Raw genomic sequence first — 142,593 nt, 5'->3', positions numbered from 1 at the left:
AATACACAAACCAACAATTCCAAAAGAGCTCCGCATTTAAAGAACAGATCATTAAAGCAAATTCAAGACCCCCAAGGCTGCACAGGTTTGAATTCCAGGTGTGGCCCAGGCGGGAGGCGTCACTCTGAGCCACACACACACACACACAGAAGTGCAGGGGTTTGACTTCAAGAGTTCACCTGCTGTTTAGCATTTAAAGGTGGGAAAATTTGATAAAAAAATGCAGATTTGAGAGAAGGCAGGGAGCCTTTGGTCATCACTGAGGTCTGGAGGCCTGAAAATGTTTTTAGAAACTGAAGCTTGCTGCGTTTCTTGAGGATTTAAAGAGTGTGAGGCCGTTTGAAGGACGCCGAAAATTAGCAGAATGACACCTGCAAGCACAATCCAGTCGCTTTTCTGTGAACAAATGCTTTTTAAAAATGTTCAATGTAAAACTGAACCCGTAAACTACACACAACACACACGGCCATCATCATATCAGACATATGGGCCTTTGGTTAGTGTGAGAGGCAGCCGGACAAAGGTGGAGGGAATCTTCTCTGTCATGGAGCCGCTTCCTAACCACAGGGACGGACACTTCTTCTTCTTCTTCTTCTTCTTCTTCTTGCCCCCTGCCCATTACCCCTTCAGCTCCGCCTCAGGTTGTACATAAAGTAACATTTATATGAGATAATTAGGTTACAACAAAGAAGTTTCTGGCAGGTTGGGAGGCGATTGAAGGAATTGTCCTAGTTGTATTGACGTACGTACATGTGCATACACACACACACACACACACACAGCCGCTCTCTGATTGAAGCAGCAGTATATCATAAAGGTAGGCTAAGATGAGATAATTGAGGTATTCATTATCTGTGGTGCTTCACCGGGGGCTGATTAACTTGGGAGCGTGCCAGGAGCTTGAAGTTCCCATGCAGGTTGTTACTGGTTGTCATTGCTTCCTCTTGTTAGTTTAATTACTATTTCAATAATAACTCCTGCTCTAATGAAGCCTGTTTGCTCTACAGTGAGCTGCTGCTCTGCTTGTGTTTACGTTGCTCTGCCTGTGCTGCTCATCACGAGGTTGCTGCTTCAGGTGGTGGAGGTGATATAGTATGGGCACACACACACACACACACACACAAACACACACTGGATGGAGACGTTTTGCACCCCCTTGAACTCTTTCTGCAGTTATATGGTCGATGTTAATTTTCCCGCCGTGACATAATTACGTCATCGCTGGCGTTGGACGGATCAATATGTGGCGCGCATATGGGCCCGCGCGTGCGTCCGCGTGAGAGCGGAGCTGCCAATTAATTTTAATTAATGGAAAGAAAGAAAGAAAGGAGGAAACTCGACGCGGAGCTCTGCCTCGGCCTGGAAAATCATCTGCGCTGAATATGCAGCAGGAGCAAATCACACAAAACTATGGACGAGACCATGTGTTCGAAGCCCAGCAGCGACCACAAATCTGCGTGTGTGTGTCTAACGTACAGATACGGGGCCGAGAACACACGGAGCTCCGCGTCTGCAGGCCTGAAATAAGAACAGCGAGGAGGAATCCGACATGTTTCCACCGGGAGCTCGTCAAACGCCAGATTGTTCTGTTTAAGGAAAGGAATGGGAGCGATGATCTATCTGCTCCGTGAGCCTCCGCACGGCCCGAGCGGCCTCATATAGGCGGAGGAAAACATGTTAATATGATATTATCACATATCACTGCACAGACGTTAGAGCAGGGAAGGAGACGGGATCTGACCTCTTTGACATACATGATCTATTTAACCTTTAACACGCACAGCTGCGGCTTCACGCCCAGAAACGTTTCAACACATTTACACAGTTAGAATATAAAATATGAATAAATAAAAATAAATCGTTTAAATGCCCCTCAGTGAATATTACAGTCAAATTAGAGGCTCTTCACTTTAAAAGCTTTATATCACAATAATCTCATAAAGGAAATGGGAATTTGAAGAGTTAAATCTGAGAGAAAATACCTCGGTAAAGTCTGATGGGATTTTTTTTATTTTTAAAGAGTCGTAAAGAGAGAAACGGAGCTGCGGCGGCCTGAAGCTTCTGTTAACTCCGCGCAAACCGGAGCGGAGCAGCAGAAGAAGCAGCAGCTCCGCACCGGGACGCTCAAAAACACGCTACAAACACGCTACACACACCTGCATCACAGCAAATATGATCATACACTCAAGCGTCAAAAACACATAAATTCAAGCAACCTGCAGCTTGACCTTTGCTGTTCACTTTCTGCTCAGTTTCAGTTAAAGAACCAAACTGCTCCCGGGATGAGAACACGATCAGTTCAATATTAATCAACCAAACGTGATGATGAAATGAAATAGAATCAAGCTGCAGAACAACTCCAGCTGGGATTTTTTTTTTTTATTATAATTATTATTATTGTGAAAATTTCTATAACTATTATTTCTACTGCCACCATAATTTACAGACACAAACAAACATATTGTGATGCCTAAGAATCGATCCGCGGACAAATTAATCAACCTGATCAGGCTCGTTTATAGCTGAGGCCCCTTCAGGCTGCAGCTCAGATACGCAGGGCTTTTGCTTTTTTTAAAACGCAGAATATTCAAGAGGATATTTTAGGATATCTCGTTAAAGTTGAAGGAAATAAAAGTCCTGCAGTGACTCGTGTTCACCTCAGATGAGCCGTTACCCCAGACGCCCTCAGCGTTTAGGCGGCGGGCTGAAGACAGAAGAGACGCAGAGAGAGAGGAGCCGCTCAGCAGGCAACGGAGACGCGTTCAATGTCCCCACCACGGCGGGTTAGAAGTCAAATAACGCATCAGTCACATCCTGTCTTCAAAGGTCACCTGTAATTTGTGATGAATCAAACTGTGACCGAGCAGCACCGGCTCTCTCTCTCACACACACACACATACAATCACTCACTCACACACTCCCCTCCATAGCCTTCATAACGTAAAAAAAAAACTTTCTATCCCAAAAAAAGAGATCAAAGTGGGCTAAACTGCGGGGTCTGGACGCCTGCACAGTGGCGCCAAAGGCCTCCGACGGCTCATCACAAACAGACTAAAACTTTATGTTTACATTTTAAAATAAATTACTCTACAGTAATGATCACACATCGACCCCTGATTTTTCTGCGTGATTACAGAGCCGTTTCAACCAACGCCGTGTTTGTCATTAGTCGCCCAGCGTGCGGCCAACGGAGCCCTTCTTCCCCTTTCCTCCAACCTCCGTTTTTATATAAAATAGATTTGGGAGAAGCGCCATTTTCTCTCCAAAGCACGCGCAGAGAGACGCGCAGGAGAAGCCCGCTGGAGCGGTGCCACCCGGGGGGAGAGCGAGGGGGGAGAGCGGGGAGAGAGGGAGCGAGAGCGGGGGAGCGGGGCTGGGGAGAGTCCTTAAAAACGCGACCGACGACAAACGGCAGCGCGGCACAGCACACAGCACCGTGAGCACAACACACACACATACACACACACGAGCACACACACCGGAGACGCGCTACCGGAAAACTAAAAAACATACACACGGGAGTAAAATGGTGGTAAAGCGGCGGTTCGGTTACCTGTGTGAGGCAGTACGGGGAGTACATGGCGCTGCTCTAGAGGTGGAACGTGGAGTTGTTGATAGTAAAGTTGGATGAAGGATCGCTGCGGTGCCGCATTGCAAAGCCGCTGTGGCTCAGTCGGTCCAGCCTGTAACCCCGCCTCGCCTCGCCTCGCCTCGCCTCGCTCACAGTGGAGGCTCCGCTCGAACTTTACGGCAAACTTTGCTGCTCTCTCTCTCTCTCCCTCTCTCTCTTGCTCTCTCTCTCTCTCTCGCTCTCTCTCTCTCTCTCTCTCGCTCTCCCCCCTCCCTCCTTTTCCCTCTCTCTCTCTCTCTCTCTCTCTCTCTCGCTCTCTCTCTCTCTCTCTAGCTCGCGCGCGCCGTTATGCGAACTTACGATCGCCTTAAGCTGGGTGGAAAAGTCAGAAGAAGAAGAAGAAGACAAAACCCTCCCCACGTAAAGTTTTGCGTTAAACTCCGTCGAGGATTCCGCCACCGCGGTGTCCGCGCCCGTGGTTCTCAGCGGTGAGTGCGGTCACCTCGCGGTACGACTGGCTTACGCTTATTTAACGGCGAAAGTCTACGATATTAATTCATAATATTTCCACAAGGACAGAGGGGCAATCAATCTATCTATCTATCTATCTATCTATCTATCTATCTATCTATCTATCTATCTATCTATCTCTGTAATTCTCTCCCTTTATTCCTAAATACTGTCTCGATCTGAAACCTTATGATGGTGCTAAATGCACTGCAGTGTGGTTTCGTTGTTATATTTAGAGGTTCTCTCTATTTTCTTATTTTATGATGGGAAGTTACGCAATAATAGAAAAAAAAAGAGAGAGAGAGAGAGAGAGAGAGAGAGAGATGACCAAAGAGCCCAGAGAGAAACGTCTCATCAGCTTTTATATTCTTAACTGCAGCTAAAATGGCAGAAGTAGATCTCTGTTGCTAAAATACAAACCGGAGTCAAACAAAGCGAGGAGTTATGGAGGGAATAGAACCTACACGCTGCTGCTCTGTGGACGAGGAGTCGCAGCCAGAGCAACAAAGGGTGGAGACGTTAACAAGGCTTTACCAAATGATGGCTATTGTTTAAAAAAAATAAGAAGAAGAAGTCAAAGTCCACAAAAACACATGTTGGTTCCCTTTTACTCTTTACTGCAATTTAAGTGCAAAAAGTCTGAAAGTCTCAGATCCACACAGACTAAGTGAGACTAGTCGTGTCTTAAACATCCCTATATGTCCTCATTCAGGTCCTCATTCAGTGATGTGCAGTGTGCAGGTTGTTGCACCTAAAGGCCTGACACACACACACCTCTGAAGCCTTCTGACCCAAGGCCGCTGCAGCCCGGAGGCCTCACCCACTCCATGTTTGCATCATCTCAACACGTCCATCATCGACTGCCTCATGCAGAAGTTCATCTTTTAAAATAACAGGAACGTTCCCACTTTCTTAGTATTTCTGGGGAACTCAGCTTGTGTGCTAAAATAAAAACCACTGCCGACGTTTCCTAGCCCGACTCTGTGTCTCCAGGTCTCTGCGAGGACTGGATGTACCCTGATACCGCCACGGGAGACAAAAGGGCACCTGAAGTTGACTGAAGTGGTCCAAACCAGTTCCATTGTGATTCCTATTGTATGGAAGCGATACAGTCTGGTTCTAATCAGGCTTGGCTTTATCCTCGCCCGCTCCCTGCTCCTCAGCCCTAATCAAACTCATATATGCAGGCAGAGTGCCGGCAATTATACGTAAGCCCCAGTGTGCGTGCATGAGTGTGTGTGTGTGTGTGTGTGTGTGTGTGTGTGTGTGAATGAGCGGGTACGCATGAGGAGTGTGTGCACGCGTGAACACAGCTTCGAATGTGTATAGGTTTGCATTTTGTGCGTCTGTGCGGTTTAACGTCGTGAAAAGTTCTGTGTGTATGTAAGCGTGTGTGTGTGTGTGTGTGTGTGTGTGTAAATGTGTGGTTACAGAGCTGAAGTCACCCCAGCGCTCCAGTGCCAAGTTTTTCGGGGGGGAATATGAAGCCGTGCAGCTTTACGAGACCTCAGCGTATGTAGGATACTTACACTCTCACACTCTCAACAGATACACGTGCATGTACTGTACATACTCAGGCATACTGCACACACACAAACATGCTTAAAAATGCGTCGGTGCAAACAACGAAGAAGAGAGCAAACTTCCCAATAAGGAAAAGCCCGGCTATGAGTAAAAGCTATAGGTGTCGTCTGTTCCTTCTCTGTATTCTTCCCTCTTTCCAAACCACACCCCAGCACGGCACAGGCCCAAAGCCCACAGCCTCTTTGTGTGATCTCCCTCTCTCTCTTCTCTCTCTCTCTCTCTCTCTCTCTCTCTCTCTCTCTCTCTCTCTCTCCCTCTCGCTGTTTCTCTCTCTCTTGCACTTATTCTGTATAGTGTTCTTTTTTCTATCTATGTTATAGTCTCTCCCTCCCGTCTCTCTCTCTCTCTCTCTCTCGCTCTCTCTCTCTCTCTCTCTCTCTCTCTCCCCCTTGTCTGTCTGTCTGACTTACTGGCCGTCTTTGTCTCTCCGGCTGCAGTCTGAGCAACGGCGTTCCGTCTCAGTATTCCACTCGGGCACTTGGCTGTAACAAACAAACTATAGGAGCTGCAGGGGTCACAAGGCGCCGTAAGCTCCTCTCGCTTGACCAAACCTTCGTTGCGCCTCACGTAAAGCTCCAATCTGACCAACGCCAACAAAACTACCCCCCACCCCCCTCAGCGCACTCGGGGTAGTAGAGGTTGGCGTGAGTGTATTAACCATTAAAAACCAACGTATGGGGAAAACCATATGGCGTGTGTGAAGTTAGTGCGTGGCGGTTTCCCGTTGACACGCTGCAGCGCCCGCACTCGCTGTTTACCGTCGCCTGTGGCTGGGCCATTAAATATTGAAAGTGATGTAGCATACTGATACTGCCATTAGCATGCTAAATGTGCGAGACAGGTGGTCGAGGGCCGCCTTTCAAAAGGCAAGAAATCTGCCAGCGGAAAATGTGTGCAACTGCAGCGTTTACTACGGCGCGCAGTGTAAATATTGTTTGAGTAAGCTGTTGATGTGTGCTCTGGGAGGGAGCGTGCCATCAAATGCATACAGGCATATGCAGGCAAGAAATGGCTGACTGGCCGTTATGGCTAACAAGCATGTCATACACACTGCGAATCCCACAGCCTCTATGGATCTGTTTGTGTGTGTGTGTGTGTGTGTATGTGTGTGTGTGTGTGTGTGTGTGTGTGCAGCAATGTGCTCCGCCGGCTGCTTTTGACGTGTTTACTCTGCAGTATAGCCGCTCACACACTCCTCTCCCAGTGATACGGATTACTGAGATCCTCCTGTTTGCTTTATGCAGCAGGAAAATGTATAGAATGTGTCTGTGTGTGTGTGTGTGTGTGTGTGTGTATCCTCTCTAGGCTGATGTCATCATTTCCTACTTGAAGAAATGAACATGCAAGGTGACAGGTCAAAGGTCAGGTGCTTCCACATCACACGTTGCACTTCACACACTCATATTCATTCCCTGCATGTGATTGATGCTCAATGACAGCACGGTCCAGGTCTTTGGCTTTGGAGTGCGTTTGCTCAAGGGCTCAAGGGTAACGGCAGGTAATGGCACCCTAACACGCATGTATTTGATGGATGTGAAAACCTCTGAACATACAGGGAGAGCATGCAAACAGAAAAGGATTATGGCCAGCACCGGGCTTGGAACCCACAACCTCAGTCTGAACCACTGTGCCACTGTGTGTACTTCACATCAGTGACACGGTATTTTGGCAGTATTTTGTTGTTTTATGTCATTCAAATCTCTGGACCGAGCCAAAGCGCCGCTAATTATAAAGAACCCATCTGAGGAAGGCGCTTGTGTCGAGTCCCTTAGGTTGGCAGACTGATGCCACACTGCGACCACAGCGCCACCAAGGACGAGTTCCCGGAGAGGTACCACGACGCGTTTGGGGATTTACAGGAAGTAGGTGGGCGCCGAACGTCAAACTGTTATTTCCTGCACACATTTACCACAGAACCTCCAATCCATACAGTGAGGAAGACAGAGATAAAAACCACTGAAGAAGAAGAAAAAAGTATTGCATTCCTCATTTGTGCTGTAAAATGTACTTATTAGAGATTGAGCCTGTTGGTGTGTTTAGGAAATTGTTCTTTACAAAGGCAGATGCAGTGTGTGTGTGTGTGTGTGTGTCAGTGTGTGTGTGTTATGTATATACCCTGTAGGTGTCAGACACGAGGAAACATTCCGGCATCCCTGGTCCTCTGGCAGGATCGTCGTTCACCAGGTAAGTGTCGGTAGCCTGGAAGACAAGGAGGCCGTCAGTGATGGAGCACAGGAACAATAACCACAAACATCTGTTCAATGAGAAAGTCCTTTTGAATGATGCTCCAATGTGGAAAAGGTCGTTCTAAAAAGCATTTGTTCATCCTTACACAAATACGCAAATCCCCTCTTGTATTTTCCCCAAATTTGCGGAATTCAGACAAATCCAGAGGGACTTTTGTGATCATAAATCAGGAGTAAACGTTCTCTTTGCCTCTTTGTTGAACGTCAACACGACCCAACCTGCACACAAAAAACGGCTTGTGGTTGACACTATAGATCCCCAGTCAAACTCTCTGAAAGTAACACAGTCTATGTGTGCGCGTGTGAGTGTGTGTGTGTGTGTACTCGGGAGCTTCATTTGTATTCCAAATGGAGCAGGCAGGCAGGCAGGCAGGGTTCTGGCAGGGCCCGGAGCTGTGAAAATGGGTTCTCCTGGCAGTTTGGCCATTGACTGAGAGTCTGCTTAACTGAAGGGAACCCAAAGCCTCCATGCTGAAATCACTTCAGAACACCAAAGAAGAAAAGAGACGCTACAAAGACCCCCGGACAACATGCGCCTATATCACCTGCACCTATATGCATTTCCCCCAAACACCCTCTTGTTCTTCTGGGCTTGCGCGCAAACACGCCAGCGACGTACACCCGGGCATGTACGCGCCAACACACACACACGTGCATGCCACTCGCACAGACACACAGACACAAACCCCATAATAAGAGCCAGACGTTGGCAGACCACACAGCCCTGAGTTGTGGTGAAAACAAAGGCTATTCATATCCTTCGCAATGAGAGGTCTGTACGGCGAACTCGCTCCCCCCGACTCCCCCCGCAGCTTTTTATTACAGATAATCTGCACCCACAAACCCTCGTTTCTCGGCGATTGTGCGATTTTAATCATCTTTATTAGTCCATAAATGTGTTTTGTTTTAGTTTTATACTTTTTCACTACTGAGGCCTTCAGCCGCTTGAGGGGGGCGACACCGTGCTCATTGTTGGGTGGGAAGGGGAGGATGAAGCCAGGGGGCAGGAGAGAGAGGGAGAGAGAGAGAGAGAGAGAGAGTGCTGCAGCGGCCTTCAGATAACACAGCACAGACAAACATGCAACAAAATTATAAGGCATGAAAGTCTGCCTGATAACACGCCGATTCATCCGATTGGCTGACAGTGGCGATAATGGCGCCGATCCACGGCACCTGTGTCGGGCCTCGGCGCCGGAGTGAGCCAGCAGACTGACGCCGTGGCGGACGACAATGCATCAGGTGTGCCGGCGTGGGCCGCGATTGGCTGTCCTTGGCCAGAGACAGAGTCAGGTGCGAGAGGACGTCCCCGATGATTGGTTGAGCGCGACCCAAAAAGCTGCGGGTGGCGAGAGGGCTGTTTTCATTGGCTGCTGCTGCCGCCTCATTCTGCCGGTGAATGGCTGTCTGGGCGGATGGCACTGGGACAACTGGTTCAACTGGGAGTGAGTGAGTGTGTGTGTGTGTGTTTTCTAAAGAGACATACAGACCTATTAACCGGCGTCCTCATACATACACACTCAGCCGCCTGTATACATCTCACCCTTATAGATACAGAGAGTCGCCGTTGTTGCGTCGCTGTTATTGTGCAGACGCCGCCGCTGCACTCTGACAATGGATCATTAGAGCTTATTGTATAATAAACCACCGACAAAGAGGAACTTAACCGAGCACCTTCTGCGTTCAGCTAAAGAAACAGGTGTTGATGATCCACAATCCCGTCGTGCAACAGTGAATAACATGAAGCTAATGAACAGGCTAAGCTGCGTACCTGCCACTGGGGAGGTGAGAACATACTGACTCTCTTTGTAGTAAAACCCCCCCCACCCACACACACACACACACACACAAAAAAGAAGTCCCGGCCCCCCCAAAACGCTCCTCTCCTGCAGCAGTGTATGAATTATATATTGAACCTTATATATAGAACATATGCCCGGCCCATATGGCCAGCCCAGAGCGAAGAAATCTCAAAGCCGTCCTTAATTAACATTTTAGAGGGAAGATTCCGAGGCGGGGGATCGAGCCGCTGACCTATTTGGAGTCCATCATCGCCCAATGCAAATGTGTTAATTGAGACAGATTTTTTTTTCTCCTCCGCTCTGCAGAGAATGTAAGGGAGGGGATTTGTTTTTTGATTATTTATTTTTTTTGCCTCAGCCATCTGATCTAAGGTAAAGCTTTAGGATTTGGTTTTAAAATAAATTCTCTCCCCCGGCTGCCACGACTGACAAAGAGAGACGCCTCTCTTTCATTTTCTCACTCCTTGGCTCACTCTCACTCTCTCTCTCTCTCTCTCTCTCTCTCTCTCTCTCTCTCTCTCTCTCTCTCTCTCTCTCTCTCTCTCTCTCTCTCTCTTTGGGTATATGTGTTGTCGACCATATGGCCAAATTCTTTAGAGGTGAGATCTCCGCAAAAACTTGCTGGCGCTCACGCATATGCACCTGCGCGCGGAGCCTTTGTGCGCGTGTGAGGCCTTGATGGTGGAATTCGCTCTCAGATGGCTCCATTTTAAAGCACATTAATGGCAGCGAATCAACGCTCCTTCTGTCTGTCACTCTCCTGTCTCGCACTCGAGCACGCCATTCATCAGAGCAACTTACGCCACTCCCACACACACAAACTAACACACACACACACACACACACACAAACACACACACACACACACACACACACCTGGCCCTCTCCTGTCCTTTTTCCAAAAAAAAAAAAAAAAAAAATTGTATTCCAACTGCAGCATAATCATCAACCAAGTCAGCCTGCAATTATTATCAGCACCATTGTGTGGTTTCAAATACATTTCTGATAGTGGTTGTTGTGGTTTGGTAGTGACGCTGCCAAGTTGCAGGCGCTGGGTGAAAACGGAGGGACGGGGTGGATGGAGATGGAGATGGAGGGAATACAGCGTCCAGCCAACCTGCGTGAGATGGCAGACACTTCAAAGACGCCGGGCCGCACCGGCGATCTGTTCCACGGCGTGTGAGGGGTGTATGAAAGGCAGGAATGGCCGACGTGTGTGTCCCTGCCAAAGCTACCTCGGGGAGAAACGATGGAAAAACTGTCATGCCCCCCCCCCCCCCTCTTTTGCAGGAACCTGGAAGGAGAGAATAAGAGCGGAAAGATGGATAGATGGAGAACGGCTAATTATTTCACTGCACTTGTTGGTGTTGAAGGTTTTCTTTGGGGTCAGAAGAGCGGCCAAGACGCACCGCCGGAAGATTGTGTTTGGCCTCGTCGCCTGGCAACGTTTCACACAATTGTAAACTGTGGGATTCTGGGTAAGGAGCGCTTGCACATTAGAACCGCGGGAGGTGAGAATGTAAAATCATTTCAGATGACTTCAGCAAAAACTATCTGACTGTTCTCATATGTGTGTGTGTGTGTGTGTGTGTGTGTGTGTGTGTGTGTGTGTGTGTGTTTGTGTGTGTGTGTGTGTGTGTGGTCCGGGCACCAATCAAACAGGCGAGGTGAAACTTCTGAAAGCCTGAGTCATGGCATGTAGGCGTGAACGTGAACGCACGCCGCATATCCTTTGAACCCAAAAGCGTTACAGCCGATCAAGTTTGCACAGATCCAACACAGTGACACACCCAAGATTCACTGGGGCCTGGCACCTCGCCTATAAACAACCGATCTGGCTCGACAGGATAGGCCACGCTCCACAACCTTTAGATAAATACTATGCCAACTGTAACACTGAACTTCACTGAACTATAACATATTGCTGTATCCGTACGCCAGGTAACCTGACGCCACCGCGCCCCCTTTTCTCCCGGTGTGGATCCTTATTCAGCCCCGATTAATGTCCAAACCGCACTCAGCGAAGGCCTCGCCACACTGGCTAAGTGTATCTAACAATGAGGTTTGGGCTGGTACAATCCAGCCTTTGTGTCACACGAGGACCGATCCATGGGGAGGGTTTCTTGCGGTTATGGTCCTAATACAGCGGAGTTTACCACAAAGACCAGGAAGCGTGGAGTTACATTACAAAACACATACACTCACACACACACACACAGGCACGCACAGGCTCAGCATGACTCCACTAATGCCGCGTGTTGCGTCAAACAGCTCGCCCACTTCCACCTGAGGCAGAAAGTTGAAGTAAATGTAAGAATATGGGTAAAAATAATAAAAATAATAATATTTGAGGAGGTTCACGCCCAACTGGCAGCTGAAGGGGGGCCAATGGCAGCCCGGGCCCCGATTTGAGTGACAGCGTCTGTGGTTGGCAGGTCTGCTCAGTGGAGACCACAACGCAACCAACTGTGAAATTATAGGCTCACAATCAAAACAAGAGCGAGAGGATTCTAATTTCACAGCCACTTCTGAGCTATTGTCTAATGGCATTTATACCTTATCATTATACTTTTGAAACGCAGCCAGGGAACTGCAACGCTGACATCATCATTTGTCAAGAGTGCAATTTGCCTTTTGAAAGTTCACACACTTCTCCGTGGGTTGTATGTGCAGGTACATGTCAGGGTTAAGGTTACCAAGGGTAACACACATTTTTTGGTAGAGTGATGGGAGTTTATTATTGTAATATCATTTTAATACGGTGGTTCCTTGTTTCAGGGGGCATAAATGGAGCTGCTGCAGTGAGGCGTCGCTGGGTGACAGCCGTGCACAGGCAAGTCTGCACGCTTTTCACTCTGGATTCCATGCTGCTCGCTCATTTGTTTCAAAATTGCAACCAGATATCGTTAGGTTCATAATAAATCGTGTGTTATTTCCCCCCCCCCCAGAGTCTCACATTTCATAGAGTCCTGCCCTCAAACCCTCTTAAGCTTATTGAAATGTTTCAATTTACAATGCAAATGTTTAAGGCAACTCTTATTTAAACTGTCAATGATCTGCTTATGCTGCTTAATGTTTTAAATAATCTGATCCTGTGTCACACTACAGTGCTCAAATGTTGCGTTTCTGTGTTGCCCACTGGATCCTCCACAACGTTTCAGGTGGAACCACAAGCTAAACAAAGCCAACCTGTGAGCTATAAAATGCACTGCAGCTGTAATGTGGCTTGTAATTTCAGCAGGCCACTATTATGAGCTGCTTTGATCTAATGTGTGACTTGGATGAGGGTTTGATGCATGAATGCTGATGATTCACCAGAGCAGCTAGAGTCATTACAGAGTGTCAAAGTGTCACGTTATTGATGCAAATCTGTTTTGAATTCCAAGCAATATAGAGATTTGATGCTATTGTGATTATTAATCAGAAGATTCACACACATGATTAAGTTTAGAGAGGTGCCTTCATTTTGACATGCATGGTGAATATGTGCTGCTCTGTGCTGAGGGCACAAAGACTCTGTCTGTGTGTATGTGTGTGTGTGTGTGTGTGCGTGTGTGCGTGTGTGTGTGTGTGCGTTTGTCAGCTCACCTCCCCACTACTTATTGTTGCTCTAAAGTGTCATCAGCTACGCAAATGAGGAGGCCATTGATTAAAAGCCTCAGTGAGAGGGAGGAGGGAGGAGGGAGGAGAGGAGTGGGGGAGAGAATGAGGGGGGAGAGGAGGAGAGGAGGTGTGAACTTTAAGGATGCCTGGAATAATAATAATAGGAATAGTAATAGTAATAATGATAATTATAACAATAATAATGATCATAGTGATCATAATGATCATAATAATAATACTGTCATATTTATAATAATTATAAATAATAATATTATGTTATTTATTTTATTTCTATTTTATTATTTTTATTTATTGCAATTACTATAAAATAAATTACCATTGTATTTTTTAATTCAACAACTGTAAATAAATTCAAATTACAAAAACATGCTCCATGACCCTAATAATTTAACTTATTATTATTAGTAAAGGTTCTCATGCTGATGAATTGGCCTCCGGATTTTTCAGCTTTGACACATAAGTGATTTCCTCATTAAATAAAAACTAGAATTTAACCCAACAAACAAAACGGATGTTTGCTCTGTGCTCGATCCTCATGCTTCATCTCCTCATACACTCACCACATCACCGCAGCCTGCAGGCTTGTATTTGTTTTAGAAATTACACCTGATCTCAGCAGAACTACAAGATATAAAACGGCAACACATCTCAGTACTTTGTCTCAAATATAAAAGTATATTAAAATACACTGTTAGTGTGAACGTGATGATGATCGATGATCACATTTTTCAATCCGGCCTCTCTCTCTCTCTATTACACACACACATAAAAACACACACATACACACACGCACAAGCACACGCACGAATTAACGCACAGGTGTGTTTTGCTCCGGAATCCCTGCTTCCCTCGCGCGCGTGTGTGTGAGAGAGAGAGAGAGCAACAAACTGCGAAACGTCCAACAAAAAGATAAGCAGAAACAGCCACAAATGAATGTAGAAACCCAATGAGAAAGGCCGAAACATGCAGCCTGTATACATTCACCCTATAGAGCCACACAGAGGGGAACTATTGAGTTACACAGCACGTACCATTATAGAGCGGGGAGATGTGCCAACACTCTCAATGCCCCATTTTCCTTTAAAAGTTCAGCTTCCAAAAAAGTGAGGGAGCGAGGGAGTGAGGGAGTGAGGGAGGACGCCTCCGTCTCCGCGCTGTTGCCGGAAGCGAAAAGGGACCTTTAAACGAGTCGGCTTCAGGCCCGGACGGCCAGACGGACGGGACCGGGGAGGAAGAAGCACCCACACCGGGCTGATGGGCTCAAGAGCGGGTCCGGTCTGCGAGAGAGCGGCGGCGGCGGCGGCGGCGGCTCCGGGTTCCTCCGCTTCACCGCTGCTGTCTGACCTCAGATGCCGCGTCCATGTCCGGAGACGTCTGCGTCCAAAGCGGCGAGAAAGTGCGAGATTCGGCCGCCAAACTTGTCCGTTCGACCGGCAGATAGGCTGACTGCAGAGGCGCACACGAGGAAACACAATAAAGTGCGCGGCCTCCCAAAAAATACACCGATAACGCGACGCAAGAGGCGGCGGAAGTAAGTTTGCTTTATGTTATTTTCCCCCTCGAGTGTGGATTTAATAATCAGACCGCTTCTGTCTCCAAAACACGTCCAGATAGCGCCTCTCTCTCTCTCTCTCTCTCTCTCTCTCTCTCTCGCTCTCTCTCGCTCTCTCTCTCTCTCTCTCTCGCTCTCTCTCGCTCTCTCCCTCTCTCTCTTGTCCTGAGAGCACGCAAACACCGACGCACATACGCACACGCGGAGTTAACGCACAATCAGGGGGGCGTGGGTGGGGGCACCCCTGTTTCCCTCGCCTCCTCCTCCTCCTCTTCCTCAGCGGTGACGAGATGAAAGAGCAGCAGCTTGCGCCGTCTTTGGGAAATCGCTATAGCCGCCGCGCCGGTCGCAGAATGCCTGCACACACATACACACACCGACACACACACACACACGCGCTCACACTCTCTCTCACACACACACTGATCCGCACTTGAAGCGGGGGGCTCCGGAAGCTTCGGTGCGTAAAATGGAAGCTCTCCGTGCGCTACACCTCCAAAGAAAGGGCTCACCTCGCCACCGTGAGCCCTGGTCACACACACACTCTCTCTCACACACATACACACACAAACATACACATAATAGACGGGGAATTAGGGCGCTTGTTTACGATGAAGGTGGGGGCCGGTGTTTGGTGAATTATTAATAACGCCGAGCGGTGCGCAGTCTGTCGCGGGGAGCAGGGAGCAGCTGGGGCTTCAGGCGCATTATGGGAGGACCAGGGGCTAAATCACGGACGGCGGGGATTAAACCCAACTCCTACCTGCCCACGACACACACATACACACACACGCAATCCACCGGTGTCAAGTAAGCAGTTACAGTTTGGAGATCGCGCGTAAACAAAGTGAACATTGGGGAGACTATAAGCGATCACTCTGTTTCCATGGAGACGCGCTGACCAAAAAGAGACGCCTGCACGTGCACGTTGGGAGGTGTAACGGCTTTATAGGCGTCAGATTGAGTGTAATCTGCTCGTCATCTCACCCAGAGTGACTCTATAAGTGTAATAAGAGACTGACTGTTTGGCGAGAATCAACTTCAGGGCTTAACGATGATGTCACTGATTTACTGTCACACGGCGAGGCTCAGACAGGCCATAAACGTGTGTGTGTGTGAGAGAGAGAGTGTGTGTGTGTGTGATGTAGAGAGAAATGACTCCTATAAACGAGGACTGGCCGAGTGTGTGTGTGTGTGTGTGTGTGTGTGTATGTGTGTGTGTGTGTGTGTGTGTGTGTGTGTGTGTGTGTGTGTGTGTGTGTGTGTGTGGGACCTTTAAGATCCAGGTGGATTTGGAAGCTTTAATACAAATCAATCCCACTTATTTATCATAATTCATCAACCACCACCGCCTCCCTGACTCTCCTGGAGGCACTTTGAGAGAAGTTTCCTCTCCTCTGTCCTTCTCTGCCTTATTCAGACCCTAATCACATTCCTCCAACGTGGCCTCATCCATTATTCACCTCTGACCTCCAACACATTTGGCCTCATCCATTATTCACTCATCATAGGAATTTTATTTAAGTTGTCTGGGTTATTGGGGTTAAGGCGACACGCGCACACACACTCACGCACACACAGATACAAAGTTGTTTATTGGTCCAAACGTCACATTCAGACTCACCACGCAAAGACAAACACGCGAAATTAACGAGTTGTCAGTTGTTTTTGTGTGTTTTTAATGTGTTTGACACGGAGGCCAACGAGGCCCCAGAATCCCTCCTCTCATTTATTATCAATCTATTTATTACAGATTATTGGGACAAATGTCTCCATCTTGACCTGTGAGTGACTCCTGATTTCTTCAATGATGAAATAGATTCTACATAATGTCGTTTTTTTCATTTTTATTATTCAAATTACAAATTAACCTTTAAAATATTCGATTTCTTCAGCAGCATTTATTTAAAAAGCTCTGTTGCCTTAAATGTATTTGTGAATTAAAAGACAAATATGATCAAAATTATTTCCATTTTGAAGCAAAATGAAAACGAAAATAAAGTAGAATAAAATTTAATTCGTTCTCTTCGCGGTTTAATTGAGCCTCATATGAACCTGACGTGTGTGTGTAAGTGTGTGTAGGTGTGTGTCACATCCCCACATTTATGTTCATGTGTTTTAATATGAACGTCTCTGTCTCCTTACAGGTGCTGGAGACAAGGAAGCTCCAACACCCAAACGCCCCGCGGCCTGTTTGGAGGCTCACCAGCTGACTGGAGAAACACCACCGACCCTCACACACTCTCACACACTCTCACACACTCTCACACACCCTCAGACACCACCACTATGACCTCATGCTCACGTTCGTACCGCTACGTTCCTCTGACAGATGGAAAAGTTTGGCCAGATTGTTTCAACAGTTTCGGGGGAAAAACACAAATAAAATACAAAAATAAAAACTTTCCATAAATCAAATGAAAATCGAGCATAAACTGGAAAACAAATCTGCAGGTCGAACATCATTATAATCGAAATAACGTGTGAAAAGTTTGACAATACGAGCTGCAAACGAGGAAGGAAAGGATGAGTTTATAAGGCCTGGCAGCTTATATGAAGACAGTTTATTATTCAGAAAGTAAATAGAATATAAAATAAAATATTGCTCTTTACTGTCACAATATGAAACGAAATAATAAGATGAGATTAATGATCATAGCAGGTTCAGATCATTCATGAAGCAAACATCCAGAGCTCCACAGAGGAAAATAAAAACCTTTATTATTACATCACCACTAAACCTTCAAATAAATTGTACAAGTACAATCACATATTAAATCCATCATGACACAAAGCTGCAGCCTGAATTATAAAATAAAACCTGCACGTTTGTCTCAAAACCTGTTTGATGCTGAGCTGCAAATACCAAACTCATTCCTGCAATCTGATCTTTAAAAATCGGTTGTCATCTAAATTAAAGGAATTCAGACACATTTGATTATTAAAGGATCAATATGATGCTGCTGTGCTTGTAGCAGTCAACCTTATTTTTAAATTAAATGAGATGACACCTTCTTATAATAAAGATCCTGCTGTGGTTTCTAGGCTAAAAATCTAACTGATCCCCACACAATTATAAATAGAATAAGATCTTTTTAAACATTTAAATTAGATAATGGAACATTTTTTATTTAAAAAAAGTAAAGTTGAATATAAAATGTAATATTTATATTTATTTTTTACTATTTACTTTTTTGGAGGGTATGTTAGATTTATTGTAGAATTTTAAATGTGAAAATTTAACATATTTAAAAAGATGAATTAATAAATGGAAAAGCAGGTAGAAGGAGAGAACAACTACAAACAAAACCTATTTCCTTTCCCCTATAACATTTCCTGAAAATGAAACAAAACTAAATTAAAATTTCCCAGAAGCTGAAAAACAAACAGCAGGAAAAACTGTCCCTATATAGTGTAAGTGAACCTACAGTGCAGCATGAGTGTGAACGAGGCTGAGCTTAGAGTGAATGAAGCCTGAGGCCGCACAGAACAAGAAGCCGCTGTGGGACCGGCCAGGCCAAGCTCACACAACATGGACAAGGACTGAGCATGAAAGCTTGTGTATGTGTGTTTGTGTGTGTGCGTGTGTGTGTATGTGTGTGTGTGTGTGTGAGGCCCCCCCTTGAAAAGTACAACCATTGGTTCTCGACACAAGGAAGCGAAACAACGAAACTGTCAGAGATCATTATTTCAACATATCCATTTACTCTCACATGTTCACATCTGATCAGTGAGATGAAAACTAAACATAATCAAATGAGGATATTAATATTTGGAAACAGCTGATTTAGTTATACCAGTTCAATCAATATTCAATCATTTTCAATGAACCAACAAAAAAAGAAAGAAGAAATATCTGTGCAGTACGGAAATTCAAGGTCCAAGGTCAAATATGTTGACCCCTGCCAAAGCTGTATGTGTGTGTTTGTGTGTGTGGTGGGGGGCAATGTATAGAATAGAACAGAATAGAATAGAGATATGTCAAAAAAATAAACTGTAGGTGAAAGCAGGTGTGGTAAAAGCGGCAATTATTTTGTGGTACTGTCAGGGATGACATCATTGGAAAGAAAGGGTCATCAAGGTCAAACTGGTTGTTCAGTGTGGTTCATCGTATTGTGCCATACAGACTTGGTGAGTATAAAGTGTGTATAAGTGTTATAAAACGAGTGCAAACTGATTAAAGTGCTGACAGAGAACAAAGTTGACATGATTTAGCTGTTTTGATTCTCTGTAGAAGTGTGGCGTGACACCAGGGGGCGCTTAAAGGAACCGGCGGTGTTACACACGTATCGCAGCTTGGGAACCGCTGACTTGGATCGATCGAAGAGCAACAAAGAAAAGATGAAGAAGAGGAGGTGGATGTGCCTCCACTAACAAGTGAACCCAGGAATAGCACAAACAGAAGGCGGAGGCCTCACATGGTTCACCCTGATCAAGAGCTTCCTATTGATCCCTGACCTCTGACCTCTGTCACAACCAGGGCAGTTTGGCCTGACCAGGACCGTTTTTCCCCACTACAGTCGTGGCTCCTTGGCTCGGGGAATCCTCCGTCTCCACGTGGGAAGAGAGGAAAACACAAGGCTCTTTTTGTCTGCGGCGGCCGAGGTTTTACCCCAGCGTTGTATTACAAATCTCAGCCTGGACGGACGGAGGGACACAGGAGGGACACAGGAGGGACACAGGAGGGACACAGGAGGGCTCTGCTGTCCTCTGCATCCTATATGCCCTGCCGTGCAAACAGAGAGAGAGGGAACAAGGGAGGGAGAGGGGGAAGCAAAGGAGGAGATGGAGGGAAGGAGAGGAGGAAACAAAGAAGGTGGAGGAAGAGGGAAAGAGGATGTGACTGTGGTGTGTGTGCGTGTGTGTGTGTGTGTGTGTGTGTGTGTGGGCAAGGAAGGAAACAGTCTGAAACAGTAGGAGAGGAACAAAAAAAAAAGTGGGTACGAACCGACCGCCAGAGGGGAGAGGAATGCCCGGGCCTGGCACCGCCGAGTGGGACCAGGGTGGAGTGTGTTCACAGTACTGCGCCACACACACACACACACATTCCCAGAGTCCCGCCAAATTTAAGCTATAGATTCAGAGACAGCAGCAGGTTCCTAAAGAAATGAATAAAGGAGGAGTGAAGTCCAGACTGTCTGTCTGCCTGTGGACAACAAGTAGCTGTGTGCGTGTGTGTGTGTGTGTGTGTGTGTGTGTGTGAGTGTGTGTGTGTGTGCGTCCCAGCACGGATACACACACACACACACACACACACAGTAGTAAGTAATAAAGGAATATATACATATTTGAAACGCAGCGATGTCAATAACAATTTATGGGTTAATCTTGTTTTAATTTAAATACATGAAATTTTTACCAGAACCTCACATATTTGAATCAATTGTTGCAACGATGAATAATTGAAGAAGAATATTTCTCTATTTATTTTAAGAATTTATTTAACAAGTTGATTGTAGAAACCCCCATGTTGTCTTTGTGTCCAGGTTGTTTCTGTCTGTACTTACTTGGGTGTGTGATTATTTTTTAAATGTTTTTATTTTATGCCAGTTGGAGTGATATTACCTGGAAAGCAGATTTTTTAAAGCAAGACTTTGATCTTTTTATAAAACTCTGTTATAAAAAAGATAAATGACTTCTTCAGTAGTAAATACAGTTAAAATTAAAATGATTACATGTAATTTAATTAAATGTATGAAATAACAGCTGTACATTAAAACAAAGAGACCAAATGTAAGCAGCATTATAAAACAGACAATTTAGAATCAAAGCAGAAAAAAAAAAGAAAAGTGTCTTTTAATAAAATCATTCCAATGGTTGTATTATTATTATTAGTAATAGTATTATTATTGGGGTTGTTTCATGAATGCAGTTATATTTCAGTTAATACACACAGGAAACAGGAAATGTGATGGGCTGGTATCAAACCTGTGGTTTTTGGCCTAGAAGGAGCCGTTTGTCTTCCAGAAAAAACTCCTTACCTTTCTGAGAAATGTGTGTGTGGTGTGTGTGTAAGGTCAAGTTAGTGAAGTCAGTGTGTTTATCAGGTCCTGACACTATGCTCAGCTTTGATAAAGCAAACACACACACACACACACACACATACACACCGGCGTACAGCATGTGCACAGTTTGTCTATGTGCATAATGTAACAGCAGAAACTGGATCAAATTCATAACAATAATAATATCAATTTTAACAATACAATATCAACAAACAACCTACAGTCTCAAGGACGAGTCAGTGGAGCTGGTGTGTGTGTGTGTGTGTGTGTGTGTCTGTGTGTGTGTGTGTGTGTGTGTGTGAGTGCGCGCGCCCCTGATGGAGACCAACTTCACTCCCCTTTGTGTCACGCGCAGTTAGCAAACGTGACCTGACGTGCGGTCACCTAAAGCGGCACGAGCGGCTCCGCCCCCCCGCCTCCCGCCGCTTGCAGGAGCACGCAGCCCCGCGCGGGTTTGTCCCATGCCGGCCAGGGTCACAGTGGGCGGGGCGTCAAAGTTAGGAAGAGTTTACTGTTTGTGCGGGGAGGTAGAGAGAGAGAGTGTGTGTGTGCGTGTGTGTGCGCGTGTGTGTGTGCCTGCTCCCCTAGGAGAAAAGAGGACTCCTAATCTGTTTTCCTGGCTCTTCTTTAAAGGGAGAGCAAGACACACTAGAGGCTCCCTCTGATCTGCTGCCCCATCCATCCCTCTCTCTCTCTCTCTCTCTCTCTCTCTCTCTCTCTCTCTCTCTCTTCCTCTCCTCCATCCATCCATCCTCTCGTCGCCTCCATCATCTGTCTCTCGCTCCCTCCGCTTTTAGCCCTCGTCTCCTCGGCCCCCCGTCCCTATGCTCCCTCATCTGTTGTGTTGGCCCGCTCCGGTCTTTGTATGGCGACAGCTCCCATCTCCAGATACCGCCTAAGAGCTCTGATTCCACTTAATCACTCCGTTTTTTATTAGTTTTCCCTCGCAGGGTATTTTGTGTTCTGAATTGCGTTTATCTATTATGCTGTTTCAGATTTATTGCTTTAGGAGGCAGACTGTGTGGCACGATACCCACCAATACGGAACACGACGCTGTGATCTCTCTACGTCTGCCCCTCTTTATGCCTGTCTGCTTTCATCCCTTCAAAATTAAATGAACAAATACACACGGAGGCTTGTGTGCCACATTTACAAACTCCTCTCATACTTTTTTCAGGCACTTTTTTTCATTAGTTTTCACTCACTGGTGTGTCTCGCTCGAAATTGCGTTTATTTAGCGCCGCAGTTAAACCCACGGGAGGCAGGGAGAGTGTGTGTGTGTGTGTGTGTGAGTGTGTGTGTGGCATCAGTTTCTTTATTGGCACTCCGCTCCGTGATCCATCAGTGTTGGCGTCTTCATGCCTCATTGCTTTGTTTGTGCAGTTTCAAAGTAAAAGCGGAGGTATACGGCGCTCTGGCTGGGAGCGCAGGTGCCTCGTCGCCTTTCAATTCATTTACATTCAATTTGCGGGTTATCTGGTGTGAATCTGCAGCGTGGGGAAACTTTTAAAGCAAGAATACGATGCTCACTTGATGTTGTTACCAAATTAAGGACGTGCTAAAAAGAACTGTTGTCATCTTTGAGGATGTTATGGTGCTGGAATCCGAGCTGTAAATATTTTGGCCCAAAATGGCGGCGTACCATTTCCCCCATCCCTCCATTTTGTTCCCGCTACTGGATCCAGTCTGGATTCTGCACCTGACTCTTTGGACCGGGGTGTGCATTTGAAAGTACCCTCCCCCCCTCTCTTTCTGTCCCCCCCACACAGACTCGTCCCGCTGTTACCATGCTTCCGCCGATGCCGTTAAACCGTCTGCTCCAATAGGAAAGCCGCTTTGTGCCTGACGTTCCCTCCTTCTCCTCGCTGTTTCCACGGGCTTCCTGTGACCGAGAGAGGGTGGGGGGGGGGGGGCAACAAGACAGACAGACAGACATGGGCGCTGGCCATCACTTCACAACCCAGAACCAAGAGACACACAGACAGAGAGAGAAGAAACCTAGTGAGGAAGGGCGACGATGAGGACGACTCTTACAATCAAGATAAAGCAAATAATTGACACGCATCACAGCGGCTCATATGCAAATCATGAAAAAAGAAACATGGATAAATATTCATGATTCCACTCATCCACCCTACACTCCTCCATGTCCCACCAAATGCCTCCCTGCTCTCCTCTCCTCCCTCCTCTCCTCCCTCCTCTCCTCTCTCACTCCCCCCTCCATTGGGTGGCAACACTTGGTGGGGCACATGGTGAGACAGCTGTTGCAGGCCAACGTGGGCATCTGTGGTGCTACATAGAGGAGTGCAGATAGTATGTGGGGAGATCAGTGTGTGTGTGTGTGTGTGTGTGTGTGTGTGTGTGTACAAAGAGCATGAAGAAAGCAGCGCTGCATTTCACTCTAATTTACTTGTTCCTTTCCGTTTTTTGTTGCGGCTTGCGTTGTGTTTCTGCTCCGTTACATTTCAGAGGAATGTCGGTGGTGAAGTGCAGCGAGAATCTGAGGTGTTTTCACTCCAAGCTTCACAATATCGTGTGAAAAACCTCTCCAACACCTTGAATTTTGGGCCCTTTTCATAACAGTGAAACACAGTAAACACGTCAATAATTAAACACTCAGGTTTACTGAGGGTTGTTTTTTACGGCAAATATTTGAATTTTGTGTGCTGAACTTTCTGTGTAGTGGAGTATTTTTCCAAGCTTTCCGCCTACGAGGACTTCCTCCTCTGCCGCTGCCTGTGTGTGTGTGTGTGTGTGAGGTGGTTTGGAAGGGTTCACAGAGGGATAAAGTGAGCATAAAGTGAGCATTATGGGAAGGTAGAGGGATATTTAGGAGAGCGAGAGTGACAGCAGAGAGAGAAAGAGGCATTTCATTTTTCCGTGCCAGTCTTGGGATGAAAAGTACCACCTGTCCCACGAGCCCAGACAGGAGAGACATTAGCATGACAACGCCGCCACGTCCCACTCCAAGAGTTTGTACACCGTCCACACTCAAACTCATCACACACACGTTTCATTCTCTGTCTGTCCTTCCTCTTCACAGGGAATGGGCGTGTTCCAGGGTTATTATCTCATGCCAGGTAGCCCCCCCCACACACACCTCACTCCCCCCCAGATCCTCTCCCAGCGCCCCCCTCCTCCACACACACACACACACACCCCCTTGCCATTTTCTCTCTTCCCCAAAGCACCAGCGTAGCCCCACCTCGTGGTGCCAAAGTGGGCAGCCTCTGCCTTGGCGTTGCCTGGGCCTTCTGGTGCCCCAGATAGCTGTGTGTGTGCGTGTGCGTATGTGTGTGTGAGTGAGCACTGGCCCGGCTCTATGCGGACATAGCCAGCCCTTTAAACCGTGTCAAGGCTCCAGATGCTGGGAGAGACTGGGATTAACACAGGCGTTTGTATGCACACACACATACACACGCATACACAGACACACACACACACACACACCATACTCTTTGTGTTATATGTCTTGTTCATTGCATCTCGTACTACATGACAAACAAGGAATGGACAGACAGAAATAGACTAAAAAGAAAAGAGAGTCAGAATTATTTTTCTTCCACGCAAAACTCTGGATTTATGCAAACAAATTCAGTTGAAAGGCCAAATCCTCGCCTACAAACCCTCTCTTTGCTCACCTGGTGGATCACACACACTCATACAGTAATGTAAGAGGAGGAACACAAAGCTATCAGAGATCCTGTGGCCCTGCGTCAGCGTCAGGCCCTGGCAGAGTTGTGAGATGATGTTCTGATGCCGGCGCTGCCAAGCCAGCACCTCTGAGAGAGGATTTGGATTAGACAGACAGAGAAAAGGACCGGAGAGACCTGACATACACACACACCCCAGTGTCCGTACACCAGCCCTTTAGCAGCATGCCACTACCCCGAGGGCACACACACGCACACACACACACACACTCACACACACATATACAAATCTGCAAAGACGCACAGGAATACCAACCAAGTGTCCACCTACTGTTTCTTTAATGGCGTGCCACTGCCCTCAGGGTATGTAGATCAGCACATACACACACAAACACACAAACACACAAACACACAAACACACAACGGTGTGCACATTCCACTGGTGATTCTGATGTCATTGCAACTGCATGCAGTGAATAGTGAATTACTGAGAACGTCCCCCTCAAACCAGCAAAGGCTACAGACTACTAATTACATGCAAGCATGTATGTCCAAGTGTGTGTGTGTGTGAAAAAGAGAGCGAGAGAATGCTTCCCTCAGTCCTCAGCGTCTCTCTCTCTCCCTCTGTCTTGCTGAGCAGTAGTTATGGTGCCAGTTATGGAGTGTTTGCCATAGCAGGGAGCTGCCTTGGCACCGTGCCCTAATTTAGGGGAATTAAAAAGCACTAGACAGGCCCCTTTGTGGCGCTGTGCGCCCGCTTTAATCTCCCCACGCCTCAGCGGGCACCCACAGCACCAGGAGTGGGCATCGTGCCCACATGACCCCAGGCAATATGGAAATCGCCACCAAAAACCCCTAACTAAGCAGCGAGCCCTGCCTCTGGTGCTCAGTGTACACAGCACACACAGACATGCGCAGAGCCATGCTGTCACACACACACACACACACACACACACACACACACACACACACACACACAGTGGTACTTTACACACTGTACTCACACATGTACTGTACTTACACATCTGCTTAAAAACACTGATAGGTAATTGCAGGCTGTTCACATGTGAACATAATTATACACACCAAAATACACGTACACACACACACACACATACGGCCAAGTTGTTTCAGAATCAGTCAAGGCCACAGGGGCATGAAATGAAATACTCCCGTCGTTGTTCCTATTGGCACACACAGATACGCACACACACACACACACACACACACACACAGACACACACAGAAACACACACATAGAGACACACACTTTTCCACTCATCCAGAGTTGGTGTGTGTTCTCTTTGAAGTGTAGGTGAGTGTAATGCTTGTCATGAGGTCATCCATCAGGGCTAATGAAACTGGCAGACCCTGACACTGTCTCACTGGGCAGCACCGCTGGCGCCGCAAGCTAACTCAAGGAGAAATGGACTGATTTAATTACACAGTGAGGGCACATACACACACACACACACACACACACACATACACACTGTATGCACAAACCTGCTCACATAGGGCACACATACATGTACGCGTGAAACCATGCACACAGGTTTATGCTCAAGCCCAAAGTTTGAAGCGCGAACACGCACACACACAGCTAATGTTGTCCTTTAGCTGTAATGACAGCAGCTGCAAAAACAACTTTTGTCTCAATCATCTCTGTGTTAAAATCGAATGATCGACGATGCACTATTGGGCAAGTTAAGGTGGATGAGTTAAGGTGGACGGACAAGTTAAGGTGGACGGTCGGTGGCCATCAGTGCGCTCGCCGCCCCTCCTCGCTGCAGGTTCACAATGTTCTCTTCCCTAAAACAAAGACCCACTCTGGCCCTGGAACAGGATCTCTCTCTCCCTCGCCCTCGCTCCCTCTCTCTCTCTGTCCCTCTCTACCTTCCCTCCTCTCTCTCTGCCTCTCTCTTGCTGCCTCTCTCTCTCTCCATTCCCTTCCCTCCTCTCTCTCTCTCTTCTCTCCCTTCCCTCTCTCTCTCTCTATTTGTCTCCCTACTGGTTTCACTTAATAAGCTTCAAAGGTTTCTGGGCAACGTGGCTTTCAAAAAAAAAAAAAAAGTTACCATGGCATTTATTTGGCACAGCATCCTCCCTCTTGCTGAGGATATGGGGTTGCCATGACATCAGCGGGCATCTTATAAAGCATACTATTGTGTGTGTGTGTGTGTGTGTGTGTGTGTGTGTGTGATGGACATCTTGTGCCAACCTCGGCTAAATGCTTAGACACTGGTAGGAAACCCAGGACAGCAGCTTTGCCAGCGCCGGAGCACAATCACACCCGCCAACTCATGCTTACAAACCTCCATACACACACACACACACATCCACACACACATACACAGACACTCCAGTAGGACTGACACTCACATTGTTACCAAAGACGTGACCTATATAGATGAAGAGTTTATTAGAATACAGATTAAAATGACAGTGACTGTTTACATTGTTTCAGCGCAGCAATTTCTCATTTTTTTCACTTCCCTTCTGCACAAAATGTATTAAACCAAGACATAAACTCAGCAACCAAGTCAGCCAGTGTAAATTTATGATATTCATACTTTATTTATTGTATTTCCAAGTTAATTTAATTGACTGATTTGCTGCAGATTTCTATTTTAGTCTTGTTGTTTTCATAAACCTTCACACAAAAGAAGACATTTTCAGTGATTTCTTTACATGGACTAACATGGCAGAGAAAGAGGTCTGGTTGTCACGGATTGACCCCAAACTTGACCTCCTGGAGAACACGCGTGATGTAGAGATAATGTGCCTACTGAGACTGTAAACATGTCTGTGCTTTTTGAAATTACATTTTGAAAATAACGTACAACACTGTGGCACAAAGCTCATGTGAGGGATTTGCAGCATTCCTGGTTTATTTCTGGTAACAGACCACAGCACATTCTACACATTCTATAGGGAAAATTGGTGATGTTGGCAAAGGAATGTTATTTTTCATGTCATTCCATGTGCTGGTAGAGAACGTTTGTTAGTGTTTGGGTCGCTGAGTTGTCACGTGTATGAAGTGTTTTGCTCGTTTTAGTGCATTTTTGGATGTGAGAGTTACTGCTGTGTGGAGCTGTGTGTCGTGCGGAGGACGGTGAAGCATTTGGAAAAAGTGAACACAGTATTGGGATTACAAAAAAAAGAATATGTCTACTGAAAATTGCTTTAAATCTTTTTTTTTCAAACGCGAGGGTTAAAAAACACAGCAAAGTGCCGTTTGAGGAGTAAACAGCAAAAACCCAGCAGATCCACTCTCTGCAGGTAAGCCTGCGTGTGTGTGTGTCTGTGTGCGTGTGTGTGGCCAATTATGCTCCCATCCAGAATAATTAACTCTGAATGCAGTCATAGAACGATAACCTTTGATTCATCATCATCAGCAGCAATGTAAGGAAACTGTAGCTCAGAGCCACAGCAGCAGCACCACCCACCTCGTGCATGTGCATGTGTGTGTGTGTGTGTGTGTGTGAGCCATATTAAAGAAGGTGTATTTGTTTTTTCTTCTTCTTTCTGGCTGTCATATGTTTCCTTGACCTGAAAGTTCTGTTTGCTCAGGATGAAACTATAATTTACGGTCTGGCCTTGGTTGCCAAACACAGTTTAGCCTCCATAATTCTCACCAAATGTGTTTTAAATTTAGGCTGAGGATGGTCGTCTGGTAGATTTTGTAAAATAAAAAGAGGTTTATTTAACGCTGATGCATCAACGTTTTGCTCTGCGTCTTAAAAAAACGCAACTACAACAACAAAAAGGCATTCATCTGTACTTTATCTCAACATTACTCTGAAACTGAAAGTGTGCTGCACATGCATACATCCCTTCAACCTATGGATAGGGCCTCTAGTGGCCTCTAGTGGTTTGTATAAGATGTTACATTTTATTCAGAATCTGTAAGGGACAAACATGAAATATCTCTTCTGTCCTTTAAAAATGTAGTTAAATACAAACTTGTTGATGAAAATCCTTTCAGATATTGTTGTTGTTATTATTGTGCGACCTATATGCATCATATAACTGAGGCATTCCCAAGTCCTCTTCTTAAAATGATGCGGATAAAAAGAAAAACCTTCTGTTCCTGACTTCGCCGCCCCTTTGGCCTACGCTGTCTGACTTTTCCAATACTTTTCCAAGATATCAGGAATGTGGTTCGTCTCAGTTTATGCTTCGATGCCAATTTCCCCCCCCCATGTCTACACAAAATAGACCGAATCAATCAATCGGCATGTTGCAAGAATTACAAAACCACATGTCAAGAATAGAGAGGGGGACGATTCCATTATTCCTAAAAATGAGCCACATTCCATTTTTGGGGTGAGAGGTCAGGCTGACGAGCATTATGAAAGCTTTGTGATTTAAGCCTCCAACAAGTTGTGCTGCTGCAGTGGATATGTCATGGCAGCACTAATCTGCTCAGCTTTGCTTCATCCCAGCAGTATAAAACACCCTACGGAGCTCAAGTCGTATAATTTCCCCTTTTCCCAAAATCCCTCAGTGCGACTGTGAACCTGAGTTTAATGGTTATTCTCATTAGCCCGTTCAACTGCTGGGAGCCTGAAAAAATAAAATAGCTGTTTTTCTGTTGATCTGTTTACGCTCGCCTCAGGAACTTTACCGCCTCAGGAGCCAAGACTCCAGAGCAGAGAAAAAAAAACCTTCTCTCTCTCTTTCTCAAAGCCAAAGTGGACTTATTATGTTACTGATGGCAGAATTCCCAGTGTGGAATTAGGACTTTGAGCTCCGATAACGTTCCTGAATCCCAGCACGGTGCTGCTTTTACTGGTGCTGGTCACACACTGCTTTCGCTCTCGCCTTGAGCCAAACCAGCCAAGGAATTAGTCATTAATAGGGGGACAACTTCAGTCTGCTACTGTTTCCCATACTGATGGAAAAGAATGTACTGGTTATACCGGACCGGGCTGAGCTCAACCCCATACCATGTCTTTGTTATCCTGCAGGGTCCACAAATGTAGAGATGTGTGTGTCCTTGTACAGCTAACTACAAGTAGCAAATAACTTCAATAGCTTGAAAGTAGCTCCGCTATTTTCAAAACAATGTATATTTTGCTGGTCACTTACTTTTTGTTTTTACACTAGTAGCCGTGTAGCTTAGCAAAAGCTACTCAGCTACTTTTCATGCATGGTGAGGATGACAAGAATGACGAGCTGCTAAGTGCTGATGAAGTCCATTCAATACACACACACACACACACACACACACACACACACACACACACACACACATTCACACTAAATATTGAATAGAACAGAGCTCGAATGCGTTGCTCCCGGCAACGCTACGCCCTTGAACATATCCCAACATGCATTACTCTTCTTGGTCAATTTACTAAGCATATTAGGAATTGTTGTCTTTTCAAACTACAAAGCTACAATTCCCTTGATATTCAACATATGTAGCCTGTTTGCCATAAATCCCAGCATTTGTAACAAACTTGGTCAACCGGTCTTTTTTTGTGACCTTACTCATTTGCAGATACAGAAATCAGTTGTCAATAAATTGTAATCTGCTTATTTACTTAAAACAGAACAACAGAACAAATATTCAATACTGCCCCTTGAAGTAGCTTCAGTGTAGTTAGCCACTGTTTCTTGGGATCTTGTATTGTAGCTAACTACTTTTATAAATTCAATAGCTTGGCCTTTATCTTAACTACTTTGAATCATGAGTAGCTTGTAGCTTGAAAAGGGGGAGGGGTTTAAGTTTTAAAAATTTCCAAACAAAAGTGAACAAGTATTATAATTCAGATCCAGATCCCCAGCTCTGTGTATTCTCCAGCTCGGCCTGTTCCTCCCACACCTGATTAGTAAAAGCAGGTGTGTTTAGCCGATGAGGAGCTACGAGGCGCCGGCCGGCTCCTGATCAGCTGGGAACTCCTGCTGCAGAGCACACAGAGCCGGGGAACATGGGAAATAAGCAAAAAGGGCCAAAACACACTAAGTAAGAGTTCTGCAAGTGTGAAGAAGCTCTGCTGTAATGATCCCTGGCAATGATCAATCACATCGGTTTGAAGGGTTATAACATAAATATCTATCTATACTTTAACATCCCCTTTTAGAATCTGGAATTTTGTTCTATTTAGAATTAGTTTTGTTATATTACTCAAATAAAGAACCACATTTATCCCATAATAAACAATAGGCCTCCCTAGTCTTTCTCTTCTGCTCAGCATATCATTACAGTGAGATCGTTCGGGCTTGTTCGCCCTTGGCAGAGGTATGAGTAAAAGCACACGTGGTTTTAAAGCTGTTTCCCAACATCGGGGAAGCCGTTAGCTCCTCACACACGCTCTCAGAGGCTCTGGTTCCCGGTCATTAGCGACGGAGCCCGCGTGTCGTTGTGTCGCCACAGTAAAACAAAAGAGTGCAAATCTTCCAATCTCCTTAATGTTCACTAATCTAATGAATGTGGCAGGGATATTAAGCAGATTGCTGAGCATTACATTTTTACCATTAGAGAGGCAGCCACCAGCTATTTCAGCACTTCTGGGCTCTTTATCTTGCGTCTTCCCCCCTCCTCCTCCCCCCAAAAATTGATTTTAGCATTATTCCTCCAGTTTGATCCTATCGGCCTGCTGCGTCTTGGGCAGATTATGATTTGGCGTGATGAAGAGAAGTAATCAAATCATGCTGCTGGTGCTAAGTGTGGTTACTGCTGAGTGTGGGAGAAAGCATGTGGGAGTATGTGTGACTGTATGTGTGTGCGTCTGTGTGTGTGTGTGTTTGGGAGACACGGAGAGAAAATGGCACGATAACAAGCCAAGTTAATAAAGAAAAACAATTAGGACATAAAAGATTGATACGGCCCTCAGATTTTAATGCTCTTGTCTATCTTAATGAAATCCCTTAGACTATATCTGCCTCACACACACACACACGCACACACTCGCACACACATATTGACACACATTCATTATAGTGGTCTCATTGCTTCCCTCAGGCTGTCCTGACAGGTGTGGCTCCCACACACAGACACACATAGATAAAAATGCACATTCACACTCACACACACACACACTCACACACGCATTAAAGCCTACAGGGCATTTTCCCTATCCTGGGATTGCACAATGGGCACTTTGTACACCATCCCACCTCCCCACCCCGGCCCTTACCATCAACCCCCCACCGGCTTCCAGCACATCTCTCTTTAAATGGGAGATTATGCAAATGAGCTCACACCACTACAGCACCCCTCATATAAGTGATGTGCATTCAGCGCAGTCTATAGTCTGTCAATGGGAGCATGTATGGGAGTCAGGGCGGGAATGTTTCTGCCCACAGACGGATGTGGCCTGCAGATCCCAGGTGTAGCCACACTGGAATATTCTCCCCGCCGTGGATTCGTGGCTCCTTCAATCAGCCTTTGTAAATGTTCATAATTGAAACGTGTATTGAAAATTAATTCTTACACCAGTATAATGTTGCCGTGGCCCGCAGGCAAATTTATAAACTCGCTGCTGTGAAAATAAAAGACATTCATCTGATGTGCAGCAGCTGCAGATGGACTGATGGAAGACCAGTTAGAATGATGCTTGGAACAATTTAATTAAAGCAAGTGCGGCCAAAACATGTGCCACATGGAATCAAAAGTGCTATTCATTCACGTCTCTGTCTGTAACCTCTCGGAGTGATCCTGCCTGCTGGCAAAAGTGGGAGAATAAAAATAATTATGAATATTCTGTGCCGGGGAAATTTGAGAGACAGAATCGTGGCAGAGCTGCAGGTTTTGTAGCGAGACAAAGCAAAGTTAGGAGTGTGTTAGGAGAGCAGAAGTTCAGTCTCAGTGTGCACAGTAGAGACGAAGAGATGCCACGTCACGTAAACAGATGCACGCAAACGATGGAGAGAGCGAGTGGATAATAAATGACATGAATGCGTCCTAAGTAAATACAAGAGGGACACTGATTAGGAGGCAAACCTCTGCCAAGGCCAAATTAGCCTCGACAAAGTGGGTCTCGCTCTAATAACATACTGGCCTAAAGAGACGGGAACAACCACTGAACACTCATCATATCTCTGCCACACACTTTGCTGTTTGTTGCAGTTATAGCGCAGCAATTCCATTAATGCAAATACGCACACACACACACACACACACACACATACACACACACACACACACACACATACACACACACACACACACACACACACACACACACGTATTAGTCACAGTCAAACTCGATTAATGGTTCTGATTTATATAATAATTTTTTTATCTCTAACAAATTGAGCAAAAATATTGAAATGGAATCAAAGCGTTATTATCTCACAACGTTACGCAATCACCGTCAAATTCTTGGATCCCACCCTGGATCTGGATCCAAACCTAAACGGTTCCTCCCTTCCCTTCATCTGTACCAGGTCACGTTTTTGAGTCATACTGCTGAAAACAAAAAAGAGAACAAAGCAGTAAAAAAGTATTCAAGCATCAAAGGCAAAGGTGAGAAGTGGGGGAAACTTTTTCCAATTTCAACCCCATGTCTTACTTATTTCTCTAATTTTGACATTTAATTCCTAATCCCCTGTTACAGTACCAGAAGAAATGAGCACAACAATACAACTAAAAATAACACAACTCAATACTTTCCAATTTTTATTTTGCTAAACAAACCCTCTGAGCTTCTCTGTGCCACCTAACGTTTTGTCTTCTACAACAATGATGACACTTCCTCGCATAGTGTGCAGATTAAACGAAACAAAGACCACGCTAGAGACGCTCAAACACACACACACACACACACACACACACACACGCACACACACACACGTGGCCCAGGCTTGTTACATGCAGCAGTTGGGTTCAGGGTCAGGCCGGGACACAGGTTACCACAGGGTTAAAGCCTCGTGCACATGAGAAAAACAGCAGAAACAGATTTAAGAGAGAGGTGGGTGCCAAGAGTGCCATCTGTTTTAGTTGCTTCCTCTCTCCTCTCTCCCATCCCTCCCCCTGTTTTCTCCATCTCTCTCTCTCTCCCTCTCTCTCTCTCTCTCTACATGTTCCCCCCTTTTTCCCATCTCCCACCGACGCCGCATACATATTTTGTCGGCGACTAAATATTACCGTCCGTTTGTTTTCCTCACACCGCCCGAGCGCTGATAATAAACCAAGATGGTATAGATACATGGGATGGATGTGTGTGTGTGTGTCTGTGTGTGTGTGTGTCTGTGTGTGTGTGTGAGTGTTGGGGGAGGGAGGGAAGGGGGGGTAAGTCCAAATCTGGCATCCGTCTCAAGTGTAATGACACCTCCATCTCTGTGGAAAACCATCCCCTTTTGTCTTCACTTGCATGGGAGTTTTTTTTCTCCTTCTTCTTCTTCTTTACTGTTTTGTTCCCAGTAAAGCCATGGAACATTTGCCAACATTTTTAAGAGCTGCGAAAAGCGGGATATTTTTTTTTCCTTCCTCTGTTTTTTTTTTTTTAAGTCTTCCACCTCGCAGGTGTTTCTTTTTAAGGCGTGCTCGACAATGCCAAGCTCGTCTTGGCTCGTCTTGAATGCCGCGGGCCTCGAGGGGGGAAAGAGAGAGAGAGAGGGAGAGAGAGAGGGAGAGAGAGAGAGGGGGGTTGGTGAAGTCTTATTGATTAGCGTTCGTCTCTTTGCCCTTCCTTATCCGTTGTCAGCTCTCGCTCGCTCGCCCACATCGTCGCTGTTAAAGCGTGGAGAGACTGACGCGGCTCTGAGGTCAGTCAGGTCACGAGTGAGAGGGAGTGACGACCTGAACCATAACTGTAAACGCTCGACTCTCGCCAGACAGAAGCCGGTGTAAAGGGACGGAGGACAAAGACAGAGACTGCTTAACGTCTTCTAACATGTTTGCGTGTCTCTTTGTGCGTGTTTTTCACGTGTGGCAGATTCTCCCTAACACCGCGTCGCTTCAGGCCGGCGTCTCATTCACTGACAGACCTTTAGGCCAAACACCGGCTTCATACATGCTGTCAAACCTGATTTATGATCTTATGTGTTGATTGAGCAGAATATGAAAAGGAATAATCAATCTTATCTCACTCTGCTGTGCTGCTGGTTGTTTGATTAGTATTCGGTGGGTAATTGACACAATTGCAGCCAAAGCTCGGCTCATTAATGTCACGACAGATAGTTGCTCTTTAGAGCCATCATGTGGTGAACAAACGCAACTGCAGCCATTTGTGACGCAGACTGAGAGACACATTTACTTCTTATATAAAGTGTCTAACATAAAAAATACTTTGAGATTAAAACGTTTTGTCCTCTGGTGAAACACTGATTTAGGCAGATGAGTGTTTACATGACAGACAGAGGAAGAGAGATAAACAGGTGGAGCGATGATGAGTGTGTGCTGGATGGAAGGAACCATGGGACAGGAGGGGGTGAGGGGCGGGGGGGAAGAAAAGAAGGAGCGCAGAAAGAAGAACCATCTGTTTTTTTAGGGACGAGGAAGATAAAAATGCGAAAAGCGCTGGGAGTGTTGGGGTGGACTCAGAGGGCGAGAGGCCTCCAAGAACAGAGGTACGGAGAGGTAAGAGAGGGGAGGGGGGGGCATGAGAGGGGGCGGACAGATGGAAGACAGGGAGATAAGACGAGGGGGGGGGGGGGGTTGAGTCTGGCAGTGGTGTGAGCGCACTGGGCACGCTCACATCAGGAGGGGACATGACTCGACATGCCGGCTCAGCCCAGCTGGGTCAATGCTCTGCACTGCCATGTTGTTTTGGCTTGGCAGCGGCTTCTCTCGCCCATACACACACACACACACACACACAAACGCAGAAACACACACCGACAGACAAATCTCGTTTCCCCCCCCCGAAACCCTTTCCCTCATTCTCTCTCCTTCTGCCTCATATCTAGACACACACTCACTCACAGGCAAACACACACACACGCTCTCACACCCAAAATGCCAGGGTTTTGGCGAGCGGCGGGCGGGCAGGCGAGGGCCCTGGACTAATGGAAACGCCAAACTCGTTACTCTAACGCTGGGTGACAAGGGCACCTTGGGCTGCAGATGTTCCTGCCGATGACAGATGGAGCGTGGCACTGCCAGGGGACAGCAGGCCGGGCAGGCGCCAGCTCTGTGCCACCTGCACCCCTCCTCTGTACCCCTACACACACACACACGCATACACACACACACACACTCTCACTTGGCCTATCTCGCTTGAACACTGGCTTGCTACCCCCCTTTCTACCCACTTCCTATGATTATGTCTGTCTCTCTCTCTCTCCCTCTCTCTCTCTCAATCAGCCTTCCTCCCGCTCTCTCTATCTCTCTCTCTCTCTCACACACACACACACTGGCATACTACTCTTTCCCCCTGCCCACTGCCGTGATGGTTGTTTGTCCACAGACGTCCATGTCGCTGGCAGGACGCGTCACCTCCTCCTCGAGTCTGCATTGGTATGGATCCTAATAAGAGAGAGAGGACGGAGACGTGAGCTCCATGAGCGTAAATCAAGTCGAGGACATCAACAAAACAAACAAATGCGGAATTGTCCTCTGCGGCGCTTTGACCGAACCAACGAGCCAACGTTTGCCCCACATGCTGCCTGTGATATCTGTGACAGGGAACGCAATCCGTTGCAATGTCCCACTTTTGAGCAGGAAGTGGATTCCAGCTCAGTAATGCATGATGGAGGCGGTGTAATGACGCCATTTATCTTCATGGAAGTGGTGACAGGCTCCTGGAGGTGCTTCCCCAACGTCCACCAGGAGGATTCGCTCGAAGCCGTTCGACGGCCAGATTAGCGAAGTCTGCTCGGCTGTAGATTTGCTTTTGAGTCGCCCCCCCCCCCCCCCCCCCCCCCCCGTAAATAAATCGAACACGAGCGATGATCCTTTTTTTGGGTTTTGTTGCCATGTGAGGTAGCAGCGGTTCGCCTAGAAACAGTTTACGTTTTGCCTTCCAAAGCTTTACAACATAGAGCTTGGAGACGTGTTGCAGATAAAGCAGAGAGACAGAAGTGGTTGGACGCACGATGAAAACGGAGAGACGATTTGGATCAAAGTCTTTTTTTCCCTCTCTCTCTCCCTCTCTCTCTCTCTTTATTTCTCTCTCTCTCTCATAGAAAACCAGATGAGGTTCTGGAAAAGTGCGTGTGCTGCAACGCCAGCTACAAATCCGAGCACATCGTCTGTCAGTCTGGGATTCCAAATGTTGAAAGAACACCAAGACACCAGAGCTTCATATGCTCGTCGTTTCATACATTTTGATGGATCTGGCGGCGTCGGGCAGCCAGCGCTCCCCCCTCCAGGTTGGCCCGTCTTGCTCTTTCCCCACTGTTGGAATGTGCGGATGGTGATATTAAAATACGCTGTGATTAATGTGCGCTTCTGACATTGAAATCTTCCCGTGAAAGTGAAGGCACCGCTTGCATTCTGATAATCAATGTTTCATGGGAGCCGAGTGAAACCGACCAAACTAGTTCCACTGTTGCATTGTGGTTGCAGCTTTTGCAGACAATTTTTTTGCCTCACTACCTTTTCACGTCTCTTGCATCAGACCCCTCCGTCCCCTCCGCCCCTCCCTCTCCCCACTTCATCCAAATACCATGTGTGTGTCCTGTCATTTCAACTCCCTGCACGCTGGAGAAGGGCCCCTAACAAAACAAAACAATTATCTCTCCCCTTGTTAGGAACTGGCTGCCTTTCTTATCATCCCCCCTGCCCCCCCCTAACTCTGTATCCTCCCTCCCTCCCTCCCTCCCTCCCTCCATCCCTCTGTCCCTTCCTTATCTGTCTCTGTGACAGTAAGTCAAGCGGACGGTCCCGTAAGTGTTTCAGGAGTGGAGCGTTTAGCCGTTTCAGGCCTGAAGCATAGGGAACTAGGAGAGGAGAGGAGGAGGCAGGAGGCAGGATGGTGTGGACGTGGCCTGATGGTTGGTGGCGGCGGGGGGGGTCATTAGTTAAGTGAGCACGTGAGGCATCACCTGCATCACAGGCAGGAGCGCACCTGCCACTGGGACGACAAGGCCTTCATCGTCGTCTTCATCATCATCATCATCATCATCATTGTCGTCCTCATCCTCATCATTGCCCTCATCATCATCGTCATCATTGCCCTTATCATTGCCATCTTCATCATGATCATCGTCAACATCATCATCGCCATCCTCATCATTGCCATCATCATCATCACTATCATCATTTCCATCTTCATTATCATCTTCATCATCATCATCATCATAATCATCATTATTGCCATCTTCATCATCATCATCATCATCATCGCCATAATCATCATCACCATCTTCGTCATCATCATCATCACCATCATCACCTTCCAAATACTTTGTTTATCTGATTGTTGTGTTTGTGTTTGTGTTGTAAACCAGGGAGGGATTTCATCTAAAAACACCTGAAGAGCAAGAAGAGAACTCCTAAGTGCCTGTAATTGATAATCCGATGACAAAGCAGACTGAGCCGTGGTCCAGTCTGGCGAGTGTGTGTGTGTGAGTGAGCATGTGTGTGTGTGTGTGTGTGTGTATGTGTGTGTGTGTGTGTGTGTGTGTGTGTCCTCGTCAGCACCCAGAGGAGGCACTGTGGCAGTGTGGCAGGAGGCTGGCAGGCTTTGGCCCAGCAGAGCCGACCCAGACCAGCTGCTCCACACCAACGCCACAGAGCGAGCAGAGCTACCACCAGAACCAGCAGGGGGAGGCAGCGAGTCAGCCGCCGCCCACACACACCTACGGCGGGAAAAGCATGGCGGTTTGGGCGGTAAAGCCTGGGGGCGGCGGCCTGTGGCTTTAACACGTCATTATGCTGGAATATTCCTCCCCCTGTGTGCATCAGAGATCGGCGTTCCCTTTTCCGATGCCAGAGCGACCAGCCGGATCCTCGGCCCAGATTAGTGGCGTCCACCGCCGCGGTGGAGCTCCAGCAGAGCCTGGGGAGCCCGCAGAAAAATCTGGTGGTGCTTCCTGTTCCAGCACCAATCAGGCTGTTTGCTTCATCACGAGACAGAAAGAGAGACGGACACAGGAAGTTCCAGGTGGAGGCGTGGACGAGGAGTGGATGGAGAAGTACACACACACACACACACACACACACACACACACACACACACACAGAATCGTTACTTTACTTTCAACTAAATGTTTTGCGAATGAAACATCCAACAAGTTCAGAGTTCAGTTTCCCGTTGACACACCTTGATTGAGCTGACATTGTTTGAGCCCCGCAACACACACAGACACACGCTCAGGCACACACACACACACACTCACACACACACACACACACACTCTCACACACACACATGCACCTCCCCGACCACTTCCACGTCTGACAGTTAAAAGGCCTCCACACGGAGAGAAAGAGCAGGCAGCTCATTGTGCGTCTTAAAGCGCTAACTAGGCCACTTAGCACCCCGTGACGCTGATCTGATCCCTGAGGCGCCGGACTTGGCAGTGGGCCCTTCCCTCCCCTGCCCCCCCCGCCCCCCCTCCCTTCCTCTCCCCCCCTCGCCATGGGAACCAGGCCATCCTTAATGACGCAGGAGTGCTCCGCCGGATCCCACAATGCAAAGGGGGCTGACATCTGTCTTGCTAAAGTGGCGCGCTCTCTTGTGCACCTTGTTTGTTCAATCAACAAGCGACCCCCCCCCCCCCCCCCCCTCTCCCCCCATCGCCGCCCCCCGCCGCCCCCCACCCCCCCTCCTTTTATCTTTCTTTCTTTTAAGGGAAGTAAGACAAAAGAATAGAAGAGGGGTTGCACAGAATGTATAGAGAATGAACTGTGAGATAGTGAGATCATGACCCCCCCCCCCCTCCCCACACACACACACACACACACACACACACACCTAACTGCACCGTAAGTGTGATCATTAGAGCTCCCCCGATGATGATGACATCGTTTGATAACCACGGCGCTCTCTCTGCTTTGTAAGCGCTCCCGTCCCGGTCCGTCCTGTTAGCTCGGCGCTCCCGGGGGCTTCAGGGCCTCACGACAACAACAAGTGCCTGATTCAGAGTGGCTCCGCCTCCTCACAGCTAAGACCTGGGCAAATATTTGTCCCATCAATCTGGGGGAAATATAGCCATCAAGCCGAGCTGTTAATCACATGCTAATGGAATCGGAGCCAGTCAATGCAGCCCCATGGCGCAATGGACGCTTTCAATTTTCAGAAAGCCCACGTGAATGCAAATGGCCGTCTAAGCAGCCGTGCTGTCAGCGTGCCAAGGCCACGTAAAGAGCCCCTTCTTTATGCTCCGCTGGGAACGTATGGAGGGATGTGTGGGGATGAGTTCACTTTACCAGGCCCAGGTGCTCGGATAGAAATGGAGAATAGGTTTTTGACTGAACACACACACACACACACACACACACACACACATATAGGCACTCAGTGTAGGAGTGCATCTGTGGTGAAAATTCCCACAACTCGTGTGAAAGCGAGCGAGCATGAGAGTAATTCAGGGTTTCACGCTGAAACAAAGATGTTTGCTCACCGCCGAGCTCAGCGGCTCGTTCAGTCTCTCGCTCGCTCGCTGCTCTTAGATGTGAGAGCGACACCGCAAGAGTCAGTTAGACGCAGCGGTTAAATCAAATATAGGCGCCGACACTCAAACGCTAAGGGAGCGACGACAACAACGACAACAACAACAACAACAACAACAACAGAACGCTCTTCACCTTCTCACTTGAGCTTTGCCTGCTAAATCATTTGCACTTGTGAATCTGTTAGTGTGGCGTGAACAACAAAATCAAGGGAGTGTGGACAAAGAGACGACTTTAATGAAAACACTTCACACGTCACATGTCATCACTCATATAGGAGTTTAGATCAATCTAAACAGGAAACACGGTCCAGTGTGGACATCTGCTGCACCACCCAAACTATGGGTCGGATTGTCAAGTTTCACTCTGAATAACACATTCAGACTCACTCACACACACACACACACACACACACACACACACACACACACACACACAAACAAAGAAATATTGATCACAGTTACATGTGACAAGTTATGAGTTCATGTCCGTATGTAGGTCACGTTAAAGGTTCATAGTTCATAGTTCCTCATGTGTGTGTGGCCTCTGCATTCCTCTCCTCGCGGCCCGTCTCACACTTACACTCCTCGACCACCATCACCCTCTTCTCCCGCACCTCGCCGCCGCCGCAGCGCAGGGGCACGACCACAGTGCGTGACCTGGAGGGGGCGCAGCGGGAGCAGGGGCCGAGACGGCGGTGAGCTGCGACCCCGGCAAACTCGGCCTGGGACGGGACGAAGAGGGAGCTGCACTGACCGAAACACAGCTTGTTGTGCACGGTGACGGTGTCGCATCCCTCTGATGTCACCCGCTGGAGAAGGAGGCAGAGGTGAGTTTGGACTTGGCGGTGATCAGATGCAGAGGCTGAGATGATGATGATGATGAGGATGAGGAGTGTGAGGACTCACCTGAGTGAAGGCTACAGCCGTGCACGTCTGCTTGGCGTCCTTCAGGCTGAGCGGCAGCGACATCATGGTCTTCCCGTGATCTCCTTTACTCATGGCCCTCTGCCACATCTGCTGGCCTTGCTTCTTCTTCAGGTCCATCTCTGCGCCGTCGTCATCGGGGTTCAGCTGGCGTAGAGGACTCACGGGGACTTTGAGAGCCTTGGGGGCCGAGCCTGGAATCCCCCCTTGGGACAGGAAGGCAGGGAAGGATAATCTGGAGGCCATAGCGGGGACTCGTCTGGGGGCCAGGCCTCGTCTGAAGAGCCCCGACTGGGCCAGAGCGCGAGGGTCCAGCTGCACAACCCTAACGATCCCTCGCACAGGGTGGTCAGGTCCACTGCCAGAGGATTCAAACTCAGCCTTGGATCCTCTCAGGATGTGATTGATGGTGTTATGAGGGAAAGAAAAAGCTGCAGCTGCCAGGCTGAGCAAAAAGGCAAAGCTGCAGAGGAACGCCATCGTTTAACTATGGAACAGACAAAACTAAGAGAAATGACAAGAATAATTAGAAACAACGGAGATGCTGGAGTGAGGGATGTTCTGGTCCAAGGTTCCAAAGGGGGACCTTGCTGTCAGTGCTGTGTGTGTGTGAGAGATGGTGGCGCTCATATATAGGCAGCAGCCAGTTCTCACCTGTGTTTCAAAGTAGAGAAGGTGTCACAATTCCCACAGCAGACCAGACGTCACACCAGGCTCACAACTTTCAAGGTGAGGGTCAAAAACATGACAGAATAACAAACAGGGAGTTTGAAGTGGCAGCAGGTGGACAGGGGAGGGGATCTGGTCCCTCAGGTCCACACAGGAGGGGATCTGGTCCCTCAGGGCCACACAGGTGGGGATCTGGTCCCTCGGGTCCACACAGGAGGGGATCTGGTCCCTCAGGTCCACACAGGAGGGGATCTGGTCCCTCAGGGCCACACAGGAGGGGATCTGGTCCTTCAGGTCCACACAGGAGCGGATCTGGTCCCTCAGGGCCACACAGGAGGGGATCTGGTCCCTCAGGGCCACACAGGAGGGGATCTGGTCCCTCAGGGCCACACAGGAGGGGACGGATCACAGGACAATCAGACGGACAAAAAGTTGGAATGTGGAATAAAGATTTATTTTCTTAACTTGTTGGGTCGATTGCCTCGACTGTTTTTGTATTAAGTTTTAAAATATATTTTTGAGAATTTTCAGAAATTTGTTAAGAAATTCGAAAAGAATAAAAAAAATGTTTTGCAATTGAAGATTTTTTGCAAATTCTTTTTATAGAAAAAAAAAACTGAGTAAAGTTCTGTTTACATTTTTTTTGTGACAGGGTGACAGATGTGTGAGCGGTTCACTGAGTTTTAATCGATAGTCATCAGCAATCAATATATGTTTTTAAAGTCTTTAGTGCCTCCACATCTTGTAAATCAGATGATTCATTTTCCACGTGGCTTCAGAGAGACTGATAAGGTTGACACACACACACACACACACACACACACACACACACACACACACACACACACACACACACACACACACACACACACGGTGACACCTGTCCTCCTCAGCAGGTTGTTCCCGTTAGCTCAGGCTGTAAAGTCATAATGACTTTATGTCCTCCTGTCCGTGTTCTTCCCAGCAGCCTCCTCCTCCTCCTCCTCCTCCTCCTCCTCTGCTCCCATCACGGCCCCATTAGACGGCAGTATTGCTCCGTCACCCGTGACCTGATCACACGCCGACAGGCCGTTCACTGCCTGACGGGCCTTTGGGCGTCACAACAGGGCCAGAGGAGTGTTTGCCTTTCTCATGGCGGTGCAGGTGTCAGGAGACGCTCCTCCTCCTCCTCCTCCCCCTCCTCCTCCTCCTCCTTTTCTCCCTGTCTGCTTCCCACGGCCCAGAAAAGCTGAAGATCCAAGTGTAAAAGCTTGTGTTTGATGTGAGGAGGCCTGGATGTTGGTGCATGTGTGTGGCACTTCAGGATTTAGGAGTTGATCTTTACTATCACACTGTAAATGCAGAGAGAGCTTTGGCCACAAGAGGGCGCAGTTTACAAAGTGTTTGCTCCTTGGCCTACTGCACTGCTGCCCTATTATAATGTTTATTATTAAGGCTCTGTTTTAACTGCTGCTGATCAAGACAAACTCATACTTATAAACACATCTCTCTCTCTCTCAAGAAATCAAATCATGTGATATAAATTCAGATCATTGACGTTAAATCCCATCTCTTGTATCACGACAGTCACATCTTCCTGAACTCGTCTCCAGGCTCCAAGCTCTTTCCTCTCTCTGATTTATACTCAGTGTAACATTTGACAACTCTCTGGGTTTCACAACAGTGGATTGATTGATGAAGCCGATGAGACGAGAGAAAGAAGAAATTCTGCTATTTTGCTGCGTCAGGCTGCAGATTTCTCCTTTTTTATGCAGTGCAGCAGTTTAGGAGGTAGATGAGCTCTACTGATCATTCTACAGGCCTAATGGCTTATTATCATTAATTCTATGTTCTAAATGACTCCTCACTTAGGAAGCTCCAGGGTTGATGCAGGAGAAAAGGGCCTTTAGTTTCTGCTCATAAACTCTCCTTTTGTTTTGCCTTTTCATTTATATTTTATAAAGGTTTGTGTCTTAGTTTGTGTTGAGGCGATGCCAGCATCCACACATCCACGCGTTTCGCAAGAGAATGTTTATTTAATAAGCTCAAATTTATATCTACTGGAAACTGGAAAAGCCCGGAGGTTCAGACCTGCAGCTCTAACTTCATCTCTTCTCCTCTCAGGGAGGGAAAAGTACATTTTCACTTAGTTTCTTTCAAAAATGCAATAAAAGTTCATTAACAATGTTGCAATTAAACTTGGAGAAAATGTTGTTTTAATACATATCGATGCATATGCAGCCTCAAATCTCTTTTTAATTTGCTTTGTTGCTTCATTACTTTGTTAAAGAGGCCGCACACATTCCCAAACCTTCACCAAATTGCCAATGAAGAACTTTTTAATTTCATTTTATAATTATAATCCTATATTCTGACTCGGACGTCACACTGCAGCACCGAGCTTCTCATGAATAAAACACATCCTTCCTGTTCCAATGTGATGATCAGATCACAGCCTTCATCAAAACATCACGAGAGGGACAAATAAACCACAAACACAAGCAGATTTAAATTCTTCTTTGTCTCATCATTCTGCTTCTGCCACAGGATTTTACGATCAAAACAAAGGGAATTTGAAATACAGCTGTGACTTTGGACTGAGAGACTGGATTCCTCAACAACAATGATTTAGAGAAACTGTAAAAGTATTTATGGTATTACAGAATGTTTGTATGCCCAGAGAGGCTATAATGTAGGATTATAACCATTTGAAGAATTTGCAGGATGTTGAGTAGGTCATGAGGGATGATTGATATGTTGTGAGCCGATAGCACAGAAAGGCGTCGGTCATTTCTCCATATCCTCTAAATCAACAAGTCTGGCCAAGATGGAGGAGGAATTTAATCCAAGGTTGATCTTTGGTGGGACCTTTGGCCAAATCAAACGGGTCAGGGCCACAAACACGATTAGCTGAAGTGATGATCCTGCAGGGACAGATGAATCAATACCTGCTGTTGATTTCCACAAAGTTTGGCTTTACAACCGCGGCCATAAAGGAGACAGATGAGGCACAAAGCAGCATTTGATCAGAACCTTTTCCACATTGCATCACAGGCACATGTTCCACTTTAACCGCAGCTCCAAACACTTTTACAATGGCAGTAAATGTACAGACGACGCCACTGTGATGCCACTAAGCAGACTCATCATGAAACACACAGCATGTGACAGCCAAACCTGCTGCCAGTAAGATGAACTCATTAAACATCACTAACCCCCCCCCCCCACACACACACACATGCACAGAGCCAGCAGTCCTGTAAACCTGTCTTGTATTCTTATCAGCACCTGTTAACCTATTTCCATTGCATTGGCTCACAGTCAAAGCTGCAAATGAAGGCACTTGTGACCATAAGGTTAAACCATATGGAACGCTTCCACCCTCACACTCCCCAGCTGTGTTTACGTTATCTATTAGGTTGATTTCCTCGTCTAGGTCCAACATTAACATGCTGCTCATAGCCACACCTGAAGCGATCCACTGAACACGTGGGCCACGATCATTCACACACACACACACACACACACACACACACCGGCTGAAAATGAGCCGCGACACTGTGATGATGATTAGAGGAGTTGATTGATGAACTCCCCGAGGCTTTAAGAGCGACACTCTAATGTTTATATCCACGCTTTACCCCCCAGATAAAAGTCTGCACTCACATCACATTAAATTAAAAACAAGATAATGCTCTCAGAATGTTAGACTGCACCTGGGAGAGACGGGCTGACAAACACAACATTAAGACCGGGGTTTCATCCACAAATCTAAGCAGTTAAGTTCAGAATGTGAGAAACAAACAAATCAATTTAAATAATACAAATAATTCTTGCTTATATTTGTTATTAATTTATCTTTAATTCATCTTAAAGTTTTACTCCAAACTCTGAATCACTCTTTTAAAATCGATGGTTTCATCTCATCTACAGTCGGTGCTCTGAGCGATAGGCAAGTACGACTTTAGATGCACCACAAAACACTACAACTTACAGCTCCATGTGTAATGTTTGCATCAGTGCATCAATAGGAAACAGACGATAAATAAACTACCGTATTATTTATTTTGTCAGTTTCATATGACATCATATCTTTACCACAGACTGAGAACCTTCACACACATCTAGACATAAACCCAAAACAAATACAAGCTTTAGATCTTTATTATTTCAATATGATCACGCATACAAAAATACATTCTTATCACATCTTATAAATCCAGTGGGAGACAAATCTCCACTTTACATCACATTAACGGCTTCATAGTGCACGAGGTCATCGTGCTTTCAGCAGCTGATGATGGCAAAACATAAATAAATCAGTAGAAATATGTGCTTATAGAATATTACCCGAGAATACAAAGCTTCAATCCACCAGCGCCTCTCCTTTGATCAGTAATATTCTAAATGAGGACACCAGACCTGGCGGGCCTGAGGTCGCTTTCTCTGCTGCCGGCCAAATGAAAAGACAACTAAACATAAAACATACGAACGAGCTTACAAACTCAAAGTTCCCCTGATGACTGCAGCGCCTCTACGTGTTCCCTAACAGGAGACATCACTTGTTGCCGATGTCTTTGTAGAGAACCATCGACACCACCATGGCAGCAATCTGGAAGGGAACAACGCCGTTAGAATAATCACAGTAAAAGCCCAATCATGTGTTAAATGAAGCTTTTTTCTTCAGTTGCCTTAAGCTACACACACGTTATCGTTCCCTCTTCCACATCCATGTCATCTCCATTTGTCTCTTCCAAGAACCTAAACTGTAGGTCAAAGTGAAACTCCGTACCTCGAGCGCAGCGACACCCAGAGCCACGCTGGCGACAATTGTGGCGTTTTCTTCAATCAGCTGCAGAAGCGTGACGAAGCAGCCTTCCACGTCCTGCAAGAGGAACCGTCCAGAATACGATCAGAACTCACACAATACAAACATACAATACAAATTTACTGCAGGTCTCATACCAAAGCCATGGCTTCAGATTCAGTGCATGTTTCCATGGTGCTGTTGCAACACGTGGATGGATAATGTCCTCCACTTGAAGTGAGGAAGGGGGAGTCATCAAAGTCAGTGTAGTTCATGAAGCCACAGCACTTGAACTAGGAAAGGAAAACACACATTTGTTAGCTGGAGAAGATCTGATACACATCTGGAGCTTTAAACATGACATGTCTGAACATCCTCTAGGCTCAAACAAAGAGCTGTGGACCTTCAGCGCCTCTGTTCTGGTCCAATGATGTCACCGTAGATGTGTGTGACTCTTAAAGAGAAGCAGTACCTCTTCCATGGTGCCGTTCCAGAGTTCGGTCAGCTTCTCATCTAATCCGTAGTGGGTCTGAATGTTCTTCCTAACCTCCTCATGCAGGTCGGTAAGAAGCTCTTCAGCCTGTGAAGTAGAGAGAGACACCGGTGCCTCATCATCATCAGACTCAGCCTCATCACCACCATCAGGACATTTCATTAATGGACACCGAGTTTGCCAGTCGGGCCACAAACAGCTGTTCTGCGTTGATACTTACAAATCCCTCAAATACGAAGAGCACCACAGCTCCTGCAATCTGGATGATGAAGATGATCAACACGATGCTGAAGAACTGAAGGAGGGGAAACAAACATTTAGCCTCTCAGCGTTTACAGAGATCAGTGTTTACATTTTCTCGCAGCTCTCTAAGCCTCGAAAGGCACAAGGTCAAGTAAAGGTTTCAGTATTGTTCTTCTTCTTCTCCTTAGGCGTTGCTCACCGTCAGCAGCATACACCTGCTCTCCCTGATGGCGCCGCAGCAGCCCAGGAAACCGATGATCAGCAGCACGGCGCCCACTCCGATCAGCAGGTAGGCCAGGTTGGCCAGCTGGGACAGACCGGACGGAGCTCCTTCTACGTCGTTTATAAAGCCCAGCAGGGAGCCGCTGTCCACCTTCACCCACACACCCACGCCCAGGATGGACACGCCTGCCAGCTGCATGATGGGACAGAACACAGCAAAGAAGGCAGACGGAAGAGTTCTTTGTCAAGTCTTTGCTCTTTAAACATCTTAAAGAGAGGCCAGAGGTCATCAGCTGTTATCTAAAGGTGTTGAAACAGCAGCTTAGACTCAGTGTGACATCGTGACCTCGCAGTTCTGTTTTTCTCCAGAGGTTTTTTTTTTGTAAACTTACAAAGATGGCGCCGTTGAAGACGAACATCATGATTTTGAGGAAGCCGGAGCAACACATGATGGCTGAGGATGATTTGTAGATTCACACTGTCAACAAAAGAGGAGCCAAGAGTTGAAAAGTAATTTGGTGTGAAATGAAGCCAAACTTCCTGGTCCTTCTGGGAACGAGGCGTTTATGAGCGCTCAGTTGCATTGGAAATTCTCAAAGCGGCTGCCATTTTACAACACACACACACACACACACACATCAGCGAGGGTCAAACAGCATTTGCTCTGGTCACACATTAACCATGGCAGGCAAACATGAGTCAGTTTTGCGTTTCAGAGCTGAAATGCAGTTTCGGGGTGAAGCCTGAAACCTGGGATCAGATTCAATACGATTTAAGGGTTAACTGTAATATTTAACAGGTAAATGATTGAAAGGACTTCGATCTCGCGTCTTAATCGCTCTTCTATGGTTGAACCTTTGATCTTATGTTCCGTTATTAGGCTGAATGAATAATAAACTCATATCTGCTCTGATAAAACAGCCGGTTTGCGTCGGTAGTATCGATCACCGTCAGAAACCGGTGCGGCTCAATGGCATCAGATAAGAGGAGCTGACCTGACAGAGGAGCATAAAGGAAATGAGATATTAATCCATAAAGTGCTGTGTTAGTGGAGGGTTTGGGTCACGGCTGACGTAAACGTTACAAGATTAAGATAGCTTTGTGATTACGACTCATCCAGTAACAAACTACTTAGTGGAAGTCAAGCTGCAAGAAAGCACAGGAGGATTATAAAACACACACACACACACGCACTGTGAGACACTGATGAATCACTTTTATGGTTCTATTGATTGATTTCCATCTTTATTGCTGTGTGAACCTACTAAGCAACTGTTCCCAATCCCTAGTTACCAATCAGGATCACATGATGTTTACAGAATACACACTTACACACCCAAACCTCAATGCTTATCCATATATCTGAATTAAATTCCAAGTAAACTGCATCAGATTTGTCACTAAAGGCCCATGAGGTCTCAGCTGAATCTCCTGAGTCCTCCTCCTCTTCCTCTCATACTTAATATGTAACTAATAAGCTGCACTAATAGGTTAATTATTCAAAATCGTGGCAACCAGTGAGACACAGAGCTGAAGTTAGGTGAGGTTGTCATGGTCGCTGTCATTACTGAATGGAGATCAGGTTAAAAATGTTTACCCACGCAAAATACAGCAAAAATAAGAATCTGTCAGAGATAAAGTGCATCTTACTCATGGTTCCTATCTTAACATGAGGACAATAACACAAATACAGTCTGGTTTTTATCTGAATATAAAGTCAAAGGCGTTTTTGTTGTTATAGATAAAAGGTCAGATGAGTTCCAGGTTGTTGTATGAAGAAGAGAACAGAGGCCTTTACCTTCTTTGCTGTGGTCGGTCGCTGAGGTCTGATCAGTCAGGAGTGTGTGCCCAAACAGGCTGCACCGGGCTCTTTATGCTCTCACAGGTCACACACACACTGACGTACAGATAGGGAAGTGAGGGGAGTTCACGGCCTGACAACACTGACACTGAGCAGCCTTCCTCCCCTTGTGAGACACACTTCCTGGTGAGCAAAGTCCCTCTGAGCGAGTCACACACACACTGCCGCACATTAACGGTGATATCATACAGGTAACACAGAGGGCCGAGTGGAAAATTAACCTGAGGAGGAAACACAAGTCCATGAAGCGCAGTAACTTCTAGAACCGATCACAGGAACCATAAAGTTAAACTCACCTGGAACAACAACAACCTGGGATCAAAGGTTTGATCTGAACGACTTCTGTTTAGACTGAAGAATAAATATTGGCCAAATGAACACCGACAAAGATGAAGCTCCATATTTTTTATTCTCATCTTTTAGAGGAACTCCAGAAAGATTAAACCGCCGTCCAAGCAAATAAACAACAAAACAAAACATAAATTAAAAGCAAAATCATTTCAACCCAAACCACTGATTACTCTGTGAGGACTGTGCACGTGTGTGTCAGGAATCGGTGCCCTCTTCCTCTTCCTCACACCCCGGGCAGGGAAACGTGGAGCGAAAGCGTCGGGGGCAGCAAGTCACAGCGATGCATTATTACATCACGTCCACAAGGGGGCAGCATGACACAGATCAATCACACTGAGCTCCACAGCGTGTTGCTTCTCCTCATGCGTCTCATTCACATCCTTCCTCTCTACACACACACACACACTCACACACACTGCTGCTGCTCGCCCTCTGACGTGTGCAAAAATTATTCATAAAGCGGAGGAGTCGGGCAGAAGGCACAGCTGCTCTTTGGCGTCAGTGTAACAGTCGCATGGGAACCGTCAAGCGGCGCTGATGTCACCACCAGGTGGAAGAAGAAGAAGAAGAAGAAGAAGAAGCAGCAGCGGGTAAAGAGGCGAGCACCCTGCCGTCCAGACCGACATACAGTAGAGTGCATTCACATCCACGACGTTTGGCAATTCACTCGATCCGTGTGTGTGTGCGTGTGCGTGTGTGTGCGTGTGAAGTAGGAAATCCGCATTCTGTCGAGGTGGAGTCAGTCAGCAGGCGCAGCCGCCCTGGCTGACAGGGGGCGTGTCCTTCAGGTTAGCCCCCTTGTCGTTGTCGGCGGTGATTGCCTCGCCGTTCACGCTCTCGCTCATCTTCTCACAGATGACGTCCACCAGCTTGTCGAAGACCTGCTTCACGTTCACGTTGTCCTTGGCACTGGCCTCGAAGAACTGGAAGCCTGAGGGGGAGAGAGAGAGAGAGAGAGAGAGAGAGGGGGAGAGAGAGAGAGAGAGAGAGAGAGAGGGGGAGAGATTCAGATTTGATTGATCTCTTTCTTAATTGTTTCGATAAAGGCACAGAAACCTGAGGGGCAATAATCAATAATCACTCTTTAGTGCAGCGATTAAATCTAATCAGGCTCAGTTCGTCTACAGGTTGTCAACTAAACTCCACATCACAGAGCAGAGGGCCAACAAGAGGAAGAGTTTAACCCCTTAAACATCTAGAAGTAACAACAATCAGGTGACACACAGCTGAATGATGCAACAAAGCAACGACACACAAGCAACAAGCAGCTAGACAAAACCACAACCACAACATGAGAAGTTGCTACACAAGGATGCAGCTAAAGAAACCACAACAAGACAAAGTAAACAAGTGAAACAAGACAAACAGAACCAGAGCAGGTCGGGTTCAGGCTGGGCCCAGGACCAGGACCAGGACCAGGACCAGGACCAGGACCACATCGAAGCAAACAGCAAACTAATGTCTCTGCTAGAAGAGACCCTAACAGTGTGTGTGTGTGTGTGTGTGTGTGTGCACTGACCTAGTTCTGAGGACAGTTTTTGGGCGTCCTCAGCAGGGACCTGTCTGTCCTCTTCCAGGTCCAGCTTGTTGCCCACCAGCACCACCTGAGCGTTGTCCCACGAGTACGTCTTGATTTGTGTCGCCCTGGGAAACGCACAACAACACAAACAATGTCCTGCGGCATTCTTCCAGAAAAAAGACGGACTAAAACAACACGCAGACACACACACACACACACACACACACACACACACACACACACACACACACACACACACACACACACACACACACACACACACACACACACACACACACACACACACACACACACACACACACACACACACACACACACACACACACACACACACACACACACACACAGTCTACCCACCAGTCCTGCACGGCGCAGAAGGACTCCTGGCTGGTGATGTCATACATGAGGAGGAACCCCATGGCCCCTCTGTAGTACGCCGTGGTGATGGTGCGGTAGCGTTCCTGCCCTGCTGTGTCCTGCACACACACACACACACACACACACACACACACACACACACACACACACACATTAAAGGCCCTGAAGAAGACGTCTGAGTGAGCGGGGCGGTTCCCTGGGCCGACCTGAGCGGAGGTAAATCATTGACTCACAGGAGTAAAGCCTGCCTGTGGTGCGGTGGCGGCGGAGGAGGCGGTGGCGGCGACACCACACCCTGTAAGTACACCAGGATACACCGACTTACTAACACACAGCCTGCAGATATGTTCCTAACATCCTCAGCTCTGTTCTTCCTCTCCCTGATGCTCCTGAGAACAAACTACAACCTGTATAAACATGTGAGACAGAGAGCTGAGTGAGAATATCAGACCATCAACTGTGAGACTTTGCTCTGATTTGGTAAAAGCGTGCGGGGGTCTCAACCATCGAGCAGAGCAGAGCGGGCGCGTTAGGCGGGATACCATAAAGAGCAGAGGAGGGGTGGGGGGGGAGAGAGAGAGAGGAGAGAGAGAGAGGAGAGAGAGAGAGATGTATCACTCTCATCTAAGCCGAGTGCTGTGGGCGAGCCCCGGCCGTCCACCAGCATCCAGTAATAGATCTGTCCTGGCCGTCAGTGTGTGTGTGTGTGCCCAGTAAGCACATTCAGCCCCGCCAGCTCCACGCCATGAATCTTTCATGAGCGCCGCCGTCTGGGGACCGTGTTAAACATCAACTGTCATTAACTCCGGAGCGTGAGAAATTAGTTTATACTGCAGCCACGACAGGCGGCGGCGGGGCGAGAGAGGGTGAACCGAGAGCTGGGGGGGGGACGGAGCGGGGATGAACAGACGCCAGCGTGGAACAGAAAGCTTTACGACGAGCCGCTCGCTTCGTCTTGGAGGAAGAGCTTCTAAGTGCGCGGAAATGAAGTTAGCCTGGACACGGGAGACGCTGCATCATGTGACGGGTGTGAGAACCTGAAGGTAGAAGGCTCCGTCGTGTTTACATCTCACTGCTCTGGTGATTTGTCTGTATTGAGGCTGAACTGGACACTAGGGGAAACAGAAGTGATGGTGAACTCTGATAAAGACAATAAGTACATCGGTGCTGGTTTCAATATGTTTGTAAATAATAGATGCGTCGCCTCAGTCACAGCTGAATCTCACTGTTAGTTAGACTGATGCACGGTTGGTTCAAACCGGGACGAGAGGCGAAGAAAGAGAGACTGATTCTGTCTTATATTCCTGTTCCAATTTTGTGAAGTCCCACTGCCGAAATAGAAGAGAGGCCTTGAACACACCTAAGAGAATTCCATTGGTGTGATTCTGGGTGAGTTCTCAGTGAGTCACCGGCGTTCAACCTCGCCTGAACCCTCTGCAACGTAGCTGCTGGCGGTCATGTGGCGTCCGTCCAACAGCAGGGGCCCCGAGCCGCACGCTGCACCGCAGGAGGGGGAACCAGAGCTATGAGACAGACCGCCATGCTGCCGTGACAACCGCTGATAACACGTAGAAAAAGTAGTCTGCTTGGGAGGAAGGGAGAGAAGTTGAAGTTGAACGTGGGAGAAGACGTCTGCCAGGCTGTGAGCTCCTGGTTCAGTGCTGAGTAAACATCCTTTACAGAGTTGGCAGCAGGGCGAGTGTGTGTGTGTGTGTGTTGGCGTTAACCCTGCTCCAGCTCTTTCCTTCCAGTGGCAGAGGAGGAACAGATAAACATGCGTGTGACCGTGAAGAGTTAGAAGCCTCTGAGGTCCGGAGGGTTCTACGGTCGGTTGCCTAACTCACCCAGATCTGCAGCTTGACCCTTTTGTCGTTCCTGTAGATGGTCTTCACTTTGAAGTCGATGCCCACCGTGCTGACGAAGGCCGAGGTGAAGGAGTCGTCGGCGTAGCGGAACAGGAAGGATGTCTTCCCCACGCTGCTGTTGCCGATGATCAGCAGCTTGAACATGTAGTCAAAGTTCTGGTCGGCGGCGTCCTTGGGCTCCTGGCTCTGCTGGGCCGGCCCGGGATCCTTGGCTAAGGCCATCTGTCACATTGAGTCAGACGACATCATCGATCAGACTCACAGCTACACAACAGCCACACACACAAGAACTTACAAACCTTTAGCTTTTAAATTCTCAACAAATAAAAGTCTTAGGGTCAATATTATCCCTCAGTAAAATCCCTTAAAAATCAAACTGCAGAGACTTTAGAAGGCTTGTTTGTCTCATCCAGTTTGGTAAAGGTTGTTTTTGTTTTTTGCAGTGGAGGTTTTAAATATTAAAAAGCAAATTTGCAAAAACTGAATTGTTACCGGGGAGACAGAACCCAGGGGATGTAAAAGCATTAATTCAGGAGAGATTAATCTCAGTTATGGTAAATGAGAAACAGGGAGATTTGTGAGCTGGGTTTAACTTTCATAGGTTTGATTAATATTCAACCACACCAAAAGCTGCTGCTGCTGCTGGTAAACAGAAGTATTTGTTTAAGAATGATCCATCTTCCTCCCACACCCACACTCAACTCCCATCACAGCGTTGTGAAACACGGGGAGGACGTCGCTCCTTCCTCTTCCTCCCTCTATCAGTCGCCCAGAGCACTCAGGCCATTTTTCACGGGAACTCACATTATAAAACTTATGGTGTCTCTCCAGTGGATGCTGCACGCCGGGGGGAGAGGCAATACATCCTCCCTCCCCCCTCCCCCCTCTCATCCATCAGCCATCTCACCATTCATCCACCCACTGACACTTAAACACACACACACACTCTCACGCACACACACACACATTTGCACACAGTCATTTATCTTCCTTATTCTCTCGCTCTCTCTCATTTTCCTCCATCTATGCATCCTTCCTTTCATCATCCATCCATATCTCACACTCTCGCTTTCCACACTGTCTCGCCTCTCCAACCCCCCTGCATGGTAAGCAGGCTGAACTATCCATTCCAACCCCCAACCTCACACACAAACACACACACACACCCTCCAGACCAGATCTTGGAGGCTGAGTCCTGCTCTTTCCTGATTGTGAGCTCTCCCAGGAGACCAGCTCAGCATTACCACTTTCAGGCCCATAAAGAAAGGCCTGGCATGCTACTCAGCGTGTACACACAGGCATAAACACACACACACACACACACACACACACTCACTCACTCACTCACTCAGTGCTGTGTGTGAAAGTGTGTAAAGCAGGACTGGACAACACTGTTAGGAGAACAGACAGCGACAGCAACACTTTATAACACACATTTGAACATAATCTGGTGAATATTGATGGACGTTGACCCTTAAGGACACACACACACACACACACTAAGGTGTTTGTGGAAACACCTTAGGTCTGGACACTTGTTGAAGAGATGTTGAATAAAGAAATGTGTCTCCTTAGCAATAATAAACTGTGTTTAAGCGTCCAACAGCTCCAAGCCTCAATAAAATCAAATATTTAAGTTATTTTTTTCAACTTAATAATTACAAAACAATGATTTCACTTCTCAGGTGAAACCATAGGTCAAACTTAACCAGGAGCGAGCCGGTAAGAGTGTGAGCAGCGGTGTGTGAACGCTACTCACTGTTCGCGGTGTTTGTGGTTCTGCTCGCTCGGTTCTCGTCTCGGGCTCCTGCTCTGCTGCACCGCCGCTCCGTGTGCGCTGATACCGGCCGCTCCTCCTGTGGCGCTCCGCTCTGCTCCCGGATCTCCAGCCTGTGCCGCCGCCTGCCTGCGCGTCATCAGCGTCCAACCAGCGTCAAGACGAACGGAAATAAAACCAACACCTCCTGTGAAGGACTTCAAAATAAAGCGTGTGCCTGTTGTTTTGTAGGCACTTATACTTACATTATCTTTGATGTTGCGACTTCAACAGTGTATACACTGATCCATGGCTGGGCTTAATGCAACATGTCCTACTCCTCACCACAGCCCTGACCTGGCCCTTCAGCCAGTCAAATATTTGATTCTGAAACAAAGTAATTAGCAAGTTCAATTGCTGACCTGATCTTACGCACTGTAGTCAAAATCTAAAAACACAAGACTGGTGAATTTAATACTATTAAATTATTGTTAAAGTACTGTTTTATCTATTGTGAGCCATGCCTACAGACCCAGAGTGCAGAAATCCTTCTATGCTCGGTTCTGTCAGAAGCTGTAAGCATCTATAATATTGTCATTGCTATCTCTAATATATCACCAAGTCTTTTCTTCATCACACTGGAAGATGCTCAATATGAACCCAGCGTTCATCTGCCACTCCCACAGCCTCTGAGCTCTTCTACGGTTGACAGGGGAAAGAAACGTGCAGGCTACACCTCTTTTAATCTGAAGGCGTAAATCAGTATGAATTCCGGTATAATCTTTCCATCAAAGCTAGCTTCACAGTTTTAACACTAATCGAGCTGCGTGCACTATGGCGCAACTGTTGTGCGTCAGTTGCGCATCTTAGCGAGTGACCCACCATTTTGACCTAAGAGGGAACACTGCAGCAGCTGTGTAAAGCCAAACATTTACATCTAAGGCTGCAAGTAAGCCGCTCAGATAACTAAAGTCTTCCTCAGACTAACCAGCGCTCATCTGACCGTCTTGACTGAGCAATGAGCAGTAAATGAACCCTGACGTATGAAACATGTCAGACAGAAGGTTCCATTTGGATCTGTGAACTTTGAGAAGATGACACTGTTAAACAAAGTGCAGCAGCAGATCTATTCTCTGCTGTGAGGCTTTGTTGGGAATTTGGAGTAAATCATGTTGGTGCAAGAGAAACTCCAGCTGCAGGGCAGTGATGCAACAGGCCTGCCAACGCTGCTGCAGTGCTGACTGTTTATTGATGCTGAGGCAGCAGCACTACCCTCACACAATACACTGGGTTTGTTCAGCAAAGGACATTTCTAGTTATGGAGTACAGGTTTAACAGTAAAGCAACATGAATCGTAGTCATTTTACACAATAAAAAGGCAGAATGGTTACAACTTAAAAACGTTCTAATCTAAATGTGCAAAAAAAAAGAACCTGTGCATTTCACAAGGTCTCTCTTTAGGACTGGACTCAGTCTTACTATATCCTTCCTTCTTTACCTCGCACCAAGCAGCATCACTTCAGTTAGGCAGAGAGCATTTGCAAAACTAAATGAACAAAATGAAACACAAAACTAAGAACTAAAGCCATGTCCTGTTCAATCAGACCAGTTTTCTAACACATGTTGATAAAATAATCTGCAACAACTTCAAAACATGTTCACGTTTTTTTCACTTTGATACAAAGAGTGTCTCCACGAACTTAGAAGACCGGTAACCTATCAGGAAGAACATCCTGGAAACATCCTTTGGCTATGGGTGCATTTCACATGCTTGTGTGTGTGTGCTTAGTCTTCACTTCGAGGGAGGACGTTTTGTGTGTCCGAGTTGAGCCGGATCGTTTAACTCCCACAACCTGTGAAACTCCTGGATGAAAGGCCGGACCGCACCGGGCTCCTTGGTGACGAGGACGTTCTCCAGGTTAGACTGCACTGCTGTCAGCGTCCAGTTGAGGGAGCCGGTGACGAGCAGCCGGCCGTCCAACACTGCAAACTTGTGATGCATGTACCCGGAATCCTCATGGCACCGCACGCAAATCCCTGGGGAGCAGGGAGCAGGCGGGGGGAGGGGAGGGAAACCTCTTCAGTCCCTTATAGATGTGTGGATGTTACCCAGTACCTCATGTCAAATGTGTAAAAGTGTCTCAAGGAGAACACGTACACTTTTAGTTCCACTCTATATTAAGACAAACAATGAACGCTGGTGTTGTTCTGTCCAAGGTGCCCTTTTAAGGTTAGTGATAACGCGATAAGAGTTTCTAGATTAGTGATTCCCAAACACCAGTGACGAGCTGTAAAATACCAGTTTGTAAGGCAAAAGTGCTGCCATAAATCTGACCTTTACAAAGCTAATAACCATCACTTTCGGTTGTCAAGCATGTGAGACGTTGATTTAACTCCCTGGTCCTTTTTGAGGCTGCAGGTTGGTGCCAGTGTCTTTGTATTGGATCGCAATTCTACAACTTTTCTGCTTTGATGAAGAGGTCACAGGGAGGACAGGCAGAACCCAGGGAGACGGGAACGCAACAGGCAGTAAAAGGCAAAAGTGAAGGATTGATACATTTCCAGGCAGTCCAGAAAATGCTTTTTGACGAGAATACGGCCTCTGGTGTACAAGAGTGAGATTCCATTATGTGGGAAATATTTCATCTGCGAACAAAGCCGGAATACAGAGACATAAAAAGACGGATATCAGCGCAGAATGTCCCCTTGTTCAGCTCTTTGAAGAGTTAAAGGGCTGCGTCAATTTCACCAAATTGAAAGATTTTCCAGTCTGAGCTTTTCCTGGCAATATTCCCCAATACCAGGCCTGTACCTTTGAATGGACCCTGTTGGAACCCGGTGCCATGTCTTCAGAAGTTATGCGCGTAGCAATCCATGATCAAAGCAGCATTCAGAGGCTTTTCCACCTGTTCATGGATTGTGTGTTCTCTATGGCTCTATGTCATTCTATAGATTACTGCACACCTGGTAAGGGAACGCTTAATAAGGCCCAAAACACAGTAACCTACAAGACAAACATCAGCGACCTCGTTTGGATTTAATTCCCCGAAAAACTCCAGAGGTTTTGTAATATGGCAGAGGATCACTTTAAGGTTGAAGTGGGTTTGTGGCACAATGGTACACAGGCTGTATGATATGAAAAGAGGAGGATCAGCATATCTCTTGTGCCAAAGTGGTTGTCACAGTCAGGATGCACACACACACACACACACACACACACACACACACACACACACACACACACACACACACACACACACACACACACACACACACACACACACACACACACACACACACACACACACACACACACACACACACACACACACGCTCACAAACACTTTGCCTAATGAAATTTGCTGTTTGGTTGCCAATTTCTTGCTTACTTAGTTCTTACTTAACAATGTAGCTGCAATTTAATTAAATGCAGAGGGGCTGGGAGAGAAGGGTGTGTGTGTGTGTTTGTATGTATGTGTGAGAGAGAGAGAGAGAGAGAGAAAGAGAGAGACATGTGACAACATCTTTCATAGCTCTCAGAGCATGATTACAGCTACACTGGCTCACTGCAGGGCTGGTAGCAGCAGCCCCCATCCCCTGACGCTTCCTATCATCTCTCTTTTCATCACTAAGCGATCCCGGGAGACTTCCTGGCAGTGACACTGGTAGTCTGCGAATACAGAGCGAGCACCTTTTCTTGAGCAACACCCAAGGCATCCTTCCCGTATTTCAAGTGGAATTGCTCCATCAGCATTACAACAGAGAGGTCGGTGTGACATTTCTAACACCGAGCGATTCTCTGGGTCCGCCTAGGTTGAAATCCTCGGCTCAAAGCTGCCTCGCAGCCATGATTGGTAATGTCACAGATATACTTCACAGTGACTTGAAAAACAAACCTGTCTGCTTCTCTTACCGGCCTTGCGGAGGACCCCTATCTGGGAGCCGGAGATGGCGGCGTAGTCTTTGTCGGCGAGGACACGGATGATCACGCCCTTGCGACACAGCGCCAGCACTGCCCTGCTCAGGTGCATGTTGGAAAAGGCAAACATGCACACGTCCAGAGAGGAGGATGCAGACATGATGTGGCGGAGGAGACGAGAGAAAGAGGTGTTCACGCCGTGAGGCAAGTCGCAGGGACAGTGACTGGACAAAGAGACAGACAAACCCAGTTATGGTACCTGTGCTGTGGAGTCAGTTTAGACATGAAGCTGGCAGAAATGTGAGATTGATGCTGCACTTACTGTAAGAAGGGAGTGAAGATGTGCTCCACACAGGCCACCTGTGAGGGGAAGAAGAGCGCCTCAGTGAGGGCTTCTTCAGGCCTAAGGCGTCGCCGGAGCCAAGTGAGGACCTCCACACTGAGGGAGAGCGCCACCACCCCAAGGCCTAGAACCTTCACCGTCCAGATCACTGACATCACCTACATGAACTATGACAATGATAAAACGCAACATTGCTACATTTTGCACATTCACATAAAATGTGGTTGTGTTCTGTCATACACAATAAATTACATTTTTAAGTGTCATGGATATGATTTCAGAAATTAATTCATTAAAAAACACATGACTCTCCATGTTTTTACATTACATTACATTACATTTCGAGCATTTGGCCGTTTGTTTTCATGTACTGCAGACAGACAAAGTTAAACATGTCAATGTGATTACTTGCCTTCACCGACGCTGACCTCTGGGGTAAATTCATTCATTTAATTATCTAACTAAAGTAACCTGTCAAGTCCAAATCTTCAGTTAAACTACCAAAAACAGGTGCGCATCGTAATTGATTGGAAAGGAAGAAGACACTAGACGCAGCGGCTCAGTCTCTACCAGACCAAAGCTGTCGCTCTGTATTAAAATAACGTAGCTATAGAATTGTTGTTGCGTAGTTTAAAACAAACATGGCGCCCATGTAGTTAGTTTGAAGTTGTCTCGCGCGCTTCTGTCTCCACCACGCGGGACTTACGACTCCACCAGCCTGTAAATGGGATGTGTTTGGGCTGATGAGTGACAATTCAGCGGTCTAATCACACGCCACAAGCTGTAACCCATCATCCAATCATATCACGGGAACAGGCATATGCTTGCCCCCGGTTCCGGATCTTGTCGAAGACGTTTGCTCGTTACTGCAACGTGTAGTCTATACGGGCGAAGGTAAACAAACAAACTTTTAATTTCGTTTTAACCGTCACGATTTGATTGTAAGCGATGCAAATATAACCGGTGTGTTGTAGTTGATTAAAATAGCCGATAAAACGCGTCCCGGCGAGGCGATTTCGGCTCTGAATGAGATCAACAACAAACGTGCTAACGTTAGCCTGCTAACTTATAATTTGTGTATGCAGTTGCCGGGGCTGTTTTATAACTATTCTGACGCCTTTCGGGATTTGCTTTTGTTCTCCCCGATGCGTCCTTGTCCATTGTGTCTCCCTCCAGCTCTAACGTAGGCATTGTGTACAATGGGTCGCCGTAAATCGAAGAGAAAGCCCCCTACTAAGAAGAAGATGACGGGGGATCTGGACAGCCAGTTCACCTGTCCCTTCTGTAACCACGAGAAGTCATGTGACGTCAAAATGTACGTAAATAAACCTCACTGTTACCATTCCAACGCGTTCATTCCTGTTAGATCGATTCATTCCTGAGATGACCTACTTACCTTCTTCTTCTTCTCCTGCCGACAGGGAAAGAAGCAGGAATACTGGGATAATCTCATGCACCGTCTGTCTAGAGGAGTTCCAGACCCCCATCACCTGTATCCTTACACACCTAGGACCTTTTAGTGGCACTTTGTTTTCTTTCTCTGCAATCTGCAAAGTTTATTGTGTGTCTTAAGCCTTAAAGTAGTTTCTTCTCCGTCTTGTTATGGCACGTTTACTTGCCTTTCACCCGCATGTAAACCTGTAGATGATTGATAGAGATAGAGGATGGAGTTTTAATCGGGTTTGAAGATTTGAACCTGACTGCTGGATTGAGTGCTGGACATGCACATTTACATCAATCCTTGCTTACAATTAGTATTTTCTACAGCACAACTTCTTCTTCTGAGGCGCTGCTGGCCTTGATTCTGTTTTAGCTTGAGCCACTCTTAACTGGCTGAATGTCAAACACACATGAAATCACCTCTGAGGTCTCCAGCACCCTTCACTCAACATCTGGGCTTTATTTATGAGAATATTGATGGAAAATTTAACTCCACTTGCTGGCTTTAAATCTGCCACAAGCTCTGGGTTTTATTGTCTCCCGTCGTCACTCAGTGTAGGGTCTCCTCCTGTGATGCTGCCACTCAGCTGCAATGAATGAGCCATTAGAAACAAATGGATGAATTTGATACCGATGTCCTTTTCTGTTAAAATCACTTACTGGGATTCCTTAAAATGTTCTCTGACGCTTCTCATCCTCTGCATGCACATCAGCATTTCCTCTTCAGCCACAGGTTGTTGTTGTTTCTCCTTAATCCTCTGCTCCAAAGACCTGTCGGAGCCCGTGGATGTGTACAGTGATTGGATAGATGCCTGTGAAGCAGCCAATCAGTAGCCCTCATTAGTGCTGGATGCCTTCCAGGAGTGGAAAGAGGGAGAGGAGGAGGAGGAGGAGGAGGAGGCCGCCGCCGCCACCGCGCCTGGACTCATTAGGATCAAGCTGGTCAGAGGACATATAGGATATTTAATTTTACAGGTTACATTATGGCCATTTGGGATTCACACTTGTGCACACAGTAGTTTCTCTCCTGAGGTCTAGATCTCCGGCCATAAGCCCCTGAGCTTCTGTTTCTGTGTGAGCTTAGCTGCTGCTGCTGCTCTTCACCCGTGGAACACTTCTCTGCCATGTACCCTGACTTCCTTTGTCACATTGAGCCGGTTGGTTTGGCTGCACACCTTTTTTTATTTGACTTATTTTTGATGGATCCTTCCAGTTTCAGTTGTAATGTAAAGAAGCATTTTTAAGTATGAGATAATGGAGAAGAATAGGAAGTAGCTCCCTGTTTTCTTTAGTTTTCAACCCATTAGATACTCTCTCTTTAATTGAGCAGTAATCAATTTTGGTATAGAGATCTGCAGCGCGACAAAGGTGTGTGTTGGGAAACTCAAAGTAGATTCAAACATTTCTTTCCCCCGTGTTTTGCCTAATGAGGGAGGAAGAGCGGTAACCGGACGGCTTGTCAGAGGAGCTGTGCACGCTGACGTGTTCCCGGGTTTGAGAGGGTGTGTGTGTGTGTGTAGGTGTCGCCAGCCTTCTCTCTTATGCAACCCCAGACACGGGGGGGAAACTCAAAAGATGCTGGCTGTGCCTCCAGAGCTTTAAGACGGTTCACTTCACCCCAGCCTGAGCTTCTTCATGCAGTTTGGACCAACAGCGTTTGTACTCTTGGGTTTTTTTACCCTCTCTGTTTTTCTCTGAAGTGTTTGCAAAACTAAATCATCCATGGGTTCCCCTCATTTAAGCCTCATTGAAATGATTCTGTTACTAATGATGCTTATCCACAGCTCTCCTCCTCTATGTACACAACCACAGTTCATTCCACTGAAGAGAGGAAGAGCCACGTTTGGAGTGCTCAGCTGCTAAATCAATCCAAACGTGCGGATCGTTTTGAGACGCACTCTTGATTTTCAACTGAATTTGTTCTTAGTTCCTGAGATGATCTTTGGTAATTCGGTGTGTGAGTGTTTGTGCTTGGAAATAAAGCCGCCTTTATTCTCCTATGCTACAGCCTGCAGTGTTAAATAAGCAGAGAAGCAAGTGTATTTTTTAAAAATGTAATGAAAACCTGGAAATAAAGGAGCAATACAACTTACTCACTCTGGTTCTGTTCTGTAATAAAGGTTGACAATGGAGGGATAACGAGCTGAGAGGAAGGGGCTGAGAATTAATATCTGCTTGCATCTTAAGTGTAAGGGACGTTCAGGTACAGGATCATGAAGAGAGGTGCTTGGTTTCAGTACAAAGGCTCAAAAAGGTTAAAGCGCAGACTCAACTTCACATTCTTTGTTTTATTTAAGCTTATTTGAAATCACAAAGGCCACCGAGTTCTTGCCTCACATTCCTATTCTGAGTTTCCATTACGCATCAATTATACATATGTTGGGCCGCATGCAAACTCCCCCAGCTAATGATAATGGCAAGATGGAGAAATGGGAGTCTGCAAAAACCACGTTTCTGTAATTACAGCACTGAATTCAAAGTGTCAAAAGGCGCTGGTAGTGGCAGTTTGAAAGTCTCCGGGCGCAGCTCCTGACGTGGTCTCTCTCTCTGCGTGGCATCTGTGACCGTGACACATTTCCTAAGAGTCCGGCATCCATTCATCCCCGGCGGAGCCCACAGGATGCAGCAGCGGCTCACAAATGAAAGAAGATGCAGCGGCGGTGGCGGCGGCGGCGAGGCTGTGCAGCAGGCAGGGCTGAGTGATAATAGATGAGATGTGGAGTGGCTGCTCGGCTCTCCACCGGGGAAGGAGTGTGTCCGCGCTGTGTATTGTGTTTGATGATGGACCCCAGCTGGAGAGGTATTGACGACGCCTTATGAAACATGCTGGGGGATGATTACAATGGGGAATGATTATCACTTAGTCTCTCCTCTGTCTCTCCTCCTCCCCTCCCCCCTCTCTCCTTCCTTCCATCCCTCGCTCCTTTCTCCTCTCCCATTCAGCACGCGAGGTCAAGTGTCACTCTCGTCTCTGTTGTCAAGGCTGCCAATCACCCACACAGTGAGTGCGAGGCAACTGTTGCCAAGGAAACAGAGCGATTCGGGTTGCTAGGCACCTGGAGCTGTGCTCACAATAGTCATTTTGTTGCTTAGAAGCGCGCGCGCACACACACATGCATACGCGCGCGTGGACGAGTACACACAAAACCATACACACTGCTTTGCCTGATCAACAAGTTTACACAACAACATCCCACTGAAATGCACATACATTAAAATGACACACTGAGCTAATATGACGTCAGCTCATGCAGTATTTAATCACCAAACAGTAAATTAGCGCAATTTATCTTGCAAAGAGGCAGAATTGGCCGAGTTTGAAGCGAGAGGTTGATTTCCCGGGGTTCATAAAGCCAAGCAATAATGCAAATGTACCCAAAAATGTAATTGAGTGTGGTTTTATTCTAACACCTTTGCCTCCTGATTAATCAACCTGCCTCTACGTCCAAGAATTCCCCAGACTCACACCTCAACCTGATCAATGAAAGACATAAACATCCATCACTCCCACTAAAAATAGTTCCCGATAAAAATCAGCCGGTCCCTTATTTCCTCACGAGCTCACAGAACCTCGGCGCCGTGTTTGTGTCTTTACACACGCAGCAAAGCATCTGTACGCCTCGTTGTCAAAATCAGCAAATCCATTATTTACTGACTGACACGTCGACCGCGTATACCCTCATACAGGTTAAATGTGTGCGTGCGTGTGTGAGTGTGGGTCGGCGTCTACACGGTGACAGCTCTTCAGCCGAGCCGAGAGCCGAGATGTCAGGCAGGGGGTGCGAGGCCCGGACAAGTCCTCATGTCTGACTGTCTCCTGTTGCCGCTACAGGCATCAAACTCTGGCACATTTTTAGCTGCGGAGTCAGAAATAGAAGCCTCAGAGTGCAGAGAGGTGATGGTTACACGTTGTTAGCATGTACCATCCCCTGGGATCACAGCCTAGGTTTTGCCAATTTTGCAAACCCGGCGGAGGTCTGCTCGCTACGAGGGCGATGCGTTCGGTAGACAGGCATCTCATCAAGCGACCGGTTTACAGGTGGACTCGTGTGACACTGCTGGTGTGTGATTGAAGAGGTTTGGAGGTGTGAGCGTGAAGACTTCTGTGTTAATCTGCCTGAACTAATGCCGGGGGAGGCTTTTCACCGGCTGACCTTTGGCAGCTTCTCTCATAACGTGGAGCGACAACACAAACTCATTTCCTCCGCAGGTGTAAAGAGCAGCCTGGTTGATCGGAACCTACGGTGATTACAAAAACAAAACAACCTTTATCACTGGCCGGATACGGTTTTGGTCCCGGTCCTGATTACAGTCTACTCCCTCAGTTAAGTCACCATCCTGGGTCCTAATCTGCTTTAAGTCCAGTGTAGACGACATAGCTTCCACTCGACTACGCGTATTCTCAAGCAATAACATCCACATCTGTATTATCAACCCAAGAATACCCGTGATCGAGACCGGAGCAAAGGGGGCCCACCTCCTCCCCACTCGAGCCCTTCCTCTCTCTCTCTCCCTCTCTCTCTCTCTCTCCTCTCGTCCCGCGTTATCTCCCGCGTTCCCGAGTGAAGATTGCGGTCGTGGAGGGAGGAAGGTGTGAGGAGGCGGATCTTTAAGGGCAGCGGCACCTAGGACGGGAAAACAGAAGGGAACACATTTGTTCTTCAATAGCAATGCAGCAGTGGTGATAACACATAACACACACTTCATACATGATCCAAGACACAGCCTCAGCACATTGTTAGAATAATAATAACCTGATTGTACGCTTTATGCAACAGCCACACACCTACACACACACACACACACACACTAAGGCAGACTGCTACACATCTTTACCTGCATCAAGTAAACAGATTCCAGTGCCAGCAGCTATTCCCTTTGCTCTCGCTGGTATCAAGCAAGCATTTAGCCGGGCGCCCAGGGAGAGGGCAGGCTCACCAATTATCAAATAGATGTCAGTGTGTGTTACGCCGCGCTGAGGGGAGAGACTGATTACCAAACAGATGTTCAGCTCTTACCTCCGTCCACACACGCACGCACGCACACACACACACACACACACACACACACACACACACACACACCCCTCCTCTTGCCTTTCCTCGTTCCATTTTCCTCATCCATTTCTTTACCTCTACCTCGACTCCCCTCTTCTCTCCTTTTCTCTTCTCTTCTCTCCTCTCCTTAGAAGACTACCGCCCCCACCCCACCCCCAACACCTCTACTACACACACACACACACACACACACACACACACACACACACACACACACACACACACACACTCACACACACACACACCTATCCTCCTCGGCCTGTCCCATGGAGAATAGGCCTGAATCTTCCCTATCCACACTTGCCAATTAGACACACAGTGGATGTCAATCAACGGCTGAAGAGAAGAGGAGGAGGAAGAGGAGGAGGAGCTGGAGGAGAAGAAGAGGGAGAGGCAGAGTCATTGGGAAAGGGGGGAGAGGAGGAGGAGGAGGAGAGGAAATGCATCAGCACCACAGACAGCTCCCCACGGGAAACTCAGGCTGGCTTACAATCATGACTTGACTCTCTCTCTCTCTCTCTCTCTCTGGTTCTCTCTCTCTCTCTTCCTCTTCCTGTGCAGTCTTCCCTCCTCTCGCCACGTCTCTCTCCCATCCTCAGATCTGTGCGTACATCCATGGAGACACAATGAAACCCGTGTATCCGTTTACCCATCAAAGCTGCTTCACACTACATGGAAATCTCATTTGACACTCAAGGAAAAAAAAGAAAAATCCAATTTGCCTCTTTCATACCTCCTCCTCCTCCTCCTCCTCCTCTTCCTCTTCCCCTCACTCCCTCACTCACACCTGTGGTAGTCTACTTCCTCTCTGGCTGCCTTTTGTAAGGGAGGAGGGGTGGGTGGGCTTCACATTGAGAAGATTTTGACACTCGTCTCCCTCATTACCTACACTCTCCTCTCTAGTCCTCCCTCTCTCTCTCTCTCTCTCTGGCTGTCTGTCTCCTCATCACTCCTCTTCCTCCGTATCTCGACTTTGGCCCGGTCTGGGCTGCTGCTGCTGATGACAACTCGAGTGGACGCGTCTTCTGTTCTCACCAAGAGCTGTGAAGAGCTGTAGGTGTCAGGGATCTGGTGTAAAAATACACGCCGCCGGCACTGCTGCCCTCTCCACTCCGGCCCGCGTCTGCTCCATGTCAGCCCAGTGTCTGGACCTCATTTAAAGACACACTCCGCTGTAGTTTGGGGGTGTTTCTTGTTAAGGGTGCTCACATACACTGGGTGTGACCGTAGAGCCTGATGGGCGCTCCACTCAGTGTGTACTCCCGACACAATGGCAGAAGAACTTCACTTTTACGGCGAGAGACATCTGGTTTGAATTTGGGAGAAAAGCCATTTCCTGAATTGATTTGATTGAAAGTGAACCGGCTCCAGCTGGAGGGCGGCAGGGCTGCGGTTCATATTTATGCCTGATTATCAATCCTTTAATATAGCTGCTCGTTCGGAGGGGACACACAAAAGAATCAGTGCCAGGGGGCTGAAGACGAGACGGGCCGGAGCTGGGGGACGGAGACGGAGACAGAGCGGACACCGGGCCGCTGCCTGCACATTACTGCTTAATTGCTCGGAACTAAAGGCGGCGCTATGAGGATGTTTATGCTTCTGCCTGCAACAGCAAATCTTTCCAGTCATTTTGGCTACACTGTGCAGTCTAACACACACTGCACACACACACAAAAAATTAACGACCCGATGATGGCTGATGTAACGGATTCAGCCTAGAGTGCAGAAACACACGTGCCCCCCCGTGTGTGTGTCTGTGTGTGTGTGTGTGTGTGTCACCGGCCAAACTTTAAGTGACGAACTTTGCTTTTCTCTGTCTTATTGGGCCTAAACGCAAAGGCTCTGGTTGGCCTACTAGCCCAGATAACAAGACAACCACACACACGCGCGCGCGCACACACACACACACACACACACACACACACACACACACACACACACACACACACACACACACTGTAAAATTGCACATAGCCAGCACCTGTCTTCTACGTGACAGGCGTGGATATTAAGCTTTCTTTGTTTGTAAATACATCCGCTTCCACTGACAAGGAGAACCCAGTGCAGAGAGAGGGAGGGGAGAGGGGGGTGGAGAGAGAGAGGGGGAGAGAGGGGGGAGGGCGGGGGAGAGAGGGATAGAGAGAGAGAGAGAGAGAGAGAGGAAGCAAGCGTGGATTGAACGTTTAACCCTTTTTACGCTGTGCGGCAGAATCTCATTTAAACCATCTTTACATTTTTAAAAAGCTACAAAAGGAGGAGGAAGAGGAGGAGGAGAGATGCTGACACGAGGCTGATTAAATATTAACCTGTATGCGGGTGCAATTCCCATCAAGTCAATGATTGGCACTTGAGAGCGACGCTGATGGGGCCAAACTACATCCGTAAAGCGAACCAGCGAGGGAATTGATCGGGCGTCGATCCCGTGCCGCTCTGTGCCGCTCCGTGCCGCCCCGTGCCGCGCCGTGCCGCGCTCTAAACCCCGCTGCTCCCTTCTACAAGTCTTATTTATCACTTCGGGGATCCTCGGTAAATGTCTTAGAACGCGAGCGCCGCGCTGCCAACCGCGTCCGGGTCGCGTTTAACAAAGATGGGCAAAATAAGAGAAACTCACCGCGCGTCCTCCTCCGCTGAAGAAGCCGCTCCGTGTGCCGCCTCACGGTGCGTTCACGCTCAAGTGTGTGAGAATAGGCTTCGCTGGCAGGGAGACGCCCCCCCCCCTCCCCCCTCCCGCCCCCCCGCATCCTTTCTCTCTGGTGCGCTTCTGCTGCTTGTAAGGAAACATAACCACTCCTTGTTTTTTCCTTTCACGAGGGAGAGAAGGAAGGAGGGAGGGGAGGAGGGGAGGAAGGATGGAGGGATGGATGGAGGGATGCAGCAGCATCATCATCCCATGCAACCTGGCTGCAACCTCTCACCTCCTCTCTTCTCCTCTCCTCTCCTCTCCTCTCCTCTCCTCTCCTCTCCTCTCCTCTCTTGTTTCCCTCCAGTCCCACTGCTAAAACAACGTGCCTGTCTGTAGTGCAGTGGTTCCCAACCCGGGGTCCATGGACCTCCAATGGGTCCCTGATGAAGAGCTCCTTAAAAGGAAAACAAAGCCTGAGCTCAGTGTGATAAAGTGAAGTGTGAGTGTTTGTTTGTTTCATTATCATTATTGTTATTATTCCCTCCTTGATCTAATCATCTCTATGGGTGAGGATACAAAGATCTTCATCCTGGCCATGACAACATACATGTCATTATAGTGACTTAATGACATACTGGAACTACTGTAGTGTGTGTGTAGATGTAAACATCACAGATACACATAAAGTCAAATCATATCTATATTCTTATGCAATAAATAACAAAAGAAAAGCATTTAAATCCAATCAGATTAATATTTGACGCTAAGATGGCAGCCGCAGTTATACAGTTATACTTGCTGTCAAGATGCAGTACCTAAAAACATCTTAGGGGGCAGTAATGTTCTCTTTGTAATAAACCATATCCAATGTTGCCTCTCTCTCTCTCTCTCTCTCTCTCTCCCTTTCTCTCTCTCTCTCTCTCTGTCTCTCTCTCTCTCTCTGATGAGCTGGGATCCAACTGGTTGTCATTGCAAATTCTTGGTACAAAATACAGAATTTACTTAAACATGTAATTTAAGTGTTCTGGTGCAGATGAGAGACGATTACATTTTTTTGCACTCACACTGCCCTCTGGTGGACGTGAATATTTATATACTACACTGAATTTAAGTACGCAAAGTCAGGATGTGCCGTCGCTTGACTAGCCTCAGTGTGCGTCAAGTCTTAATGCACCCTTAAGGGGTTAAAAAGGCATTTCCACTCGCAAAAACCACCCACCGAACATTCCAATCTGATACAAAATGTATAATATTCATACTGTCACTATGCTGGGTTGCAGGGAGCTGAGTCCCATCGGTCAGGATAAGCAGAAATCCAAAATCACACAATTTTCCTGACACAACCTCGATGCAAAATGCCCATGATTGTACATCACCATAAAGATATGAAAGAGCTGCTGATGCATGAAAGAGATGATTGTGCACATTTTGCCGGGTTTTTTTTGTGTTGCGTCTGCCTGTGACTGCCACACTTTCATCTTGGGAATTCTCTTTTCTTCACTTTGGAAACACTCAGTGTTCCTCTCAGGTGCGTCGGCGGGAGAGAAGAAGCCTCTGTTCTGTCACTCATTAGGGCTAAAACCACAGCAGACTGCAGCAGGGTTCACTTTGTCTTAAATGGTGTTCCCTGCAGAGGTTACTACATGGCATGTGGCGAGTGCTTGTGTGTGTGTGTGTGTGTGTGTGTGTGCATGTGTGTGTGTGCGCTCCAACAGCTCTAATCCAGTCTCCTGGGACCTCTCCTCCTGAAGGCCTTTCCTTAGCAGACAAGCTGAATAGGATTGGTGGTAAGGCCCTTAATAATGCTCTCCTCATCTGCTGGTCCTTAAAGGAGCGGCCCCTGGAAATCTCTCTCTGTGTGTGTGTGTGTGTGTGTGTGTGTGTGTGTGTGTGTGTGTGTGTGTGTGTGTGTGTGTGTGTGTGTGTGTGTGTGTGTGCGTGTGCGTGTGCGTGTGTGTGTGTGGTATCTGGGTGTTCAGTAACGATGCACGCAAGCTCCACACAAAGCTAAATTGGCTTTTGTGGATATCCTCTACCGCCGTGTCTCCTGGTTTCTCTTCCCTCTCCTCTCTCCTTTCTCCTCTCTCCTCTGGCTGCTTCCTTTCACTCCGACAGAGCAAACATGCAAATTTGATGTTGAGAGGCCACGGCGGCCATGTTTCAAGGCCATAAAAACTGATGGCATATTTCCTCAAATAAGGAGCCGCAGACAGTTTCTCTCTTGCTCCATCGCTCTCCACACACACACACACACACACACACACACACACACACACACACACACACACACACACACACACACAGCGTGTTAATGGCTTCATAATTGTCAGAGGCAGACCATTGAGCATAATCAGGAGACTGCAGCAAGGCAAAGACCAATATTTGTAATTTACTATGACAGACAGCTCATTTTTATTACCCCAGGGCTGCTGCTTTGTTCTGAGATGCGATAAACCAAACGCATCAACTTTTTATCTCTCGTATTCACTTGTGCTTTTTTTCTTTCAGTCTTTCTTCCATGAGAGATCGAGAGACGTAGGACTTTATCATCAGTGTGACAATTACACCTAATGCAGAGTCGTAGAGGAGACTAATGTCTGTCTCTCTTTCTTTCCACCCTCCCTCTTCTCCTGTGTCTCCCCCTCCCCTCTCACTCACACACACACACACACACACACACACACACACACACACTCAATTCCTTCCTTCCTTCCTCTCTGCCCTCTTTCTTCCTTGATCCTTCCGCTCTCTCTCTCTCTCTTTATCTCTCTCTGTCTCTGTCTCTCTCACGCACACATACGTACAAGCACACACACACAGGTCCACACAGCTCCAGACAGTGTGTGACCTCAGAGTCGTGAGCATTACGCCAAACAGACAGACACTGAGTCAGGGAGCAGAGTTCAGCCCATCACAGGAAATCACTGCCACACACACACACACACACACACACACACACAGCATGTAGATGGAATGACAGCGTGGAGTTCCTGATGTTGTGCTTCTTTGTCATCCCGGCTGTGTGTGTTGCTTCCACGCTGTATTGATTGCTGCATCATTTCATCTTTGTTTGTAAAGATAAGCAGGTACAAATCGTCACTGCGCTGCTATTCAATTACACCTCTTAGCTCTTCAAGCTATCCGTGCGTTTGCAGAGCCGTCCAGAATAAATCCTGCTCTCCTGTGATTATTATTCTGCATGAATCTGACAAACGGCTGCTATGAATGTTTCATTTATGAGGACGGAGACAGAAGTGGAAGCTGGATGCTGCATTCAACAGTCACGGTCAGCTTTTGATAGAGAAAGCCTTGAACACAACACGGCGTCAAGTGTTGTTTAAACGTTGTGATTTCCTGCCGTGTGGAGGATCTCACTAGGATAACACACGTAAATTATTAAATCTAAAGTGTTGCGCTCTGAGTCAAAACTTTAAAATGTCAGTGATTCATACTCTAATTGGCGTAAAGGATGCTTATGCCCGAGTCAGTTTGTGGGTTTTTTGGGATGGGAGAGCTGACAATCAAGAGAGGAACAACTGTGTGCGTGTGCGTGCGTGTGCGTGTGTGTCAGTGTTAACAAGAGAGACAAACAGCGCGCACAAATAGGAACAGAGAGAGAAGCGGAGAAGCAGGTGCATCACTAATGGCTTTTTAAAAAGGTTACAGCACAGAGCTCCTCTTTTCTAATGGGGCTCCGGCTGTGCTTGAGAAGCAATTTCCGGAAAAGATAATGTTGTCGAGAGAGTGCAGAGCGCTCTCCGTTTATGCGTGTGTGTGTATGTGTGTGCGTGTGTGTGTGCGTGTTCATGTATGTGTGCCTGTGTGTGTGTTTGAGGGAGAGAGAGAGAGAGGGAGAAAAACTCAAGGGAACCTCAAAGAGGAGCGGGGAGGGGCAGATTACTTCATCATTGGCTTATTATGATTATTAACTTGTTGACTAAATGTGGAACTCTCTAATGAAAAATAATCTTCCTTTATTTTTTTCTCTCCTTTCCTATAATGTACCAGTTGACTTCCATTAACACCGATGATATCTGAGCTCCTCTCCTTGTTTAGAATGCAAACACTGCCACCGCGTGTCCAGATAGCCTTACTGCAGCTATATAAGTGTTATTGTTATTTAATTTAAATATATATTTATGTCCTAAATTTTTACTTTGCCATAACAGAAATTAATTATAAACGTTCTCCTTTAGTGATTAATCAATTAAGTCAAAACAAATTCCATACACATTCCGTGCCATTCACAGTTTAAATACACAAACATGACACTTACTGGCCGCTAGAGGGCAGTATCTCACCACGAGGAGGTTCAGCACTTGAATGAAATATCTCCCTGCATAGATTCACGTTATGGCATAGATCAGTGAACGCACCATCCAGACACAGCCTCAGGGGCCCCCGGATCTCCTGGGCCCCCCTGGATCTCCTGGGCCCCCCTGGAGCTTCTTGCCCCCCCCCCGTAAATATCAACAGACCAATCTCATCTAAACAGCAACATTACTGTAGACAGGGTTTATTTTGGGAAATAATTACAAAACAGAGATTTTTTTAAACATGAAAATACCATTATTTGAACATTTATGGTGTTTTCTATATCTTCATTGGTTTACAAAAAATTCAGAGTGTAAAGTTGTAGTGGAGAGCGATAATGAGCCTCCTCTGCAATAACAGGCGTCGTCCTCAGAAGGCCTGAAGTCACACACACACTCACACACACACACACACACAAGCATGAGTGCGCAATTATAGCAACTACTTCTGACAGTTAAACTTATGAGACGAATGCCAAATTAACAGTTTAATGCTGCCATATAGTGTGCTCATTAAAAACATACTCAAATTCCACACACACACACATTTAATTAAACCTTCTCTGTGGTTTCTTCTTTATGTAACCCTCTGCGTCTTCACATTATTGTGTAACCAGCCTGCAGTGTCCTTTCTAAAGCAGCAGAACCCAAACCTAATATGGAGTGTGTGCCCTCAGACCCCCACCCCCCCTCCCCCGCAACACACACATGTACACACACACACACACACACACACACACACACACACACACACACACACACACACACACACACACACACACACATACACACATACAGCCAGATCCTTTCCCCTCACAAGACAGCTTCAGATCATTCATCACGCAGCTTATATGTAATGATAACGTGGAATATATAAGAAAACCTAAATGCTGTACAAAACTATACAAACCCCATCAGGTTCTGTGTTCTATGTGGAGAGGAGGACGTCTGTGGTTGGAAGCATCAACCCATTCGCGCTGAACACACTGGCTGTGTATCGTATGCGTGAGTGACATCAGACCAGGTGTCCCCGTCAAACCAAAAGGGAGCAAATCAACCATCAGATAAAGGAAATGGAGTAAAAGAGGAAGCGTGAAGAAGGAGATAAGGAGATCATCACGGTGGGAAAGGAGAGAGAGCGGCAGGTTTGATGGAGGGAAAGGAACTCTTCGGTCCAGATTATTTCACAGCATGGACACAAAACCTACAGACGTTCAAAATACACACACACACCCTCTCGCTCACACGCACACACACCTGAAGAAGGAGGAGATTACGAAAGCGTGTGAGCATCCAGTTCAGTGCAGGTGTGTATAAATCCACACTCAAACGCTCCAACACACACACACACACACGTAAGACACGACATCGTTTACTGAACACTGAACTGCCTCTGTGCTATAATTTACAAAAGTGCTTTCATCTTTCACGCTGTCTTTTGTTATTCTAGAGGGAGAAAGCGGCGCCGTCGTCTCCACGCCGCCTCAAAAGTTCTCCCTCTATTGTTTTTTTTCTTTTTCAATTCTCTTTTGTCCTGAGTGTTGCTTAAGTGTGTTGCGGGGGTTTTCTTCTTCTACTCCCCAAACTCTCAGCTCCACGTTCCCAGCTTAGTTTTCCCATCACCGGGAAAGAATGAAGAGACAGTATTGCTTCAGCAGCTGTGGTTGGGATGGGATGAGTCTTATTGGTGGGAAATGTCTCCTATGGCTCCCAGAGTAGACAGCAGGAATCAGCCCAGGCCCTCACACACACTCCCCCCCCCCTCTCGCCTCCCTCATCCAAGTCTCGCTCCCCCCCGCCGCACTGTGACGGGTTGAAAGTTCACACCATGGTGGATTTGACTCGTCGCAGCGGGTGGCGTGTCTCGGAGTGGGCGAGGCAGGACGGGAGGCGTCCGGCAGGAAGGTCTAGACTGCGCTGGTGAGGCACCGCCGCGAGGGGAGGAGCACATCGGGAGGGGCGGGGCACAGGAGGGGCTGATGGTCATGTGATCTCAGAATACGGTAGCCCTGCAGTCTGGCATGAGAGGAGGAGGCGGAGGGGATAAAGAAGAAGAAAAGGAAGAAGAAGAAGAAGACATGAGAAAAGGCAGTGGATTTTCAAAATAAAAGCACAAGAGGATTTATGTTTGTGGAGGCAGAGTACAAACAATGCTGCTATACAATGAATTAGCAGAATGTGTATATAGATATATATATATATATATAAATCTATATTCACATCTTCATGCAGGCTAATTAAAGTAAAAATCTGGATTCATTTGTTTAAAAAGTGAAACCAGAACATTTCTGGCTCTCTTTGTGCCGTCTAGCGTTAATAAATACATTTCTGTCCCTCGTCCAAAAATAGAGCAGCCTGGGGGGTAAAGATGGTTTTGACACCCAACAAAGCGTTATGACCGGATTAGAACCAGGAACCTCCAGGCTGTACGAAGGGATCAGACCTCTTATTCTTTCAATTTGGGTGTCGGCTGCAGAGGAAGGTGCTGAAATGTCAAAACTCTGCCATTAGTGCAGCTCGTTAACACACACACACACACACGTTTCCTCCACAGTCCAGCCTAAAAACACTCTGGTTATTGTTCTGTTTCCTTTCAGGCTTCAGGTGAACAGAAACGTTCTGACCTGAAAGCTGAAACAGAATAATAAAGACATTTGTCGTGATCTGAAACTGGACTGATGATGAATTGGGGATGCATGAGTGTGTATGACAGCGATAACAAAGGGATGCAGATACAGAATGACATGCAAACAACACCCACACACACAGACTTTGTCATGAACGACATCATCCCTCCCCCCTCCCCTTACCTGGAGGCCACTTAACTTTTCGAGTGGACTCTCCACACGGGGCAGGCTGAGGAGAGGCAGGCCCACGGGGGGCTCGGCCAGGTGACAAGAAGGGGGAGGGCTGGGCGACGCGATCTGGGTCGGCTGGAAATTGTTGATCACACAAGTCACCTGAATGAGGAGGGGGGGAGAAGAAGAAGAAGAAGGATTAGCTCCACTGCAGTTTCAGAGATGGAGGATTCTGTGATGCGTGAAATACCCCCCTGAGTGTGTGTGTGTGTGTGTGGGACTGATGAGAGAGGGAGGGGGGAGAGAGAGAGAGACAGACAGAGAGAGAGAGAGAGAGAGAGAGATGACAGGAAGTGCTGTGGGTGAAAAGCTTTAGGTTCAGAATTTCCATCTTAAAAGTTAAGTCGGGTCACAGCAGTTTGTCTGGAAGCTGGATTTAGTGTCGATCACGCTGTGTGATTGGTTCTAGACCGGGGGACACTTTGACTGCGCTTTCTGTGAGAATTCAGTTTAATCCATTACCAGCCAGACACACACCATGCACAGGTGAGAAGCTGTCATCCCCCCTCCTCTCCTCCTCTCCTCCTCTCCTCCTCCTTCCCGTCCCTGATCCCCCCCCATCTCATTCCCCTGCTGTCTCTCTCTAACTCCCCCTCCCTCCCTCCCTCCCTCCCTCCCTCCCTCCCTCCTCTCCAGCACCTTCCCTCCTCTCTCCTTCTCACCAGGAAAGCAGCGATGGCTCCTCCGGTCACAAACCCAGCCAGGACGTCGTTCCAGTGGTTCCTGTGCTCCGTCACCCTCACCACCCCCACCAGCACGGCCAGGGACAGCAGCACCAGGCAGAGGGTGGGCTTGGTCAGACGGGTGCCCTTGGTGCGGAACACCAGCGTCACATACATCTGGAACACGGGAAGAACAGACACTTACTCTGAATGTGTGTATGAAGTGGAGAATGACAGGAGAAGAAAATAGTGAACTTAACATTGAAAAACTGAACAAACAAAGTAGAAAAACCTTGTTTCTCCAATTTTCATACAAACTTGTGATACTAAGTGGAAGTAACTAAACATATCTTGTTTATTTTATTGTCAGATAAGTTTTTTATAATGCATGTTTATGCTGAGCTGTACGGCTTAAATCAGCCACTAGAGGACGCCCTTTGCAGTGCTTTTGGCCCGGCTGAGGCCTGATTAGGCTCAGCATCGAAGCGTTTATGTAAAGTGATGGAAACACGCTGCAGTAATAAAAAAGACACCGAAGCCGCCGTAAAAGTTTTTCATCAACACAGAAGAACATTTAGGTGATTTCTGCTGCTGTGTTACTGCATCTGCACACACACACACACACACACACACACACACACAGAGTAGCAGAGTGGTTTATAAAATGCTTTTTAATACACGACCTCATCAGTGATTTATGTATTTAATCAAATTTCCCCTTGCATTGCATCTTGAGCTGTTAAAAGCTTATTTAGTCTCCATCCTCTCACACTTTTTCCAGGGCATCTTGACGCTCACGCCTGCCTGTTTCCCATCTCTCCCTGATCTACAATCACCTGATCAGCTAAATCCAGTCGACAGCTGGGAGGCACAAATCTGCATCATAACACACATGGCCAGACACCAAATCAATCAGAACCCTACCACGGTGTAGATGGCCGAGTAGAAACTGAGCGCCGCGTCTTTGGAGGGGAAGGATTTGCGAGCTGACGCCACCAGGTAGGGGTTTCCTGTGCAGGCCCGGCGCTCTGCGATGTACTGCAGCGGCGACTGGCAGCCCAGAGCCGTGTAGTTGGGCTTGCAGGCGGACAGGAAGTGAGGCGTCTGGTTTCCTGTCACCACCTGTCCGGCATTGGCGAAGATGGTGGTGGTGAAGAGGCCGAAGGAGTAGACGCCTGTGTGAAAAAGAGAGAACAAACAAAGTGGCCTCGTTTGCTTTTAGGCTTACAGGCAGAATCCTACATGACTGGCAGTCTTGGATTTCAAGTTCACGTCCCAAATGACAGACGAGTCCAAGTCTCAATAACAAGTTCTGTCTTTAGTTGGGACTTGATTCATAAACTAGACTAATACTTTTCTCAATGCAAACAATCCGTCCTCAAAGTCAAAGCCAGTGAGCCAACGAGCACAATAAAAAGACAACAAACAAATTATTACTTCTACCTGCGTGTGACAAGTCAGATTGACCACCACAATAAAGTTTTAGGAGCTATTTAGTAGCTCATAAAGTGTGAGGCCTCTTCCCTCTTCCTGCCTGGTGAAGTACAGAGCTTGTCTTTGTGGACTGACCCAGGAAGCGTACGATCCGTCTGAGGAGGGGGTTGAAGTAGCAGCAGTCCACGGTCACTATGGTCTTCTCCTGAGCGCCCTCTGTCTTCACAAAGAAACTGGTCACTTCTCCGATCAGAATCTGTGACACACACACACACACACACACACACACACACACGTTAGTCAAACATGAACTATGAATATGCCTCAATGTTTCAGCTGCCTTAGTAAACAGGTTACATCAGTGTTTACATCACTCATTCCTCTAACAGCACCTGTAGGAGTAGGATAAGTATTGATCTCTCTTTTGACACTGGTTGTCTATTGATTACACAAAGAGCACATTTGTGGCCCTGATCAGGCTGAGCATGGTGACGCTGCCTGATCAGAGCCCCCCTGCTGACAGGAGCATGGATGGATGTAGGTTACATGCTCATACAATATGCATGGCCCAGAGCCAGGAGCGTGGGCACATGCTAATGCAGCAAAGCTCACTGGGCTCTGTGTGTGTGTGTGTGTGTGTGTGTGTGTGTGTGTGTGTGTGTGTGTGTGTGTGGGTGACAGATGAAGGCTCACTTTAAACTGGAACTAATGCTACAGACGAGGATACAACTTAGTCTAAAGCCCCGTTAAGAGATATGGCACGTTTATCTGCACAGCACAGATCGACCACAAAGGCAATTCAAAGGTCAAATATAAAAAGAAAATATATAAAATATGGCTCAACCTGTTGGAAGTTTTGGTGTTAAATCATTACAAGGCTTAAAGTTCTGTTGTTTGTGTGTTTGCTTTCTTTCCTGCGCCTCCACTGAACTCCAGCAGGACAGTTTGTTGACGAGAGTGAAGGTGAACCTCGCTCTATCTCGCCCGCGCCAATGCCGCCGACTCATATTAGTCTGAGGCGGCGTGGCCACACGGTGGTAAGGGAGTCTGGCAGAATGAATCGTTAAGGTTTTCCCTTCTTCTCTGCGCCATCTGGTGTCGTTGAGCCAGGCTCGCTAAGTGATCGCTTGTTTTTAAGTGTGTTTGCTTCTAGATGAGATTGTACTAAATAAATGAGAGGAAAAGAAAGGTGGGAGGCTCATAAAGGACATGTGGAGGGAAATAAGAGGCTGCTTTCCTTGGAAGACAGAAAACAATCCGAAAGAATTTGTGCAGAAACCGACTAGAACCCAATTTTAAGATGGAGTTCAAGCACGTAATAAGACATCAGGCAGCCATAAGTCCTGATCACTGAAGCTGATGGAGGTTCCCCGCAGTGTGAGTGGGCACCAAGCTGGACAGCTGGATCACACGCAGCACTTTCCCCCTCCAGGCAGCTCCAGAATCAGGACAGCTGGATGCACATAACTCCATCTACGCTGCTGGCAAGGCTGCGACCCCAAAGCCTTGGAACATCACGAGGCAGGAGCGTCTGGGTTTGGATCTGAGTCAACCACGTGAACGCCACGTTACAGGCAAGTATTAGTGTTTGGAAATATGAATAGCTAAGATCGACGGAGTAGTAGTAGAAATACTAGTGAGGCTAAATCAGTCAGAGCTCAGGAACGTGGCTGCATTAGTGACTCCTGCTGGCTCTTTGAGGTACTCCATGTTTGGTTGGGGACTTACTAAAGCCAGACAAGTCAGAAATAAGAACTCGACAAACACGTCATCGCCGTTCTGACTCGCTTGTTCTCACGTAAGCCGATCCGGAATGTAACATGGGTGAGCATAGCGACGTTCCCCCGACTTGGAATATAGCCCGGAGCTTTTCCTGACTAGAGTGCAGGTGTGAAAGGGGCTCATGGTGGCAGGTGGTGTTGGTGAGGACTGGCAGATCCAGACTGCAGGTCCCAGGTGCCTCTCTCTCTCTCTCTCTCTCTTCACATTTCTCCATCTTGTTCTCTCACCGCCTCTTAGCCTGAACCAATATGGAAGCAAATTTTGTTTCCCTTCCAATCCCAATCTGATACATCCGTGTTGACATTCAACCCCCAATAAGCTCCCGCGGAGACGTTATGGGCTACATTCCTTCCTCAGTCATGTATTAAAAGGTCTCTAGTGTCAATATTATTCCCTTTTCATGGTGATCTGACAGAAAGGTCACCTCCTGCAGCTTCAGTGAGCATCCACTCTCCCCACAGTCAAATGTTTTGGAGCTGAAAACAAGACTAACATGTATTTATAGTACAGGGATTCTATGTAACCGTGCTGAATCCTGTACAAATATTTCATATCTTCATGCCCTGTGTCATTATCTAAACGTTTGCTGTCCGTACTTTGTTTGAAACTTACTTTAAAGCTGCCCAGCACTTAACATATGCAGTAATGTGGAATACATTTGGTAATCCTCCCCGTCACAGCACAGTCACATCATGGCTGACAGTGTGGGAAATGAGGTTTTCCTCCGTGTGTTTCTCTCCACCGGCTCTCCCGTTTCTCCCTGAAAGACTTTTGACAGCGTGGAAATTGGAAATAAATCCACGCGTGACCAAACAACAAGGGGGAAAGGCGGCGGCGGTGGCGGCGGCACTTGTCCCTGTGTTTGTTCTAGGTCTGTTTGAAAATTGGAAACACAACCCTGGGTCAGATTAGAACACGATCACAAACACATCCAGCTACTTCAACACGCTTCAGTTCACACACACGGCAATTAAGCTTTAAGAGGAGATCTACTGTGTTCTAGAGGCAAACGTGAGGATTCTGTTTCCTCCCCAGATTGATCAGAGCGTTCATCAACAGAGGGAGACGTGGATGAGGCCGGGAGGAGAGAGGGATGAAAGGGAGGAGTAGAAGAGAGAACAAAAGCAGAGAAAGAAGGTGGGGGAATAGAGGAAGAGTGAGAGAGAGAGAAGGAGAGAGGAAGGTGGAGAGATGCAGACTGACACATTCTGCCTCAAGGGAACAGAAAGAGAACTCAAGAGGCTGCTTTGTTGTTAAAGTGTGTGTGAGTGTGTGTGTGTGTCTGTCTGTCTGTCTGTCTGTCTTTTGCAGATGCTGATGGTTAGACTTTTCCTTCAGCGGGGAAGCAACCTGGGAGTGTTTCAGTGCAACCTCTCAACTCTGACAACTATATAGACGAGTAGAGATGATGTGTGTGGGAACGGGGGAGAGAGGGGGGGAGAGAGAGAGAGAGAGAGAGAGAGAGAGAGAGGGAGAGAGAGAGAGAGCATAAACGTGTGTGTGAAGGAAACTAAAGGAAATACTGTATTAATTGGCCCACTTTGATTCCTCACATTGTGACAGTCAAGAGCGTGTCTCTCTCTGTGTGTGTGTGTGTGTGTGTGTGTTTGTGTGTGTGAGTGTGTGTCGACTTGCTTGACAAAAGATTAGGATCAAAAGGATAAAAGTAAATCAAGGAAAGAAAAGGAAGAAAAGACAATCTGGGACACGTCAGAGCGCTGAAGTCTGCAGAGATGTTTCCCCCCGAACAGAGGAGGAAGAGGAGAGCTCAGTTTGAAACGACAAGGAGCTCCACAGGTGGCTTCAACGATCATGTGTGTGTGTGTGTGTGTGTGTGTGTGTGAACGTACACACACATGCCCACACACACACTTTCCGTCTCAACATACACAAGACACCACGAGCAATAATATCGATCAGGATAAAAACAATCTTCTTCTTCTTCTTCAGATTTGATGTGATGTCACAATATTAAAGATCTGTTTCGCCCGCCTGCCTCCTCTGTCGTTGGGGGTAAATACCCACAGTTCTGCCCGTTTCCTTGCCTTGTCAGCCTTGTTTGGACTTTAAGATTAAACCTAACCTCCAATCTTCCTTATTCCATTATCTTCATTAGTCAGGATCTATATGCAACGTGTTCTCACACACTTAACTTTACTTGCACAGCCTGTTATTACAGCACATGTGTGTGTGTGTATGTGTGTGTCTAAGGGTTTTACATCATCGATCCAGGCCTCATAAAATCCCTCAACAACGTCTGAAACACAACATGCTGAAACACAACATGACATGAATACAGCACAGTGGATCATACTGTGTGTGAGTCCAGTGTGTAAATGTGTGTTTACGTCCCTGTTCCTCTGTTGAAGGCGACGCAATGCCAACAAATCCTCCCTTTAATAGTTAATGTGTAAAATAACACCAAAGCCCGGCGAGTCCTCGTAATGCCTCTGCAAATATCACGACATCTGTTGACATTGCCAGTGCTGTGATTTAGACACACACACACACACACACACACACACACACACACACAGACAGACACAGCCTGCTCGCTCACTCACTCACAAATACACACACATACACACACACACACACACACCAGTGTTGGTAACCATGACAATTTATCTGCTTCAGCTTCATCATCACCCACACTCTCTCTCTCTCTCCATCTCCATCCGTCTCCTCTCTTTCTCACCCTGCTTTTATTCTCGGCTTTGTTCCCAAAATCCAGGCGAGCAGAAACGTTTTCCAGTCTCTCGTGTTTATTCCTGACATTTCTTTGTAGATGGAATCCAACATTTTCCATTCTTCTCCCTTTTTTTTGCTCTCTCCCTCTCCCTCTCCCTCTCCCTCTCTCTCTCTCTCTCTCTCTCTCTGTTTAAATCCCTTTTTTGTTTTTCAGGCTCAGTGATGTTTTTTCCCCTTTTTCCATCTTTTCTTCTTAAAAGCTCAAATCTTCCTATACGTTCCTTAATTTTCCTAATGTGAACTGTGCTGATTTTGATTTGCTGGTGCCTGAACGAGGTTGACCCTTACAAATGATGCTGCATTCCCAGACAACACGGAACTCGAAGATGTCCGACCTATTACCTTCCCAAAAAAGTCCCGTGGAACAGTTTGAGCTCCAGGCGGGGGAATGAGTCGTGGAAAGCTTTGGAAGGGATTTCTGAGTGGGAAATTCCGACTATTGCCTATGAAGTTGTGGCCTGAGGAGATAGATGGCTGCTGAGGAGGCCCCTTCTACACACACACACACACACACACACACACACACACACACACACACACACACACACACACACACACACACACACACACACACACACACACACACACACACACACACACACACACACACACACAGGTCAGGTTATCCTATGAAACCCACATATATGTACACACCACCTCATTCTTGCCTCTTCCTTCCTCCTTCCTTGAGGATGAAATTCAGGGATTTGATCGCCCCATAACTGATTGTTTGGGACAATGAAGGGAGGAAGCGTTTCAGTGTGACACATAAATCTTCTCCTCTGTCATGTGGGACTCCATTATTCACCACAGATTGTCCTGAGGTTTAATGCCAACGTCTTGCCAATTTGCACACGGCCACTGGATGGATGTGTGTGTGGATGTGTGTGTGTGTGTGTGTGTGTGAGAGAGAGAGAAAGAAAGAGAGAGGGTGTGTGCCGTATTTCCCCTACATTTGTGTGTGTGTGTGTGTGATTCCCCTGTAAGTATGTGTTTAAATGGCGGCAATCAAGCAAGAAAATATCCGAAGAGAAAATGATTGCAAGCGTGAATAGCAGAATTACAAGTACTTTCCAAATTTGTACAGCTTGTTTGTGCGACTGTATGTCAGCGTGCCTCTGTGTGTGTGCGTGTGTGTGCCTGCGCCCTGGGTTGCTCATCAACAACAACGACTCTGATTAAAATAACAGAGAAGGTAAATACAGAAAAAATATGGAAGGAAATAACACGAGGAAAAAGCCAGAATCAGCTGAACGGAGAAATTTGTCAGAAATTAAAATAACAATGAAGCATCCCAGGGGGGTGAGCTCACTCACAGGGCAGCCAGCACCATCCCTTCATCTCCCTGACCTTTGACCTTAGCGGGACATGGACCTCCTTCCATCCTTCCTCCCTCCCTCCCTCCCTCCCTCCCTCTTGTCACATCTTAACTCCTGGCTGGATGTTATGCTCGTCTCTGTCTCACACTGCTGCATTATTCATGGAGGCTTTGCACAAGTTTAACACACAGCAGCAAACAAACACGGATCATCGAACTGGGGCTCTCGAATCCTCTCTCCTCTCCTCTCCTCTCCTCTCTCATTTCTTTGTTTCTGACCGGCACAGAAAATAAACCTCTGCACGCATTTGGTGCTAATCTCTATCAACATGTATACAAAGTCTGCATTGCACAATACACACACACACACACGCAATGGCCAACGTAGCACTTTATCTTGTGTCTTTTATTTAGCTTGCCATGGTAACTGATGAAGGCTAACATGTCACCTGTTGCTCTGCGTAGTGTGTAAAGGTATAGGAGTGTGTGTCTGTGTGTGTGTGTGTAGTGTTATGGGGAGCCATTGAGAGGAAAAACAACCAGACACAGTCCTACACTGTGTCTTTGTACTGTCTCTCTCACAGACATACACACACACACACTTCTTCACACACACACACACACACACACACACCTCAGTGGCAGAAGAGGAACTTGTTTGTCGTCATGTGTGTCCGCCCACACACTTACCTTTACTGATGTACTAAAGCTTACAACATGGTTTCCACAAGCACAACTCTCCCTCTCTCTCTCTCTCTCTCTCTCTTTCACACACACACATGCAGACACCTACACAGTATTCTGCTCATTCTCACATCATCACTCTGCTGAGTGGCGGTGTGTTATGGTCTCATCTACAGCTCCGGTTTTGACACGAGAAGCCTGTACTGCGGCACTCAGCAAAGCACTCTTACTTTAAACCTCACCTGAACTATCTGCCTGTCTGTCTGTCTGTCTGTCTGCCTGTCTGTCCATGCGAGGGGGAGACATTAAAGCAGCCCTTTCCGCGTTGTCGCACCGTTGTAGTTTCACAACAATCATTTCCAGGAGTCCCTTGAAGCAGAATGATGTATTTGTTCCTCAGCAGCAAAGCGAGTTGGAGCAGCGCATGAACGAGCGATCAGGAGTGAAACTGAACTCTCTGTTAAGGAGCCGTTGAACTTCAACTTCAACTCAGTTCAGACACGACGTGAGTGGGGACGACATAAAGAGGCAGATGAATCAAAATTCAGCCGTGACGTGGGCGTACAGAAGTCTGTAGACGCTGACGGTACACACAGTCCAGACCCACGTGGCCGCACTGTGAGACGTGGAGTTATAGTTTGTATATAGTTTGAGTTTGTTACAAGGGTTTCCTCCACACAACTACAGAGGAAATGAATGAATGTGTGAATGAATAACAACATAAAGTCATTCATTTAAAAAATAGAAAACAGTTTGTGTTTTATGTGTTTGAATTTCATTTCTTTTAATTTCATTTGGTCTTCATTCCTCTGCTTGTATTTCTCTGTGTTTACACAGTCGAAATCTTGCAGACATTCTTTTTCAAATTCATCCCGAGAGAACAGAGGGAAACGTTCAAGAACACATCAGGTCGGGTCACAACCAACCAGGTGAGGTGGATCAAACATGCTACATACTCATGCTCAACATGCTCATAATCAGTGTGTGTGTGTGTGTGTGCGTGTGTGTGTGTGTGTGTGTGTGTGTGTGTGTGTATGTGTGTGTATGTGTGTGTCTCGGAGGCGGCCATGTTGTAATGCGACTTAATAGTGAGACAAGACAGACGCCGTGGACAAGACAGAGAGACAGAGACAGAGACACAGAGACAGAGAAACACAGAGAGAGAGACAGAGACACAGAGACAGAGACACAGAGAGAGAGAGAGACAGAGAAGGAGACACAGAGACACAGAGACACAGACACAGAGAGAGAGAGACAGAGAGCGAGACAGAGAGAGAGACAGAGATATCGAGACGAGCTGTGATGAGGATGCCGAGGCTCTGCTTGAATATTAATACGTTAAATGGTTTGAATCCACTCTATCCTGATAGCAGCATCTGTGGCCCCTCACAATAATTATTAATTACGTTAGAGTGGATCAAAGTGCATCAAATTGTATTTCTAAGATTCTTTCACAAAATACTGCACAAACCCTTAAACGAGTGAAGATGAGGCTCATGAATATTGATGCTTAATTCTCTGTTTCAATATGCATGCTGACCTACAAAATACAACTCAGTACAGACGTTTAATCATTAAAGATGTTTAAATATAAATCTTCAGACTCTAAGAAGGCAAAAATAATCAAACTGCTCCTCTTCTTCGCCACTCAGAGGCTCGTTTTCATTCTGTTTCAATATCAAGCAGACTTGAAATACGGACACACACGCGCACACACTCTGTAGCTATCTGTGGCTGCTCTGTGGAGGACAAATATAGTGCCCGTTGCCATGGTGACGAGAGAGAACGCATCCACACAAACGGAACAGCGAGACCACGAGGATGTACACCTACACACTTCTGCCTGTGTTTCAACCTAGAAGCACCACGTGTGGATGAGGAGGAACTATCTGTGTGTGTGATGGTTTGGGTCGCGCACACACACATGCACATACACACACACACGTACAGGTGATGCCATGTGTGTTTTGCCTGAATGTGTGTGTGTGTGTGTGTGTGTGTGTGTGTGTGTTGTTTCGATGTGATCCAGACTCACCGTCACAGTGGGGATGGCGGTGACGAGGGAGTACACCAGCACCGGCGGCGCCTTGCTGTTGTCCTCCGGTCCCGGGTAGGGCTTGGAGTAGGATTTGTCGAAGCAGAAGAAGCCCTGGATGTGTACGGGGAACGTGTCTGTGTACTCAAAGTAGTACGCCAACAGAACCGTCCCTGCCATGATGACCAGCTGGAAATAAAACATATTGGTTCCGTCTTTTAAGGGTCGAATCCACAGACAGGAGGCGCAGGAGTTTGTAAAGAGAAGACAGGAGGAGAGAGGGAGGATGGAGATGTTGCCTTCACGGAGCACACAGTGATGGACGCTTCCCTAATGTGCAAGATGAGTGGAGTGCGTGTGGAGAGATGGTGATGGGAGAGGAGGGGAGGAGAGAGGCACGAGGAGAGACAGACAGGAGCGAGGGGGAGAGAGTCAGAGGGAAGAGAGACGGAGGGAGGCAGAGGCGAAACAGAGCGGGAGAGACGGAGGGCGAGAGAGACATCGTTTGAGCGGCGCCAGTGTGCAGAGTGGGAGGGAGGGAGGGAGGAAAAAACAAACGGGAGCAATCAAAGAAGATGACGACGCCGCGTGGAGTGGAAAGGAGAGAGAGAGAGAGAGAGAGAGAGAGAGAGAGAGAGAGAGAGAGAGAGAGACACTCACACACCATGTGTGTGAGAGAGCGAGAGAAATTCATGATAAATATGACACAGGTGCATGAGTACGGATTATTCATTCACATGACAGAAGAAGAAGAAGCAGGAGGTGGGACGCAGCACAAAAAGTACAGTTTGGTGTTATGTGTTGAATCTGACTAATGACATCATCCTCTTCCACCAAATCAGTCACATTTCCAGACATTCCTTCTAATAATGAGCGAGTAAACGTCCCCGCACATCTGAGGAGGACAAACTGCAGCAACATCTTGTCCTGCATTCATTCACTCATTCATTCTAACACACACACATTCTCATTACATTACATTACGAGCATTTGGCAGACGCTTTTATCCAAAGCGACTTACATTACATTACCACCCTACGCAGAGGGGGGAGCAATTGAGGGTTCGGTGCCTTGCTCAGGGGCACCTCGGCAGGGGCTCGAACCGGCAACCCTCCGGTTCCCAAGCGGAAGCACTACCCACTGAGCCACTGCCTCCCTACATTCTCACACTGTCCGGGACAACAGCAGGAACTTCACCAGACTAGAAGGAGCTAAACTCAGCTTCAGCTATTTGTATCATTCCAACATGAATAAATAGAAGATATTAGCTAAATATCAACAATCGTCACGTTGGTATTGAATGTCAACAAACCAGTCCTTTGCTGTGGAGATTGACAGCCTCCGTCAATCCTCAATCCTCCTGTAGCGCCTCCTACTGACAGAATGTAATTTAGGAAAAACCTTGAAGGCCTATGTCCCCATACGAGGACAGCAAGACTGCACGGGGAGGGACGAGGCGTTCAGGGACAACACTAATCCGCCTAGGCTCTTGAACGTAAACATAATAATCACATACAAACACACATACTGCACGGTCATGTACACGCACACACACGTGTAAAATACAAAATCATCGAATATTCCTGCCAAACCACAGAAACACCTCGAGTCAGGAGTTTATTTATAGGGAAAGAATATCAAGCAGCTTATTCCTCATATTTGTCCATGTTTGCCTCCATCTTCTCACTTTGTCAGTACGTGTGTGTGTGTGTATGTGTGTGTGCGACCGCGTGGGCGTGCCAGCATTTTGTGCGAGTACGTCCTGCATGCGTGTGGGAGCTTCTCCCTTGTCTGAGGAAGAACTCTGACACACCAGCACTGTGCCGAGCGTTTCTATCATCCTTTCCTCTTTTCTTTTTTCCTACAGGAGCTACAGAAGGTTTGGGGGAGGGAGCGCGAGGGAGGTGAAGAAAGCGCAGGAGGGAGGAAGAGGAGCGAGCGAGCGAGGGGGAGGAAGGGAGGCCTGCCGACACCCCATCAAAGTTTAAGCTAAATATTTGCAAAGAGGCACCATAGGAGATTGGACGTGTGATGTTGCACTGTGTCCGCATTATAAGTATTCAAACTATTATGTGTGTTTTGTAGTATACAAAATGCCTTTACTTTACCTTCACTAAGAACAGAATATATTTCAATAGTACATGTTGCGCCTCCTACTGATAGCATCTGATTTTGGGGAAAAAACCTTCAAGACCAAATAAATACCAGCATTTACCACAGGGGGCGTTGTTTCCCCACGATTCCATCCACTCCAGGCTCTTACAGGCTGCAGCTTGTGGATAAATGTGAGGTATTAAATTCAGAGATTTGGGTGAGTCAGAGTTTATATTATTACATGATTATTTTTAAGTCAGCTACACTTGAATCATGAAGCTCAGCTTACACCCTCCTCCTCCTCTTCCTCCCCCTCATCCTCCTGCGGGGTAAACTCTTTCCTAAACAGGCAGACAAGCACATATTGTAAATGCTCGCGCTCAGGTTGTGCTTGTTCACAGAATAACAGCAACAGCCGTTTGAAGAAAATGGAATAACAACACAGAACTTTATTTTTTCATTTTATGTGGAAGACACAATGCTGAGAGACATTTCTTGTCCACTCGAAAATGAAGAGGTACTTCACAAGATGCAACTCGGAATTATTCATAAGTTCAGTGGTGCTGAGAAACTAAAAATAAAAGACACTAAACTAGATGTGAAGCAACTCTGACAGATGGAGACATCGCTTGTTCCAATTTCCATAATCTTCTCGATATTCGAAGTGCAGTGGGTTTGTGAAAAAGGATCTCACTGAGGGGACCACAGAGTAACCACCTACTCTGTAAAGTTCAGTTTCAACTTTAAGTCCAAAAGCAGCTTAAGTGAGCTGAAGTTTGGATCAGAAAAAGAGTTTTTTTGCAATCAAAGTACTTGGCATCAGAAGCCATGGCTTCAGAAGGAAGTCAAACTTTGGATTCCTCAATTGCCACAGTTTGAACCTCTTGGCAAGAAGCAACATGTGCAAACATTCATGTCTATCTTTGTGTGACACAAGAGAGAAACTATCTTAAAATACCTATTTTCAGACTCATAAAGCCTTTGAAGTGTGAGGATCTTCCCTTTGGCTGGCGTTTGCTTATTTCTACATATCATGAATGTCAAGTTAGTCCTAAAAATGATGGGAATGAGTCGTTCCTGAAAGCTGTGGCATCATCGGCTACAGCAGGGGACTCAAACCATTATGTTAAACAGATTTAAGTACTTTCGACTTACCTCTTAGGCAAACTAGAAACACAACACTCTGCTGAATATCAAATCTTAAAGAACCTGTGTGGCAAAGTGACATTTTACTTTCCTGCCAATCCACTGAACACCCACAGCCACAGACAGTTTGTCATAATACTGATGAATATTCATCATATTCATGAAGGTCAAAGCAACGTCAAGTTGATGCGTTCTAATTAGCACAGAGGCACAAGTCCTGCTCAAGTCACCTTGGAAGATTCACTTCATTATTTTATTATTTCCAAAGCAGCGTGCACACACACACACACAGCACAAACATAACGAAAGCTTTATTATGCAATCTATGGACATGGAGGGTTAAAGGAGGACGCCATCTTTCTGTCACAGCAGCTTTCTGTGAACTTTGTGGTCCAAACCTGCACCAGTTGGCACAGCAATAGGTTACATTTCAGATATGATGATTAATATTATTATTAAACCGTAGGCTTGAAGCTCTATGCAATTTCTTATTTGTTGATTGAGCCAGAAGACGACGGTTCTTAGTGTCACTGCATAAACAGCACCACCACAAGGGAGCAGCATTCCACAGTGTTGAAAGTGTCTCTACCAACGTTTTGTTCAATGTTTATTTTCCCCCACTTTTCTCAGCTGGAGCCTTCACTCAGTCCATGTTTCCTGTTTAGTTCCATGTTGAGCCCAGCATGCCCGCTGCTGGAAAGCGTGTCAAACTGTCCATAGCTGTTAAAATGGCTCTGACTTTATGAGGAAAGGCTCAACTAAAAAAAAACTGTTATGGAAGCTCAAAACAACCAAATTGATCACTGGAAAGTCTGATGACTGATGATAGCTGTCACTGTAGAAGCCAAACAAGTTCTCCTCTGAACACAGCATCATGCTAAACCTGCACAGATGAGGCTAATTGAATCTGGTTTATTGCTCCTGAGGCACATTTCAATTATAATAATGAAATTGTCAATTCTGAACTCATGGACTGATCAGACTGTTGGAGCTTTAGTCTGTGTCAACAACATAACGAAGGCACTCAAACAGCAGATAGAGTCACCACAGCTCGACACCTCTCTGATTCAGCATTTGCCAATATGAAGTCAGATTTTACTTGGATTACCTTGAAATCAGAAGCGTTGACTTCCTTGCAAATGTTTTGAATGGTTCTATTATCGATAACATCTTCTGGATCTGCAACTCATTTGATTCACAAATGTGCAGCAATGCCATAAATCTAAACCCTGACATATTTTTAATCTGCAAGATACAAAACCAAAACTGGAACCTGTCTACATTGCAAACATTCATCCATCATAGGCCTGAATTCCTTGCTAGATTGCTACAAATTGCACAATAAATGTTTTATCTAGTAAAATGTACAATTGTAAATAGAAGTACCTTGGTGGAGGTAAAGACAAAAGTCTGTAATTTCTCAGGTGGTAAGTAATCACCATGATGTGGCTCAACTTTGTGAGTGGGAGCTCCAGATTGAATGAATCACCACAGGAGACGGTGGTTCTGTCTAAAATTAATACAGATTAATGGAATAAACAGGCCGTCAGTGTTCAGAATCCTAGTTTCTATCAGTCATTGAGGCTGGGGTGGTGGAGTTGAACGAGCCCCTAAGTGGAGCAGACAGGTGACAGGAAGGAGCTGAAGGCTTATTATGGAGGCCACTGGAAATCCTGTTCTGTATTGTCATTGCAAATCACCGCCAGCTACACTCTGAAAAGAACAGTCACACTTTTCTAGAAAGATGAATTCAGCTGTCAAAGTGAAAGCACATCAGCGCGATGTAGACATTGTTTTAATATCACCCTGAGGATTTGTTTTTGTTGGGGCAGGGAAGGAATGCGTGGATTGTCACTGTTTCAATGTTTTAGCTGGGTGGTTCTCAAACTGTAGTGTGGAATTGATTTCCACCTTTGCACCGCTGTTCACTCTAGAAATTTCATGAGACCATCCAAGCATGTACAGTATAAAGTAACATCTGTTTAGTGTACAAAAATAGGATTTGATAAGCAACATTTCATCCTTATTCTCTTTTAAAGCCTCAGTCTGTAAGTCTGTAAACGCCAGAACACAAGACATGATGGACAGACCTCCAATAAGGGCCGCGGAACACGCCTGAGACCTCTGACCCATCCCGACCTCTGCACACGCCCACCCATGACGCTTTAGAGGACTGACAGTGGGACTGCAGACGAAAACAAGCAAATATTGCTCATCTGTCAACATGAAATTGTTGACAGGTGCTGAAATAACACGGAGGCGACATTCCTCCCGAAGCCGGCGAGCCTCCTCCCTCCTGACAGGCCTCCCATCCATCACACAAGCACATCACTTTACTGTATGTCACAAACACTTACACAGCCAGACCTCCAGCCACCACACACACACACAGGCGGACACACGCATGCACAAGACACACAATCATGTACGTCTTCATTCTGCGGCGTAATTAATTTGTCAGTCAAGATGCTGAATTTATCTCATGCTAATTATGTTCATCCAAGTTGATCGCTCGCCACGCCGCGAGTACATGTCACCTCATATTTGCTCGACACTTTACACACTGCAAACGTGTATAAAAACCCCAAAACTTGTCCACACTTATGAAAAACTGGATCATGCATCTTGCTGACTCATATCTCCGTTCTATTTGTAGCCTTCTCATATGTAGCCTTGTCTTTCTGCTACACACGTTCTTGCCTTGGATCAATGAATCGTTTTGGGAGCGTACAGCTGTGCACATGGCATCTATTCCCTTACTGGGTTACTGTTATACTCAATAAACCAGTTTCAGTGCAGCGGCTGAGTGATGCCAGCGAGAAATTAGCCAGAGGACGAATCCAGACGGTTACATAAAGCAGATTTAAGATGATGGCATCTTAAATCTGACTGACCCACTAAAAAGGACTTAGGCTGAGTAATTAAGATCTAATGCTCCAGCCCCTGAACTTCAAAGGGAGCGGCAGCCAGAAAACGAACTTGGCGACTAATGAGACTAATATGGCCCAGATGTGACAGGAACAGAGGAATGACCCTTTAAAGTCTTTTAAATTGTCTCGTATTTAAACTTGGGGGGCGACAGAAAATGCAGCGATGATAAAACTCTTTTTTCACACGGAGGAAAAGTTTGGGGTTTTTGTTCTTTACTATGCATGGCTTATGTCTCTCGGGGCAAAACTGCACATCCAACCTTGGCCTGCGTGCGAATGACCAGATGGCACAAAAACTCGACCGATGAATTCGAGCACGTTTGCAGAGGGCGAGAGCGGGTGAACGGAGGCTGGTGTGGAAATGACGGCACCCTGCTGGGAGAAAGAACCGTGTCACAGGCCGCCGGAGGAACTGGACACACGCGGCTTCCTTTTGCACTGAATATGTTCTCAATGAAGGCCAGAGGAAAAGGCTGCAATAGCCCAAATAGACACACACACGCAGAAAATTCAGTAATTCTTCCCGAGTCCTCGCTTAAAAAACGCTCCCTTCTTCTCACACTGGGATGAGCATGACGTGTCGTATCACACAGCATTACAGATTCAGTGTAGGGCTGCGAGAAATTATTACCGCCATTACTGAATAATATGAAGTTAAACTGGTAAGAGGCCAAATATGGGCGGTAACTCCCTTTACCGCTCATCCAAAACACTTTCCTCAGAGCCGAAGAATAAAAACGCTATTAAGCGAATCAAACAGGGACAAAAGAATAAGACGCAGTTCTTCAGGGCTGAAGGAGCCTTTCAGGGCGGTGAAGAGCAAAACATCTTCAAACAGACTTTTGATCCTTCAGCAGCTCCAGTTTCCTCCCACAGCATCCAACACACACATTTCAGCTGCAGCAAACACTTTTCCTTTAGGCGTCGGGTGAATGAGTTTGACTGCCTCTGTTTGCTGAGGGGATCAATAATGGATGAATGGAATGTGAGCAAAAATTATGAATTGATTATTCAAATTATTTCATCAGTTAGTGTATTAATTATCTTGACGGCATCCTCACATTAAAAACTCGCCTCATCATAAACACATTCTAAAAAAACACCTCTCAGGCTTTTAGTGTGATTTGATTTAAAGATGAGCCTGACTGAAACATGTGGTAACAATGAATAAGTGATGAATAAGAAGCCACGGAATATTCCAGGTAACTGGAAAAGCAAAGGTCTGACTCTTTGACACACACTCACACTTTGACACACACTCCAGCTGCATGAATCACACAAGCGGTTGAGCCAGAAGCCAAAATACCCACAGGAGATATCATGGCACAAACATGGATGAGAGGGGACTTGATTGAGTGGACTTGACCGCCCCCTGCTGTTACTGAGTGACATTACATGAAGGTGAAACGAGTGAAAGACGGGCGACGGTTGACAGAGGAACCGGAGCCTAAAGAGAGGCCGGGGAGAAGTTGAGGGGAAAGTGGGAGAAGACAAAACGCCACCAGCAAACGCAGAGCAGACCAGAGGGAAATAAGGAGGACGGAGGGAGCAGGAAAGAGGAGGAAGGAGAGCAAATGAGGGACTCGGATTGCGTGTAAGAGGGTGAATTGGAGACAGAAGTAAAGAGAGGCCGGGGAATTGAGGGCAGGCATTCATCTTTTGGGCTGCCAAAGCAACCTTCCTCTCCTCCTCCCCTCTCTTCTCACCTATAATTACTGGCTGGATTTGATCACCCGTCTGTGTTTTTATCTCAAACCAATCTGTTTTCTCTCGTCTGTGAACAATCCATCTTTTACCTGCGTCTCACTCATCATGCGCACACACACACACACACACACACACACACACACACACACACACACACACACACACACACACACACACACACACACACACACACACACACACACACACACACACACACACACACACACACACACACACACACACACACACACACACACACACACACACACACACACACACACCTTTCCCTCTGTATCCACCCTTCCACTCCATTCTATCCTTCTCCTGAACTCCCTGCTCCTCTATTTATAGCACAGATACATGCTTCCAGAGGCTTCCGTGTGCTTGTGTGGACTGAGGGCAACAAACCTATTAAAATGCAACATTTGCTGCCACACGCAAACAAAAACGATTCTGCAAAAAAGCCCCGGTGTGTCGAGCACACATCTTACTCCCACGTCTTACAAACAAGGCAGAGTAAAAGCACAACCTCAGCTCTGATTCCAAAGCTCCCTGTGTCGGTAATACCTTTGATAAATAATCTCTTTCATTTAAATACAACTATGTGCATCCTACATACTGTTACTTTTCATAGCCCAGGCACTAAAATAGCCGATAACTTCAACAATGTACGAGTTTTGCGACTTTGCCAATTTCTGGATTCTTCTGACCTCATTGAAAGAAACTTAGAGCAGCGAGAGTAAGTCTGTATTTGTTCATCCTATAGCGGAGGCACCTCAACTTCTCTGTCCTCCCTTATCCTGGAGCTGGACGGGTCAACAGACAACTAATAATAAAGATGTGTATTAAAGTCAGACTAAATGTTTATCCCAGCGAGAGTGGAGCTGAAAAGGGAAGTGCAGGAACTTTGTATTTTAAATTAGAGGAAGTTACTTTCCAGCTTTGTAATCATGTGAAAAAATTTGCACATGGTGAGAAGAAACAAGTGTGTGGGTTATAATTAGGCCTCACAGAGGAAATTAAATTGAAGAGATCTCACTGTATATTTTACTTCCTGATATAGCAGAGAGGTGAGATGATTAATGCGTACGGGAACCTACAGCGTATACAGCTGTGCAAAGCCTATATAGCTCTCTGAAGTGGAGGGTACCAGCCTGCTAACAAGTGTTTGAAACATCCACAGGAGACAAGACAGGCAGGCAGGTGCTATTCATGGAGTCTGGGAGATAATGAGGAGGAGACTGTGCAGAGAATAATGTGAGAATGAGCTGTGTGTGTCAATGTCTGCAGGTGACAGCCTGCATGCGTGCGTGCGTGCGTGTGTGTATGTCTGTAAACGTATCTTTGCTGGATTTTAAGACAAATCTCACATCTCTCTGGTGTCATTTTTATGATGCAATAACACGTGTTGACGTTTGTTTAAGATCAAAAAGCAATAAAGTCAATTAGCCTTTCAAACCTTAATTCTAGAATTGTCACACACACACACACACACACACACACACACACACACACACACACACACACACACACACACACACACACACACACACACACACACACACACACACACGCGTTTGGAATGTTAGTTATTATCAGAGCAACCTGCCCAATCTGGCGTGGGCCTTCCGTGTTCAGAAACCTGCAGCACTCCCGTCCACATGAAAGGTGAGTGTCTCCGACCGGCAGCAGCGAGGAGGCGGTCGACACGGGAGAAAAACTGCACATCAAAGCGGGAAATAGTGCACATCAACATGACTGAGCGGGCACAAATTAGGACAGCTGCGACACAGAGAGGATGTGGAGATTGGGGAAATGCATCCAGATGTCCGCCGCATCTGCCGGAGATCTGAAATATAACGCGTCCGGGCGCTCGGCAGTGTGTTTACTCTCCTGGGCTCGCTGTGTCGTGAAAAGATGGTGCCAGCGAGGCGTGGAAGGGAAGGAGCGGACAGGAGGAACAAACTGAACTGCTCCTATAGCTGGCGGTCCAGGCTAGAGATGCGCGGTGCCAGAAATGTGTGGCTGCTGCACGGCTCAGAGGATCACGCCGGGGCCTGGCTCATTCCTAGATTTCGTCCAGGTTTCCTCCAGCAGTCCAAAGACACGCAGGGTTTGGTGAACTGGAAACTCTCAAATTGCTTATAGGTGAGAATGTGTGTGTGTGTGTGTGTGTGTGTGTGTGTGTGTGTGTGTGTGTGTGTGTGTGTGTGTGTGTGTGTTAGCCAGAGATAAACTGGACAGGACTAAGCTGTATGTTGCCTTTAACATAAATGTATCACAGCTAGACAGGCAGGTAGCACATCTGGACGTTCAAATAATGCAGCTTTAAAAAGGTAAGATGAACTTTGGAGCCTAAACGTTTGTCATTTCTCTAAGTGATCAGATAATATCTCTAAAATATCAAAATGTATTTACCTAACAGCTTTTTCTGCTTTCCTTTCAAATCCGAATGTCCAAATCCCCTGTCTATGCTTGCAGGTCTTCAAAATTTGAGTAGACGGACCAACCAGTGGGAGTCAGTGGGGACGATTATACAAGCATGAACCCATTGTGTTGATGGGGCCGAGCACAGAGGGTCCACAGAGACGCTGTGTTTGTTGTAAACTCAGCTTTGGTACAGAATAACACAGCAGGCCTGCCGGGCCCAGATCAAACCCAACCCTTCCCCGGTATCTGGAGCCAGTCAGAAATCTGTTCTGTCAAAACAACTTCTGAAAGTGGGGCCCTTTGAAGCTACGTCAGGATCTGGACCAGACTCTCGAGTCGCTTCACTGCATGTCAGCAACAAAAACAACAACAACGGCGGCGTGGAGTGAGAACAAACGATAGCAGACAGGAGAGGGACAGACAGAGAGTCCATCATGATCTATGTGGCTGTTTCCATCCCGCGCTACAACAACTGAAATAGTGTGTGTCTCAGTGTGTGTGTGTGTGTGTGTGTGTGTGTGATCCGTGTCTTTAGCACAGTCAGGCTAGTTATCACAATGTTGGAGAAGAGGGTGAGAGACGATGACAGTGGACGGACATGGAAGACATGGAACGGGGTCACAGATATGATGGAAGATGCAATCAAAGTTAGCGATGAACCGGCGGAGAGAGAAAGAGAATAAGAGCACAGACGCACAGGACGATAACAGGAGGAGAAGAGGGCGAGGGAGTGAGATATAAAAGGTGGAGAGAGAGCGAGAGAGAGAGAAGAAAAAGAAAAAATGGAGAAACATCACAAGAGAGCAAAAGTAATAAGGCCGGGTGCTTGAACTGAAAAGAACACGGGTAATGAGATGCTAATATAACAACAAAGGAGCGAGTGGCCTCCTGGGAAGCTATGCTACAGCGAGCTCCACTGTATGAAGCGAGTTTAAAAACCTCTTTTATTAAACTGCTGCAATGCACACTGATTCATTCAGGTGCATATGCAGTGATTAAAGTCAAGACAGATTTACATCATCCCACTTCTGGCCGTGCGCGAGCAAACAATAAACAAGGCGTACGACCCTGGAGAGGGAGGCGAGGAGATTAAGGTGACGCGATGGGGGGAATGGAGGCAGAGGCCTGAAGGGGTCCCGTGTTTATCTCCGGGCTATAAAGAGCGCCGAGGTCTTCTGAGGACAGCGTCTGTTGAGGATAAAGCCTACAGGTTCAGAGGAGGAACAAAAGGCGGGCGACGGGAAACCAGAATGGGGCTGGAGCAGAAGAGGGACTAATGGAGAGCGTTTAGGAAACGTGTCGGTCGCGAGGAGCTTTGAGGAGGAAACGGGAGAACGGAGCTCTTTTCAGATTGGGAGTGGGAGGATGATGATAGAGGGAGAACCATGGCGCGAGGGATGTAATTACACAAGGGAACGCGCTCTAGATAAGAATAATGCAGAGCATCCGTGTAAATAGAGTGACTGGGCAGCGTTCAAGACGCCATCAAAGAGACTAGCAGAGGAGGGGAGGAGCAACACAGACAGATACACGCCTGAGGACGACACAAGATGCTCTACAAAGCGCAAAAACGCTGCAAAGTGATTATAACAAGTCCTCCACACGAAGGCTGAGAATAAGCCAATAGCACAGAGCACAATGAAGGAAAATAAAGGCTGCAAAACCTCGAGGGGATTGTGGGATATTTGTGCCGCACTATAAACAGATGAGGTGTGCTGGAGAACATCGTCTCCTCTATGAAAAGACTGCAGGAGCCGCCATGGCGTACGAAAGCAGATTAAAGGGTGTTGTGGATGAGTTTAATGAAAAAGAAGAGCGAGATGCGGTTCTGCAGGGGTCAGACGCATTTATGGAAAAATACTGAGACGTGTGGTTCCTTCCTCTTGACCTGAGGCACACCGGCACATCGGCATCCATCTGCAGCTCCACACTTTGCCTGTTGGTTACACACTGCAAAATCTCAACATCTAACTTACCCAGTCGAGCTTCTCCGCCACTATTTCCACTAAACAATGTTCAACCAGCTGAAAGTTTCATACGCATGAATTCTCCCACCGAAAGCAAAAAAACGACAGCAGGCTGAATGCTTATGCTTAAATCGGCTCACTGTGCGATGGCTGCTGAAGCTCAGAGCTCAGACCTGCAGGCTCGGGGCTTGTTAGCGGCGTGAGCTAATTGGGTTTCCGCTCTAAATTAGCCCAATTAATTAGGAGGTGCATTTAGGGATTACAGAGGGAGACGAGGAGTGGTGGGAAGAGAAGAGGAGCGAAGGGAAGGAATCAAGATGATTGCGAGTGGGGGAAAGGTCAACGGAGAGGCCCCTTTGTTGTGGGAACACCTCACCGACGGATCCTTTCATCCACTAAGTGACTCATAAACCGAACGTAATTGCCCAAACTGACAATTAAATCAAATAAGTCTGCTCTGTTGAGACTCACTGACTTGGAATCGGAGGCCGCTAACTTGTGCAATTCCCCCCGAAGACGCACGATGTCATTAATCTGTCAGGAGAGCGTACGAAACGAACAAAGACATGGTGGAATTAAATATGTAAAATAGATGAGTGATGAGCCAGGGCGCATTCATGGACAGAAGAGTGTAAAATGTGATTTCTTTGGGTCAGTGGCTTCTAAGGTGTTGTTTTGCCAAGTCTGGGCTTTTAAGGAGTCACTTCAAGTCCCAGGTCCTAAACAAGTCAGACACTTCATACCACATTCAATGCCAGTGTAATCATTTCTCACGTTCGTCTTCATTTGTTTGTATGTTTGTTTAATTATACAATTCTTACTCCTTGGTGTGTGGAGATATCAAATCTTTCCAAGTCAAACGGCTCACTTGGCATATTAGTTTTGTCAAGTTGAGTCTCAAATAATCTAATTTGGAGTCACACACTCATTCACACAGCAAACAGCAGCAACGGTTACAAACTCTACGACCTCATCTTCAGTGCCTGACCTGAGCCAAGCCTGATGAGCACAACGAGGGACCACTGTGCCGTCAACTCACCTCCACAAAGAGGAAGCACGGCACGATGTAGGTGCTGGTCTTCAGCAGGGCGTCGTCTTCAGGGTCACTCCTCACCTCTCTCCTCTGCGCCGACAGCCGACTGTCCATCATCTGTGGGACCAAAGGGAAACGTTTTGTAAATGCTTGATGTTGAGCTGCGCTACAGGAAGCAGAGGGAGAAATTTATAGCGTATATGTCTAATCAGACGACAAAATCAAACAAAAAAGGAAAGAGAAAGTTGAAGCTGCAGAGAGGAAATGACTTACCGGCTACAAGCATCCAGCAAGAGACAAAGACACGCCCCTTTGACCCCAGTTATGATGTCATCCAATGTGTGCGCGTTTTCAAAGTCTACCTGCTGTTCTCTGCTCTCAAGTTGGTGAGGAGTTGGAGATTACAGTGAAACGGTTTACAACAGCAACAAGAGCAAGAAGGTGAAGAGCTCACAAGATGGCGGAGAGATTTACAAGTGACACACATTCATTTATTTCACTAAAATCTGTTGTTAAAGCAAAGCGTGATGGATTCACACTAAGCCTGGTTTCTCCAATGTGGCTGAGCTGATGTGACTGTGAGAAAGTACAACATGTACGACACACACACACAGTCAGTTTAATTAAAGTCTTGTTTCACAAATGTGATAACGCTGATTAACTAAATGCAAACTTGATATCATAAATTTAACACTCAAGTCAGCTTAACAAGTAAAGTTTCCCATGGTTCAGATTACAGGTGGGACTAAAACTGTTCAGTTGACGGTAAGTGTTGTATTTGCAGGCCAGGGCCAGGAGGAGAGGACATAATCTTATTAAGAGATGTTTACAGCACTTGGATAATCAAAATCTTATTCTGCGATTCACCTCAGATAATGGAATCATTTGTCAGGAAACAGAGCAGACAATCCAATCAGGTCTAACTGACCGTAATGACTGCTGGGTTGCAGGCAATGCAATAGCGTAAATAAAGAGTGTCCATCTATATTCAGCAGTAACGGTAACATTTCCTTTTTTCCACTGAACGCCTCCTTTTTCAACATCATCCAGCCATGTAAACTCTTCATAAGAAAGTAATTCTGCTCCGTATCGACTGACCAGCTCAGGGATTTGTTCTCTAAATCCACATTCTTGTACTTCTCTGTCTAAAGCTGGCCTTCATATCTAGAGATGATACTGTTTATATGATAATGAAGCCATGAATACACACGGAAGGCCTGTGTACTTAATTCTACTGATAACCACATTGGAGAGTGGAGAGAGAATCATCACATCATCATTCGTCGGCATCAACGTTATCTCTCTACACGCCAGCACACACACACACACACGCTCCACTACGGGCAATCAAACAAGCGTTGTTGGGAAATGAGGTTGAAAGGAGGAGAAGTTGAGTGAAAACAGGGAAGCAATGATCAAAAACAAAAACCTGACAGTTGGAGATAAGACAGAAAAAAGATATTTGGAGAGTCTTCAGAAGAAAAGAGGAGGAAGGGCTGGGTTATAACAGCAGCGGTGGGGAAAGTAGGTAGAAGCAACAGGAGGACATCCTGCATCCTCCAAAGGGAGCATGGGAGGAAACAAGGGGAGTAGAGAAGTGGCCCAGGGAAGGGGTTAGGAGGCTCATCGCTTTCATTCCACGAGAAGTTAAGTTCCAACACACACAGTGACTCTGGATTTCAACAGATAAATGCTCCTTTTGTCTGTGCTATGAAATGGACAACCAGTCATTCCCCTTTGCAATCTGGCAGAATTCAATATTTTTAATTCATTCACACAGACTCGGCTCTCCACTCCGTTATCGAATTCACTCCCTCATCTCCCAGACAACAATTATCTCGCCCAGTTTATAGCTGAAGCCCGATCTCTGCTGCCACGTCAGCGCCTTTCCCCCGATCAATGGCAGCTGTTGATTGGTGCAGATAGGAGAGGGAGGTGATGTCACGGGGTTGGAACGTGGCCACGTCCTACCATGTGACCCCTCAAACCACTCGATTCGTCTCAACGAAACACGGACAGAAGATTCCCTAATTTCCGATGCTTTAGACATCTTCATTTTCAAGAAATGAGTCGCTGGTTCGCGTTGTTCGTGTTGAAGCTCACAAGACTTTGGAAATCAAATCACTGAATAAAATAACACTTTCTCATGCAAAAGAACAACCGTCTGGGAGTCTTCCTCCAACAGCCCTCCCCTCCTCCTCCTCTAATTCACATTGCTTTTTACAAAAACCAAATCAACACCAATCCTAGGTTTAATACACGATACACTGATTAGCAAATCACATTTTCTGCTAAATCCCCCCAGGGGTTGTGATGAGCCCACAAACTTGCACCACATCTCTCCCCCATCACGGCTCCATCATGTCAGCTCTCTATTTATAGCCCGGACTTGTTTATGGCCACAAACTGCTGAAATGTGTAAGAATTCCTCCAGACAACCTCGGCAATTTCAAATTGTTGGATCGGGGGGGTGAAGATTTGATTCTTGTCAATGCAAAATTTGTAACACATACACACTCGCACATAGACATACACCCACACACACACACTGCTGCCCAGGCAACATTTAATGTGTTTGTATGTTAATTATTCATGCTTCATATTCTCATTTTCACCACTGCTGTGTATCCGTCTCCTGGGCAACATTATTCTGCTTTGTGTGTGAGAAAAGAAGGGGAAATCACGCCACAAGATTTTCCATCAAAGACCACACACACACACACGCACACACACACACACACACACACACAGGAGGTTTTGCAGTAAGTAGTATGGCTCTTTTAAGTGCCCATCTCCTAAAGCCATGAGAAGCAATCAGGCATAAAGCTGGCATGACTGATTGTCTCTGGTGTCGCTGTCCACGCTGCTCGCTGAAATGTGCAACCTTAAGCTTCGCTCTCTCACCGGTGCACACATACACACACGCGCACCAACGCACACACACAAACAGGTGCACATGCATCACACAAATACTGCCCCAATAATCTTTGAATGCAAATCTGCGATCTGTCAGTCCAACAAGTGGTGTCACACGGCTGTTGCATGAAAGAGACCATGCCGTGTGTGTGTGTGTGTGTGTGTGTGTGTGTGTGTGTGTGTGTGTGTGTGTGTGTGTGTGTGTGTGTGTGTGTGTGTGTGTGTGTGTGTGCGCGAGTGAGCAAGAAAGAGGGGTTGAAGGAGAGAGAGAGCGCGAGAGAAAGAAAGAGAATCCTGCTGTGCTGCACCTCGGGTTCAATTATGTGGGTCAGAGAGACATCCTCTCTCGCTCTCTCTCTCTCTCACACACACACACACACATACACACACACATACATACATACCCAAGAAAGAAACACCCAAAACAGCCAGAATAGATAACAGTGGAATAATAATGGGTTTGAAATAGCCTCACCTTAAATCTGTGTGTGTTGAACGCAGAGCTGCTGCACAGCGGCTGTTGCTTCCTCCGAGTCCTCGCCTCCGGAATGATTCGCTCCTGCATCACTCTCTCATCCTCTGGATCCCGTCTCCTCTCCTCCTTCTGGTTCAAAAGCAAATTGCCACACACTTCTGCTGGTCAGAAGCCCTCGGCACTGAGAGTGAATGGAGGGAGAGAGAGAGAGAGAGAGGGGGGGAGAGTGAGAGAGGAGAGAGAGAGAGAGAGAGAGAGAGACAGAGGGAGCTTGCCCACTGCCAGGCACCCAGCCTCCAGCGAGCCCGTTCTATATCTGTCTGCACCCTGCCGCTAGGTCGCTAAGCTAAATATGATGATCTTCAACAGCACTTCAGGGCTAATTAGTCAAGTGAAGGGATCCACAGGCTTGGCAGGAGAGAGCAGTTGCCAATGCAGAGAGATGAGAGAGAGAGGAGTGGGAGAGGAGAGAATCAAAGAATGAGACAGACGGCGGGAGAGAGGAGAATGAGAGCAGAAAAGAGCTGGAATGTGTGTGTGTGTGTCAGAGAGTGTGTTAGAGATGCAGTGGGAGAAACGGAGAGAGAGAGAGAGGGAGAGAGAGAGAGAGAGAGAGAGAGAGAAAATCGGAGGGGGAGAAGGAGGGACTTTATGTGTGTCAAAGGCTGAGGCAGCACAGTGGCTAAAATGGTAGACACGGTGTACTTCAGTCCACCGTACCCCAGGAAACCACTTTCATACTTGAGACGACAGACACCATGGGCTCCATGAGAGAGCGTGTGTGTGTGCACCGGTGTGTGATTGCAAGTTTGTTTGCGTGGGTGTGTGCATGTGCGTGAATGTGCAGGTGCAAATTTGAGAAAACTGGAAAGCCAAAGTGCGACAGAGGAGCCGCTGACGACAATGCGTGTAGGCTGTGTGTGTGTAGTGTCCATTTGTGTTGTCAGTTGCATGTACAGTGTGTGTGTTATGTGTGAATGATAGTGTGAAGTCAAGTGAACCCCCCCACAGACACACACACATATAAGCAGCAGCAGCCGACTGCGGGTTAATGATGAATTGTCAAGTGGAAAAGTGGGACGACGCGTCAGACAGCACACAGCCCTATGTGGGACAGAGGCCCTCAGGTGCAAGCACGCAAGCAGTAGTTTGGTTCCGTGTGTGTGTGTGTGTGTTTGCGCTCCCATCAGGAATAAGTACGTGTGACAGCATGCATGTGTCCGTTGACAGATGTGTGTTGGGTTCAGGTGTGCTGCAATGACACCAGCGGACAGGACACTGGCAACTTCCCCACGGGCATCTGTGCTCCATTCAGTGTCTGACTTGCAGTTATTGTGCCTCACACCACAAACAACCCCATTATTTTTGTAAACACAGCTTCTCAGCTTGTTAGATAGACAGTGTTTTACATTCACATTTGCCTACTGCACAGTGTAAGAAATGTGTATAAATCTAATTCTTTATGAACACAAATAGGCTGTAATATGCTGCTAGATTCCTGACAAATTACCTCTTGCCACCTCTTTGGAATCCTGATTGGATTGTTCCATTACAGTTACAGCATACGCCCCGAGTATGAGCCATTAAGAGAAATGAAATCTCCGGGGAACAGACAGGCAGGCATCCCTCTCGCCAGCGCAAATCGTTAAACACATCGACATTGCTTACAAAAGACTTTCAAGACAAATGTCTGAGGAAGCAGCGTTGTAAAAGTCACCGACCCTCTGGCTGCTCTCAGATGAATCACTCAGGCAGAAAGGAACTCACAGCACCATAGTTTCTCTTTGTGATGGAAAAAATTATGACATCACCGATGCCATAGTTCCCATGGTAACTCTGCTTTTAAAAGAGTGGAATGACAGGGATGCAAATGCACAGAAGCGCACACACACACACACACACACACACACACACACACACACACACACACACACACACACACACACACACACACACACACACACACACACACACACACACACACACACACACACACACACACACACACACACACACACACACACACACACACACACACACACACACACACTAGAGATGCACACAGTAGATGAAACAATTATCACTCCGACATGGCCTTGCACACAAACGGTTGAATTACTACCGCCTGAAGACTTCTCCAAAACACTCGCCTGGTGAAACGGCTGTGGCTCAGTCCAATGTGAGGGAAGAAATACTTCAATGTTCAGAAAATGAACATGACTCACTCACAAACGGAGGACAAACCAGGACAATACCAATCATAAATGGTACTTCTTCTTCTTCTTCTGCCTCTTTCACTGTAGCAGCAAAGTGCAGAACAACGGAGATCTCACTCAAATCTGACATTCCTGGCTCAGCGGGGGACGCGACCCTCCCTCCGCACAGGCTTTACCACCTGCTAACATGTAAAGAACAAAGCAGATGATGGACTAAGACAGGACATGACAGAGGAAGTACGCTGCGTACTATTGCTGCAATGAATAAAAGGAGATACATTTTCTGTTTCTTCAGCTGTACGATGCTGTAGGTAGATGGGTAAATACTTTTTTACAAGAGTTTTAACAAGCAATGGGCTATAAACACTATTTGAAACATATTTAACCCTGGAGATTCCCATTTCAGAGCACTGTGGATTGCAGGTTTTACCTTTTAACAACTGAATCTGAATCTCTGATTGCTGCTTAGGTTTGACAAATCATTCTGTCTTTCTGTCTTTTTCTTGTTGTGCTTCCCCCCTCACATTATCACTAAACATTCACTGAGGCTCATAACATCTATCGCCCAGTGTATAGTTTCAATAACATGAAGGCATAGGTGTAAAGTCTGTAAACATTATGAAGTGAGCACTTTGGTGACACAAGCTTCTACGCAACAAATGCACCTGCTGCAGCCGGGAAACAGAAACTCCTGCAGTATATTTTAGTGAGTATATTAATATCTGTCTTTTACAGCCTCCCTTAGGAAATTTACATTACACGCCCCATCACATTAACTCATGCCCTGCAGGTGTGCAGCTGTCAGTACTCTACTCAATCTTTCATGGTTGCGATGCCCTTAGATAGAAGATCAGAACAGACATGTCTGATCATATGGACCGGTGCAACCGAACAGAGTAAGAATGTAAAGAGAGAGGAAGTGTCAAACTCAAGGGCGAAACAGGGAAGGTAAGACACCACAGGACTCTGTAAATAGAGTGTGCACACAGGGGTGGCCGTGCATAGCCTACAAACACACACACACACATATCCAGGACACCTCTATCCTATCCTGACTTTCTTTAATGCACATGCATACACACAAACAGGTATGAACAGATTGAAATGAAGCATGTTTCACACTCACGTACAGGAGGGCACGAGGGCGTTCGTGTTTGTTCTTCGGCTTTATAACACTTCTCTCTTTCCAACTGTCATCTGTCCTCATTAAGAGCAACATGTCAACTCCATCACACATCCACTGGGGGCGTGCTGTGATGTGAATAAGGCATGATACAATATGTAACAATTGACGATATGTGGAGAGAATAATAGATAACACTCAACAGAGTCTTATCAGCTGTGCCTCTATAATGCTAATGAGGGTTCTCATTTACATGCAGTAATGCCAGATGGAGTAATTAAATTTCATACATTAACATCTTGTGTAACTGTCAGAGGTCTTGGAATGCTGCTGAAAATGTTGACATGCACTTCTTAAAGTTCTATTAAGATATTTTTGTTCGCTATTCCAATATGGATTTGCAGTTTGTTTGAAGTGAAGCTGTGTGATACGAGCTTGTGTTCTTCTGTTCTCACAGTATCTGGCTCTGCATGTAAAGACTGCCTCTTGTCTCTGGGAATCAGAAGTAGGGCGAGTCGGTGGATGTGCTCATTTCATACACAGTGGATCACAGCCAAGGACATTCTTGTTTCAAATTGCCATGCTAGGGAATTTCAGCCATAAAGAATTAATCAGGCTATTTTTCTTTGGCAAAGTGGGATTAAAAAGAAAGATCCATCCCGGGCCAGCTAAATTGTGAACAATGTCTTTGAAACAGTGACCAACACATTGTTACGCTGATACTGTGGGAGTTCTTACTCTAGATTTGGGGAAATTAAAAAGACTGTTTAAAAAGCAAGTAACAGCAAAAACAGGAGCCTCAAATATACGGTGGCATAAAAGAAATGTGAGTAAGCTATAATGAAGTACACATAAAAAGTTCAAAACATAAAAGTCTAGTCATTTTTATGAAGCTATAGAGTTGAAAACAGACTTTGGGGCATCTATCTTGTCAATTATTAACAAAACTTTTTTTCCCTTCCCTCACAGGGTCACTGGTGATACGGGATACTTCAAAAGACTTTTGTTCATTTCTGTTTGGCCTAATACTGATGCCAGTACGAATAAGTTAAGGCCTGGGTTGGGATGGTAGAGTGGTCGTCTATGCGGATTGGAAGGTTCCTGGTTTGATTCTGGGCTCTTCCTCAAGAGTCTGTCGAAGTAGGAGCAAGATACTGAACCCCTAAATGCTCCTAATGTGCAGGTCAGCGCTTTGCATTGTGCACAGCTGCCACCAAGGGGTCAATGTGAGGTCAAGTGCTTTGGATACAAACGGGACAGTACATTTCATTTACCCGCTAAGTGAAGAACTACAAGGTACGAAGACAAACTCTGTAGGGAGGTCTGGTTTTTTAAGTTTTAACATGAAAGCAGACAAGCTTGCAGGTATGAATAATAAATACATACATAAATCATTTTTGTTATTTTACTTTTAAGCGATTCACAGTTTCTCATGGATGCTTCGGTAACAGCGGCCACCACCGTAAAGTTTGTAAGCTGACAGAAAGTGAACGGTACATTTGATGAAGAGTTGACTGTGAACTGTCAGCTGAACCGTGTGGAGGACAAACTGTTGAGTCATGGTTAGTCTGTCTCCTTCTGTTTCTGTGCCTGCTGGTTCATGTTTAGCTTCAAGTGAGAGTGAACCGATTTAATATGAGACCAACTGAATGCTGAGTAGGCACAGTTGTACTGTACAGTACATTCTGTGACATGTTACAGTTACGGTTGATGATCTAATGATATACCAGAACAGCAAACCACATCTGCGCTGCTTCAGTATTGAATTTACAGGATTTGCACACAAACCTGTTAAAACACACTGATTTAATTGGCCGGAACAGCAAAAAAAAACATCCCTTCCAATCTGATTTGTCTGATCACATAACATTTATAATAATGATATGTTTCAGGGATGAATCATTTGATAGGCACTGTGTTGTGGACAGACTTGATATAAATTATACTCATTTTAACTGTTGGAGCTGGACCGGTAATGTTATTTCTTTAAATACTGTTTAGTTAATAGAATAGTGACCTACAGAGAAACATGTGTGTTTCTCTCAAGCATTTGCAGGATTGACCAACATGGGGACATTAAAAAACAAAAAGTACCACTTGGCTCCATAGCTTTATTTTATGACTATGTTTGAACTCTGAGATGGAGAGAATGGCCATGTAAAAGAAAGTTAACGTGACAATAAAACAAAAGTAGTTTCTCAGCATAATTTGATGTGTGTATAGATTGGGGGCCCTCTTTGCTAGGGAACCCCGTGAAGACGCCTGACTCGTCACGGTGTTAAGTGCGCCCCTTTCTCTAAACTGACGTTAGCTAACAATTTACACCGTTCAAGTGTGAAACGGCGTGTGTGTGTGTGTGTGTCAAAAAGCGGAAATAGCAGATGAAATGTTGGTTGGAGTGCAATAGAAAGCAACTGAGGGCCATTTCTCTCCTCTGCAGTCACACGGAACAACAGGAAACACTATGCGGCCGCCGCGGCGCGTTATGGGGGCTGGACTCACCGTGATGACTGGAGTCAGGTAACCGTCCGCCGTGCGGCCACACCGAGTCTCAGCCTCCTCTCAGACCGGCGCAGACGCCACGGGACACGGGGAGAAAAAGAGAGAGAGAGGGACAGAGTGAGAGAGAGCGGCTTTCCGGGACACGTTCGTTTCCACAAATGCCGCCCTTTTCCCTTTCAAAATAACTTTATAAAGCTGTTAAAGTTTGATAGATTTAACGACGTCACTTCTCGCCGCGGACTCATGTGACGACTTTTCGGAGCCAGGTCACCGCCGCGGCTACTCAGGTGTTCGCCCCACAACTCATCGGAGGAGCTGAAGGAGGATTTTTCTTCTCTTTTCTTCGTGATTGACTTGACTTTTCTCCTCGCATTCATTTTCTGGAGTCGACCGGACCTAGAACACCAGGCGTCCAAGCAACAGAAGGTGAGTCTATGCGAGCACGTTTCATTTTAATAACTGTTTGTGCTCGTGTTTGTCTGAGTTTGGTGTACGTGTTGTGCTGACACGTTTTGATCGTGAGCCAGCTGGTGGAAGTGAGCCCAGCCTGAGTGTGGTAGACCAGCTGCTGCTGACCCGTCTGACCTCTATTAAACATGACAGAAAATGGAAATATATAGGTTAAAAAGCTATGAAACACTGTTTGACTGCTCAAAAACTGAACACACAATGTGCAGATCCTTATCTTCATACTTTGTCCTAAAGTACTGTAATGCATAACTTAGTCAGTCCACTGTGCTCTATAGATTGTTTACATAAACCTTATCATGGAAGACTTTATCCTCTAATGTAAGCAGTTATGCATACAGGATAGTTGTTATGTGTGTTACTATAAAGGGCTGTGAAGTTGTTGTTTTAGTCAGAAATGGTCTTTGCATCTGCAGTCTGCAAGGCACAGAGGTTTTATGAGGCAGTGGTTAAGTTTTGTAGGTGATAGTAGCCACTCCTCTGACACCTTCCCTGCTGCTGTAACATGCCACTGCTGACACACACACACACACACACACATACATATACACACACACACACACACACAGAGAGTATATCTCAGAACACAGACATCAACATACAGAGCTGTTTCTGCACCCGTAACCCACAGCTTGGCCAACTTACATCTGCAGCCTCATTTTAAAAAGCCCCAAGCTGTTTCACACAGTTTTAGAGAAACAAAAAGCTGCTCAGTATGCAGCTCAGCCTACTGCATGACATGCAGAGGCCCGAGCAGGAGCTACTGGTGTGGTTCTTCTCAAGAGCTGATGTCCTTTTGCTTATCTATGTGCATATTTGGGTGAGTTTGACCCCCAGGGAAGAATATTTATTGCCCAATGTTTCAAAGAGATGCTGCACATATTTAGGGTCACTGCCCTGGTTACATGCCGGCCACCCACGTAACAGTGGCCCAGGGCACAAGCTGATAGATAAATTCTGCTATTTCATTCAATTTTATCTTCAAAACGATCATGAATCCTAATCTAGTCTAATCTAATCTAGACAGTCTTGGGCAGATGACAAATTAAACTTCACCAAGGTCCCATAGATAAGAAACAGTGATTCTGCTATTCTGTGTGAGCAATCCAGGGCAAATCAAACTAAATACATCACCATACAATAGTGAGGTTCTTCATTTACAGAGATAAGTCATTTGTGTTAGCACAGTTGACCTCTACAGCTATGTTGACTCTCTTGCACAGGATTTTCTAGGTCGACTGTACGAGTGTTTCACAAGCTTTAATATTTCATTGTTTAAAGGTGGACACAGTGGATTTGTTGAGCGCCCTGACGTTTTCACCTCGACTCCACATAAACGTTCACTCTCACAGCCACACAGCAGCTCTGTCTGCTCTGGTGTTTCCTCTTTAAGCCATTCAAATGTTAAGTAAACTCTGAAACTGGAATTGGAGATCAGTGTTGACATTATTACTTGCTATTGAATATATTGGCAGACATTTTTTTTCACACGACAATGCCGTCTTTTGGACGCAGTGTAACCCAGAGCCTGTTGAGATCGGATCTCTCTTGTGCAACAATCAAAGACGGTATTCCATGTGTAACTAAAACCTCTGATACTTTATACATACACTGCCAAGTACTGGGTAACTAGGAGTCACATCTTTATCTCCTCTGGCCTGACTGTTGCTGTTAAGCCCAGAAGTTTTATCTCTGTGGTTCATGCAGTTTGTAGCATAGCAAACGCTCTGATATGAGGAAATTGTGCTCGTCATTTCCATCAATTTGGTTTTGATACGAGTCTGCATAAATCTGCTCTAATGTGCAAAAAGGCAGGGGGCAGAGTTTGCTAGGAGCGGTAAAATGCAGATAAAAGGGCACGGTAGTCGCCAGTACAACCAATCAGTGTTTCATCTTTTGTAAATCTGAAGAGTGCAGGAGCGAGTCAGACACTGACAAGGCAGATGAAGAAGAAAAAAAAGCGGAGAACTAAAGGGCAGCAGAGAAACGAGTGGCTGCGAGAGATGAAATCCACAATTTCTTCTCTTGGCAAACTGGGTGATGGATGAACTTTCAGCAAGAGGGAAATTCCTCAGTGCCATATCGCTCCCAGCATATCTGTCCGTCTCTCCACGTCTCGCTCTGTCTCACTCTGTCTCTCCCTCCTTCACAGTTTAAGTGAGATTTGAGCTCTCACATCCCTCTGACGGTCACCAGGAGCTGTGAGTGTGACCGAAATTTGCATATCCCAACTAAGTTGTTTACCTCAGTTGCGTTTAGAAATATTTCAGCAGCATTTTCTTATACATGCAGTGGTGCAGAGAGTTTAATCGTAGCCTCCATCTTCCTGTCATATTGCCGATGTTTTTACGATGGTTGTGCACAGTGCTTTGGGCTTTTCTGTTTTATGATTATAGGACATTTGATTTAGATGGTGAAGCACCGCAGTGGCTCCCCTGGAGGAGATGTAGCAAGAAGACCCTCGCCAGAATTCACTTTTGTTTTGCCCATTTTGAAGTTGTGAATTCAAAAATGTCTAATGGAAACACTCCAATACTTGTGACATTTTGAGGGTTTACTCTTAAATCTGAGTCATTTAAGGATGGACTCACAAATCGGTAATGGTAACCCCTTACCCCTCACATTTTTAGTATTGATCGCATGCGTGACTCACAATTGACTCACAATTGAGATGATAAAGATCGGCATGTCATCAGCAAACAACTTTGGCATCATCTGCTGTTAAATCTGTTATCTGCACGCTTTGATTAAGGTAAGTAACTTTCTGTAATACCACAGCGACTGGAATAGTTTTACCCTTCAACTCAATTTACTTGGATTGTTGCCATATTTAGATTAAGTAATCAGCAAAATGCTTTTTAAGTGTAATTTTCTACAATCAGTGTCCAATCAGTCATGTCTTTAATGACAAATGATTGGTTGGTTTTTTTTGGGGGGGGGAGGGTTTGATTGAATGGCTGCTCTGCTGTTTTGTTCACATTTGGATCACAGATTGTGGCTTTAATCAGGATAATATCAGAAAAATTGTTGTCCTTTTCAAATATGTAATGGGTTCACACGGAGATATTTAACGCTTCAACGGTGTCTCTGGATTATGTCATCGTGTCATCCCTCGCATACCTGAGCTGCCAGCCAAGCCCAAGACCTTCAGGTGTGAACTGGTGCTCGCCTGCTTTTCACAGGGACTCGTCCTTTTCGTGTGTGTGTGTGTGTGTGTGTGTGTGTGTGTGTGTGTGTGTGTGTGTGTGTGTGTGTGTGTGTGTGTGTGTGTGTGTGTGTGTGTGTGTGTGTGTGTGTGTGTGTGTGTGTGTGTGTGTGTGTGTGTGTGTGTGTGTGTGTGTGTGTGTGTGTGTGTGTGTGTGTCATTTTCCCTTTTGTCCGCTGCGTAGGCACCGGAGGCAGCTTTGACATGGCACAGTGTAGATCCTCTCTGTTTGTATGTCTGTGTCTGTATGGCATTCTTTTCATTTGGAATCATCTGTTGATTTACGCTTTAGAAATTCTAGCCGACAGTTGGTGAGAGGAGGAGGACGGAAAAACATTTGCCATCTTAAATTTACTCAACAACTCCTGTACAAATTACACACCTCCCTCTCTCGCACAGACACCGCCGACAATTGATTAATCAAGCAGACGAGGATTAGGCAGTTGGGTAATGTGTTATTGGTGTGCAGGCAATGGTCCGTGGCGGCAACATCAAGAAACAAATAAGCCTTCTCAGGCGTGGTGATAAAGTTAGCGTCTCACTCTATCAGCAGTTACACAGCTCTCTATCGTGGATTCCTTTAAGTGCCGTCTCTGTCTGTGCTGGGCATTCATCGTTATTGTCAGATGCATATAAAAGTAAATGGACTGAGGCTCATAGTGGACTGCTACCGTATTTAGACTGAAATTGGCATAAATTGATTTCTGCTTAACCTAGATAATGGGATTGTAGATAATGTCTGTGTGAATTTACTCACATTTTTGCCTGTGTTGTGCGTGATTTTCAGCGATATTTCTGTAGTTTTTGAGATTGCTTTTGTGTTTTTGCAGTTATCAAATGGCTGCTTGTTTTCCGTGCTATGGGGAGTTTGTGTTTGGTTCATTCACAACTTCCTCTGCGATCGTAGAATTAACAGAAAAATCTCCATCTTCCTTCCCCCTCTGATTTACGGAAGGACCTTACCTTCTCTGTTTTCTCTGCCCTTTTTGTAAATCATTAGATTAGCTTTGGCCGTTGCTTGCTCCTCTCTCTGCTGCTGATTTGCAGACATCTTTCACGTGAGGCAGCTGGGGACAATTCTGCTCCCAGAACAGCTATGGAGTGACATAAAAAGACTTCTTAGTGAATCCTGAAGGACGACAGAGTGCACCATTTTCTAGGACGTGTTCACGAGTACTTTTGTTTTGTCCTTTGAAGCATATTAGGGCTTTTAGGCCTTTTCCTATCACATCATTTAGTCCAAAATGTGTAAAACAAATTCAAGAGGGTGCTCATCTATTATCACAAAAGACTAACTGGTACCTTAACGGTGCTTGTATTGTTTTAATGGCTTAGAACTGCTCCAGCATGATCAGGGGCATCAGCATTTCACAATTGTCTCTTCGGTTATCAATAAATGGTGTGATGGGATTGTCAAGGGGCACAACCCAAATCTGCGTTCAGGAACATGGTTCAATTGATAAATCAATGTTAAAGCTGCAGGAAAATTGTCAAATCAATTTTATCAATAGGTATCAATTGTTAAAATACAAGGTGAGAAATAAAAATGATCCTGAAACATCATTCAAAAATACATGCGCATGTGTGAGGCGGTTAGTCACAGCTCATGAGTAAGAATCTCACAGCCACTCACCATTGGATGTTTTGAGCCAATGTAGCTGAACAACTCTGTGCAACAAGTCACTGAATGGTGAGGTTACGTTCCAGAGTGCCGGCTGTAACTCGTGCTGCCTCTGGGCCTGCAACAAACGGCTTAATGAAATGATAATTTGCCACAATAACAAAGATATCTTAGTCAAACAAATTCATGTCAACAGAAATACTTCTTTGGGAACAAATATGGGCTCCTTTTACTACTTTGTATCTGGATAATGACAACTGATGATTGGACTTGCATGTACACCTAAAACGTGTCCTTGAGGTCTGGATGGTGTCTGATCAGATCTCAGTTGGAGGGACGTTCCTGCGATACAGGAAACGGAAACCCAATGCCCTGTTCATACTCATACTACTACTACTACTACTACTACTACTAGTGTGTGTGTTTAGGAATTGTTTGCACCCTTAAAATTTGTTTTGCTGTCGGTGGGATCTCTCTTAACAACCTTAACACTAATCTGCTAATACTGTTTGCCTGCTTAGGTCAGTAGTGCATCCTGTCTCTCATTTATGACCTCGCCGTGTTGACTAAAGACCGGAGAACTTTTTGGTTGCCCGAGAGATGAAAGTATTTCGCTTTACAAGCCTGTGGGTTCAGCAATAGCGGTGACATCTTTGTTGACACTCTGGTATGTCACTGAGTTGTTTCCAGGGAACCCTCCAAGACCTTTAACCTTTTAGTGCCAATAGCTAATTCATTGATACGAGACAAATCCTCCCTCCAGAACAATGGTATCTTATAAAAGCAGGTATTAACTTTTCATTTCTATCAAACATGACTTTTCCTTGGTTTTGTGTGAGTGTTTGGTGTTAAATATCCCATTCTGCCTGGCAATAAAAGGTATAGACACAAAACAAACCAGCATTAGGTCACTGAAAGCAATGGGAAGGCCAAACAAAGAGAATCAGCCTGTTACAGACAGGGCAATTATGAAACCACAAAGCGGCAAAATAATAGAGTTCAATATTAACTGTTGAAATCGCCAACTCCCCTCAGCAATGATTAATCTTTGTGTTTAATGAGTGAAGAAGTAGAGATGCCCGGAGAGAGAGAGTGATCCTGTCCACATATCTGCTATCCTGACTATGAGCTAATTGCATCAGTAAATTAGAATCTTTGTAGTCCTGAGATTAGGTTCTCCTATTTTATGCATCAGAAAATTGGACTTTGGTAATTATTCTTTAGTATTCACTGTCGGATGCTTGTGGGCCTTGTAATTATCAGTGTCATCCCTGCGACCCTGACCATTTCTAACCTTTTTTTTAATGTTTTCCAAATTTCAGAAAGTCATTAGCTGTCTTCCTCACTGGTGTTTGCTCAGAGGGAATGAAGAGCTGTGTATTATGTCTCAGTATTATGTCTCATTTCCTTCACAATGGGCTGGTATGTGGGCTTGTTTGTCAGCTGTGATCATGAGGAAAGTGGTTAAGTTAAACATTAGATAGGCTGACTGAAGGGACACGCGGTGACTAGACATTTGGAAAACAATTCTGTAGCTCAACCTTACAAGGTCTGACCAGTTATCCGTGGATCTATTGAGTCCCCAACAGCCCACAGATTAGAATTTGTATTTAGATTAGTTACCTTTTACGTTGCTTTTGTTGTAGTGTAGCAAGCTTTTCTAATGTTTTTCTTTGGACTAATTATGCCACGGTGTGTTATTGAGGTGATGGCTGCAATCTTGGCTGAGGCTTGAGGCCCTTTGGCTGACAGCCTGCATGCTTTTGACTTCATGACAATAGAGAAAATGAACCAAGACCAGATTACACCAGTCCTGCATTCCTCTCCAAACCAGTTTGAGAGCCACGCCACAATGTAAGACAAATCACTGAAGCAAGCCGTCACATGTCACGCACACCGCTCAAAGTGCAGAGAGACACCTGGCTAGAAAAGTGTCTGCATGTGCGAATGTGGGAAATCTCTTCCGACCCAGACAGTCAAATCTTCTAGCTGCTAACACTTTCACATTGATTGATCAGTACTGCCCTCTGTAAGAAATAATCAGGCAAAACTGCACCTGTATTCTACATTTTGCCCCTAAATACAAGTTAGGGGGGCAACAAAGCCCCCCACCCGTAACTGAGAGCTATGTAATAAACTCTTATGAATGAACTGATTGTTTCGATGAATCCAATTAAAGGGACAGGCAAGTTGTTGTTTCTCTGCTGAAAGTTTGAGCGTTATGAGCGGGATAAAGTTGGAAGATGAAGGACCTGAGAATGTACACATTAATACTGAGATACTTACACCCGGAGCGAGCGAGCTGTAGGGGCAAGTCAGCCTGGCAGATTTGCAAACTTGATGCATTAATGGGATAACATTCACTCTTTGAAGGATTTATTTTATACCCAGAACTGTTTGGATGAATCGATGTATTGATTGAAAACAGTACGGATGCAGGTTACAATATCTTTACTGGAAAGCTGTTGTTTATCAAGCGTAACAACGTTCTGTTGCAGGTCTCCGTTGGGCCATGTCTGCAGTGTGCAGCTAAATTATGCAGTTAATATAAATATATGATTGGGACTCGCTGTCAGCTGCAGATATTGAATATTCAATGAATTTGACTCACGAGTAAGGATGTGATGATGACATTCCTACTCGTGAAGCTCACATCTCCTCTTTTGGTGGAAATGACACCCGCGAGTTTGCAGCCGAGTCTAATCGTTGCAGTAAAAGATGCCGTCACTCTCGGAATGTTGTGAAATCGCTGCGTGTGTGTTCATGTGAGATACTGGTACAAATACAGAGTGGCAGTTGGACATGCTTGTTTTAGTCTCTTTTTGTGGCAAAGACTCTTTTTTGAAGGAGATGTGCTGAAACATCCAGGAATGTCTTGTTGGAACACGCCAGGTGTCTCAGGCTCAGATCCCTCCCTGCACAGCTCTTCCTCCGGGCTCATTTGTCTTAACCTCTCGTCCCCAGCAGCGTTTCCTGTTTGAGTCTCACCGTCTGTTGTCAGTTAATTCATTTGCCCTCATATGTTCTCTACTTCCAGCTCTTTCTTACCTTGTTCGCCGCAAGGCAGGTTGTTAAGGAGACTGTCAGTTTGTTCTTTCATTGGGCTTTGATTGAACAGCAACTCGATAAAAATCACTTTTTTGTTTTCTTTGTCTTCTTCTGCCTAATTTGGGTTAAAGGGACAAAAATCCTAATCAAGGTTCCAAGCAGACTCCTTCTTTCCGCCTCAATAATTTAAATAAGAGTCATGATTTTGCAATATTTAGCAACAGGTAAAAATGGGTGGAGTGTGTGTGTGTGTGTGTGTGTGTGTGTGTGTGTGTGTGTGTGTGTGTGTGTGTGTGTGTGTGTGTGTGTGTGTGTGTGTGTGTGTGTGTGTGTGTGTGTGTGTGTGTGTGTGTGTGTGTGTGTGTGTGTGTGTGTGTGTGTGTGTGTTGTATTTCATTACAGATCATTATGTTAAACACAATTTACATAGCATTAAGATAATAAAGGACTTCAGTAAGTGGATCGTGGCACCTCTGTCCTCTGTAATCTGAGCAGATCCGTCTAACTTGTAATTTTCATCCAATTTTCATAATGCAACACACTCCCTGCGTTCCACCTCCAGGTTAAAGACCAGAGCCAACCTTCTAATCATAGACACCAACACGTCTTAAGCCTACATGAACAATGCTTGAGGAGATAAGCTCAAGTTACGAAAGTTCATGATTTCAAAAACATGAAACCATAGCAACTAAGCCAGTCTGACTGATGGGAGACACTTGATAACTGTCTCTGGCTCAGAAAGCAGTCAGGTTGGAGGCCATAAGAACAGATTAATGTATATGATTTGGGGCGACAGTGGCTCAGTCCATAGGGGACTCCGCTTCTTCTTCTTCCTCTTCATGATATGTACACACAGAAGTGGAAACACTAAATCGCACATTAGTTTTGAGGTGTCCATGATAGACTGGCAACCTCTTTGTCATTTTCTCTCTCACAAACGTCGTCTAGAATCCATATTTTTAGTGTGATAGTAGTTTTGCTGCAGCTCGTGGTCTTCAGATTGCCTTTGTTGGCAACTACTCACAGCACAATAAATATCAATATGTAACATTACACAGTATTTACTGCGTCTCTGTCTAAACCATCTGTGCATTTGGCTGAAGAAAGAATCTGTAAGGATGTTGCTGCTAGTTCCAAGTTTTTCCTGGCTCATGTGTTGTGCTGTATTAATGGCTGCTATGGAACAAAAGGGAAATAATTCACATTTGTCCTTTTGACAGTCTGTTCTGTTTTTACAAACGTGAAGGCAACACAATACTTTAATAGAAATCCATGTAAGTCGACATCGATGCACTCCGAGTAGCAGACTCAACATTTGCAATTGTAAATTGATTTACTCCAGCATGTAAACAAACATCGGCCTATAATCACACCAGGTAAGGAAGCATGCTTCCTTACCGGGTGTGTTTCCCTCAGAAGCCATTTTAGCAACATGTATTAGTAAATGGCACAATCGTATAAACTCTATCGGTGTAGACATCTTGCTCATCTTTTTGCCTTTATTGTAGTGTGACAATAGGCTGCAAGTAAATGTAATGAGTGCTCAAGTAAAAGTTGTAATTAATATAATGGTAGGCAGTGGAATAAATAGTCATTTGTGCGTGCTTCATTACCAATCCAGGGAAATGATATGGTGGGTAGAGCCAGGGCGAAGGCTGGTCTACATCCTTCTGAACAGAGACGCTATTGTTTGTGTGTGTGTGTGTGTGAGTGTGTGTGGGTGGGTGTGTGGTACCTGACAGAAGGGCATAGATCCCCCTCAGTCAGAGGATGAATTAGAGAGAAGGAATTTGCTCCTCTGGGTGCTGTTGTTTCGTGCTGTTCTGCTTTCTCCCCATGATTTACTCAAATTGTCAGAGCATTAAACTTACTTCAGTCTGAGACCGAGCGGAGGTTTCCGTTTGATTTTCCCCTGGAGTGAAGCCTTTGATGCATTCAGGCGTATTTCTCGCAGTGATCATTTGTGCAAGCTCGCAAGTTAATACACTGATGCTATCAATGGGACGAGTGGGTTTTTACGGAGACTTTGATGCTTTGAAGTGGTCGTGTATTTGAGCCCATGTGTCACTTCAAATGTTGGAGCGTCTCTGTGAAATGTGCCGCTTGATGAATGACTTGGGAGTAAACCGTGGCTGCATGTTGTTGACTTTGTTAATCCTTAACACACTCCACAAGTCGACTGTACTGTTAGCATGGTGACGAAGGCAGCTCAGACACGGCGCCCATTACAGTTCCATTATTTACTAATGCATTCACACACACTCGCACACACACAGGCACACACACGAGTGGAATGTAGTGTTTTCATTCCCCTGACCCGGGCTGTCAATCATAGGAGCTTGGCTGTGTGATGTTGGAACGGGACCATCCAAACAGCACAAATTCCACCCATACCTCCCACACACACACACACACACACAGATGTGCACACACACGCACACACACACACACTTAGATGGCATGTCTCAGATTTATTTCTCTCTAGATAAGCAGGATATCCATCTGAAATAATGCGATTTCTACAGCAGACTCTATAAAGCAACCAGAAATCAATAGCTGATGAAAAAGCACTTTACCACAATTCACTCTGTCCGTCCCTCAAGCTCTAGAGTGATTGCCTCTTTGATCCCCCTCACCCCCACACACACACACACACACATCCTTGCTCTGGCTGAAGTTCTATCCAGGAATTTGTTTTCTGATCGGTTAGCTGTCTATTTGAGTCTGGCTCTTCCTGAGCAATAGCAAATGACGACAGCAGAGGATGCATGAGGTCGGGGGATCAGGGTTATTGTGATTGCATAGTCTGTCCACAATCGTCTGGAGGACAGGGATGTTTGCTCTTCCTGTTCCCAAACACACCAGTGAAAGGATATTTTCAACGTACAGTGGCCTCGGAACACCGTCACTCTCTCTCTCTCTTCAAATTGTAAAGTTGTCTGCATCTGGCGTAAACTTAAAATCCTTTATTCCCAGTTGATGTTGTATGGCTTTTTCTATTCCTATTGTCCTGCCCTTATATGGCACATTTACAGCCTTTCTAATCCTACATTGTTTCTCTGTGGAGAACTGGAGCAGAAACATCAAAGTGACACAAACCGCATTGGCCAGAGGTGTTAACAGCAGCATAATTGCATCATCGCGCAAAAACCAAATGTCACCATGTGGCCTTTTTACAAGTCCCCTCACCCCCGCACCCACTCTCCCATCATCCTGAAGCCATCTCCGTCACTCCTGAGTGTTGTACACATTCAGTGGCCGATATTTACAGCATCGTCCCTTTCAGAAGACGAGTTGCTCTTGTGTCTTTGTCTGCGCCGTTGTGCGTCGTAACAACTAGTTTACTGATCGTCATCTCTCGTTAACCGCGACTGCAATTGTTGATTCCTTTTACTGTTATCAATCCATAACAAAATAGCTGTGTGTGAATGTGTGTTAATGTTAAGATAATACACCAGGTTAGAGTCCAGCATACAAAGCGGTCAGACAATCACACAGGTTGTAAACAGTTTCAATCTATTTTTGTTTGTAAGAGCAACAAAGACAGATGATGATAGTTATGATCCTGACTGACTGTCTGGATGTGTGTGGGCCACAAACAATCATTCAGTTTTGCAGACAGTACTCCCAATCTGACTTTAAATAACTGTTATTACTCTACAGTTTTGTTTTGCTTTAAAGAAGTGGCAGACTGTAACAATTTTGGGTTCACATACTTGCGTTGGTGTACTGTGGTTAAATTGTGTGTTTGTGCTCATCATGCTGGCTCCTTCTCAGCAATGTGGCCACATCCCCAGGTTCAAGATGAATAATGTGGGATTTTAACCAACAGGAATAATAACCGCCACTGTGAAAATACTGTACAAGCCAAGTTGTAAATACAAAAACCTGCAATTGAGCACAAAGAGGCATTAACAGTGTGTGAGTGCCACCCATGAGTTATACTGATTATACCTTTTGTCCCTCTTAATGGGGATATTTACTTCATTTACAGCTCTTAACAAATGCAATTCCCTTTGTCTTGTTTGTGATTTGCCCTGTTAAGAAATAAGGAAATTCAGATTATTAAAAAAATTATGCTTCAGAGTAATCCTGGTGCACTGGTGAATACAGGGGAATCGATCACAATCAGCAAAGACTTCAAACATTTTTGGGGTTTTACAAATAATAAGCTTTGAACTATCTGGGTGTAAACACAAGCCTTTGAGTTTCGTCTTTTTTTGTAAATTATTTCTTCCACCTGTTTGTACTAAATTGCACTTTTTGTTGTATAGGTTGAATAGTTTCCTCCGCTTGTGTTTTGGACCATGATACATCCCTATATTCAGGAAGTTCTCCTGCTTCTCAGTGTTTTTAGATAGCAGTAACAGCGTGAGAGCCAGTTGTTCAACATGTGGTTTTCAGGCATTCCCTGCCTTCACACTGACTCAGCTCTGTGTCTCTGCTTAATTGGCTGCACCTGTTGTTTTTAAACAATCCACAACTTCAAAGGAATCAAGCTTTAGCTGTCAGTCAAACTGTTTGTATCTTTTTTCCAGGACTTCAGGCATCTTTCTTTCAGTTTTATTTCAGCATTTTCACATATTTCAGTGTTTTTCCTACAGTCCCAGTTTAAAATGCTTCCCATTTTATAGGTTTTTCAACCATTCCTTATTAAAATACATTCAAATATCCCTCAGGTCAACATACTGTCAGGCCCTTTTAACTTCATTCATTCAGGTATAGAAACCATTTAAACATTCTTCAGGCCCTCAGGCTTCCATCTTTCAGGCACTTGTTCAGCATTTAAATCTATGGTTTTCCAGAAAGCATGACATTAAAACACTTGAAATGCATTTGTAGTAAGACTTGGAATTGATATTGACTTATTGTGTGTGTGTGTGTGCTTTATTTAATTGTATTTGTATATCATTGTTCACTTGTTTGTTTTCTTTTCATTTTTCATGTTTGTTCTTTGTAAACGTATTTCAATCGCTATGTCTCACTGATATCACATGATTATAAGTGGTGAGCTCCACCCCTGGCAATTAGTCAGACTCTCCCTGATCAGTCGCTTTTTTATATATACATTGTTTGCTGACGATCACTAAAGCTTTATCTTTAAGAAGAGTGTCATATACGTTTCCTTGTTTTTGGCTTTGCTTCAGTTATATTTGAGTAATACTGGGAATATTGTGCCTCAAGGTGTGTGTGTGTGTGTGTGTGTGTGTGTGTGTGTGTGTGTGTGTGTGTGTGTGTGTGTGTGTGTGTGTGTGTGTGTGTGTGTGTGTGTGTGTGTGTGTGTGTGTGTGTGTGTGTGTGTGTGTGTGTGTGTGTGTGTGTGTGTGTGTGTGTGTGTGTCAGCAGTAACGCACACACAAAGCCAAGGGCGGTGAGAGGTGATACTAAACGATTCTTATAGCTTCTCATTCCAAGCGTCCCACTGTGCTCCCATCTGTTCCCACTGAGCTAATGTCACTACGCCAGCACTCAGCGTATAGACTTCATGGCACCCCTTAGGTAAATACACATTGTTATATAAACATACACACATGTACTAAAGGCAAATATACATTCTGATGCACTAAGGCACGAGGAATGTTTGCATTGAAACCACGCTGACAGTTTGCAGTCAGAGCGACTGACTGAGAGGCAGCCAGAGTCGTCTACAATCACTCACTCATAATATACACGTCGTGTTTCCCTTTAAACTTCTGTCTGCTGCTTCTGTATTCCTTCGTCACCTTTGACCTTAGCTGCACCACTCCTCTGCCTCGTCGACAGCGGGAGAGAGAGTGCGAGGTGGAAACTGTGAGAGACTAGGAATGTGGGAGGTCATACCACAGAGGTCACACAACCTCCTGCTTGCTCAACAGGCAAGCATGTGTAGGACATAAAATTGTTGCCTTGAAAGCCGTAAACATCCCATAACGAAGCTGAGGCTCTAGTAAGTTCAGATCACGTGTGGGCTAGTAACAGGTGTTTCAGGTGGACTTGTGACTGTAATTAAATAGCAGCCACTGAGCAGTGTGTGTGTGCACGCCCGTGTGTTTACGTGCATCTGTATTTGTGTGTATCTCTTTATGTGGTGTTTGGTTCAGGGATGTCTTGAGGATAGTTTGAATGGAAGGAGGCAAGGGAACAAAGAACAAGCACCGTTTTTGTTCAGTCCCACAGCACATCCGTGGGTTGCTGTGGTTTCTGAGTATTACAAGAGGATTGTGGGAGTTGTGTGAAAATTCACAGTTAAGGTGCAAGAAAAAAAAGATGGTTAACATTAAAAATCTTCAGGATAATAGTTTTTGTGTGGTGAATTCTGCTCAATAGAAAACAGGTATGACTTGATGGGACTGAGTTCCTGAAGTGATCTCCTCCTTGTTCTCGAACTGGTTGCACATTTATGACATTCGTTGGTCTGTTGTGGGAAGTGATACCCAGACCAGCTCTCGTTGCCCCTTCCTCTCTCCTGTTCCTCGGTCTCTTTTAACATTTTGACTTTATCAGCCTCCCTCTTCCACCCTCCTGTATCATGTGTAATTACCAGGCAGTGTGTGCCCGTAGGGAGCTCCTCCACACCTCCTCATCAAAGCTTGTTTGCTTGTTTATCTCTGGCTGCTATTCTCGTCTTTCTCCCGGAGCCCCTTTGAGACACGAGCCATCGCTCCCTCTGGAGGCTTTTACACTGTAATCCAACACAGCACCTCCAGTCATTCCAAACAATGCCAAATTGCCTTCTTCAGCCTCAGATCTTGCAGGGTGCTGGCTCTCTCGTCTCTCAGTATCCTCCTATATGTTCTATAATGTTCCTGTGTTTCTTCTGATGTGCCTTGACAGCAATCAGACGTAATCAAAGGAACGCCCGAGGTTTTCTCCCCATCAGGATATCTTTGATATTTCTTTAATCCTCTTTTAACTATTCGTTTTCACGCCTTAACCAGCGTTGTTATGCAGGCGCTCTTCTTCTGCAACCCCTCCCACCCCTGTCCCCACTCCGCATCGCCCCACCTCGAGGGAGCTGGACGACTCCTCCAGGCGCCGAAGATTCATACAGCGATGAGTAAGACCCCTCAGGCTCTGAAATGTCTAGCGTGTCTGAGAAGCAACAATAGCATCGTCTTTTGTCTGCCGCCACTTTTCCGCACAGTCTTGCGGGGAGAAACAAGAACGACGGCTAAGAGTCCATGTGTCAGAGCTTTGCTCATTTTGCTATTGAAGACGAAGAAAAAACACTGCTTTCTTTTTGTGTTGCAGCTTCAATATGACCTGGCATCGGCCCAGAAAGGATGAAAATAGATAAAAACCCAACCATCATATCCACAAGGAAGATTTTTTACAGCCACGTCCAACACTGTAGAACGGTTCTCCTGTTTTATGTTTCTTGGGACTTCCACAGATCCATAGAAGTGATTTGGTGTTTTGATTTTCCAGAGCCATTCTTTGCTCAGTCGCCCACAGGCGGCAGTAAGTGCAATAAGTTCATGGTTCTCAAAGTAATTCCCATCCAGAGAAGTTGGCTTCTTCTTTTTTTTTTAAAGGACTCTTCTGGTTTTGGTTTTGCCGTAAGCAGGATGTGATAGTTTGACCTTTAGGGAGCTCAAACATTGTCTCATTTGCTGTAGACTGCAAGGTAAATTTGCTCGCTTGTTTGCTCGCAGGGGATGCCTGAGGTCACGTCGTGAAGGAAACGTGAAGGCTTAATGTGGTGTGAAGAGATGCGTTTGGGGACGGTGGGAATACCGAGGAGGATTGTGGGTCATGGTGGCTCTGCAGACAAAGGAGTGCTTCAATGGTACATGTCCAATTACACGCTGATCTTTGAAACCATCTCCTCTCACCTCTCTGGGGCGAGACACCGGGTGTTTAGGGAAAAACCCAGCATTCCTCCCTTGACTCGAGATTTTGAACACAAAATTCCCTGAAAAATCAGAAATATGAGCAGCAGACATCTCTAAATAAACATCTTTAACCTTTCACCTCTTTAACTTTTGACCTTGTTTCATGTTACAGGTGCCGGGATGGATGAGGCGGAGAAATACCAACAGCGACTGCAGGCCATTGCTGTAAGTTCACCTGACCACACACACACACACACACACACACACACACACACACACACACACACACACACACACACACACACACACGGAGAGCGAGAGACGAAGCTGTCTGTAGCGCTTAAATAATTTACCAATTGTGTATTGTTGCAAGCCAACGTGTCCCTCGTCCCTTGAAAACAACACCGGGGTTGCCATGGGGACAGCTGCCTTGATCATTATGGGCTACACCTGCTGTCCATGGTGACAAGGTCTGGCCCTGGTGTCCTTGTCCTACTCCAATGTTTAATTCACTCCATCACATCAATCTCTTGTGGGGTTTTTTTGTTTTCTTTAGTTAACCTCACCTGTCCTTTTCTAATCTGTCTTTCTCTTTTAATCTTTTGTTATTTATTTGTTTACTTTCCAAACTCCCTCTCCTCTGCTCCCCTCTCCCCTGCTCCATCTGTCTCCTTCAGGAGAAGCGCCGGCTGCAGGAAGAGCAGGAAAGAGCCAGGAGAGAGATGGAGGATGAGAAATTGAGATTACAGCAACTCAAGGTCTGACACACACACACACACACACATACACACACAGGATGTCGAATTCTCACACACACACATTTCATTGCACGTCATTCCTCCTATTTTTCTTTTCAAATTCCTGTGGAGACTCATTCCATCTTGTTAGCAAGCAGAGACTCTTCCAATCGTATTTGGACAGACACAAACAGTCACACACAGATGCACAACCTCCTAACAGCTCTTCCTGCCTATGTTAGTCTGTGACGAGGTTACAGTCGAGCCTTCCTTTATAGAATTTTTTTTAATTTTTTTTATGTTTTTACAGCCGCTCTATTGTTTTCATATCATTTCCAGATTGGCGTTCCCACTTCCTACTCCACTGTGTTACACTGCCCTGTAGCACATTCCTCAAATTGTGTGCATTTGGTGTGTGTGTGTGTGTGTGTGTGTGTGTGTGTGTGTGTGTGTGTGTGTGTGTGTGTGTGTGTGTGTGTGTGTGTGTGTGTGTGTGTGTGTGTGTGTGTGTGTGTGTGTGTGTGTGTGTGTGTGTGTGTGTGTGTGTGTGTGTGTGTGTGTGTGTGTGTGTGTGTGTGTGTGTGTGTCCATTTGAGTTTATGGAAGGGAGTTTGTTGCCTTTAGAATCTGTGAAGTCATTTATCTATGTGAAGCAGCAGTAACACGTCCATGATTATTCCGCTTGTTCTCTTCACACAAGGTCGTGTCATCGTCTACTGTTATTATCATTAGTCATACTTCCATTACTATTATCGTTGTTGTAGTTCTCTGCACTCCCCTCTCTCTCTCTCTTCCTCTCTCAACCCAACCGGTGAAGGCAGATGGCCTCCCACCTAGACCCTGGTTTTGCTCGAGGTTTCTTCCCGTAAAAGAGGAGTTTTTCCTTGCCACAGTCGTGCTCGCTCATGGGGATTGTCGCGTCTCTTTAAATGCTTTATATGTAAAGTGCTTTGAGATAATATTTGTTGTGATTTGGCGCTACATAAATCAATTTGAATTGAATTGAATCGTCGGCTTTAGTTACTTTCATCAGCTTCATCATCAGCGGTGGCTTTACAGCTCCTGACCCCGGAGGAAAGTTTTTGGAGAGGGCTGCATGGAGCCTGCCAAAGGCCACAGCGAGGAGCGGGGAGGAGAGGAAACAGAGGACGAGTTGTGCAGCCAAACACAAAGACGGTGTTGTGACGCTTATATTTGCACCGTTTGCCTCTGGTTAGAATTTGCCAAATTTAGGAACCGCGGGGACCAGAGAGGGGAGAAGGGGCACCGAAGGTTTTCTGATGTTTTAACCTTCGTCAGTAGGCGGGAAGCTCAGGAGAAACGAGCAGGGCTGCATATTCTCGCCTTGTTTTGTTTAGAGGAGACGCAATACCTGAGTGGACGTTTGCCAACACGAGCGTTTTATCCACGACTCGCCGGTTCAAAGCGGTCGACCCAGTAAATCCTCCTGTTGACATGGTTGGTAGCAATTTCTGACTGTGATTGGGACACTCTTGCTTCTCGGGGGAGAGAATAAAAAGGCAAATGCTACAGGTTGGCACTCGATTCTCTTTGGTTTGTAAAGTGAGATGAAGAGTGAGTTCACCCTCCAATCCCAAACTTTTCCTGTTTTTCCCTTCTCAATTTCTCACTTTGTCTCTCTCTTGCTCTCTCTTTCTCTCTCCGTGTGCAGAGGAAGTCTTTGAGGGACCAGTGGCTCAGCGAAGCCCCTCTGCAGTCTCCAACCTCTCCAGACGCCCAGAGTCCTCGCTCTCCTCTGTGGGGCTTGCAGGCCCAGGAGATGGAAAAGGACATTGACAAGTACTGACCGCAGTGTGTCTGTGTCTGTGTCTGAACCAAGTGTTGAGCTGTTTATGATCAATAGTTTCAATGCTGCATTTTCTTCTGTTGTCTGTTTTGGGCCGAGAGGGGGGGGGCAGAGGCCTGCATGCTTGCCAGATAACAGCCGCCCGTTCCTTATTGCAGCGGGCAGCGTTGTTAAGTCTCTGAACACTGAATAAGCTCATTACAGCAGAATGGCCGAGCTCTGTGTGTGACAGCCAGTCTCCTCACACACACTCAACACAGAGTTTCCAGGCAGACATCTGGGAGTGTGACGCTAAGCCTCGACTGTCCACTCTCTTTCATGGTACACGGTCGCAGTGTAGATGTATGAGCCCCATATCCCAGTCGCACTCCGGTCGGGAAAAGTCCCCTGCCATTGTCCTGGACGGTGGTATGTGAGGACAAGTTGTTGCAGCGATTGTCCTCACACGGTTGTAAACATCCTGGAAAAGTGATGGAGTACAGAAATGGCGTCTGGAAAGCCTGCATACGTCAGAGAAATAAATGATGCTTTAAAATTTAATAATGTAATGACAGAGTTCGTCTGAGGTCATCAGATGCAATACATGGATTGGAGCAAATGATTAGATTTGATGCTAATGTTACCTAATGCAAATCAAAGTGTGTGTGTTTATGTTATGGAAGGTTTATAGAATCCTTTCTGACAACATTGCATTCAACATTGATGCATAACTGTGTGTGTCCGTGTGTGTGTCCGTGTGTGTGTCCGTGTGTGTGTCCGTGTGTCCGTCTCAGGTTGCAGTCAGAGAGTGAGCTGTTGACAGTGGAGGAGGAGGAGAAGCTGAAGGAGCAGATGGACGATGGCCAAGTGGTGAGGAAACACACAGAAATTGGAAATTGGGTTGGGAAATGTGTGTGGGACAAACCTGCTTTGTCATCGTCTATCAGGCAGAAAATTTCCCACAGTTTTGTTCTGTGGCTTCCCCCCTTCAGTAACGCACCACCGCCCACCTGCTATAATGTACCTTTCATGTCGCACCTCTTGTTCAAAAGCAGGAACTTTGTGAATGTCAGCAACTGTTACAAAAACAATTCAGCAGTCGATCCACTCTACAATTATTGTTTCAACTCACTGCGTCTGCCCGTGTGTTTACCTCGCTCCATTGAAGGCCCGTACAGCAGAACAAAGGAGCTCGACTCAGGGCTCCAAGGTCTCCTCGTAGTTATAATATATTCATCTTCACCACTTTCCTCACTTCACCTGCAAACCGGGTGAAGACGCAGAGTCGATTCTCTCTTTAAGAGCTGTCACAGCAGACGCAGACCTCATCCTTCGGTTTTAAACCAAGCAATTTAAAACGCACGTCTCCATCTTGTCACAACATGCTGAAACCCTCCTCTTTTCTTCTCGCCCCATAGGAGGAGGCGGATGTGGTCTGCGCTGCAGCAGGTAACACTTCCCTCATAGAAATGTTAGAATTTATGCTGAAGTCATAGAAATTTGCTTTTAAGTGTCTCTTTTTTCATAGAGCGTGATGATAATGGAACATTGTAGGAGATCTAAGAGATCTAGCGGTTACGTAATGTAACAGAGCAGCAAGGAGCAGCGTCTCTCTCTCTCTGGAGTTCAATCCGCTTCTGTACAGACGCCGTGTATTCTGGGCTGCTGCCACCTGTTAGCCACAGCTGTTCCTCTAATGCTACTCTGTTAATTACATCAGATATTCATTAGATTCTTATTTACTTAATGTTTGGACTCTTTCCCGTTCTCCTCTCTTTGTGAGTTGGTGATATTGGATATTCGGCGACGGAATACAAAAGCGGCGGTTCTGCTGTGTTCACGTTGCACCTGTGCGTCAATATTATGACAAGATCTTTGTCCTAAGCAAGCTCAGGTGTGTGGATCTGTCCCGCTTAACAAAACCGGGGAAGCACTCTACAGATGCTACACACACGCCACAGGTTTGGAAGGATTTGTAAGAAAATTGTGGCAAAATGATGAGGAATATCAGAAAAATAAGATCAAACTTTTATCTTACTTGGATTAGGCATTTGTACAGTTCAAGTTACAGTTAAGTGACAATTGAGCTTAAATTGTAGTTGTCCTACCTTCAAAATGATGTTCATAATTGTGGATTGCAGCGCCACCGTCAGGCCGAAGAAAACCAAGTGAATAGCAAAGGTCCTTACCCTTCTGGTTGTTGCCATCACATCAACGCAAAGAGTGTTGTGAGAAAGTAGTGCTCCATCACACAGCCATTTTTGATTTCTGCGTAATCCCTTCCTCCTGCTTCATTGTCTGACTCCCCTCACAACGTCGTAAATACAAACATTCTCTTCCACAGAAGTCGACCTAGATGCCGTAGTGCAGAATGGAGAAAACAAATCAACAGGATCAGGTGGGTGTGGAGTCGCCTCGTAAAAACACGCGCGCCCCATCCTCCGTCGTTATTATAGATTTGATATATGGAGGGCAGAATGCAGTCATCCAGAGATCTCCTGCTGGCCTCACACCACCTCACACCTCTGTGCTGCATTCCTCTACGACTCTCAACAGGAAAACATTTCATTTTCCTCTCCAATTCCTGTTAAACCGCATCTAATTACTGCAAAGCCCTCTGGTGGTAGTGGCCTATATGCATGTGTGTGTGTGTGTGTGTATATATAGCGCTCAGTGAGAGAGGTTGAAAGGTTAGAAAGGTGACGTGGACATTCCTTATACTTCACACAAGGTTTGTTCAGTCTTTGATGAATATCTAAGCTCATTACATAAACGCTTGCATGTATATTTATGTTAATAAGGGACCAGGTCCGTCATTTGCATCTTTTGAGGGCATGGACAGTGTTTACATGTCCACAGGGATGCAACTCTAGCTGAGGAAGTTTCCTTGAAAGCAGGTATTTCTATTTGTATCTGAAGGCAGAATGTAAATTCACTTTTACTCTTTAGTCTTACGTTGAGGCTTATTATTATTCTATCTGCCCTCATTTCCCTCTCTTATGCGTTACCCTTGAATGATACCATTTGTAATATTTAATAGTGCTCACTCTCTTGCTTCCAGCATATCTCTCTCCTCATGATCCGTCCTTGTTAGCAGTTTTAGCCTGCTCGCTATTAGAAGCTTCCCCCGTTTGTCGGTAAAGCCTTTATGGATGTCGCTATAACTCTGCTCTGCTTTATTAGCTTCTACGTGTCACATTAGGCCAGAGGTGAGCGACTTGGCATGGCGTTTAATGCATGGCGTTTCGGAGACTCCTGATCTTTTAGAAATAGTTGTAAGTAACGCTGACACATTGTTGGCAAAGAAAGCTGTAATCGCCAACAAGTAATCATGCCTCACGGACAAGTTTCACTGTGGCATCGTCACAGTTATTTCATTGAACATCATTTATACATGAACAGCACCATTGATGACTTTTATATGTATACATTGATTGTTTTATCTTTAGAACCAGTTGAAGATGAAGTTAACCTATCTCCACACTTGGATGAAGCTGTAGTTGTCTTAACCAATGGCGGAGGCAATGTGGAAGCAGAAAGCAACCATGATGCCACAGAGGAGAGCGCTCAGCCCACCACCAATGGGCCAGTCGAGGCCCCCGAGGGTTCTGTTACCATGACGTTTTTGGGTTTTACTGAGGTAGAAGCTGATCCGGTAACTGGAGAGGAGGAAGGTACTCTCGTGATCAGAGCAGAACGAGTGATAATCACAGATGAAGTGGAAGACGTACCTGAAGATCCGTCTCCTCAAGATGATCAGCAGGCAGTCGCACAGTCAGGGTCCAGCCCTCTGCTGAATCCAGAGGAGGGGGAGGGGATTGTGGAGGAGGTGGCGGCGAGCCAAGAAGCAGAAGCTCTGACGGAACCGGAAAAGAGTGAGACAGTTTCACCCCCTGCAGAGGCACAAACGACAACTGGAGACGGAGATGCGGAGGGAGACTTAAACTTAGACCAAACCGGAAATGGAGAGACGCAGGCTGAAGATGAGCAGGAGAAACCAGACGCTCAGAACTCTGAGCAGCTGCAGCCCCTGCCTGATGCTTTAGAGGGCACTGCTGTGGTCTCTGTGCCCGTGTACTCTGAAGCGCAGCCGTCCTCTCTCACCCCCGGGGCCGAGACTGAGGGTAAACACAGAGCCGAGCCAGAGGGGACGGAGGCGGAGGCCTTGATGCCCCAGGAGCCTTCCACCGTGCTGGGTCAGTTCCAGGAGGTGTCCCTGGCTGAACCACGGGAGGCGCAGAGGACAGAGACGGGTCCAGGAGAACAGGAGCCCCTTCTGTCGCAGGCCAAAGCCCCTCAGACGCACGCAGAGCCAGCAGCCGCCTGCAGCCCGGCCAGTATAGAGACACACAACCCAGCCAGGGCCAACCAGGGAGGGGACCCTGCGGTGCCCAAACATAAAACCTGCCAGTGCTGCTCTGTCATGTGAACACCACCTTCTCACAATGTTCTCCGCATCTCTCTGCAGACCTCAGACGGGCCCCATCCCAACCCGACTGTTGAAGTCATTTGTTTTTCTTCAGGCTGTCTCCCCGCGGCTGTCCTTTGCGCTCTTGAACATTTCCTCCTCCACTACCGAGCTTTGATACTTGGAGAATACGTGGCTCTCTCCAACAGTGAAGAGAGGTGGGCTGGAGATGTTGGTGTCAAGTGCCTCGTGGAGCTCCCTACCAGGAGTACACTTTTATCTTCCTCATCCAAACCTGTGGGTTCTTTGACCCTTTGACAATCTTTGAGCTTTATTTCATCCTCCTGGCCAGCAAATCGAGTGATGAGGCAAACCGGTCGATGTGAGATGTATAATACACACATTTTTAGGCTTATGCAGTTACCAAAAACAAACGAGGACCAAAGATGAAATGTTTAAGAACGTTGTGACTTCAAGGGTTTTCATGAAAATGGAGTACTTTTCTAATTTAACTACTTTAAAAGCTGGTTTATTTTTATTGATTTTTGTTCCTTTGTTAAATAGATATTTTTAATCAATTCATAGGGCCTAAAAGTTTTTAGTCACTCAATAATTAGTATTCTAGGTGTTGTCAATCCACAGACTAATATTCGGAAAAGGTCTAATTTATAAACACCACTAAATATAACATTGTCACTTTTAAAGGGAAGATTATTTTAGAGTAGTTACATTTGTGAATTTTTCTATTGTATCAGATTTACATGCAAAGAAGGTTCCATAGCTCTTGACTTTGCTCTGTGCATACATGTATAGTATATGTAAGCTTCTTGAAATCTGAGTGACTGGGTTGTTGTACAGAAACTTACTTTGTTTTTGACTTTGTCAGTTTTTAAACGAGCAGTTTGGTTTAATGATTAAACTGACATCTGTGAAACATTTCTTGATGTTCCTCCATTTATCTGTGCCTCTAAACAGTAGCATTGCTCACACACTTGATAATGTTTGACTTGAGAAACTCCATCTTAACAACTGATTATTTCAAGACAAAGTTGTTTTAGAAAGTTGTGTTATACTTGTGATATTCTTACTCATATATAATCTCTCTCACACACACACACACACATACACACACACACACACGGATACATTGCCATTCTAAAATTAATTCAATACATTTTTCAATTGCATCATTTAATGTAAATCAGAGGTTCTCAAACTGTGGCTCATGTACTACCCTTGGTAGTAAAGGTGAAGTGCCCCCTGGTGGTGCGTCACACACCTAGAACCCATGAACTTCATCTTCAAATTCTTTCATCGTCATTGACAAAGATTATTATTATTATTCTGTCACATAAGAATGAAAGTTTGTCCCTTCGTCCAAAGATATTCCAGAACTAAGCTCCTCATTAAAAAGATCCACAAATGACTACAAAGATAAATTGATAAAATATTTTGATGGAGTATTGGAATATGTTAACTATGTGGGTATGGGGTTATTATATCAGCATATACTCTCGGAAAATGTGTGAATGGACTCTCTACCCGAAATAATCAGGGGACTGAAAGTTTGAAGGGCCTGAAGGAAATTTTAATGGATTTTAAAAGGGAATGGCTGAAAAACCTTAACAAAACTGAAGTGTTTTAAAGCTGTACTATTTGAAATAATAATACATTTAAATTTTAAGTGCCTGAAAGAACAAAGCCTGACGTCCTGGAAAATGTTAAAATGGTTTCTGTACCCGAATGAATGAAGAAGTTACAAACAGTTTGAATGACAGCTTAAACTCAAGAACGTTTGAAGCTGCTGATTGTTTTCAAACAACAGGTGCAACCAATTAAGCAGAGACACGCGCTAAGTCAGTAGGAAGGCAGAAAATGCCTGAAAACCACATGTTGAACAACTGGCTCGCACACAAAAACTGTAACTGCCCTCTGAAAACAGGTTGGACCGTGAGAAGCAGGTGAATTTAAGAATGCTTGAATGGTTTCTATGGCTGAAAGTATGAAGAAGTTAGAAAGGCCTGATGCCATGCCTGATGAAAGAGATTTCAATGTGTTTTAATGTTTTGAGCACCAAAAGTCAGCAATAATGTCCTTAATATTCCGAACTGTCTGCAGATTGAACTACGTGGAACTAGTTGAGTGCCAAAAAAACCTACAGAAGAACATTACTCTTCAAAGTTCGAGTGAGCAGCCTCAGTGCATAAGCTACTGTGTCACAAATCACTGCTCTGCACATGATGTATATCAAACCAAATATATGGTTTAACAGTGAACACTATATTTCACATACTAAATGAACACAACAGAAGATTTTCTCCATCATTTTGTTGTTTTGCTATGACGGAACCCACAGGTGGACTTTGGTCTCTGGAAGAAACAATGTTGATACCCAGATGAGCCTCTTAGCCTTAGCCCATCACTGTCCTCAGCTTGGTGTCTGTGGCAGGCGATTTCTTCAACGCCACGTTCTGCACACCAATCCATCACCTTGGTGAAGAGTGCCAGGGAACAGGGTATCTGATCTGATCTGATCTGCCTGTGGATTTTATGATTGTGACATAAATAACTATTGACTTGTCTGACTTGTGATGATTTACGGGAATGGCAGCTTATCCACAAGTGGTCAAGGACTCTGGCCCTTACTGGGTGGTGGAACTGGAGCTTCTGAAACAAGCACAAAACAAACAGCAAATCTTGCAACCACATGTTTAGAATAAACCAAATCAGATCAAATTTATTTGTATTGCCCAATTTCACATATAATGTCTCAAAGGGCTTTACAGGCCCACTATAGCAGACAGATCTGGATTCTCTCTCTGCGAACGGTCACACTATTGTTACATGCAACACAGCTACAATGATTTAAACTACTACTAGTGTTGCATTTACATACAGTATCATGACCAATAAGCAGAGATAGAAGCATTTTAGAAATGGAGTTAAAATCTGAGTCTTTGATGTTGATTCCGTCTGTCTTTTTCTGTTGTGATTCACTCATTCATACCTCTGACTGAAGAAAGAGCTCAGTTTATAACTAAATGCATAAGAAGACATGGTGCAAAGTTGATTTCAATGCTAGCATTTATTTTTGATAGATACAAATGAATTCAAGTGTGTTTCTTCTGTTGAACCTCTCCTGCACCACGTCTTGTAGAAGGTCTCTCAGTGCTGCCTTTTCTCTTAAATCTGAGCCCCACTCTGCTCTGGACAAAGCTCCTTGCTGGGATCCATCACTGCGGGTGGAGGCATCTGCAGACACTCCACCTGAGCCTTGTACTCCTCCATCTCCTCCTGCTCCACCTCCCTCCTCCTGCTGAAGAAGTACAAATGTGTCCGCTTCCCTGACTCCACATTGAAGCGCATCAGAACGCAGTCATGGCAGGACGTGTAGACGAAGGTCCCAGTCAAGTTGCTCTTATCTGTCCCCTCATAACTGAAGCTGCTTCCTTCCAGTGAGATGTTGTAGGAACTGTTCATGCATTTACCATCAAAACGGAGGCTACGGGTGAAAGGAACGTGGGAAGTTTGGTTGGTGTTGGAGAAGTCCACCGTTGCACTGTCTCTCTTTTGAAAGATCTCAAGGATTTCTGGATCGCTTACACTGCCTGCAACTAAAGCCCGTCTGCCCTCAAGGTGATGAGGATCCATAGGGTCCAGAGGCCTGATCAAGTCCTCACAGGAGAGAGGAGCTGAGAGGCTCACAGGCATCAAGCCAAGGAGTGCGACGATACACACAGCAAACATGCTTCTTGCAGCTGAAATGGTTGCAGCTGTTGAATCCCCTGTTGCTCTCTTGTGTCTACTTGAATATAGTGGTTAGAATGATTGGAAAGAGTTCTGGACAAACTTGTTTCAGAGTCTCCAAATTTCACACTACAGGAAAAGCCAGAGAGCAAAGTACTGTGGATTCTATGATAGCAAAATAAACAAATATTGAATTCTCTGATTCTCAATCATTTACAGGGATTGCAGCTTATCTTCAGGTGCTCAGGGACTCTGCTCCCTGGCATTCACGCTATTGTGAAACCGGAACTTCTGAAGCAAGTATAAAACGAATATCAAATCCTGCAAATTTCACATCTGCAATGATTTCAGCTGCTAGAAGCATGTTTGCTGTGTGTGCCTTCGCTCTCCTCGGCTTGATGCCTGGGAGCCTCTCATCTCCTCTCACCTGCGAGGATCTGGCCAGGCCTCCAGATTCTCTGGATCACCTGGAGGGCAGATGGGCTTTAATTGCAGGCAGTAGAAAAAACCCACTATCTGCTGATGTCCTCAGACGTGTGGACAGCGTGACAATTGATTTCTTCAACAGCACATCTTTAACTCTAATCGAACGTTGGGGTGAAGCTTGCCAGTATCATTCCCAAAATATTTCACGAGAAGGCAATGTTTGGACTGTGGAAATCCAGAACGGCAACACCACTGGGACCTTCTTCAAAACGTCGTGTGAAGACTGTTTGCTGGTCAAGATGGATGAGCAGACAGAGAAATATTCTTTAATAAGCTATTATCTGTTAAGCAAGAGGAGGGAGTTGGAGATGGAGGAGATAGAGGAGTTCAAGGCTCTGCTGAACTGTATGAGCATGACTCTGACTGCCGTGAAGGATCCCCAGAAGAGGCTTTGTCCAGAAACCAAAGACCCATAGTCAACCAGCAGCAGCTCAAAGTGACAACACGAGACTGATAAGGAGATTGATAAGGACTTAATGTCAAACTTATTATCGACAATAAAAAAAAAATGCTAAATGAATCAACATAACATTACATGTTCTGAGTCTTACAGCAACTTTGTAGTGATGACTCGTGGTGTAATAATAAAAACCCAAATGAATCTGATTGATGGACTTATTCATTACATTACATTACATTACGATCATTTGGCAGACGCTCTTATCCAAAGCGACTTACATTACATTACCACCCTTCGCAGAGGGGGGAGCAATTGAGGGTTCGGTGCCTTGCTCAGGGGCACCTCGGCAAGGACTCAAACCGGCGACCCTCTGGTTCCCAAGCAGAAGCTCTACCCACTGAGCTACTGCCTCCCACACTCTTCACATTATTCCAAATGTGAAGATCCAAATGAAATGTTTTCTCACTTTGTTAGAAGAGAATATTTAGAGAATTATGTCCTGCATGGTCAGTGATCATACAGCATGATTTAACCTCCCACTAACACCCTAGTTTTGACTCTGGCTTGTCATCTTTGATCCACTTCTCCACCTTCTATCATTATTAACACACTCTCTTAGTAAATGTGTAACAATAGTGATAAATGACAACACAACAACCTCAATTTATTAGTAAAACTTAATTTCAAGCCATGGTTTATAATGAAAGCCCCCAAACTGAAATTGTTGACGAGGCACTGCAGATTACTCAACATGAAACTTGTTATGTATTTTGTCAGTAAGATTGTCTTTGCAGAATGTCAGAATAAGATCTCAGGTATATTTTAGATTGTGTTGTATTTCCATACAGCATTAGAGACCAACCAGCAGAGAGAGAAATAGAGAAAAGTAAATGTTCTGATTTATTTGCAAGTAAGTTAACATGTGTTCAGTATTGGAATGGGGCCTGAACACACTTTAATTCATCCTACAGGTCAACAAACCGAGTGATGACGCAAACCGGTCAATGTGATGACAAGTAGTTACAATTGTGAATTTTGTACCAGATTTACATGCAAAAGAGGCTCCATAGCTCTTGACTTTGCTCTGTGCATACATGTATAGTATATGTAAGCATCTTGAAATCTGAGTGACTGGGTTGTGACAGAAACTTACTTTATTTTTGACTTTATCAGTTTTCATTTTTCCATCGTTAATTATAAATCAGTGCTGTGCCATCACTGTCCTCTGCCTGGTTTCTGTGGCGTGTGTCGATTTCTACATTGCCACATTCTGCACCCCAATCCATCACTATGGTGACGAGTGCCAGGGAGCAAAGTATCTGATCTGATCTACCAGTGGATTCTATGATTGCCACATAAATAAATATTGAATTGTATGACAAGTGATGATTTACGGGAAGCGCGGCATTTCTCTCTACGTACAGCCACAATATTGTAACACACCTCCATACAACACAGCTACAATAATTTCAACTACGACACATATTGCATTTCAACACAACAATAATAATAAAACTACAATTGGTAAATAGAAACAGTGATTATGGTCAAAATGTACTGATTTATTAGCAAATTTACACGTGTTCAGTATTATTATTGTATATCAACAGAGATGGTGTTTTTTTTACACACCAATACAAGTTTGTTTCTTCTGTTGAACCTCTCTCATCAGCGAAACAGTGCACAGACATCAAAATGTGACCAGTCATCTTTTCTTAATCCTCTCAGTCCAGTTGTTTCTCTGTTTTTCACCTCAATCTAAGCCCCAGTAATTCTTTGTACTGGACAAAGCTCCTTGCATGAAAATCAACATTGTGGTTTGCAAGATTTGTTGTTTATTCCAGAAGCTCGGGTTTCATGAATGCCAGAGAGCAGAGTCCTTGACCATTTGAAGATAAACTGGGATTCCCGTAAATGATAGATGACAGAATTTAATGGTTGTTTAGTTCTCTTTCATGGACTCCACAGATCGATCAGTACTTTGCTCTCTGCCATTCCTTGCATTGGGAAATCTGATTTCACAATACAAACACAAAACAAGTTTAAAAGACCCCTTTATTCAAGTAGACAGAAGAGAGTGACAGGGGGTTCAACATACAGACAAGTTGCAAAGATTTCAGCTACTAGAAGCGTGTTTGCTGTGTGTGTCGTCGCACTCCTCTGCTTGGTGCCTGTGAGCCTCTCAGCTCCTGTAGATGTGTAGATTTGTGCAGGCCCCTGGCTGCTCTGGATCCTCACCACCTGGAGGGCAGATGGGCTTTAGTTGCAGGCAGAGTAAGAGATTCAAAACTCCTTGAGATCTTAAAAGATAGAGACAGTGAAACCGTGGACTTCTCCGACACCAACAATACCTCCAACATTACGTTTTTTCATAGCATTAGTACTGATGGTGAATGCAAGAATGGTTCCTACCACATGTCACTGGAAGGAAGCAATTTCAACTTGCATGAGAGCAACTTGACTGGGACCTTTGTCAACACTTCCTGCCATGACTGCATTCTGATGCGCTTCAATGTGGATTCAGGGAGGCAGACACATTTGTCCTTCTACAGCAGGAGGAGGGAGTTGGAGCGGAAGGAGATGCAGGAGTACGTGGCTCAGGTGTCTTGTGTCATGATGCCTCCACCTGCAGTGATGGACCCCAGCAAGGAGCTTTGTCCAGAGCAGAACGTCACTGAACCAGCAGCTGAATGAAACAGAAGACAGACTCATAAGAGGCTTAAGAGACTTTGGACAAGTATTTGGGCACACAGTCTCTACAAATTGATAAATAGTGATTTCACTGCTATTCCCTTTTTTATTCAGATTTACTCCTTATCTCTAACTGAGCTGATTGTCACCAGCTCATTCTCTCGGTTTCATCCTTTTCTCATCTTCTCGTCTTCTCCTTTTCACTCTGTTGTCTGCCGCTGGCTTTCCCCAGCTTGTCCTCATTTCCTTTTTGATTTGGTGATATAGTTCATAATTATAATAAAACACCTGACATTTACTGCAGAGGCTCAAGTAAAGCTCAATAGTAATTGGTCAACCACAGAATCAACAGGCGGGTGTGGACTGTGATCTCTGCGATTTACTTTGTTGTGTAATACAGAGCTTCTGAAACAAATATAAAGTCGGACAAACTGCATTGAAAGCCACATAGTCATTTTGGCACTATAGAGCAATATAATATAGAAACATGTTTGCTGTGTGTGTCGTCGCACTCCTCGGCTTGCTGCCTGTGAGCCTCTCAGCTTCTCTGCCGTGTGAAGTTCTGGCGAAGCCTTTGGACCAACTGGATCCTCATCAGTTGGAGGGAAGATGGGCTCTAGTTGCAGGCAGTGTAAAAGATCCAGAAAATGTGGAGGACTTGAAACGTAGAGAGAGCACAAGCCTGAACTTTTCCTACAACAACGAAACCTCCAACCTTTCACTTACCCGCATGTTTCGTTATGGAGACGAGTGTCAATATGTCAACTTCAACATCTCACTACAGGGCAGCAGCTTCAGTATTGGTCAGGTGAACTTCACCTTGACCTTCCTCTACACTTCCTGTCCAGACTGTTTGGTGTTGCGTTTTGACAAAGGCGTGGCAAACATTGTGCGGGTTCTCCTGTTTAGCAAGAGGAGGGAGGTGGAGCAGAAGGAGATGGAGGAGTACAAGGCTCAGCTCATGTGTCTCATGATGCCTCCATCTCTCATGACGGAACCCAGCAAGGAGCTTTGTCCAGAGCAGAAGGTGACTGAACCAGCAGCTGAATGAAACAGAAGACAGACTCATAAGTGGCTCAACTTTGGACTTTGGACAAGTAACAGTCTCTATGAATTGATGAATTTTGATTTCACTGCTATTTCTTGAGCGCCTGTGTCCATAAGAGTGTGTTATTAATCAAGTTTAATGATCAGATATACTTTAGTAGTCCTGTTTATTCATAAATCTGAGCTAAAATCAAAATTAACACGTTCTTATTAGCAAGACAGAGGGATTGAGCTGAAAAGTTTGGATCATATATTGACAACAAAATGTAAAGGACGCCAATGCTTAAATAAAATAATAAGAAAAATACATGTTTCATTGTAGAATTACTTACTGTTCATTATTATTGATTTTCTTTTTGCCCTTTAGTGCTTCACTTGTTTTTAACATTTGAACAAATAATTAGTCACACTACAGAAGAGAAATGCAGTGAGTTTGAATGAGTGACTTTCTAACACAACGCTATTTAATTTAACTGATATTGCTTGTGCACTTGTCTTTATAAAAGTGTGTTATAAGTCAGTCTATTGGTCGGGTTTACTTTGGTAGACTGGTTTAGTCATTAATCGTAGATGAGGTGGAGCAGGGAGGAAATAAACATGCTCATATTTACTGAGACAGAAGGATCGTGCTGGAAAAAGCAAAACCAAATAAAGCTCCAATGACAACGATCAGTTGACTCCACACCCACATATATCTAGCAATCACAGACTCTACGGGTGAATGAGGACTCTGATCACGAGCTGGATTGTAAACTGGAGTTACCAAAGTCTATAACCAGAGAAGTCTGTTTACCAGCCACACATTCAGCCAGAGAGTGAGACTGCAGTATCCTAACCCACCTCCATACAGAACAACAGCCCACAGAGACATGTTTGCTGTGAGTGTCGTCGCTCTCGTCTGCTTGCTGCCTGTGAGCCTCTCAGCTCCTCTGACCTGTGATGTCCTGGCTCAACCTTTGGACCAACTGGATCCTCGTCAGTTAGAGGGCAGATGGGCTCTAGTTGCAGGCAGTGTCAAAAATCCAGCAAATGAGGAGGAGTTCAAAAGTAGAGACAGCGCCAGCATGCACCTTTTCAACATCAACCAAACTTCCTTTTCTGTTTCCCGCATGCATCGTTTTGGAGGCAAGTGTCAGTACCTCAACTACAACATCACACTACAAGGCAGCAGCTTCACTGTCCCACAGGACAACGTCACCTTGACCTTCCTCTACACGTCCTGTCCAGACTGTTTGCTGTTGCGCTTTGACACAAGGGTGGCAAACATTGTGCTGGTGTACATGTTCAGCAAGAGGAGGGAGGTGGAGCAGAAGGAGATGGAGGAGTACGAGGCTCAGCTCAAGTGTCTCATGATGCCTCCACCTCTCATGATGGATCCCAGCAAGGATCTTTGTCCAGAGCAGAGCGTCACTGAACCAGCAGCTGAATGACAAACAGGACAGACTCATAAGAGGCTGAAGAGACTTTGGCGTACAGTCTGTGCAGTATAAATTGATGAATTTTGATTTCATTGCTATTCCTGTTGCTGTTTTATTAACAACAGTGTGATAATAATAAAATTAAGTTTATTGATCAGATTTACTTTGGCAGTCATGTGTGGTGATTAATCTGAGATTGAATACATCAGGTAGTTTTTTAAATTTTGATTTACTCTTTTTTTTCCTTACTGAGCAGATTGTCACCAGCTCATTCTCTCAGCTCCATCCTTTTCTCATCTTTTCGTGTTCTCCTTTTCACTCTCTTCCACCACCGGCTTTCCCCTGATGGTCCCCATTTCCTTTTTGATGTGCTGATATACTTCATGGTTATAATATAGCACCTGACATTTAGTGCTGAGGCTGTGTGCCAGGTTGTCAACAAATAAAGCTCAATAGTAACTGGTCAGCAGTCATTGGACTCAAAACTGTTTTTATTTTGCAATCACAGAATCAACAGGTGGATGTGGACTGTGATCTCTTGGGTTTACTTTGTTGTGTAATACAGAGCTTCTGAAAAAAATATAAAGTTGGACAACCAGCATTAAATGCCAGATTGTCATTTTGACACTATAGAGCATTATAACCTCCTATCCTGCCTGTATAAGATACAGGCGTCAGCATATAGAAACATGTTTGCTGTAAGTGTCATCTCTCTCCTCTGCCTGCTGCCTGTGAGCCTTTCTGCTCCACTGACCTGTAAAGTTCTGGCTCAGCCCTTGGATCAACTGGATCCTCATCGGTTGGATGGCA

General features: G+C 45.9%; 8 protein-coding genes and 1 pseudogene across 19 annotated transcripts in view; 3 read left to right on the top strand and 6 right to left on the bottom strand.

Moving 5' to 3' along the window:
- The window catches only part of nfixa (nuclear factor I/Xa), a 105,623-nt gene extending 91,168 nt beyond the window's left edge, over nt 1-14,455 (bottom strand). For 5 of the 7 annotated variants that reach the window (XM_076170376.1, XM_076170382.1, XM_076170383.1 and 2 more), the window contains exons 1-2: nt 14,366-14,451; nt 7,781-7,864 (exon numbers count right to left, since the gene is read on the bottom strand). In XM_076170376.1, coding sequence (XP_076026491.1) covers nt 7,781-7,864; nt 14,366-14,368 — 87 coding nt within the window. In that variant the 5' untranslated portion in view covers nt 14,369-14,451. Of the gene's footprint in view, nt 1-3,553; nt 3,817-7,780; nt 7,865-14,365 lie in introns of those variants that run through there. The other 2 variants (XM_076170384.1, XM_076170378.1) reach the window with 2 other exon arrangements.
- A 26,133-nt stretch (nt 14,456-40,588) lies between these two features.
- Nucleotides 40,589-41,465, bottom strand: dand5 (DAN domain family, member 5). Its single transcript, XM_076170288.1, has 2 exons — nt 40,968-41,465; nt 40,589-40,870 (listed from the first exon to the last, which is right to left on the bottom strand). Exons 1-2 carry the CDS (start codon nt 41,463-41,465, stop codon nt 40,589-40,591), a joined length of 780 nt encoding a protein of 259 aa, XP_076026403.1.
- A 4,314-nt stretch (nt 41,466-45,779) lies between these two features.
- Nucleotides 45,780-49,484, bottom strand: tspan34a (tetraspanin 34a). Its single transcript, XM_076170276.1, has 8 exons — nt 49,197-49,484; nt 47,791-47,876; nt 47,376-47,591; nt 47,154-47,228; nt 46,913-47,020; nt 46,599-46,733; nt 46,426-46,518; nt 45,780-46,245 (listed from the first exon to the last, which is right to left on the bottom strand). The coding sequence occupies exons 2-8, from the start codon at nt 47,845-47,847 to the stop codon at nt 46,192-46,194; spliced, it is 738 nt and encodes a 245-aa protein (XP_076026391.1). The 5' UTR covers nt 47,848-47,876; nt 49,197-49,484; the 3' UTR covers nt 45,780-46,191.
- A 165-nt stretch (nt 49,485-49,649) lies between these two features.
- rab3da (RAB3D, member RAS oncogene family, a) lies at nt 49,650-55,306 on the bottom strand. The gene is made up of 5 exons (XM_076170273.1): nt 55,153-55,306; nt 53,373-53,615; nt 51,508-51,626; nt 51,130-51,254; nt 49,650-50,541 (listed from the first exon to the last, which is right to left on the bottom strand). The coding sequence occupies exons 2-5, from the start codon at nt 53,613-53,615 to the stop codon at nt 50,354-50,356; spliced, it is 675 nt and encodes a 224-aa protein (XP_076026388.1). The 5' UTR covers nt 55,153-55,306; the 3' UTR covers nt 49,650-50,353.
- Nucleotides 55,307-56,302: 996 nt separating this feature from the next.
- On the bottom strand, nt 56,303-59,573 carry pld6 (phospholipase D family, member 6). The gene is made up of 3 exons (XM_076170275.1): nt 59,391-59,573; nt 59,063-59,292; nt 56,303-57,186 (listed from the first exon to the last, which is right to left on the bottom strand). The coding sequence occupies exons 1-3, from the start codon at nt 59,564-59,566 to the stop codon at nt 56,942-56,944; spliced, it is 651 nt and encodes a 216-aa protein (XP_076026390.1). The 5' UTR covers nt 59,567-59,573; the 3' UTR covers nt 56,303-56,941.
- Nucleotides 59,574-60,200: 627 nt separating this feature from the next.
- On the top strand, nt 60,201-62,941 carry LOC143016122 (transcription elongation factor 1 homolog). Its single transcript, XM_076170274.1, has 4 exons — nt 60,201-60,305; nt 60,588-60,726; nt 60,833-60,903; nt 61,621-62,941. Exons 2-4 carry the CDS (start codon nt 60,611-60,613, stop codon nt 61,683-61,685), a joined length of 252 nt encoding a protein of 83 aa, XP_076026389.1. The 5' UTR covers nt 60,201-60,305; nt 60,588-60,610; the 3' UTR covers nt 61,686-62,941.
- Nucleotides 62,942-74,644: 11,703 nt separating this feature from the next.
- On the bottom strand, nt 74,645-109,000 carry plppr2b (phospholipid phosphatase related 2b). Of its 4 annotated transcripts, none has more exons than XM_076170300.1 (10): nt 108,908-109,000; nt 106,413-106,533; nt 103,067-103,247; nt 99,682-99,792; nt 86,369-86,557; nt 77,934-78,054; nt 77,289-77,539; nt 76,365-76,541; nt 75,671-75,804; nt 74,645-74,860 (listed from the first exon to the last, which is right to left on the bottom strand). In XM_076170300.1, the coding sequence occupies exons 3-10, from the start codon at nt 103,154-103,156 to the stop codon at nt 74,752-74,754; spliced, it is 1,182 nt and encodes a 393-aa protein (XP_076026415.1). In that variant the 5' UTR covers nt 103,157-103,247; nt 106,413-106,533; nt 108,908-109,000; the 3' UTR covers nt 74,645-74,751. The 4 variants fall into 4 exon arrangements, with proteins under 4 accessions (XP_076026415.1, XP_076026416.1, XP_076026419.1 ...); XM_076170303.1 differs by having other exon boundaries at nt 74,736-74,860; nt 75,655-75,804; XM_076170301.1 differs by lacking the exon at nt 106,413-106,533 and having other exon boundaries at nt 108,908-108,988.
- Nucleotides 108,915-132,932, top strand: palm3 (paralemmin 3). 3 transcript variants are annotated; one of them, XM_076170297.1, is made up of 9 exons: nt 108,915-109,333; nt 124,884-125,017; nt 125,236-125,288; nt 125,741-125,821; nt 127,473-127,600; nt 128,381-128,456; nt 129,005-129,035; nt 129,931-129,984; nt 131,036-132,932. In XM_076170297.1, exons 2-9 carry the CDS (start codon nt 124,984-124,986, stop codon nt 132,013-132,015), a joined length of 1,437 nt encoding a protein of 478 aa, XP_076026412.1. In that variant the 5' UTR covers nt 108,915-109,333; nt 124,884-124,983; the 3' UTR covers nt 132,016-132,932. The 3 variants fall into 3 exon arrangements, with proteins under 3 accessions (XP_076026412.1, XP_076026413.1, XP_076026414.1); XM_076170298.1 differs by lacking the exon at nt 124,884-125,017 and having other exon boundaries at nt 108,917-109,333; XM_076170299.1 differs by lacking the exons at nt 108,915-109,333; nt 124,884-125,017 and adding an exon at nt 111,557-111,576.
- Nucleotides 132,933-136,939: 4,007 nt separating this feature from the next.
- On the top strand, nt 136,940-139,794 carry LOC143016126 (uncharacterized; annotated as a pseudogene).
- The last annotated feature ends 2,799 nt before the right edge of the window (nt 139,795-142,593 follow it).

The sequence above is a fragment of the Genypterus blacodes genome, unplaced genomic scaffold (assembly GCF_046128005.1).
Source record: "Genypterus blacodes isolate CSIRO-AG114 ecotype Tasmania unplaced genomic scaffold, CSIRO-AGI_Gbla_v1 ptg000216l_1, whole genome shotgun sequence".
NCBI classification, from domain to species: domain Eukaryota; kingdom Metazoa; phylum Chordata; class Actinopteri; order Ophidiiformes; family Ophidiidae; genus Genypterus; species Genypterus blacodes.
This window is presented reverse-complemented; position numbering and strand designations above follow the sequence as displayed.

Excerpts from the sequence above, each read along its gene's own strand:
- dand5 (XM_076170288.1), bottom strand. The coding sequence starts at position 41,465 with ATGGCGTTCCTCTGCAGCTTTGCCTTTTTGCTCAGCCTGGCAGCTGCA. Across the intron at positions 40,871-40,967 it reads CGGCTGTAGCCTTCACTCAG|CGGGTGACATCAGAGGGATG; the intron begins GTGAGTCCTCAC and ends CTCCTTCTCCAG.
- tspan34a (XM_076170276.1), bottom strand. The coding sequence starts at position 47,847 with ATGTGTTGCTCCGGCTTCCTCAAAATCATGATGTTCGTCTTCAACGGC. Across the intron at positions 46,519-46,598 it reads AATCTGAAGCCATGGCTTTG|GACGTGGAAGGCTGCTTCGT; the intron begins GTATGAGACCTG and ends TTCCTCTTGCAG. Across the intron at positions 46,246-46,425 it reads TGGGTGTCGCTGCGCTCGAG|ATTGCTGCCATGGTGGTGTC; the intron begins GTACGGAGTTTC and ends GTTCCCTTCCAG.
- rab3da (XM_076170273.1), bottom strand. The coding sequence starts at position 53,615 with ATGGCCTTAGCCAAGGATCCCGGGCCGGCCCAGCAGAGCCAGGAGCCC. Across the intron at positions 51,255-51,507 it reads TTCTGCGCCGTGCAGGACTG|GGCGACACAAATCAAGACGT; the intron begins GTGGGTAGACTG and ends TGCGTTTCCCAG. Across the intron at positions 50,542-51,129 it reads AAAACTGTCCTCAGAACTAG|GCTTCCAGTTCTTCGAGGCC; the intron begins GTCAGTGCACAC and ends TCTCCCCCTCAG.
- pld6 (XM_076170275.1), bottom strand. The coding sequence starts at position 59,566 with ATGTCAGTGATCTGGACGGTGAAGGTTCTAGGCCTTGGGGTGGTGGCG. Across the intron at positions 59,293-59,390 it reads ATCTTCACTCCCTTCTTACA|TCACTGTCCCTGCGACTTGC; the intron begins GTAAGTGCAGCA and ends CTCTTTGTCCAG. Across the intron at positions 57,187-59,062 it reads AGGGGTCCTCCGCAAGGCCG|GGATTTGCGTGCGGTGCCAT; the intron begins GTAAGAGAAGCA and ends CCTGCTCCCCAG.
- LOC143016122 (XM_076170274.1), top strand. The coding sequence starts at position 60,611 with ATGGGTCGCCGTAAATCGAAGAGAAAGCCCCCTACTAAGAAGAAGATG. Across the intron at positions 60,727-60,832 it reads AAGTCATGTGACGTCAAAAT|GGAAAGAAGCAGGAATACTG; the intron begins GTACGTAAATAA and ends TCCTGCCGACAG. Across the intron at positions 60,904-61,620 it reads GTTCCAGACCCCCATCACCT|ACCTGTCGGAGCCCGTGGAT; the intron begins GTATCCTTACAC and ends TCTGCTCCAAAG.
- plppr2b (XM_076170300.1), bottom strand. The coding sequence starts at position 103,156 with ATGCAGGAGCGAATCATTCCGGAGGCGAGGACTCGGAGGAAGCAACAG. Across the intron at positions 78,055-86,368 it reads CCGCCATCCCCACTGTGACG|ATTCTGATCGGAGAAGTGAC; the intron begins GTGAGTCTGGAT and ends TGTGTGTCACAG. Across the intron at positions 77,540-77,933 it reads ACGGATCGTACGCTTCCTGG|GCGTCTACTCCTTCGGCCTC; the intron begins GTCAGTCCACAA and ends TTTTTCACACAG.
- palm3 (XM_076170297.1), top strand. The coding sequence starts at position 124,984 with ATGGTGGCTCTGCAGACAAAGGAGTGCTTCAATG. Across the intron at positions 127,601-128,380 it reads ATGGAAAAGGACATTGACAA|GTTGCAGTCAGAGAGTGAGC; the intron begins GTACTGACCGCA and ends TGTCCGTCTCAG. Across the intron at positions 129,985-131,035 it reads AAACAAATCAACAGGATCAG|AACCAGTTGAAGATGAAGTT; the intron begins GTGGGTGTGGAG and ends TTTTATCTTTAG.